The 101,886-nt window shown below is 38.5% G+C and overlaps 1 protein-coding gene across 3 annotated transcripts; it reads left to right on the top strand.

Moving 5' to 3' along the window:
* Window positions 1–21,862: 21,862 nt before the first annotated feature.
* Window positions 21,863–93,855, top strand: ABCB4 (ATP binding cassette subfamily B member 4). 3 transcript variants are annotated; one of them, XM_033192530.1, is made up of 28 exons: window positions 21,863–23,834; window positions 24,008–24,093; window positions 26,816–26,870; window positions 30,050–30,200; window positions 38,339–38,396; window positions 39,820–40,011; window positions 41,157–41,328; window positions 42,863–42,987; window positions 46,094–46,265; window positions 48,668–48,781; window positions 49,899–50,009; window positions 50,228–50,353; window positions 53,242–53,445; window positions 53,807–53,977; window positions 62,018–62,179; window positions 66,643–66,813; window positions 69,527–69,673; window positions 71,343–71,447; window positions 73,500–73,577; window positions 74,941–75,024; window positions 76,057–76,260; window positions 79,869–79,969; window positions 81,564–81,704; window positions 84,229–84,385; window positions 85,566–85,763; window positions 87,340–87,492; window positions 92,277–92,423; window positions 93,259–93,782. In XM_033192530.1, the coding sequence occupies exons 1-28, from the start codon at window positions 23,319–23,321 to the stop codon at window positions 93,463–93,465; spliced, it is 4,308 nt and encodes a 1,435-aa protein (XP_033048421.1). In that variant the 5' UTR covers window positions 21,863–23,318; the 3' UTR covers window positions 93,466–93,782. The 3 variants fall into 3 exon arrangements, with proteins under 3 accessions (XP_033048421.1, XP_033048420.1, XP_033048422.1); XM_033192529.1 differs by having other exon boundaries at window positions 21,865–23,834; window positions 87,340–87,546; window positions 93,259–93,855; XM_033192531.1 differs by having other exon boundaries at window positions 23,766–23,827; window positions 87,340–87,546; window positions 93,259–93,465.
* Window positions 93,856–101,886: the final 8,031 nt, after the last annotated feature.

Below are 101,886 nucleotides of genomic sequence, written 5' to 3'. Positions count from 1 at the left end.
TTCTTTCCAAGGATGAACTTGGTCCTGCTGATTCGCGTGTAACGGAAAAGTCAGTGGCTGCGGGGCATGCACCTGCTGATGCCCAGTTCAAAGTCACCCTCCACTCTCCCAGGGCCCTGGGATGTTCCGTTCCTTGCCACCTCGAGATCCACTTCAGCCTGGGGAGAATCCACAGCCTCAGGTCCAAGTGTACCTGCTCACTTGCTCCAGCTTTCAAGGGACGACCAGTTTCTTTGCAGCCCCCACCCGAGGGCCCTGAGCTGGATGCATGGGTCACAGGACCAGGGGGGAGCCTCCCAGTGCCCATCATCCCTGGGGTCTCCCTCTGAGAGCCCTGCTTGACAAATCAGTTTCAGGGTATTTTAAGCCAAGGACCAGATCCTGAACTGTGACAATCCTGCACTGTCTGAATCCAGTGACTATTCTATGAAAAGCCCTTGTTACATGGGGTGACTATGTAACTTGACCTAGCCCACTGCTAGCACCAAGTGCCAGACCCCTAGGTGGGCCCAATAAGCATCTGACTGCAACCTCATGAGATGAGAACCCTTCAGCAGAGCCCAGTCAATCTATACAACTAGAAGATATCATAAAAACCATTTGTTTTAAGCCAATTCATAACCAGAACAAGTAATAACCCTCCTAGTTCCAGAGCCTATCAAGGACTTTCAGTGACCTTAACTCTCTTGATCTTCAAAAAACTCCCTCTTAGCTGCAGTATCATGGTGGGCAACTGGTTTACAATGTATCATTGTATACATCAATACCTCTATCAATACTTGGCATATCAAAAGTCTTCAATAAAAATATTTGTTAAATGAAAAAAAATAAGAGATTTGTTGCTCTTGGGAAAAAAAACAAAGATTAAACACAAGATTTTCAGGGAGCACTTTCTGCAACTGTAGTCCTTTGTCCCAACTGGAACTTCTGACACCGAGGTGAAAGACCTCTGCCCTTGCAGTTTGTAGAAATCAGAATAGCAAAGAAAAAAGCAGGAATGCTTACAGATACATGCAAGGGCAAAGATACATGATGAAATATTTTCACCCGGGCTCTTTCAAAAGAGCCAATTTGGGTCAAAAGGAAAAGTGACCTTTGAGTTGAAACCCAGTTTTTGCTTTCTCAACTGGGTGGCTAAATTTAAATGATTTCCTTCTCTACACAGGACTCTATGTAAGAGTATGATTATGTTTGGTGTATAGCCAAGCTCCTAGGCTCTCCAGTCAGAGAAACCTGGGCTTCTGTTCCGGCTGCCAGTTTGCTAACATGTGTGGCTTCTTAGTCAAGTAACTTACATTTTTTAAGCCCCTGTTTCTGCATTGGAAAAAATGGGATTTCAATACCTACCTCATTGAATGAGTTGAGCACTAAATACTGTAATGAAGTATTTAAGACGATACCCAATACATAAGATACAAGCAAAAAAAAGTTGATTGCCTTCATTTCATATTTTTCTTGCTCTTCAAAGCTACCACTTCTCTTGCATGAAAAGAAATTTTTGTATTTATCCATTAAGAGATTATTTTAAGTGCCTACTGGACTAGATATGGGGAGCACAATGATTAGAGGAGGAGCTTACAGCTTAGGAGACAGGACATAAGTTTAGCAATGTGCATTGACGCCATGATGCAAGATGGTGGGGTATGGCAGTGGGGACCAAGAAAAGAGCAGTTACCTCTCTGGAGAGTGGTTTAGGGGCTAAAAAAGATTCTAGGGCAACCAAGATGTCCTTTGGAAGGTGAATAGATGAAAAACTGTGGTACATCAAGACAATGAAATATCATGTAGTGCTAAAGAGAAATGAGCCATGAACAGTCACAGGGGAAAATTAAATGCATATTACTAAGTGAAAGAACCCAATCTGAAAAGGTTCCAACTGTAATTCCAACTACATCGCATTCTGGAAAAGGCAAAACTGCGGAGATAGTAAAAAAGATCAGTGGTTGCTAGAGACTGGGGGAGTGAGGGATGAAGCACAGATAATTTTTTAGGGCAGTGAAACAACTCTGTAAGATACTACAATGGTGGACACATATCATTATGCGTTTGTCCAAGCCCACTGAATGTACAACACCAAGAGTGAACCCTAAAATAAACTATTTGGACTTAGGGTGATGATGTGTCAGTGTAGAGTCATCATTGTGACAAATGTGTCCCCACTCTGGTGGGGGGGCAATCAATGTGTAGAAATAGGAGGTACATGGGAAGTCTCTTTACCTTCCACTCAATTTTGCTGTGGATCTAAAAAATACTCTAAAAAGGAAAGTCTATTAAATAAAAAGCTTCCTGGATAATGGAATAGATCCATGTCAGATGGACAATAGAGGAGGAGTGTGGATGCGGAGAGCAGTATAGAACAGTTTAGAAGGCTGGAACCAGAAGCTATTCAGTGTGGTCAGAGTTTTAGATGTTGGATGTGAGGAAGGGTGGGTGGAGGCCACCAAGGAATGGGGCTGGGCCAGGCAGGACCTGAGCCTGAAGGGCACTGTATGCCAGAATAGCTTTTATTATTTTTATTTTTGTCGTGATTCTTTTGAAATAATCTGAGTGTTGAGATATGCCTCACTTTAGAGTGGCCTCCTTCTTTCAAATGTACCTGTGCAGTGAAATTGTATAAAATAAATCACATTTTACTTTTTCCATTTCCATTATAAAGATGAAAATATAACCCTTTACAAATTCCATAAGTAAAGAGAAAAAAGGACCGACTTCAGAAACCTGCCTTGTGACTCCTGAATGTGTGGGTAGACTGCAAAAGAGCTTTTGTATCTGTAGAATTTCAATCACAAGCATGGGGGTTGGTGCACACAACATTCTAATATCATAGGCAGGGAATCACATTATTCTATTTGGGGATGGGGGGAAAGGCAAGGTGAGGGAAGGAATATATATGTATGTTTGTGTGTGTGTATGTATATATATATATTATTAATCAAGAATAGAAAGACGAAACTAAACAATATTATCAAAGTCATAAATATAATATTTTAATTATATATTCAAGCCAGTTTGTAGTTGAGGCTTTCTATTTCTATCAAGATTTTAGTACAATTTTTTTAATTTCCAAAAGAGTTCATTGTCCCTTGTTAACTCTCTCTTATGCAAAACATCTCTATCAGTACGGGCAATGACACCGTTATCCTCATTCTTCAGTTTAAACAGATGACTCACACAGGCTTATCAATGATTTTCCGTGTTATTTTGGCATAGTGCCAAGTCTAGCCCAAATATGGCTGAGACTTCCTGAATTATTTGAAAAATCCCATGACCACAATATTCTACCTCTTTTACTTAAAGAATAGTATAAAGTTTTTTGGATTCAGAGAGCCCAGGTCAAGAACATATACATATAGACAAAGCCTGGAGAGGAATATGCCCAAAAGAAAATAAGTTAAAGTTTATTTAAAACAATACTAATGATTTCCTTTTTGAGAACAAATATTTTGAAGAATGTTTAAAAGTGTCAGAGACTAAACACAAAATGCTGGTGCTTCACAAAAAATTAGCATTTATGAACTTGTGTTTATCATACACTTTACTTCAAAAAGCAACTTTTTTGAGTAGCTAAAATTTTGATTATGGATTATTTTTTGTTATAATAATGAAATTAAATTCACTCATTGATAGCTGAAATCAGATTTAAATACTTTTAAAATTCTTGATATTTGCATTTATGCTAGAAAGTTTACCTTAGTCAACAATTTTATTGCATTGCACATCAAGGCTAAAGTCATAAGTTAGCTATGAAAATTCTCTCCACTGAACTCCCATATGCTTTCTATACTTCTTTATGTTTCACTCTATATTTTAATTATTTCCTTATTTTCACTCTGTTTATAGCTATTTTACATACCTAAGGGCTAGTCTCTATCTTACTATCTTTGTGTCTTCACTGTCTCAACACAATGTCTTGACACAGTGGGTGCTGCCTTTCAAAGTGTTGCATAAAGCACTAGTCACTATAGCAAAGACATGGAATCAATGGAAATGCCCATCAATGCTGGATTGGATAACAAAAATGTGGTAAATATATATCATGGAATACTATGCAACCGTAAAAAAAAAAATGAAGTCATGTCCTTTGCAGCAACATGGATGCAGGTGGAAGCCCTTATCCTAAGCAAACTAATGTAGGAACAGAAAACCAAATACCACATGTTCTCCCTTATAATTTGTAGCTAAGCATTGAATACACATGAACACAAAGATGGGAACAATAGACACTGGGCCTACTTGAAAGGGAAAGATGGGGGCATGTGTGCATTGGAAGACTACCTATTGGATACTATGCTCACTAGCTAGATGACAGGATCATTTGTACACCAAGCCTCAGCAGCACACAATTTACCCCTGTAGGAAATCTGCACATGTACCCTTGGAACCTAAAATAAAAGTAAAAGAAGAAGGAAGGACAAAACAAATAAAAGTATTGCATGAATCATGAACAGACACAGCTAGTCAGGAAATGGTAGAGTTAAAATACTTGCTGGCAGTTTCCAGATTCTTCATCTTCAGACATGTGCCAGATATCTTCATTTTGCCATTCCGTATCTATTCTCCACTCTCCTCTCCACACTACTGTTTACTTTAGGAAGTTGACTTCTGTGGGTTCAGCTGAAGTGGGGGCCTGGAGACAGTTGGATCACTGCCCTTCTTGAAGCAGTTCTATCTACATGATGCTCAATATGGCTTCTGAGAACTGCTCCTTCCCCTCATCCATGCTGGCCTAGGGAAGACCATACACCTCCCCAATGTTTGTGGCCCCAAGATATTTTGCTATCCATTATGATATATCCACTATGCCCTATGTTCTACTCCTTCCTTTCTAAATAGTTCCTTCATTACATCCTCCTTGAATATCCTAATTTTAATATGCCATTTGTTTCGTGCTGAGACCTTGACTGATACATGACAATTCAAATTATGGCAAAAAAATCCACCATTCTTGACCAGGATAATCATTGGTTTCTCAAAATCCTCTCAATACACTCTGAAAGTCTAAATTCCTCCTAGTTTTTAGCCTCTACTGTATCAAACCTCTTTTATATTCCACCATATCCTTATCTACTTTTTGACTCAGTCAAATGAACATCACACCTTCTTTATTCCATGTCTCCATTCCTCACCTGCATCTGTCTTTGGCATTGTTTCCCTGCTGTTGGAACTTTTAGGATTATATCTCTTAGGAGTAGCTTTATGAATAAGTTTAAAGAAACTATGAATATTGTGCTTTCAGTGAGTATTTTGCGGTGTCAGGAGGGGGAGGAAATACTGGAAACAAAGCTAAACGACTTTTTTTTAACTATAGAGCTTCTCAGAATCTGTGATGCACATTGTGATTTTCTGAGTGTGGTAAGCAGCATTTCTCAAACTTACTTCGTCATGGAACACTCATTATCACCAAGCACCTGATGGCATTCCTCAGGCCACAGTTTGGAAAACCTTGCCTGTGGGTATGCTTTTCACTCCATCCTGCTCTTCCTCCATAAGCATTTATTGTACAAATGAATAAATATTGACAAAATTGGTCAGAACTCTAAAAGAGGGAAGTGGAAGACAGAGTACCACAACCCTTCCTTCCAATCATTGATGTCTGCATAAATCAGGATCTCCCAAGATGTATGGGGTCGGGTGAAAGGTGACCAGCACTTCCTGCAAGATCCAACTTGAGGGACTGATGGAGACCTACCCGGTTATTCATTCAGAGGTCTTCTTCAAGCCTTCAAGCCTAGTTTAGTTGTGGATGTTTCTCCTCTGGTCTTTTTGCCTTAATTCCTGAACTAGTTGGTGGTGGAAAAGGGAGTGGGCAACAAGAGAAAGAAGAGCATTTATCAGGTGCTTGCAATGTTCCAGATAACCAATTTGGTTCTTCCTCTTCCCTGAAGGAGCTCATTGTCAAATAGAAGAGTAAAGATGCAAAACAGGTGTAATGAATGCAGTATAATACAATGTAACATCATATAATTAATGCAATTAATGTAGTTAGTATATAAATTACGGCTACACAAATGAAGAGTGCATCCTCTCATTTTTTAACATTGCCTATTGTCCTGGTATGGCAAGATCTATAATTATTGGCATCTGATTTCACGTTTTATTGTGGAGTAAGCATGAGGCCAAACTGAGACAATGTCCACCTACCTTCATGTCTTACCTAGAAAAATATACAGATTTTTATAAGTAGTTGAAATAGGATGTTACTGAGAGGGTAAGAGAGTGAGAAGGAGGAAAATGAGCAGATGACTTAGAGAAATCTTGTTATCTAATACTTTGCAGCCCTTCCTCTATTGATGAACAAATACAAAAATTGGTTAATTTGATTTTAGAATATTCATCCTTTGCCTCTCACCCTATTAGAGAAACGTGGATTTAAAAAACTAGGCAGCAACTTCTGGGAAAATGGAATAGACATACTTTTTCCTATTTGTCCTACTAAGTACAATTAAAAACACTGAACATTATAAATAAAACATAAGACAATGGAAATATGGAGAGAATGACAGACTAGCTAAGGATCTTGGGATCCGAGGATAGACACATGGTGGTGAATTTCTGGTTTGTTTGTTTGCCTCCTATATCTCAGACTTGGAGCAAAAGAAGACAAAAATCCAAAAATGCCAATGTACACAGACAAAAAAGTCCTGCCCTTCCTAGTAAAAGGAAGGGACAGCCTAGCAAAGAGAACACGTTGAAACAACAGTCACTCTACTCTAGCCAAACATTATAGAAAAAACTGTGACACCGCCCAGACCCACTCCAGCAAAAGCAAAGTAGGGAGACTTGATATCCTCCTTTGCCAGGCATGTCAACCTCACTCTCTGTTTACCCCCACCCCAGGGCAGTATCAGACAAGGCCAAGTAGGGAGCAGATGTTTCACTCCCACCTTGTAGTAATGAGGCACCCCACCCACTGGGGTAATGGAAGAGGAAGCCTAGTGGAGACTTAGGACTTTCCACACTACCTAGCGGTAACAGGATCATGTCCCCAACATATGGAGGCCACGTGGGGGGAGTAACAACGCACTTCTACTCCTTCCAGCCAGAAAGACATCAGTAGAGGGCCAGTGAGGAATCAGAACTGTCACTTCTGCCCAGCAATAACAAGGATCACCCCCCTCAACCCCAAGTGTCAATAGAGATCATGTGAGAAACCTGAACTTCTACCCCGACCTGCAGAAATGAGTCAGTACACTCCTTTCACTGCTGAAGTAGTGTAAAAAAATCCATTTTGATTTATCTGTGGTGTTCATTTTTTAATTTGTTAATTTTTGTGTGTAATTTTTTAATTTTTAAAATTTTATATGTAGGGGTATAAATTTATTATTATTATTATTATTTTTTTTTTTTTTTGAGACGGAGTTTCGCTCTGTCGCCCAGGCTGGAGTGCAGTGGCCGGATCTCAGCTCACTGCAAGCTCCGCCTCCCGGGTTTACGCCATTCTCCTGCCTCAGCCTCCAGAGTAGCTGGGACTACAGGCGCCCGCCACCTCGCCCGGCTAGTTTTCTGTATTTTTTAGTAGAGACGGGGTTTCACCGTGCTAGCCAGGATGGTCTCGATCTCCTGACCTCGTGATCCGCCCGTCTCGGCCTCCCAAAGTGCTGGGATTACAGGCTTGAGCCACCGCGCCCGGCCATGTAGGGGTATAAATTTATTATTTTTTGATACAGACATGCAATGTGTAATAATCACATTAGGGTCAATGAGGAATCCATTCCCTCAAGCATTTATCTTTTGTATTACAATCAAATTATACTCTTTTGTTACTTTAAAATGTACAATTAAATTATTTTGACTATAATCACCCTATTGTGCTATCAAATACTAGGTTTTATTTATTCTTTCTAATTCTTTTTATATATCCATTAACTGCCCCACTTTCCCATAGTACCATCTTCCACTACCCTTCATAGCTTCTGGTAGTCATCCTGCTACTTCCTACCTCCATGAGTTCAATTGTTTCATTTTTTAGCTTCCTCAAATATATGAGAACAGGTGAAGTTTGTCTTTCTGTGCCTGGCTTATTTCATTCAACATAACAACCTCTAGTTCCATACATTTGTTGCAAATGACAGAATCTCATGTTTTATGATTGAATAGTACTCCATTTTGTATATGTACCACAATTTCTTTATCCATTCATCTGCTGATGGATACTTAGGTCGCTGCCAAATCTTGGCTATTGCGAATTGTGCTGCAGTAAACTTGAAAGTGCAAATATCTCTTTGATATACTGATTTCCTTTCTTTTGGGTATATACCTAGGAGTGGGATTGATGGATTATATATTAGTTCTAATTTTAGTTTTCGGAGACACCTCCATACTGTTTTCCATAGTGGCTGTACTAATTCCCAGAAAAAGTATTCAAGAGTTCCCTTTTCTCGGCCAGGTGCGGTGGCTCAAGCCTGTAATCCCAGCACTTTGGGAGGCCGAGACGGGCGGATCACAAAGTCAGGAGATCAAGACCATCCTGGCTAACACGGTGAAACCCCGTCTCTACTAAAAAATACAAAAAAACTAGCCGGGCGAGGTGGAGGGCACCTGTAGTCCCAGCTACTCGGGAGGCTGAGGCGGGAGAATGGCGTAAACCCTGGAGGCGGAGCTTGCAGTGAGCCGAGATCCGGCCACTGCCCTCCAGCCTGGGCGACAGAGCAAGACTCCGCCTCAAAAAAAAAAAAAAAAAAAAGAGTTCCCTTTTCTCCACATCCTCACCAGCATTCATTATTGCCTGTCATCTGGATAAAAGTCATTTTAACTGGGGTGAGATGATATCACAGTGTAGTTTTGATTTGCTTTTCTCTGATGATCAATGATGCTCATATGTCTCTTTGCCTTCTTTTGAGAAATGTCTATTCAGATCTTTTGCCCATTTTTAAATTGGATTATGAGTTTTTTTCCTATAGGTTTGCTTGAACTTCTCATATTTCCAGTTATTAATCCCTTGTCAGATGGATAGTTTGCAGGTATTTTCTAACATTCTGTGGGTGTCTCATCACTTTTTAGATTGTTTCCTATGCTCTAGAGAAGATTTTTAACTTGATATGATCCCATTTATACATTTTTGCTTTGATTGACTATGCTTATGGACTATTACTAAAAAAAATCTTTGCCCAGTCCAGTGTCCTGGAAAGTTTCCCCAGTGCTTTCTTTGGGTAGTTTCTTAGTTTCATTTCTTAGATTTAAGTCTTTAGTCTACTTTGATTTGATGTTTGCATATGGTGAGAGATAGAGGTCTATATTCATTCTTCTGCCAATGGATATCAAATTTTCCCAGACCATTTATTGAAAAGACTGTCCTTTCTCCATTGTATGTTCTTGGCATTTTTGCTGAAAATGAGTTCCCTGTAGATGTATGGATTTATTTTTGGGTTCTCTATTCTATTCCAGTGCTGTATGTGGCCAGTTTTTTTTTTTGCCAGTACCATGTTGCTTTGGTTACTTTAGCTCTGTAGTATAATTTGAAGTTAAGGAATGTGATTCCTCTAGTTATGTTCTTTTTGCTCGGGATAACTTTGGCCATTCTGGGTCTTTTGTGTTTCCATATGAATTTTAGGATTTTTTTTTTTATTTCTGTGAAGAATTTCATTGGTGTTTTGATAGAGATTGTATTAAATCTGTAGATTGCTTTAGGGAGTATGGACATTTTAATAATATTGATTCTTCCGATCCATGAACATGGAGTATCTTTTCATTTTTTGGTGTCCTTTTCAATTTCTTGCATTGATGATTTATAATACTTATTTTAGAGATCTTTCACTTCTTAAGTTACTTTTCAGGTGTTTGATTTTATTTGTAGCTCTCATAAATGGGATTGCTTTCTTGATTTCTTTTTCAGATTGTTTGCAGTTGGCATATAGAAATGTTACTGATTTTTGTATGTTGATTTTGTATGCTGCAACTTTACTGAATTTGTTTATCAGTTTGAATAGTTTTTTGGCAGGCCCTTTAGGTTTTCCCAAATATAAAATCATATCATCTGCAAACAAGGATAATTTGACTTCTTGCTTTCCAACTTGAATGTTCTTTATTTCTTTTTCTTGTCTGATTGCTCTAGCTAGGACTTCCAGTACTATGTTGAATAACAGTGGTGAAAGTGGGCATCCTTGTCTTGTTCCACATCTTAGAGGAAAGATTTTCAGTTATTCCCCATTCAGTATGGTACTAGCCATGCATCTGTCACATATGGCTTTTTTGTGTGTTGAGGTATGTTTCTTCTATACCCAGTGTTTTGATGGTTTTTGTCATTAAAGGATGTTGAAATTTGTCAAATGCTTTTTCAGTATCAATTGAAATGATCATATAGTTTTTCTTCATTCTGTTGATATGATGTATCACATTGATTGATTTGTGTATGCTGAACCATCTTTCTTCCCTGGGAAAAATACCACTTGGTCATGATAAATGATCTTTATAATGTGTTTTTTTAAGTCAGTTTGCTAGTGTTTTGTTGAGGATTTTTTTTTATCAATATTCATCAGTGATATTGGCCCACAGTTTTTTTTTTTTTTTTTTTTTTTTTTTTTAGTGTGTCTTTGGTTTTGGTAGCAGGATAATACTGGCCTTGTAGAATGAGTTTGGAAGTATTCCTTCCTCATTATTGTTCAGGATAGTTTAATAGCATTGGTATTAGGTATTCTTTAACTGCTTGGCAGAATTTAGCAGTGAAGCCATTGGGTCCCAAGCTTTTCTTTGCTGAGAGACTTTTTATTATGTCTTTGATCTCATTACTTATTATTGGTCTGTTCAGGTTTTGAATTTCTTTATGGTTCAATCTTGGTAGGTTTTGTCTAGGAACTTACCTATTTTTTTTCAGATTTTCCAATTTATTGGCATGTAGTTGCTCCTAGAAGCCAGTAATGATACTTTGAATTTCTATGGTATCAGTTGTAATATTGCCCTTTTCGTCTCTGATTTTGTTTGCTTGGATCTTCTTTTTTCTTAGTCTGGCTAAATGTTTGTCAATTTTGTTTATCTTTTCAAAAAACTAATTTTTGTGTTTCATTAATCTTTTTTCATTGTTTTCTTCATCTCGGTTTCATTTATTTTTGCTCTCATCTTTATTATTTCTTTTCTTCTACTAATTTTTGGTTTGGTGTGCCCTTGTTTCTCTAGTTCTTTAAGATGTACCATTAGGTTACTTATTTGAAGTTTTTCCTTTTTTTGATGTAGGTACTTACAGCTTCAAACTTCCCTTAGTACTACTTTTGCTGTATCCCATAGATTTTGGTATGTTGCGTTTCCAATTTCATTTGTTTAATAATTTTTTCAATTTTCTTCTTAATTTCTTCATTGATCCATTAGTCTTTCAGGAGCATATTGTTTAATTTCTATGTGTTTGCACAGTTTCCAAAATTCCTGTTGTTATTGATTTCTAGTTTTATTCCATCATGGTCAGAGAAGATACTTAATATTATTTCAATGCTTTTGAATGTTTTAAGACTTATTCTGTGATCTAACATATGGTCTATCCTTGAATGATCCATATGCTGAGAAGAAAAATGTGTATTCTGCATCTGTTGGATGAAATTTTCTGTAACTATCTATTAGGTCCATTTGGTCTATAGTGCAGATTAAGTCCAATGTTTCTTTGTTAATTTTCTGTCTGGAAGTTCTGTTCAATGTTGAAAGTGGGGTGTTGAAGTCTTCAAGTATTATTGTATTAGGATCTATCTCTCTCTTCAGTTCTAAAAGATATGTGCTTTATATATCTGGACGCTCCAGTGTTGGGTGCACATATATTTACAATTGTTATATCTTCTTGCTGAATCAACCCCTTTATCATTATATAGTAACCTTGTTTCTTCTTAGAGTTTTTGTCTTGAAGTCTATTTTGTCTGGTACATGTATAGCTACTCCTCATCTTTTTTGTTTGTTTGTTTACATTGGCATGGAATATCTTTTTCCATCCCTTAATTTTCAGTCTATGTGTATCTTTATGGATTAAGTGTGTTTCTTGTGGGCAACAGATCATTTGGTCTTGTTTTGTTTTGTTTTTATCCATTCAGTGACTCTATGACTTTTGATTGGAGAGTTTAGGCCATTTATATTCAATGTTATTATTGAAAAGTAAGGACTTACTTCTGCCATTTTATTATTTGTTTTCTGGTTGTTTTGTGGTCTTCTCTTTTTTCTTTCCTGTCTTCCTTTTAGTGAAGGTAGTTTCCTTTGAAGGTATGTTTTAATTTCTTGCTTTATATCTTTTGTGTACCTGTTGTAGGTTTGTTGATTTGAGGTTACTCTGGGGTTTGTAAATACTATCTTATGACCGATTATTTTAAGCTGATAACAACTTAACACTGCATAAACAAACAAGCAAAAAGAAAACTAAAAAAAAAAAAAATCTTTACACCTTAAACTCATTCTCTGCTTTTTAATTTTTTGTTGTTTCTATTTATATGTTATTGTACTGCCTATGTCTTGAAAAAAGATTTGTTCATCTTTTAGTCTTTCTACTTTAGATAAGAGTAGTTTACACACCACAGTTACATTGTTAAAATAGTCTGGGTTCTGTGTACTTATCATTACTGTGAGTTTTGTAGCTTCAGATGATCTTATTGCTCATTAACATCCTTTTCTTTCTGATTGTAGTACTCCCTTCAGTATTTATTGTGGGACAGGTTCAGTGTTGATGAAATCCCTCTTATGATTCCTTTGAATAAACTTTCTACCCCTATTGCTCTCTTTACTTCCTTTTTAAGGCCAATAACTCTTAGATTTGCCCTTTTGATGCTATTTTCTAGATCTTATAGTTGTGCTTCATTGTGTGTGTGTGTGTGTGTGTGTGTAGTTTTGTGTATTCACTGTGTATTTTCAAATAACTCACTAATCCTTTCTTCTGCTTGATCAATTCTGCTATTAAAAGACATCGATGTATAGTATGTCAATTGCATTTTTCAACTCCAGAATTTCTGCTTGATTCTTTTAAATTATTTCAATCTCTTTGTTAACTTTAACTGATAGAAATCTGAATTCTTTCTCCGTGTTATCTTGAATTTCTTTGAGTTTTCTCAAAACAGCTATTATATTTATTAATTTATTACTTTAAGTTCTGGGAGATAAGTACAGAATGTGTAGGTTTGTTACATAGGTAGACATATGCCATGGTGGTTTGCTGCACCTATCAACCCATCATTCTAGGTTATAAGTCCCGCATGCATTAGCTGTTTGTCCTAATACACTCCCTCTCCTCATCCCCCACCCCTAATTGACCCTGGTGTGTGTTTTTCCCCTTCCTGTGTCCACATGTTCTCACTGTTCAACTCCGGCTTATGAGTGAGAATATGCAGTATTTAGTTTTCTGTCCCTGTGTTAGTTTGCTGAGAATGATGGCTTCCAGCTTCATCCATGTCCCTGCAAAGGACATGATCTCATTCCTTTTTATGGCTGTATAGTATTCCATGGTACCTATGTACCACATTTTCTTTATCCAGTCTACTGTTGATGGGCATTTGGGTTGGTTCTATGTCTTTGCTATTGTAAATAGTGCTGCAATAAACATATGTGTGCATGTCTTTATAGTAGAATGATTTATATTTCTTTGGGTATATACCTAGTAATGGAATTGCTGGGTCAAATGGTATTTCTGGTTCTAGATCCTCGAGGAGTCACCACACTGTCTTCCACATGGTTGAACTAATTTATATTCTCACCAACTGTGCAAAAGTGTTCCTATTTCTCCACAGCCTCACTAGCATCTATTGTCTCTTGACTTTTTAATAATCGCTATTCAGACTGGTGTGAGATGGTATCTCATTGTGGTTTTTATTTGCATTTCTCTAATGATCAGTGATGTTGAGCTTCTTTGTATATGTTTGTTGGCTGTGTAGATGTCTTCTTTGGAGAAGTGTCTGTTCACATCCTTTGCCAATATTTTTATGGGGTTATTTGTTTTTTGCTTGTAAATTTGTTTAAGTTCCTTGTAGAGTCTCGATATTTGACCTTTGCCAGATTCTATAGGTTACCTGTTAACTCTGATGATAGTTTCTTTTGCTGTGCAGAGCTCTTTAGTTTAATTAGATCCCATTTGTCAGTTTTGGCTTTGGTTGCAATTGCTTTTGGCATTTTCTTCATGAAGTCTTTGCCCATGCCTATGTTCTGAATAGTATTGCATAGGTTTTCTTCTAGTGTTTTATGGTTTGGAGTTTTAAGTCTTTAATCCATCTTGAGTTAACTTTTGTATAAGTTGTAAGGAAGGAGTCCACTTTCAGTTTTCTGCATATGGCTAGCCAGTTTTCCCAGCACCATTTATTGAATAGGAAATCCTTTCCCCCATTGCTTGTTTTTGTCAGGTTTGTCAAAGATCAGATGGTTGTAGATGTGTGATGTTATTTCTGAGGTCTCTGTTCTGTTTCATTGGTCTATAGGTCAAAACAGCTGCTTTGAATTCTCTCCCTGGCAGGTCACATATCTCTTTCTTCAGTGTTGTTCCCTGGTGACTTGTTTAGTTCATTCGGTGAGGTCATGTTTTCCTGGATGGTATTGATACTTGTGGATATCTGTCAGTATATGGGCATTGAAGTGTTAGGTATTTATTTTGTTCTTTGCAGACTGAGCTTGTTTGTACCCATCTTTCTTGAGAAGGCTTTTCTAGGTGTTTGAAAGTACTTGGGTATTTTGATCTAAGCTGTATCTGCATTAGGGAGCATGCTTAGCCCAGTAACACTGTGGTTCTTACAGACTTATAGAGGTGCTGCCTTGATGGTCTTGGATAAGATCCAGAAAAATTATTACCAGGCAGAGACTCTTGTTCTCTTCTTTACTTTCTCCCAAACAAATTCTCTCTCTCAAATTCTCTCTCTCTCTCTCTCTGTGTGTGTGTGTGTGTGTTGTGTGTGTGTGTGTGTATGTGTGTGTGTGCTGGACATCCTGGAGCTTGGGGTGGGATGACACAAGTTCCTCTGTGGCTACCACCACCAGGGCTGCACTGGGACAGACCTGAAATCAGCACAGTACTGTGCCTTGCTCAAGGCCTGATGTAGCCATCACCTGGCTACCAATGTTTGCTCAAGACCCTGGGCCTCTATAATCAGCTGGTAGTAAATCCAGCTAGGTTTGTGTCCTTCCCTTCAGGATGGTGAGTTCCCCCAGGCCCTGGGTGGGTTGAGAGGTGCAGTCTGACAGCCAGAGACTGGAGTCAGAATCCTTAGAAATCTACTTGGTGTGCAGCTTAGTTGGCACTCAAACCATGAGACACATTCTCCCCTCCCCTTTCCATAGGCAGAAGAGCCTTACCCCCTGGCCATCATCACCACAGGCCCATGGGGAGTATTTCCAGGCTATTGCCACGGTTCACTTAAGGCCCAAAGGCTTTTCAATCAGCTTGTGGTGAAGGCTGCCCAACCTGGAACTCATTATTTAGGGCAGTGGGCACCCTTTGCTCATGTGGGTCCAGAAATGCCATAAAAGAGCCAAGACCTGGATCCCAAGAGCCTGCTTGGTGCTTTGACCTCTGTGGCTGAATTGGTACCTAAGGTGCAATACAAAGTCTCCTTTACTTTTCTACCCGCTTTTCTCAAGCAAAGAGTCTCTCACCACAGCCACCATAGCTGGTAATGTGCTGGATCTTACCTAAAGCCAGCACATCTCAGAGTCCTACCCAAGGTCCATGTCCATGGCATACTATCTGGGTATCACTGATGGTTATTCAGGGCCCAAAGTCAGCAAGTAATGAGTCCTGCTAGGACTGGCTCCTTCCCTTCAAAGCAGTAGGTTCCCTTCTTGTCCAGCCTATGTCTAGAAATGTTGTCCAGGAGCTAGGGCCTGGGATGGGGGTCTCATGACTCTGACCAGTCCCCTATCCTACTGTGGCTAAGCTGGTAACCAAGATGGAAAACAAAGTCGTCTTTACTCTTCCCTCTCCTCTTCTCAAGCAGAAGGAAGGAATCTCTTTTGGAGCCATGAGCTATGCTGCCTGGGGTTGGGGGAAGGGTGGTGCAAGCCACTTCCTTAGCTGCCCCAGCTGATGTCTCAGTAGGTCATGTGCCTCCCCAAGTCCACTGGCTCTGAGCCCAGTTGGCACTAGAAATCACCTACAAGTTGCAGTCCTTGTGGCCTACACTGACTTTCAAGTTTATTTAGAGCCCCAAGGCATTTTAGCCCACAGTGATGAGGCTTGATGGAACTCAAATTCCTACCGCTGGGATGGGCGATTCCCCTCTGGCTAGGACTGATCTAAGTGCTCCCTCTGTGGGCAGGTATCAACTGAGTTCGGCCCAGCTTTGCTTTTTGCTGTGGCAGGGAAGCACTGAGTTCAATGCAAAGTCTCACAATCTCTGAGCTCTCTGTCTCCCAAACACATAGCTTTTCTCTCTGCACAATGTGGACACTGCTGGGGGGATGAAGGGTGGCATTGGCAATTCAAGACTGTCTTTCCTACCCTCTTCAATGCCTCTTTCAGCGATATGAAGTTAAAACTAGGTACTACGAGTGCTCACCTGATTTTTGGCTTTTATGAAGGTGCTTTTTGTGTAGAGATAGTTGTTAAAATGTAGTGTTCTTGCAGAGGGGGACAATCAGTAGATCCTTCTATTCAGCCATCTTGCTCTCCTTCTCTAACTGTGGTAGTCTTGACTATATCTGTGTAGATTTTCTAGTGGTTCTCTGAGTATTGCATTATATATAAATAACTTATCATACTTTACCGTTTTCATCGTTTTACCTGTTTGAGTGTAGAAATCTTATCTCCCTTATATCCCTTTACTGTCTCTCATTCACTTATAATTGTCTTATGTATTTCCCTTACTTATATTTAGAACCACATCAGACAGTGATATAATTTTTGCTTCACCCATAAAAAATAATGTAGAAAACTCAATAGGAAGAGGAAAGTTTCTTGTATTTACCAATATTTTTCTTGACCATGTTCTTTCTTCTAGATATTCTAAGTTTCTCCTGTTTATAATTTTCTATTTAGAGAACTTCCTTTAGTCATTCTTTTATTTTGAAAAACATTAGCTTTAGAATAACTTTAAGAGTTGGTAAATGTCAATAACCTTAAGCCTAGTGACCCTACTCTTGCTTATCCATTTCATCATTGGTCTTGGCACCTTGCAGCCCTCCCTGTCCACCCCGTGGTTCTCATTACTCTCACAGAACACAAGAATTTCATTAGGCAATGTGACCTTGGAACTCTGAATGTGCCCATTAATCCACGCTGGCAAAAATGATATAACATAGTGATTAATAGCAAATTCTTCTAACTACTTCTTGTCATGGTACCTTTGCAAGTCCACCCTGGTTTATGAAGGTATAAGGAAGAGTTTTGTGGAAAAGAGAGAGAGATAGCTGAATCAGTATTACCCTTGTCTTCAACATCTTCATGAGTGCCTTTGGGTGTGCTGGGCCAAATTACATTAATTTTATAATGAGCAAAATAAGAATGAAACCAAAAGGAAATAATATTTTTAGAAGAAAGGTCAAAGGCAAAGCAAAATTTTTCTTTTTTAAGTCAAGCAATGAGAAAGTTTTTTTTTTTTTTTTTTAAAAAAAACAAAGTTTGGGAGAAGTATAAGATGTAACACAGATTGAGAGAAGTAAAGGCAGGAAAAATTAAGATCTATAAACTCTGAGAAAGTAGTTTGAGCAGAAGTAAAAACCATTAGTGACAGAAAGTTTGGAAATGATTCAAGAGTAGTTAAGTGCAGCCAAGTGCAAACACAATAGTCAAATTTTCACTATCTTCAGACATGAAAATTTGGAGAATTGTTAGATAGCTACAAATACAATATAGTGGGGGAAAAGACCACAAAGCATATTTGTCAAGATATAAGTCAACAGGACAGAGAATAGAGTCCATCATAGCACCCTCTTTAGGAAAAACTGTTGCTAATTAATTTATATTTAAATATAATTTGAAAATACTTTGGTAGATGGAATTTGTTATTCTCTGTTGACTCTTACTTATAGGAAATTCTTTTTTTACAAACCTTTTTATGCTATAGTTCAAAAATATTGATCTATTCACTACACATTTATTGAGCCCACTGGTGCTGTGGGAACTAGAAATACAACAGGTACAGCTTCTGCCTAACAGTAGTCTTCCATAGGGATACACAATGAGAAGCTGCAGTCACATGGCCAGAGTTGGAATCCTAATTCCATTGTTTACTGTGTAAAATTCACTTTGATATCCCCACCTTGAAACTGAGAATAATAGTTCCTCACTTATTTACCTTGAACATGCTTCTTGTTTTGAGAATCAAATGAGATGATATACATGTGTGATAGGCTCTGTAAATTCATAAAATACTATATGATCTGAGTAATTTTTGTATTAGCCTTGTTTAAATCCTTCTTTATATGCCTAAAACTTTTTATCCTAAAACCTTAGCCCAGGTCCTTGCACATAGTAAGTGTGGGCAGCAATTATCGGATATTCCAGCAAATAAAATGAAAACATATTAATATTTTTACTCTCACAGCTCTTATGTGCTGCTGAGATGACAAGAGACAATAAGCATAATAAATTCATTAATTATATAGTATACTAGAAGGTGATAAATGCTGTGGAAGGGAAAATCAAAGTAGGATAAGAGGAACTGAGAGTCTGAGGGTACAAGATCCAACTTGTAATTGAGAAGAGATTTTTAGGAGGTGAGAGTGTCCTCCATGTGAGTATTTTAGGGAGGATAATTTTGGACAGGGGGAACAACTGGTACAAACACCCTGAGGTGGAGTGCTTCCTCTCTTGTTTGAGGAATATCCAAGAGGCCAGTGTGGCTGGAGTGGAGTTAGGCAGAGACAAAATAAATAAAAATGAGATCAGAGAGGTCATGGAGAGGGCACAGCACTGCAGACCATGACTGAGTGAATTGGGGGCCACCACAGAAATGTGAAGAGAAGAGTGACGTGATCTGACTCATATTTCAAAAGAATCATCCAGGCCACGCTTTTGACAAAGGCAGAAGAGGAGGAAAGGACAGAGGCAGAGAGACAGTTAACAAGCTATTATAGAAAATCAGGTGAGAGATAATAGTGACTTGCATGATGGTGATAGAGCTGGAGGTGCAGGTAAAATGTCAGATTCTGGATATATTTTGAAAGTAAAGGCAACAGGATTTCTTGACAGACTGATTATGGTGTGTTGAAGAAAGGGAAATGCAGGATGAATCCAATGTTTTTGTTGACAACTGTAAGGCTGGAACTGCCATTCGGAGGCAGAAGTTCATTGGTGGGCCCAGCTTGGGGAAAAGATCAAGATTAGGTTGGACACGTTAAGTTTGAGATGTCTATTAAACATCCAGATAGGAATGTCAAAGATGCACTTGTGTTTAAGAGTCAGGCATACAAGAGGGAATTCTATGCTAGAAACAAAAAGTTGGAAATTATTCAATGCAGTTGGAAATTATTGAGATGGTATTTAAAGCTGTGTGACTGACTGACATGACAGAGGAGGTGAGAATAGACAGAGAAGTCCAAGGAACGAGCCTTGGACCACTCCAGTGTTAGGTAAGAAGTTGAAAAAAAAAGAGAGAAGGCATCAAAGGAGGCTGAGGAAGAATGATCAGGAAAGCACAGGAAAATCCAAGAAATATATGGTGTCCTGGAATCTATGTGAAAAAGGTATATTCAGAAAGCCAGAGTGATAAATTTGTCAAATTTTTGAATTTGTCAGGTAAGATAAGAACAGAGAATTGATCTTTGGACTTAGCAAAGCAGAAGTTATCAGTGACTTTTATAAAAGTAGTTTCGGTAGTATGAAAAGATCAAACTTCTATTTAGAGTAGGTTTCAGAGAGAACAGAGGAGGAATTGAAGAAAGCAATAAACTTTGTCAAGTAGTTATCTGCAAAGGAAAAGAGGGAAATGTGATGGTAGCTGGCAGGGGAAGTGTGGTCAAGAGAGGTTTTTCGTTTGTTTTTCAAGATGGAAGAAATAACAGATGTGTGTAAGCTCACAGGAGGGACCCAGCAGGGATGCTGGAATTGATGATATAGGATAGAAAGGGAAGAATGGCTCCTTATGAAAGTGAGAGGGGATGGGATCTGCAGGATGAACGTGCAAACAAAGACTGGCTACAGAGAGGGGCATGAATAGTTCATTTACAGAAACAGCAAAGGCATAGTGTTGGGTACAGATGCTGTTAAGTGGGCAAATATCATGGTGGGAGGTTATGGAGTTCCATTTTAAGCACTTAAATTTCATCAGTGAAATAAGCACAATAATTTAGCAGAATGTGAAGATGAAAAAGAACAGAATTTGAGAAAACAGAAGATATGAAATAATTATTAGAAAAGCAGGTGAGTGAATGAACTAAGAAAACATCTTATGACTATTGGGCAGTGAACATTGGGATACACAGTGAATTTTTAAAAATCTTTGCCCTCATAAGTTTTACATCCCACAGAGTGGGCAATAAATAATAAACATTATAAGTACATTATGTATATATTATAGGGTCAATTAAGTTCATGGTGAGGAGAGTCAAATGGCTTTTTGTCTTCAGACATGTTCTGCTACATGGTGTAGGTTCACAGTAGCTCAGTAACTTGAATTAGCCAGGACTGTGGTTTTACTAAGCAAGCCTGGTAAAGAGAGAGGGCTAGAGGTTGTGAGTGTTTTCAGGCTGAGTTAAGAAAGGAGAGAGGACATGAAGGAGGTGAGGAACAGTAAAAAGGTGGTAAGATCAGTGGACTGAAGGATGCATTAAAGAATGACTGTGTTTAACTCTCTGATACATCTGACCTATGTTCTCCATCTCCACTTCCCTGCTAGTCATAGTAGATAAGAATACTCCCTGGATTCGAATTCTAGTTCCATCAATTATAAGATCTTGATTCTGTTTTATTTTGTCTAGCTCATTCCAAAACACATGTCCTTAATGACCATAGTTTGATAATGAGTTTTGATATTTATTTAGTAAGGCAAACCCATAAATAACTGATAATTTTCCAAGACAAAAGTGAAATAAATTTTCAGGAAAAAAAGAAGCTGAGAAAATTTGTCACAAACTAAAGAAAACATGAGAGACAGTAGATGAAAGAGTGCTCATTAGGTGAAAGGAAAATTATCCAAGAGGGTAGCTTTGAGATGTAGGAAGAAACAAAACACAAGAAAAAATAAATGTCTTGATAAAGCTAAATAACTATTAACACATAAAGAAAAAATATTCCCATAAGAGTCATGAATATACAGAGAAAATTAAAGTACATGACAATGGCAATGTAAAAGTTAGGGGTGAATAAAAAAGAGATTTCAGAGTTCTAAAATCCTTGCATTGTCCTGGAAGAGGAAAAAGTACAATGATTAGTCAAAGATACATGTCATAATCCCTAGAAAGAGATAATTATTAAACAGAAAAGAATATATCTTAATAATCTAATAGAAAGGAAATCTAAATGATAATATTAAACAGATCTAAAATAAGGCAAAAATGAGGATAAAAAAGAAAGATGGAACTAATGGGGCAAATAGAAAAAGTAAGATAGTGTGGTAGGGCATTAATTCCAGTCTTACATCAATGCATAAGTATCTCAATATTCTACTGTAAAGGGAAAGTTAAGATTTCTTACAGCCTGAGTGTAATGGAGAAATACAGTTTATCATAGTGCTTTAAATATTGTAAGTCTTCAACTTCTAGTTGATGAATAAATGGTGAAATTATCAGTGATACTGCATTGTTATAAAATAAATATAAAAGGAGCTCCTAGAATTGGCTCTAATACAGGTAAAGAAGTAAACACAGCCGTATAGGCATGGCTTCTCTGTCCCTACAAACACTCATTTATCGTAGGGCCTCACTTCTGTCCTCACATGCAGAAAACATTTGATGACCTCTTCTTGCAGGGACAACTTTGTGAATGGGCTCAGACAGACCGGCAAATACACCTCATTGCCTCATAAGTGTTTTTATTTGTTTTAGTTTTTGTTCTGATCCTTCCTACTCCTTCAAGTATCTGCATTTACTTTCTCAAATTCTCTTTTATTAGAGACTGAAGAAGCTGTCATCTCCTTACATGCTAATGAGTTTAATAATGTCCTCCAGTCACCACCAGCCTTCTTTCAAACTACACAATTCCTACTGCTTCAGTCTCAGAGTATCTTGAAATAATGATCTGACCACCTGTTAGACTTGTGAAGGGAAAGAATTTGGGTTGATTGAAGAAGATAATCCTCATGGTCATGGTAGACTGATATGGACCGAAAACATTTTAAGGAAAAATACTCAAGTAAATTCATTTCTACTCCAGCATGCAGTTTCAAGTCAAGTTTCACCCTAGCTCCAGGTGGCAGGCAGAGCATGATGGAGAGGCACAGCACAAGTTAGGAGTGAGTGCGGGAGCTGCTGGCTCCTGTTCCAGTCTTTCTTCCTTGGCCTCACCTGAACTTTTACTATAATAATAGTCATCATGTATTAGGTGTCTCCCATGTGCAGGACATTTTACACACAGTATCCCTAATCTTATTAACACCCTTATTTTATAAATTCAATGACTAAGTCAAGAGTTACATAACCTGGCCAGACAGCTAGTACATGGGAAAGGTAAGATTCACACCAGGGTCCACCCAGCATCTCTGCTTACACCATGCTCTGCTTTAAGGTTCTCTGAGAACTCAGACAAGCCTTGGGCTAACAATGTGTTAACAGGACATAGCAGGAGCAAGGACTCGCTGGTCATCCTGCTACCTGATCAGAAGGAAGGAAAGTTGTATTTGTTGAACACCTGCTATGTTTTAGGCATAGTACTAGGTGCTTTTACCTAGAACTTAATTCACTTATCCTCAACTCATTTATTCCTCACAATAACCTGATAAGGGAGATGATTTTATCCCCATTTTACATATAAGGAAACAGGCCTAGAGAAATGAGCACAGTGTCCAAAGTCACATAGTTAATAAAATGTGAAACTCTGAGTTTGAAAGTCTCTGGTTTCAAAGCCATGAAATTTATCGCTCCCGTTTTAGACACTTCGTTTTGGGAACAGTGTGGAGGAATCAGAAAGGACAAGAAAGTCATAGTCAAATAGGTGGTAGGAGTAGAGACAATTCAAAACAGAGAGAAGTCTTAGATGAGAGCAGTGAACCAGGGCACTGGACTGGGATTCAGGAGGCTTCCCCTAGACTCCAGTTCCACCGATGCAGCCTCAGGCAGGACTTCACCTTTCTGGGCATCACTTTCTTCATATGTTAAACACATAGGGTTTTAATTAGGTGATCGCTAAAGACCCCTCTAGCCCTAAAGTTCTGTGTCTCTAAGTGCTAAGAGGGCACCGACAGCGTTCCTTCTCCCTAAGGAGCATAATGTGATGGTTCCGGCCGGCCCTGGCTGACTCTTGTCGTCCCTGGAGATGATTGGGTTCAGTGCCACCCGGACCAGAACTGGGGATGCGGAAGCAAGAGGCGAGTCTACTGCTCTCTCTCGGTCCTGGGCCGCTCTGTGATTGTTGGGCGTCCGGAAACTGTCTCCCCTACGGGTTTAAAAAGAAAACTGAGCGCCCAGGGGGTGTGACAGTCATCTGCAGGGGCTTGGGTGGTCCATCAGGCGAGGCTCTCTCTCGGCACCCGAGGCTTCAGGCTGATCTCGGCCTTATCCGCCGCAGCTGGCGCGCCCGGGCTAGGGCTGGCGGATCGCCAGGGTGGGCGGCGGCCCCACCCGTGCGCCTCGGCGGCGAGAGCGGCAGGCTGGGCCCCTGGCCCGCGCCTGGCCTGGGGAGAGAGCCTGAGCGGGCGGCAGGAGCTGCTCCTGCGGGCCGGGGCCCTAGCCCTGGCGGCAGCGGGAGGCGTCTCCGGGGCCGGACGCGCGTGGGGGGCGGGGGCGAGGCCGCGGCGAACAAAGTCCAGGCCCCTCTGCTGGAGAGCCCGCGCGCCCGGAGGTTCTGCCAGACACGCGCGAGGTCCGAGGTGAGAGAGGCCAGGGAGCGCCTGGCCGCGAGGGGAGACCCGGGACACTGGCCGCGGGGCGGGAGTGGCGGGACCTCCACCCAGTGCCCCCGGGCCCCTCGACCAGTGCTCCGGGCTGGACGCCCCGCGCCGGAGCGAGTGCACTTGGACCTGAGGCTGTGGTTTCTCCTCAGGCTGAGATGGATCTTGAGGCGGCAAGGAACGGAACAGCCCGGCGCCCCAGGAGCGCAGAGGGCGACTTGGAACTGGGCGTCAGCAGGTACATCCCCAGCAACCACTGGCTTTTCCGTTACACGCGAATCAGCAGGACCAAGTTCACCCTTGGAAAGAAGTTGTAAAAATCGATTGATGCCTTTGAAGACTTTTGTTTTGGAGGCTTCTTTGAAAGGTCTTGCATCCTTCTGACCTTGGAGCAAAAGTGTTATGTGGCCTCAAAGAATGTCACTGAGGCTCCTTTTGGAACAGATTCAGGAAGAAAAGGCTGCCTTGAAAAGTGCTCCCTTCCCTTTGTGCAGGGGGATTCAATGAATATCTGTGTTGTGTAACATTCCTTGTATTACGTAACTCTTGAAACTTTTACAAATGACTTTAATATACATCATCTGGTTGTTCAGGCCTATAGGGTGTCAGACATCTGCTGTTGATGGCTGTGCATTTTGAACAAGGGTAGTGAAGCAAAAACTCCTTCCCCTCCTGCCCATCCCCTGTGATGTCTCTTCCTCCTTGTCTTACCCCTCCCCATCCTCCCATCGCCAGGCTTGTTTGTATTTCCCCTTTCTGGGAGAATAGGTGGGGAGGGGGAACTTCCGTACACCCGAATCAGTTTTGTTCAAGTGCTAGGGGGAAACAGCGCTTCCTTTGCCTCCGTTCTTTCTCGGTTCCCCTGGCCCTTGTTAAACTCACTTCACAGGCTTTATGAACGGCGCAGAAGCTCCCAGTCAATGGCGTGTGTCTTTGTTTCCTCTTTCACTGTGGGAATAGTGAATCATTTTCGCCTTTAGCCTGAAATAGTTTATGAGGCTATTACGGTCTCTGAGTTCATGCCAGGCTACCCAGAAATAATTGACCTGTGTCAAGTCATCACCCAGAGGGACAAATTTATCAGTTTCTGTAGTTTGTCCTCAAGCTGCTAGGGGCTTGATTAGCTAACTGAAAACATGCCTATCTGATGCTTAAACTGAAGCATTATTTTAGCCTGTTAACGTGTTTGTGCAGTAACCTTGCTGTATTTCTTCTAAGTACCATGGTATTTTTTCATAGAAAATTTAGTTTTGCCATATAGAATTGAAAAAGTGATAGATGGTGTTACTTCCAATGGAAGTACTTATACACGCAATAGAAAAATATGGTTTTCATCAGCTGGCTGTTTAGGCAGGGATTGACTGTGAGTCTATTAATAGATGGCATTTTCATGAAGAAGTCTATTTATGTATTGCACTGGCTTAACATTTGATGCATGTACAGAGAAGCTATTCCTACAAAAAGTGTAGTAACACTTCAGAACCCAGGAAAGTCCTCAGAGGGGAAGCCTATAGCTCTTGCTGGGAAGAAGAAAGCAGCTCAAAAGAGAAATACAGAAAGTTAACAATAAGTTAAGACCACAAGATTACGAAATAAAATGTAATGAAACTAATTTTTATAAAAGCAGACCAAAGATAATATATTTAAAAGAAGTTAAGCCTGCTTCAATCAAATTAGTTTTATTCTTGTTCTATTTATGTTGTTATTGCCCATGGCACATTCTTTTGAACATATTTAGTGGCAGATGTTTGTCCAGTGATTTTAGTCAATACTTTACATAATTTGGAACCATCTTATGAGTAAAACTTTATCATTTAACTGGAAAAATGTATCATATGTATGTAAAAATCATCATACATATAAAAACACACACACATACACACATACACTCCCTCATGGATTTTATATTATAGGATGGAGGACAGACATAAATAATGCACATACTAAATAAGTAAACCACAGCCAATATTAGAAGGTAATTAATGCTATGGAAAAAAACATTAATCCAGGTTAAGTAGATCAGGAGTGCAAAAGGGGAGTACTTAGCAATTTTAAGTAGGGTGGTTAGGGTAGATCTTATTTTAAAGGTAATATTTGCGCAAAGACTTGAAAGAAATGAGAGGAAACAGCTGTGTGGGTATCTAAGGGGAGAGCATTCCTGGAAAAGGTAACTGGCAGTGCAAAGACCCTGAGTTCTGAGTTGGGTACATGTTTGGTGAGTTCATGGAACAGCAGAGAGTCCAGGCTGGTTGGAGCAGAGTAAGCAGGTTTGGGAGTAGGGATGTGGTAAGAGAGGAAATAAGCAAACAGATCATGTAGGGCCTCAGAGGTTAATGCGAGGATTTTGGCTTTTATTGTAAGAAAAAGGAAAGCCATTGTAGGTTTTTGAGCAAAGACGTAATTTATGGCTTGCGTTTTGAAATGATTACTCTGACTGCTGGTTGAAGATAGACTGAAGCAGCATAGGTGGAAGTGGAGAGACTAGGCAGGAGGCTGTCCTACTGGGCACAGCAATGAAAGTGGTGATAAATGGTTAAATTCTAGATGCACTTTGAATGTATTACCAACAAGATTCCCTGACACCACTCTCCACAATCCTTCAGAAGAATGGATATTCCTAATTTTAAATCAAGATTTTTTTTTGTTTGTTTTAGAAAACAAATGACTTAATTGACTTAGCAGACATTGTTAACATACTTATCTTTCCTGTGTATGTGAGCTCTGTAAGGCAGGCTACCATTTCTTATGTATCCATATATCCTTGTAGTACCTTGGACAGTTACTTTTGTACTTGCTGTGTTTGTTGAACTGAACAATTTTGACATTTTGTGAACATCACTCTTATATTTGAAAACTCTTATATTATAATAGTTGAATATTGTAACTAAACATATTTATGTTCAATTGATTGTAAAACATTTTGTAACAGTTTTAAATTCAAGCAATTATATTTTTTACAGCAACCAAAAAAGGAAAAAAATGAAGACAGTGAAATTGATTGGAGTACTAACATTGGTAAGCTGTGAAATGTTAAATGTGAATAATCCTACCTTTTATTCAGATTTGATGTATTAAATCAATTATCTTTAAAGCAAGTACTTTAAGATTGTCCAGCTAGGCGAGTTGACTCACACTTGTAATCCCAGCACTTTGGGAGGCTGAGGTGGGAGGGTTGCTTGAACCCAAGAGTTTGAGACCAGCCTGGACAACATAGTGAGATCTCATCTCTACAAAATAATAAAAATAAAAATCTTTAAAAAATAGCCATATGTCATGGCATGAGCTTGTAGTTCCAGCTACTTGGGAGGCTTAGGCAGGAGGGTTTTAGGAGTCTGAGGCTTCAGTGAGCTATGATCACACCACTGCACTCCAGCCTGGGTGGCAGAGCGAGGCCCTGTCTCAAAAACAACAACAAAAAAACTGTCTGCAGCAGCAATAAGTTGTCCTTGCTGCACCTGTGCTAAGTTTGGCTTATTATAGTCAATGACCCACATTCTCAAGATGGATGATTTTTTAAAAAGTAGAGACAGGCTGGCGATGACACAGGGCAGAACTAACTGGTGTGCAAGCAAAGTGAAAATGTATTAGTAGCACAATGCAAACTCAACAAAATTTCAGGAAATTGCATTTCTGCATTTGCTTCACAAACATCCACCCCAAATTTAGCTTTAAATAAGCTTGCATATCAAGAAAGTAATTGTTAAGTACATAAATTTTAATTTAAGGAATCTGCATTCACATTTGGTTTCCAAAAATTGGCTAAATAGGGGATAACTATTAGGGATTCTGATTATGCTTAAAACAGTTTTCGGTGCTTTTCTGTTGGTACAAGACAAGACAATATTTTTGGAAGACGTCTCCTAATCCGGTTTTCACTTGAAATATGTCTTACAGAGGCAGCTCAAGAACGCATTTGCCCATTTTTGGTAAATATGATGTGTTTCAAACTGTGACAGCCATTAATTTGATAGCAAATAAGTTAGAATTGTCATGTCAGCTGAAATCCAACTTAGTAATTAAATGGATAAAAAGACACCAAAACATCCACACTTTCAAACTCTGCTGCATACTTCTCATGTAACCACAAAGCCCCTATTCATTGTCTTCCCTCCTCTTTTTTTATTTGTTTGTTTAAAATGTCTCAGTAAGGGCAATTAAAAAAATTGCTACTTTGGAGAATAAATTGTTTATCAAATGAAAGTTGGTTTTAATGCATAGGTTTTAAATCTGCCTCCTACAGAAAACAAAATCCTATAAACCTTAATGTAGAAACAGAAATTTTCATTTGAATTTAAAAGTTTTAGCTTAAGTTAAATTTAAATTTAATCTTTATTTTCACCTCTTAATCGATATCTTAATAGATATTTTTTGTCCTGAAAGAGGTTGAGGATAAAGTTGTGCTCTAACAGGAGTTAGAAATATATTATTTTGTGGAAAATCACTGAAAACAAACCTAGGTTTACTTAGGATGTTGCTGTGGAATTCACTTCATTTTAAATTTATGCTTAGAGGCTGTAAAATTGTATTCAGTTAATATGAAAACATTTAAAATGCTTTTTAATGTTAACAACCTGCCCCCATGCTTTTAACTGTAGCTGACAGACCTAAGTGTTCTGTTTTCCTTTTCCCGGAACCACTAAAAATGAACCTTTGGGACACTGGTCCCTTTGTGGCAATTTTAGGGACCCAGCTCCATTGGCTCTTGACTTTACCTGCTCCCAATGTTGTATACAAGTTCTGCCTGGCTTCTGACCCTTTGTCTCTTTCGGTTCCCTTGCTTGCCCTGTGTGTTTGATGATGGAGTTTGCCCCTGTCCCTGTCCTGGAACTCTTTGATAGCAGTTACACACATACCCACTTTCCACCATGTGCCTCTAACCTCAGCCTTGCCCGGGTCATTGATGCAGTTTGACCTAGCTTCAGCCCTCAAAGGCTCCACTGTGCCAAGCCTGACTCATCACCCACTCTCCCAATAACTGTTCCTTGTCCCCAAAAGGGGCTGGGGAGAGGGGAATTGGCAGAGTAAAGCATTTTAAAAGAGAGGAGAGAAACAAAAAAAAAAAAAAGACAGGAAACTATAGAAATGGAAACATAAGAGGAGGAAAATGTAGTCTAGAAGTTAGAGGAGGAAAGAAGAACAAAGAGAAAGAGAACTATAAATGGGTCAATCAAAAACAGAAAGAAAGGGTGAGAAATGGAAGAGGACTAATAAGACAGACAGTAACAAAGTCCTTTGAAGTGTTAGGACACTGATCTGCTGGTTAGTTCTTGGGGGTTGTGCACTTCACTGTGACAACTGGTATCACCCTTCCCCGCTGTAGGTAGTACTGTGTCCAAGATTCTTGGTGTGACCCACCAGCACAGGCCTTCTCTCTCTCTCTAACATCCTCTCCCACACTTTGTACTGTGCCCTTCAGGAATTCCACTGCTAGGAGTTACTTAAGCATTCCATCTAGTTTCTAGTTACCTTCTTGTTATAAGCCTAAATTCTTCCTACTACTTCTACACTCGCTGATTCTTCTCCAGGGAACTCCCTCTTACCCTTCAAGGTTCTGCATACTTGGCAGGTGACACTGGTGAAAAATAAATTTTTACAAAAGGTTCCACATAAGGATCTCCATGAGCAAGACTTCCCTAAGGTGCACATATAGACACACTGTAATGTTTGTTGTGCTTCACTACTGAGTTGCCTTTTTAAAGCTAAGTTAAACTTTTAAAGGGATCTTATCTCAAAACTCAGAGCATCTATTTTCCCCTATTTTAAATTCTCCCTCTGAAATATTCTGAATGCTTTTATAACGGATGTAGTGTGTATGTGTGTGTCTGTGTGTGTGTGTGTGTCTGTGTGTGTGCATGTTTAAACTTAATGTCTTTCCCTAGCCATTCTTTATTACTGCAGGAGCTCTGGGAGATCAAATAATATTTCTTAAACCTTTATCCCTTCTGATTGTATTGTAATTATTTATTCAAATCAGATACTGATTAACCATAATTAGATTGATTTCTTCACAGAACACAAAATAAACAGAATCATGAAATTAAGGTGTTAATGATTTGAAGACCTCCTTTTCTAAGACATTCATTTGCAACTCTTAAAAAAGTACTGACTTTAAATAAAAATCCAAAGAACATATAATTAGGGAAGAGGAGAAATTCCTTTCCACAGCTAAGTATTCTTTTATTTCCTTTTTTTAGTTTCGATACTCTGATTGGCAGGATAAATTGTTTATGTCACTGGGTACCATCATGGCCATAGCTCACGGATCAGGTCTCCCCCTCATGATGATAGTGTTTGGAGAGATGACTGACAAATTTGTTGATACTGCAGGAAACTTCTCCCTTCCAGGTAAGCATTTCTTTACCTTTTAAAAATATCCATAGCATTTCTTTAACTGGGTAAACATTTGGGAGTTGATTTTGCTATTCATTACCATCTTACTTAATGATTTGGATATCTGGATGATTCCAGATATCATAGAAGGAGTTGTAAAATTCTCAGAAAATTGTTCAAATACTCATTTAAATTTAAAGAAATACATGTATTCTTGTTTGACTTTTAATACAGGTGAAGCTTCTAAATAAAAGTAAGGAAGTCACTCTACTTGAGAACAGTAGAAATGTAATGAGTGTATATCTATGCAGTATCCATTCTATTAGTAATTGCTGATGAGTTTCAAAACACATCAGTGAAACATGCAGTACTTCTTAGCTGTGTTTAGTTTGTAGATCTGTTTCTGGGTTTTCTTTTCTTCTCTCCCCTTCACCTTAAAAAAAATTATACTCATTTTCTGTCTCTAATTTTGGATCAACCAGATTGGCTGGAACTTGAGATGGCACTTCACTAAAGAGTGAATGGATTCAAAATGTCCCTTGGAATTCACCCAAAGGACTATAATTACTAAAGAGCTAAAAGAGTCCCATAAGTTAATGTTATCAATAAGAGAGGCCTTGACAATAGCATTAGAGTGGGATTCCAATAGACACACTTATTTTCATAGTAACCAAATTCAACATAGAAATGAAGATTTTCATGCTTTCTACCAAGCCTGAAGCCTCTTTTCTCTAACAGACCTTGTGGGCACTGGGCTGGAGAAGACAGAGTGAAACTTTACTGTTGCACAGGTGGTAGAATATTTTCAAAACACTGGTAAAGGAAAGGCAGCTTTCTTAGCAAAGACATCTAAGACAAATTATCATTTAGACAACATTGAATGAGAATTCACAGTGTTCACTGACTATTGTAGGCCTTATGTGTAATTTCCTAAGAGAATAGGATTGCTTAATTAATACAACAGAATATGTTTATGTAAATATTGATAAATATTAATGCCTTTTAAAAATCTGATAAAAGCATCCTTTGAATATTTAAAGCAAACTCCTATAAAAAGTTTATTTATTCTCAAGTAATATTGTCTCTGAAAAAATACCTCTTCATAATAAAAATAACAATAATGGTGATTTTTTATTGTGCTTACTATGTGCTAGGTCCTATGCTGAACACTTTGCATATATTATTCCACTTTTCCCTCACAAGAAAAATACTACACAGTAGGTAATGTTATCTTCTGTGATAGATGATGAAACCAAGGCTTGGAGAGGGCAAATAACTTGTCCATAGTTACACTGCTGGTGGATGTTAGGACAGAATTCAAACACAGGCCTTTCTGCCATCCAAACCATGCTCATTGTCATATATATTATAGGGTCAATATAGATGATTAGGAAAAAAAGTGCTTGGGAAAATTTTAAATGGATTGCTTATTTGTGACTAGTGACCAAAACTTTAACATAAACACTGTGATGCTGTGATAGGACAGATAGTTTAAAAAGTCTTTAAAGAGGCCGGGCACAGTGATTCATGCCTGTAATACCAGCACTTTGGGAGACCGAGGTGGCGGATCACCTGAGTTTGGGAGTTCAAGACCAGCCTGACCAATGTGGAGAAACCCCATCTCTACTAAAAATACAAAATTAGCCAGGCATGGTGGCTCATGCCTGTAGTCCCAGCTACTCTGGAGGCTGAGGCAGGAGAACCGCTTGAACCCAGGGGGCAGAGGTTGCAGTGGGCCAAGATCGCGCCATTGCACCCCAGCCTGGGCAACAAGAGCAAAACTCCATTTCAAGAAAAAAAAAAAAAGGTCTTTAAAGAAATGGGAGAGTAGGAATTTTCTATTGTCTATTTGTTTTCCTAGAAAATTTATAGATCTACAACATATTAATTTTATATACATATAGAGCAGGATGATGCCCATAGTAAGACACCTCAGTTAAAAATCTATTTCTTATGAAATACTACACATCTATAAAAAATACAAAATCAAGAGCTACTTGGGAAGCTGAGGCAGGAGAACTGCTTGAACCCAGGAAGTGGAGGTTGTAGTGAGCCGAGATCGTGCCACTGCACTCCAGCCTGGGCGACAGTGCAAGACCTTGTCTCAAAAAAAAACAAAAACAAAAACAAAATTGTATCCTTTTCAGCAACATGAATACAGCTGGAGGCAATTATCCTAAGCAAATTAACACAATAGCAGAAAACCAAATACTGCATATTCTCACTTATAAGTGGGAGCTAAGCATTGGGTACACATGGACATAAAGATGAGAACAATAGACACTGAGATCTACTAGAGAGGGGAGGGAGGGCAGCAAGGGTTGAAAAACCAAATACTAGGTACTATGCTCACTACCTGGGTGACGGGATCATTCATATCCCAAACCTCAGCATCACACAATATCCCCATGTAACAGACCTGCACATATACTCCCTGAATCTAAAATAAAAATTGAAATTATTTTAAAAAGAAGAAAGAAATGCAGACTCCCAGGCCACATCCTGGACCCACTGAATTAGCAATGGTATTTTAGCAAGACCTTTCCTTCCCCACAGTGAATCAGAGATGCATTTATGCACATTAATGTTCAAGGGTCTGTTAACTGGTCTGACCTTCCAGATGGGGAGCTGGGTTTCTCACTCATCCCTTTAGTAGCAGGACAATGACGCTATAGGAACTTACACCAGCTGTCTTTGATTTCCGTCTTATTTCATCTGGAAAAAAAAAAATCAAAGAAACTACAAAGACGCTTCTCCAGCTCCTGAATTGTCAGCATCATATTTCCACTGCCCCTACTTTGAAATTATCTTTGGGTTTCACATTTCCTGATTTTCAAACCATAAAGCACCATTTATTAGAGCACCAATAGAATATTTTTGTGGAATAAGAGCCACCTTTATCTGTTCATGTATGGTCTAGCACCTCCTTTCAAGTGTTGCAGATATTATCTCTTGGTGACTCACATTAGCCTTCCAGTGAAGCACTTGTATGTCCATAAAATATCTGTTAAATAATGTAGAGAAACTGGTGATTACTTCTAGGGAGAGAAAGTGAGTGGCTTTGAAAATGGGTGGGCGTGATGTCTCCCTGTATTCTCACTTGTAGCTGTTGACATATACACCTTTACCAAGAAAAAATAAATTTAAAGTAATTTTTCTTTAAAAAATGGCTTCTACACAGGGTTAAAAAAATCAGATTAACAGATAAATGGAAAAATAAAATATGGTAGATACATACAATGGAATATCATTCAGGTTTTTGAAGGGAAATAACTTCGGACATATGCTACGTCATAGATGAATCTTGAGGACATGATGCTAAATGAAATAAGCCACTTAAAAAAAAGATAAATACTGTTTGATTCTACTTTTATGAAGTGTCTAGAGTAAAATTCATAGGAATACAAGTGGAATGATGGTTAGTAGGGGTTGTGGGGAGGGACAGTAGGGAGCTGTTGTTTAATGGGTATAGAGTTTCACTTGTGCAAGATGAAAAAGTTCTGGAGGTTGGCTGGACAACAGTGTGAATATACTTAACAGTATTGAACTGTATACTTAAAAATAGTTAAGATGGTAAATTTAATGTAACATATCACAATTAAAATTTTTAAAGTCAGATTAAAGCAATGCAATTCACTTATCACAGATCATTTCTCTTTTGGACCAATTTTATTAGTTCTGTTTTTGTTTTTACTAATATCAGAATAATTCCCAACTTTCTTATGTGGAGAACTTTTCTTTTTTTTTTTTTTCTTTTTTAACTTGTGCCTAATTATGAAACTGAATGAGTTTGTAGCTGGACATGGCAGAGAGGTGCCAAATTCAAGGTCTCTCTGGGGAATGGCACAAGCAAGTCACTTACAGACCTGTGGTTGACACAGAGATAAACTCATGAGAGTTGCCAACTTTGTTTTGGTAGCCTCCGAATTATAAACACTCCTGTTATGACACTTGGTACCCTGTAGCCATGTTTCTCGTTAGGCTTACTGGATGTTATGGAGGATTTAGATTGGAAAGTTCCTCAAATGTTATGAATTTCCAACATCCACTCTTTGGTCGTTTGTAAAAATAACATTCTCATACCTCTTTGAAGACAATGAAATCTTTAAAGGATACTTACTCTAAATCCAGACTGCTTATTGATGTGTTGAGAGTTGTAGAGTTTAGCAAAAATCATGGGGATTGGGAACAGATAGAGTGAGCACTTAGCTGAGTTCCAGCTTATCTCATAGAGATGTTTACTTAGTCTATTCTTTAGAATTGTTGGATGCTTGGACAATCAGACTTAATAGGAGTCAAATGAGAAGGGCATGTTAGAAGAAAAAAAGGTTTATATTACAAGAGGGTCTGACAATGACTTATTGTGAGCAAAGCCCATCCTTGTCAACAGAATAGAGCTACTCCATGGCAGGGTTGTTCCCTCACAATGAGTCAGTTGTGCAGAAACTATGCACACAACATTCTGCATCCAAAACATTAAGGACAGAGTTGGAGAAAACAGTTTTTCTGCAGAGTGTCAAGGACTTGATACCTTTTATGCTGTCTCTGTGACTGTAATAGTCTTAAGAAATTCTGTGGGGGAAATAGCTGCACCCTGATTGTCCTTGCATTGCCTCTTGGTTGAGGGAAAAAAATGCCATTTTGAGCCCTAAGGCACCTTCATTAATTGTCCATCGTGGCTAGGTTGCCTGAACAAACACCAGCTCTTTATTTTGTGATGAATAGTTCTATGTGGTAAAAGCAGTCCTAGGCAACATTTAAAAATAACTAAAAGCATGTAATTGGATTGTTTGCAACACAAAGAAAGGAGAGATGCTTGAGTTGATGGATACCTCTCCTTCTTCCCCTTTGAAAAAAAAGAAGTCTTGGGCAGAATCAGGAAAGGCAGACACTGATTTACTTTGAAACTCAAAAGTGAACATGAAGACTATGTTTTCCTATCTAATCCTTAATGTATACACTGCTTATTCAGACCCTTCACCCATGAGCTGTGTGACCATGAGCAAGTCTCTTAACCTCTATAATCCTTACTGTTCTCACCTTTGAAAGGTAAGCATAAATTTACTGATAGAATTAAGTGAGATGATTTATGTAAAGTGTCTGGAACATAGTAAATGATCAATAAATATTGGGAGAAACTGGTTATAAGAACTTGGAAATGAAACAACCCACACTGTTTCTTCATTTATAAAATGTATAGGTTATATAGGTATTCTCTAAAATGAATAGGCAGCTTCAGGACTTCCCCAGTTCCTTACTACAGGAGGCGTTCAGGTGGACTGGGGTGTAAGTTTTACATCCTGGCATATTAGAATCAACCAGGACACTTTTTCTTTTTTGAGACAGAGTCTTGCTCTGTTGCCCAGGCTGGAGTGCAGTGAAGTTATCATAACTCACTCCAGCCTTGAACTCCTGGGCTCAAGTAATCCTCCTGCCTCAGCCACCTGACTAGCTGGGACTACAGGCACCTGCCACCATGCCCGGCCAACTTTTTGTAGAGGTGGGTGGGTTTCACCACGTTGCCCAGGCTGATCTCAAACTCCTGGCCTCAAGTGATCCTCCCACCTCAGCCTCCCAAACAGCTTTAATTACAGGTGTGAGCCACTGGGCCTGGCAGGAGGCACTTTTTAAAAGTGTGATGTTTTGGACTCAACCAGAGATTCTGGCTGCATTGGGCTTGAGTGGAGCCTGGGCATCTGTAATTCTTAAGCTCCCCATGTAATTCTAATGCACAGACAGCATTAAGAACCACCAAGCCAAATGACCATGTAGATATCATTTATGAGACTGAAGCAGAATAGGTAGCATCTGACAAGACCAGGACTAGGCTCTTTTCAGATCTAGCATGCCATGACTCTCCAGGTGACACACCAACATACATTTAGTTCACCTTTGTCCCAGGCATCAAAAAGTCTGAGTTTCCCCCAGGGGTTCTGGGGCTCCTCAGGTTTCTAACCCAGCACTAGATTTCCATTCTTAGGACTCTGAGAAAGGAGCAGGTCCAATCTGGAATGCTCATAGATTCTTTCCTAGGAGGGAGTGTCAATTTGAGTTGATATCTGTGTTAGTTCATTTTGTGTTGCTATGAAGGAATACCTGAGACTGGGTAATTTATAAAGAAAATGTGGTGTTTTTGGCTTATGGTTTGGCAGGCTGTGAAAGTATGGTATCCACATCTGTTCGGAGCTTCTGGCAAAGCCTCAGGAAGCTTTTACTAAATGAGGGAAGGTGAATGGGGAGCAGATGTGTCACACAGAGAGAGAGAGGGAGTAGGAGGGAGAGGCCAGGCTCTTTTTAACAACCAGCTCTCACATGAACTGAGTGAGAACTTGCTCATTACCTCAGGGAGGGCACCAAGCCATTCATGTGGGATCTGTCCTGTTGACCCAAACACCTCCCATCAGGCCCCACCTCCAACACTGAGGATCACGTTTCAGCGTGAGATTTGGAGGGAACAAATATCCAGACCGTATCAGTATCTTTATTGAGAGAATTTAAAAGTTTGAGGTAGGTGTTGAAGGAGAGGAAAAACTTATTACAGATTTCACCCAATTTTTCAGTTCAGGGAAATGAAAAACCACAATGATTTTTACAAATGCCACAGCTTTAGAATAACTTGTCTGCCTCTAGTTCCAAACACTGTTATAATTTGCCCTATTTAAAACTTCAGGATGGAAATGAACACACAGAAATGAACTGATAAGATGAAAAGTAAAATAGGGCATGAATCTTCAAGGTTCTGATAGCTTATAAAGAGCTAGATTCATAATCATAAATTTCACTGTGAACATCAGTAGAATTTATAATCCTGGGGGAAAGATTATGCTGCAGTTGGGGCCAGATGCCTGGTAATTTATCCTGACAGTAGCTTGAGTTTTAAATAAATTTCAACCTTATCTTTCTTTGGAAAAAGATAAGGAGGATACACAGCACCATGAAAACATGACCCCTGGGCTATTTACACATGGCAAAGGAACAAAGAGACCAATTTCTCTCCTAGGACCATGGAAAATGAGAAATATGTACCCTGATATATTTTCTCAACAATGCTGTGGTGATATTTTATCCTATTATTTTGTGAATGCAGTAGATGTCAGCTGTTTCTTATTTTTTCATTTGTGTTTTCTAAAAAGTAAAAATAAGTCATTATCACATGAATAAATCAGTATAGTATAGTGTTACGAGCATAGGCCAAATTGCCTGGGCTGACTTTCAGCTCTGCCACTTACTAGCTGTATGACATTGAGTGGGTTACTTTATTTATCTGTGCCTCCATTTCCTCTTCTATAAAATGGGGTTTGTAAAATAGTCTCACCTCAAAAGATAATTCAATGAATTTACACACCTAAAATATTCAGAACAGTGCCTGGTATTTAATAAATGCTCAATAAACATTAACTATTATTAAAACATGAAAATCAGGAAAGATACATTGACATTTTATCAAATTAGCTCAAATTAATAGATAATAGATTTCTTTCCAATTAAGACTGCTTCAAAAATACTAGAATACAGCAGTGCTGGTAAACAAGAGCTGGAATGCAGGATATTCATTTATTGCCAGTGATCACTGATATGCCTTTGAGCAACCAAGTTATCTTCCCTTTCTAGGTTTTCCTCCTTTGTGATGGATGTAACTTAGCCTTTCCCTTACTTATGTCATATGAGTTGTGTAAAGAAAAAACACACAGATATAAATATAAAATTTATTTAAGTACCTATAAAGTGCTTTGAGCCACCAAAAAAAAGTGCCTCTTAAATCCTGTGTTTTCTATTTTAAATATTTCTTAATCCCTTTTCTGTCTTCTGTGTGTCTTGTGGCTTCCTCGTCTCTTCAGTGGCTCCTCTGTGCCTCCTTAGAAGGCTGCTTTGCTAAAGGCTGAGACTGCCAGGATGGGGGAAAGACCTGGGAGGGCTTATCTTCCCTTTCTTGGCCCTTAATGTCTAGCACCTAAACCCTTGGGCTCTTTACTTGAGTAAAGTGAAAATAATGCACTTGAGTGTGCAAAGAAAAGAGTGTTTTTTAAAGAGAACCTTAACAACAGCATCTTCTAGCGTTCATACATTTAAATTAACAGATTTTTTAAAAAAAACCTGGCAATGACTATAATAGTTTGATCTTTTAACATGTTTTATTTTATTTTTTAATTTAGTGAACTTTTCATTGTCGCTGCTAAATCCAGGCAAAATTCTGGAAGAAGAAATGACTAGGTAACTCATATATATAGTGTACCTTTTAAAAGTTTCATTTGAAAATAATTTCAAATTACAGAATTATAAGAATATACAGATGACATGTACTCTTTACCCAGATTCACCTGTTGTTATCATTTTTTGCCCCCAAATTCCAATTTAAATTAAGATGCACACATCATGGCCTTTTACTGCAATATGACTCCTAAGAATAAGGATATTTTCTTACATAATCACAGTACAGCCATTAGCTTCAGTAAATTTCAATACTTTTATCTAATATAACGTCAATATTCCAATTTTGTCATTTGATCCAATAATGTCATTTATGGCATTTTCTCCTCCTTCTAGTTTCTCAATAGAAATCTCTAAAGCCTGTAAGCATGATGTTTGTATGTCTGTACAGCAATGTTGCTGATTGTAACATGTGCTGTCTGTACACTAAAAGGCCTGAAAGGTGTCTATCTGGAAGCAGTTTGTAAAATTAGATAATAAAAATTTGAAAGTATTGATATGTACTTATTATTTTTAAAAATACTAACTTTCTACTAATTTGGTAAAACCTTCATTCCAAATTAGTTTGAATTCATGACATTTTACCATATCATTTTTAAAAAATATTTCAAATTCTGACAAATAGGAACAAAGTTTTTGGTTCTTTGTATAAAGAATGTGGAAAAACCAGTATGGAAAGGACGATTTCACACGTTCAATCTGCTTATTACTATATATGCAATATGTAAATAGTAGTGAACTTTTCAGTACAATAAGATATAAAAGTCTAGAATATAATTATGAAAGAGGAGTTAAATTGTATCACAAATTATCAATATCAGTTAAAAACAAATCATTAACTTATTTACAGTTAACAGCAAAAATTTATCCATTTTCTTTGGCTAACAGTTCAAATAAACAGATTTGCCATCATGGAGCTCATCATTTTATAATTTAAGAAAAGAAAAAAAATGTAATGTCTGTTTGTTATAATGTCATATACAGTTTTTGCTATCAGTTTAGTAAATTGACTGATTTCCAGTTCTGAAAATTTCTCCTGAAAGAGATGAATAAAGGATGATAGGGTGGGGGCGGTGGCTCACACCTGTAATCCCAGCACTTTGAGAGGCCAAGGTGGGCAGATCACCTGAGGTCAGGAGTTCGAGACCAGCCTGGCCAACATGGTGAAACCCCATCTCCACTAAAAATACAAAAATTAGCTGGGCGTGGTGGTGCATGCCTGTAATCCCAGCTACTCGGGAGGCTGAGGTAGGAGAATCACTTGGATCCAGAAGGCAGAGGTTGCAGTGAGCTGAGATAGTGCCACTGCACTCCAGCCTAGGTGACAGAGTGAGACTCAGTCTCAAAAGAAAAGAAAAGAAAAGAAAAAAGAAAAGGAAAGAAAAACAAAGGTATTTAACAGAGCCTCTCTTTTTGTTTTTTCCAGATATGCATATTACTACTCAGGATTGGGTGCTGGAGTTCTTGTTGCTGCCTATATACAAGTTTCATTTTGGACTTTGGCAGCTGGTCGACAGATCAGGAAAATTAGGCAAAAATTTTTTCATGCTGTTCTACGACAGGAAATAGGATGGTTTGACATCAACGACACCACTGAACTCAATACGCGGCTAACAGAGTAGGTACATTGTTAATGTCACACTTTCATACAGAAATTAATTACTATGTGAAAATTTGTCAAGGAAAGTTTTTAGATGAAAAATGTGACTAGACTGAGCATCTGACCTATATTAGAAATCGACCATCTGGCAGCCATGTCTGGCAGCATCTATAGCCTAGGCCATTGCATGTTGGCTTTCCCCCAAGGTGCACAGCAGGTTTATTTGAGGACTGAGCTCACATCTTATACTTGTTTATTTCTCATGGAACTTTCTACTGCAGGACCTGACAGGTGCTAGACTCTCAGTAAAGATGGTTGAATGAATGAATAGATGATTGAATTAATTTACAAAGAGACTTGCTTTAGTAATTGTCGACTCTTCACTTATTCAACAAATATTTGAGGGTGTTTAATGTGCTAAGTACCATTCTATGTGTTCATAATGTATCAGTGAACAAAGCACAGATCTCCGTTCTTTTGGTGCTTACATTCCAGTAGAGGGAGATAGATGATAAACTTTCCTGACTGGGAGTCCTGGCAAGGGCATCCTGAGCAAATAAGTCAAAAAAAAAAAAAAAAAAAAAAAAGAGGGACGAGCAAGACATTTAGGGTCTTGTAAACCACAAAGACCTCAGCTTTCACCCAGTGAAATGGCAGCCGTTGGTAGTTTCTGAGCTGAGCAGTAACATGAGCAGACTTGCATTTTCAAAGGATCACACTGTCTGCTGTGTTGAGAATAGACTGGGTTGAGAATAGGGACAAGGGTAGAAGCAAAGATCTTTTCCCTGTTACTTCCCTATAATAAGAAATGCAGTAATCCTTCCCTATTACTGTTGCTTATTATTGTTGCAATGTGCTTCTTAATTCTTGCTTTTAAACAGATAGATTTATATGCTCAAAATGCTAATGCTTCTCTCATAGGATTGACTCATTTAATAGTATCAACTTTAATGATACTAACTTGTTAGAAGCACTGATTAATCCTGAATTTCTTCCTTTGTACGGTGTTTAGGTGGGGAAGATGTTATTCAAGAGGCTAAGACTCTCAAAGAGGCTTGCAGTTAGTGAACAAATTTTACTTGTCTATGTGTTTGTTGGATGTCTACTTCATCTTTCTAACTGAAACCTCCTGCCTGTAACCACTTAGGTGTGATCTTTTTTAGTGACATCTCCAAAATCAGTGAAGGAATTGGTGACAAGGTTGGAATGTTCTTTCAAGCAGTAGCCACGTTTTTTGCAGGATTCATAGTGGGATTCATCAGAGGATGGAAGCTCACCCTTGTGATAATGGCCATCAGCCCTATTCTGGGACTCTCTGCAGCCGTTTGGGCAAAGGTATGTTTGAAAGCTGGCCATTTTTATGTGTGTTAACCCCTGCACACAGTTATCTTTAATATGCAGAAGTCTCATACTTGTACCTGTGCAGGTCTGCATTAAATGTCAGTTGAAACTACATCCAGTAACATGGTGTTAATATGGTGCTTTAGTAAGGAAATTATTCTTTAACATAATTCACAATGTCACAGGCTGGGTGTGGTGACTCATTCCTGTATCCCAGCAATTTGGGAGGCCAAGGTGGGTAGATCACTTGAGGTCACGAGTTCAAGACCAGCCTGGTCAACATGGCAAAACCCTGTCTCTTAAAAATATGAAAAACTAGCCTTGCGTGGTGGTGCATGCCTGTAATCCCAGCTACTCGGGAGGCTGAGACAGGAGAATCGCTGAACCCAGGAGGTGGAGGTTGCAGTGAGCCATGATCATGCCACTTCACTCCAGCTTGGGTGACAGAGTAAGACTTCATCTCAAAATAATAATAATAATAATAAAATAAAAAAATTCACAGTTCTTACTTCAGTTACCCTTAGTTAAGGAAGTGCGACTTTAAAATATAACATTACCCTCAAATTATTGCATGAACATAAAAATTTTAAATAGAGTTTGGATTTATTCTATTTATTTTGATCATTACCTGTTATGGTTAAGTGGCACTCTGCCAGTTTTGCCTTGCAATAAAATACACAAAATGTATTCTGCTTCAGCCAACACTTCAGAGTCGAGAAATTTTACTGGCAATTTTTGCTCATCCTGGGGTTGATGATTTACATAGTGAACTACTTGTATCTCTTTTGTTTTTATTTTTCCTTTGCTCTTCTCCTGAAACATCTTGTTTGGTTATCTTATTATTCAGCAGAATGCCCATGAGGAGGTCTGGAAGTATTGTTTTTATAGTACTTAAAAATTGTGACACAAGGCCAAGGTGGGTGGATCACAAGGTCAGGAGATTGAGATCATCCTGGCTAACACAGTGAAACCCCGTCTCTACTAAAATTACAAAGAATTAGCTGGGCGTGGTGGCGCACTTGTAGTCCCAGCTACTTGGGAGGCTGAGGCAGCAGAATCGCTTCAAAACGGGGGGCGGAGGTTGCAGTGAGCTGAGATCGTGCCACTGCATTCCAGCTTGGGCAACAGAGTGAGACTCTGTCTCAGAAAAAAATGTGACACAATAAAGGAAAGAATGGTAAATCCTTTCAAAGTAGTAAACCTTTATTCTATTTTACCTTACAACTAACAGAGAAAAACAGTAGATGTGGAATTTGACAGTGTTCCCAAGAATGCTATTTAGAGAATTATGTGTAGATTTTCTTTTTTCCTGAGTACTCTTGGGAAGCCTATCACCAGGCTGGGTCAGATATAGCCTTTGAGGGATGTGGACGCAGTCATTGGATCTAGAACACTGGCATTTGCTATGTGACTTTAATATTTGGTAAAGGAGAGGGTTTGAGAAGAAAAAGTAGGTTCAAGAGTTGACTAGAGTGCCTTTAAACTTTTCTCCCTATACAAAAGTGATAACTGTTTCTTTTCTGTCCAGATACTCTCGGCATTTAGTGACAAAGAACTAGCTGCTTATGCAAAAGCAGGCGCCGTGGCAGAAGAGGCTCTGGGGGCCATCAGGACTGTGATAGCTTTCGGGGGCCAGAACAAAGAGCTGGAAAGGTCAGGAAGGTTCTTTAGCCACTGGTTTAAAGAATGTGTTTTTACATTTCGTTGCTTCTTCTTTTGTGGTTTTTGTTTATTACCTTCCCTTTCCTAATATTTACCCTTCTCCCATAAATTATAAGCACCCTTTACTGATGGCTATAGTTGAATGTCAGACTCTAAAGCAAGGTTCTTTTTTTTATTTTTTATTTATTTTTTATTTATTTATTTTTTTAAATTATACTTTAAGTTCTAGGGTACATGTGCATAACGTGCAGGTTTGTTACATATGTATACTTGTGCCATGTTGGTGTGCTGCACTCATCAACTCGTCAGCACCCATCAATTCATCATTTATATCAGGTATAACTCCCAATGCAATCCCTCCCCCCTTCCCCCTCCCCATGATAGGCCCCAGTGTGTGATGTTCCCCTTTCCGAGTCCAAGTGATCTCACTGTTCAGTTCCCACCTATGAGTGAGAACATGCGGTGTTTGGTTTTCTGTTCTTGTGATAGTCTGTAAAGCAAGGTTCTTAACCTTTTATGCTCCATGGACTCTTTTGGCTATGTGATAATACAAATGGACTCCCTTGTTTTTAAATGCATAAACCAAAATATGCTAGCCCTTTGGGGAGCCAAGGCAGGAGGATAGCTGGAGTCCAGGAGTTCAAGACCAGCCTGGGCAACATAGTAAGACCCTGGCTCTACATTTTTTTTTTAATTAGCTGGGTGTGGTGGTGTTTTCCTGTGGTCCCAGCTACTCAGGAGGCTGAGGCAGGAGAATCACTTGAGCCCAGAATGTCAGTGGTGCAGTGAGCTGAACTCCAGCCTGGATGATAGAGTAAGCCTCTGTCTCAAAAAAATAAATAAATAAATAAAAATTTTTAAGAAAACAAAAACTAAATAAATAACCGCCCCCCCCACACACACACAAAACAAGTAGGATTATAAAGGAAAATAATTATATTAAAAATACTTATCAAAATATTTTTTATTTTTACTCCCTTAATGACTATGAACTGGAATATAGAAGAGAAAAACCTGAGAAAAGATCGACTTCCCAGTTATAGCCCAGAATTCCTTGTAGGGCCTTGTGGGTCCTCCATGACAATGAGGTAGGGCTTCCCAACCAGGCCTCTGGCTTTCAACTTTAATGATCCAGAATAAGCCTGGAAAATTGACCAGTGTCTGGGGGCATGTTGCAAACTCTTCTCTGAAAAAATTATCAAGGCATGATTGACATATGAAAAGCTGTGTATACATCTTTAATGTGTATATCTCAATGAGTTTGGGGATAAGCATACACCTATGAAAAAGGCTATTCTGCTCTACTTAAATGAAAATAATTACTTAGGGTTTTATTTAAATAACATTATCCCCTACTATAGTTGAAGTATGATTCCATATAAAGCATTTCTTCGGCTGTTCTATGGGACTCTTGATACTCACAACTCTTGGATATAAAAATTCTCTGGAAATTCTCTAGCATTAAAAACAAAGTTTCCCTTACTCCCCCCATTTCATTTTCTACTTTTCTATTCCTTAATCCCTCTTCAAAGCCAACATGTTTCTGGTCCTCTAACCTCTTCCTTTTTTCTCTCTCACCGCTGCTTCCTGTACACAGTAGTCCACACAGACCACACTAACCCTCAGTTGGACCTCAGGATGTCAGTGTAATCTGTGCCGCTCCATTAGTCCTGGTAAACGAGCCACCTAAGCGAAGGTAATTACAGTGTGTCTGCTGCTGTCACTGGAGCTGTGTCTCACACTGGGCAGACACAAGTCTTCCTGCCATGCCTTGAGGCTCAGCCACACAGGAGAAATCACAGTGCTGGCCATGGCCTGCTGGCTACCCCCAGAGATACAACTGTGCTCTATGAATGCAGCCCCCAACCAGAGGAAAGTACCCTGAAGAGCTGGGTGCTTTACGCAATAAAAAAGACAAACCTTCTGGTGGCAGAATATGTTTTTTAAAAAACTAATGAATTCCCATGTTTTATTTGGTTCAACACTAAAAGTAGTGTTGCTGTGGGTTTTTTTTTTTTTTGGTCACTAAGAGAAATACCCTAATTTGTGTGATATTTTCCCCTTGAAGTGTCATTGCATATCCACTGGATTTTTCTTTAAATTTCAGGGAGCCCAAATTAAATTTTACACACCCTTTGGGTCTAACATGGAAAAGTAGATTTGATTTAACTTGATGAAAAAATATTGTAATTTAACAGAATCATTCTAGATATTTTAAACTTTATATCAAATGCCAGCAGCCAGTAATAATGCATTTGAATTATAATTCAAAGATATGATAGTAATAGAATGAGCAAAACTCAGGAAGAGATAAAAGTTGAACCCAATGATACTAATATAATAGTAAGAGAAATGATCAGGCTTGCTAACTATGAACCAGCTACTGTACTACTTTCTATAATTATCTATCAACCTCACAATTATCTTGCAAATTAGGCATTATTAAATCCATTTTACATATGATGAATTAAAGTCTGGAAAAATTGAATAAGAACTCATATTCCATAAGTAGTGACTACCTTATAACCTGTACCTACCTTGACAGATGAAGGTCACCCTGATTTTTAAAAGAGTCAAAGATAGAAGCCTATGTTTATGTACAACAACATGTAAAATTTTCATCCCTCACCCAGTGGGCAATAGAGGTAGGATTTTCTTTCCTCTAGAGAGAAGACATTGACCAGAGTTAAGAATCTAACTGTTTATGAGTTCCGGTAGTGTTTACAATCAATTCTGGTTTGACTTGGTTTCTCTCATTCTCTCTTAATGCTGACTTGTGACGTTGCCGTGAAGGTGATGGAGAAGCTCTCACATATCCCAGGGTGAGCCCTCAATTCTGGAATAGCCACAGGAATGTTGGTTGGCCTGCAAGGGATGAAGGGAAATGGAGCCGGGCCAGTAAAGAGAAGGCTTGGATCTGTTCTAGGCCTGGCTAATCCTGAATTAGTTCAATTCCCAAAGAGCTGGGTCTCACCATGGGTTCATTACCTTGACTGATTTTGTTGCTTAAACCTCCAACTATATAGGAGCTGAGTGTGACTCGGATTATGGATTGTTATTCTTAATTATAACGTTTTCCCTCTCATTTTTCTGGTAGGTATCAGAAACATTTAGAAAATGCCAAAGAGATTGGAATTAAAAAAGCTATTTCAGCAAACATTTCCATGGGTATTGCCTTCCTGTTAATATACGCGTCATATGCACTGGCCTTCTGGTATGGATCTACTCTAGTCATATCAAAAGAATATACTATTGGAAATGCAATGACAGTAAGTAGTTCTCCTAACATTTATGAAGAATATGAAAATCTTATTTCTCCACCTACCTTCTCTTCTCTTTGATATCCCCCCTTTGTGAAAGATGAACATGATTATAGGTTTTTGTTTTTGGTGAATCTTTCCGCTGTCCAGTGGGCAAGGCTGACTTTCTAGAATATACAAATCATAATTATGAGTGTGGATAAGAAAGTAGCATGTGGTTAGACCATTTGTGAAACATATACAATGTATAAAAGGAAATTAAAATGGGATGAATTTACGAATAAACAAATATGGATGGGAGCCATCCTCCCTCTGCCATTGAGTTTTATTATATAAGAAAGTAAGCATCATTATTATAGAATAGGTCATTGCACAAGAGAATTTACATTTGTAGCACTTAAAACAATCAGCTCTCTGAAATACAAGAAGAGAGGTTATGTTAGTTTATTTTTCTTATTTATCAAAATGAAGATAGCTTCATTTTATGATTATTAAAATAATATATACTAATTTTACAAAGGATTAGGATACAGAATTTTTAAAATTAAAATTACCTATAATCTAATAATTTATATTCTCTTGATGATAATTTTTGGCGTATATCTTCCAGGTCATTTTATATATATATATATATACACACACACACACACACATATATATATATACACATACATATTATTTTCTTTCCAAACTGGGATCATACTATGTATACCTTTTTGTAACCACATTTGTGAACTACCATTATTTTGTGACCATCTTTCTATATCAGAGACTCGAACAATATGTAACTATTTAAATAGAAATCTTTTAAAATCTTTACTTCCCTGTCTTGCTAAAATGAGGATACTGAGCATAATTTGGCCCTTTGATGATGACTTGGGGTCATTATGAAAGTGAATATTTTCAGAATGCTTTATGCAGTGGTATCTTCAGACTTCATTGAAGGGTCGTGGGTGTTCGACTTGGTGAGCCCTCATTAATGCTGAGTCTAGTTTTTCTCACTTCCATTTTCTCTCTGGCAGTCAGTTTGGAAGCTTGATACCCTTTCTTCACTTCTTCATTTACTATTGATGTTTTATGAAGAAGGGAGGTTGAATCCTGACTCTACCATTCACCTTTGGTGATGAGTTGGTCCTCTCTGGCCTTAATTTCCTCATTTGTAGTATGTGGACAATGACACCTATCCTGTAGGGCTGAGAGTGCTATCCCCAGAGGGAGCCCAAGCAAAGCCCTCTGCATAAGGGGCAGGGACTCTATTGCATTAACCTTATAGCATCTATTATGGTCAACATTATTTTTCTTTCTTATTGGTCTTTATCTGTATTGCAGATGGGGGATAGACATTTAACTGATATTTGAGTTATGGGTAACATGAAGTGTTACTGTGTTTTGAGAAAAGCCAAATTATATGTAGAAGTTTTACCATGCCCTGAGAGAAAAAAATAATTTATCTTCACTTATGTTTTTCTCAGTTAAGTTATGCTAATAATCTGGATTCCTGAAGCTATATTCTGAGCTTTATATCAATTCATTTTCCTAGTGAAAAAATACTGTGAAGGTAAATGTGTTAAGTTTTGTATGCTATAGTACAGAATAGCTGTGTAAAGGAATTGCTAACCAGTGCACACTGGAGTGATTTTACATTTTATGATGTGCGAACTGTTTTTATGTTAAAAATCTGCTGGCCGGGCGCGGTGGCTCAAGCCTGTAATCCCAGCACTTTGGGAGGCCGAGACGGGCGGATCACGAGGTCAGGAGATCGAGACCATCCTGGCTAACATGGTGAAACCCCGTCTCTACTAAAAAATACAAAAAACTAGCCGGGCGACATGGCGGGCGCCTGTAGTCCCAGCTGCTTGGGAGGCTGAGGCAGGAGAATGGCGTAAACCCAGGAGGCGGAGCTTGCAGTGAGCTGAGACCCGGCCACTGCACTCCAGCCTGGGCGGCAGAGCGAGACTCCGTCTCAAAAAAAAAAAAAAAAAAAATCTGCTAAAAATATATGTGACATGGTGCTTTTTAGGAGCATTACATGGGGCCAAAATCTGCCATGTTTTATATTGAACCATCTATGTAATTCCATGCATAGTTAGAGAAAATCATATAGGATAGAATAATAATACTGATTGAAAATGTTTCTCTCTGGTGGCATTTGTGAATGAGTCAATGAAATAGGTTTGAAAAATCTTTTTAACTCTATATATTCAGGAGAACAACAGGAAGTGTGAGAAAATAGAACCATTCAGGCAATAAAATGCTATATTAGCCTTGCAAATGTTGCTCTTCTGTGAAAAAAATTAAAGGATAGACCTAAACTTAATCCTTTTATGTAGTACGTTACATATAGATCACATTTTAGATAATAATGAATGCCAGAACGTGACTTAAGCTTTTCCTCATGTTATTTTGCTCAGGTTTTTTTTTCAATCCTAATTGGAGCTTTCAGTGTTGGTCAGGCTGCCCCATGTATTGATGCTTTTGCCAATGCAAGAGGAGCAGCATATGTGATCTTTGATATTATTGATAATGTAAGTCATTTATTATTTTAATGCCAAAAGAAGTCTTTGAGCTTGTATAATTAAATCTGGCTTTAGGTTGCATATTTTTGAATCAATTACATTGAATAAGTTGTACTGACTAAAGTGACATTTAATTATATGAAATGAATGACCTCTTAGTAATAAATGAAAGAAAATACCTCTTATTAATATTTTTAAAATGTATCTTTAGATAATGTAATAACACTGATCTCATTTTGGAGAAGTACATCTGCAATAGTGCAGAGCAAAGATGTTTCTCTTCCTAGTTTTTAATCTTGATTTTCACTTTCATGTTGTAGCCAGACTGAAAATCTTACAATTTCTATATAGGATGGGGGGTAGATAAATTATTGGTCGGGCCAAAACTGACAGGATATTTTGCTGTGGGTTGGCCCTCTCCAAAAAATTATCACTGTATGTTTGGTATGATTTTAAATAAACTACATTAAATAAGTTAAAACTGACTATAGTGAAAAAGAAAAAGTTTTGACATAAAAAAGTATGTCACTGCATTCAAATATTGCAAAGTAGATAACTGAAATTTGATCATTTAATCTAAGCAACATTTCCTTTTTCATTGATCCAAGTCATGAGAAAATTTCTCAGTTTCTGATTGTATTGAAAGTTGACATTATTTCTAAATAACTGCTATAATCAATCATAACTGCTATAATCAATCATTGAATCTTCTCAGTTCAATCTATTACATTTATTATTTAGGAATGAGCTAATTTTCACTAAATGCTGAAATATTTGGCTATAATATATATCAATTATTGTATTTTTGTTATTGCACTTGTATAAATATGCATATCTGACCATTTAGAAAATTTATGAGGATATGCCAAAAGCTTAAAGGGAAATATTATATGAAATGAGATGAATATCTCTTATGTACTCTTCAGGAAAAGACTATTTTCTGAAAAGGAGTATTTCTTTAAACAGCACACATACATATACACACAATCTTCATCTTGGGTTTTTCTTATGTATAGGGGATTGTGACATTCCAGGTCCTATTTTTGGAATTTGCTGAATTGTATTCCTTAAAAATGCAACTTGTTTGTACTATGATGGAATAGTCATTAAATTTTGTTTTATTTAGAATCCTAAAATTGACAGTTTTTCAGAGAGAGGACACAAACCAGACAGCATCAAAGGGAATTTGGAGTTCAATGATGTTCACTTTTCTTACCCTTCTCGAGCTAACGTCAAGGTACTGCAAGTAATATTTATAGGAATTCCTAACTGAGGTTGATTGCTGAATCATTTTAAAGAATAAAGTCCCTATTATTTTGATACTTATGTGCCTTTTCCTTTGGGGGTTATATTCCCTTATTTGATTTTTTTTTTTCAACTTTCAAACTGAATTGAACTATTCCCATTTTAGGGCTTTGTTGTGAAGTGTGTTCTTTTTTCTCATTTCCCTTACAGATCTTGAAGGGCCTCAGCCTGAAGGTGCAGAGTGGGCAGACAGTGGCCCTGGTTGGAAGCAGTGGCTGTGGGAAGAGCACAACGGTCCAGCTGATACAGAGGCTCTATGACCCTGACGAGGGCACGGTAAGTGGGAAGAACCAAGCTTTCCAGAGTGGGAAGCTGGATACAAATTGGCCCTTTGAGATTGGTTTTTCAGTAACAAATTTGCATGTGAATCCAGTTTTGGTAAAGAGCCTGCAAAATGGCAATGCCTATGGATAATGCCTTCACACCCTTGGGCTGGTTTCACAAATGTATGAAATAAAAGTCATAAAAGCTGTGGAAGCTGGACAAAGCTCTCCTCTGTTCTAACTAAGCTTTCATGACACATTAAATTACTGCAAAGCAGTCTACAAGCCACTGAGAGGATTACTTTCAACGAGTTATTGGGTTTGGTCAAACATATTCCATATAGCAATTGTTGGCAACAATTGATGACAATTAGGGTCACCAGATATTTTAGGACAGCAATTAAATTCATCCAAGACAGTTGAGTTTTCTTAAACTTTGGAATATCAAAGGGGGAAAGTGGAATGATTTCTTAAGAAACTAGTCTCTTGAGAAATTTCTGGAAACACAGGGACAGTAATAGCCTAGGGTATGTTTTTTGCCATTTAAAAGTTTTGTTATAAATTTGAATTTACAGGAAATTTTAACTAGAGAACTCACAGATCCTTCACCCAGATTTAGATTGTTTATATTTTGACCCACTTGCTTTATCATCTTCTCTTTCTCTGTGTGTGTGTGTGTGTGTGTGTGTGTATGTGTATTATGTATACCCTTATACTTCAGAATACATTTTCTAAAAAGGACATTCTCTTAGATAACCACAAAACAATGATAAAAATCAGTAAATTTAACATTAATGCAATACAAGTCCACAAACTATATTCAGAATTTCCTCATTTGTCTCAACTTTAGAGCATTGAGTTTATCTGATATTAAAATGAATTATAATTCAATAATTGTGAAAACAGAAGATTATAAGGTAAAAAGTAAAAATAATGGCATGCCAAAACCAAAAATCATAAAAAGGCATTGGGACAGAACAGAGATCTCCAGAATTAATATATAATTTTCTATAATATGTGGAACTATTTATTTAATTAAAGAAAATTAATGTTATTAGAAAAATCTGATATTACTATGGGAGAACATAGGCCCATTCTCACTTAGTAAAGTAAACTCTGGGTTGGTTCAAGTGTAAATATTGTATTTTTTAAAAAGAACCTAGTAAAATACCAACCATTAAGGTTTTAAATTATTATTGAAACAATTCACATTTTTAAAGAAAGCATATGTTAACAGAAAAAAAGATCTTCAGAAATTCTGTAACTCAGAGATATTCACTGTTTAACATCATGATTTATAATTTTCTTACCACTGAAATAATAGAAAAAGTGCCCAGTGGTATAATTGATTAATTCAGTTGTTCCTGAAGCCTCTTTCCAATAAAAACCAATAAAACTATGATAAAAGAAAGCAATAAAGGCCTGACATGGTGACTAATGCTTGTGATCTCAGCACTTTGGGAGGTTGAGGTGGGAGGTTCACTGGAGGCCAGGAGTTTGAGATCATCTTGGGCAACTAATGAGAATCTGTCTCTACAAAATATTTTTTTAAATAGCCAAGCCTGGTGGTGTGCACCCATAGTCCTACTTGTGAGGCTGAGGCAGGACGACCCAGGAGTTCAAGGCTGCAGTGAGCTATTGTTGCACCAATGGTTGCACTACTATGCTCCTCCAAAGCCTGGGTGACAGAATGAGACTCTGTCTCAAAAAAAAAAAAAAAGGAAAAAAATAAAGTAATATTGGAGCAAAAGATTTATTATATATGGAAAAAGTATTATATTTATTATTACAGAAGTTAATATGAATATATGAAGGCAATTATGAACAAGTGACTGGAATATAAACGGATTTGTAAAACGTTTCAAGAAATGGTCAACTTTACTTATAAATATATACAAATGAAAACAGATATAAACTATCACCTCATACCTATTAATTGGAAGAAAAGAGATTAAAATGATAAAACCCAGTGCTAGTAAATTACAATGAAACAGATATATTTATATATTCCTGTTGACATTGTAAATTATTAAAATATTTTAAGAGAATTATTTAGCCTTTTATCAACAAGCAACAAATGCCCAGCAAATGCAGTCATGGTACATGTAAGCAATTGTTGTCAAGGGAGAAAAAATAAATCATAATCTTCAACTTAGTAATTTTCTACTCTTGCAATAAATATTGAAGGAAGCCAAATATTGAAAGGATTGGAAATAAAGTAAATTATAGTATGTAAAAAATAGCAAAACGTCAGCTGGGTGCAGTGGCTTACGCCTGTAATCCCAGCACTTTGGGAGGCCAAGGCGGGTGGATCACCAGGTCAGGAGATCAAGATCATCCTGGCTAATATGGTGAAACCCCGTCTCTACTAAAAATGCAAAAATTAGCCGGGTGTGGTGGTTGGTGCCTGTAGTCCCACCTACTCGGGAGGCTGAGGCAGGAGAATGGCATGAACCCGGGAGGCGGAGCTTGCAGTGAGCAGAGATGGTGCCACTGCACTCCAGCCTGTGCAACAGAGCAAGACTCCATCTCAAAAAATAAAAATTAAATAGCAAAATATCATAATGCCATCAAAATTATATGTAGACCAGGAAGGTAAGTATGCATTTTTGTTTAAATTTAATATTGGAACATAAAAATAATGGTATGCCAAAAACATAAAACCCAAAATAGTTTATGACAAATAATCCTTCCATGAAAAAAACTGTATACATGAAAATAAATATCAGGAAAGAGCAGAAGATTTTTATTTTTGTTCTTGCATATTGCTGTTTATTTCTAATTATTATTTCTAAACACTGAACTAAGTTAAATATTAGGTAGGATGTTTTTCATAAATGGTCCTGATACTTCAGCTATTAGATGGTTAAATACCTAATACGAAATATTTCTTTCTTTCAGATTAACATTGATGGGCAGGATATTAGGAACTTTAATGTGAGCTATCTGAGGGAAATCATTGGTGTGGTGAGTCAGGAGCCAGTGCTGTTTTCCACCACAATTGCTGAAAATATTCGTTATGGCCGTGGAAATGTAACCATGGATGAGATAAAGAAAGCTGTCAAAGAGGCCAATGCCTATGAGTTTATCATGAAATTACCACAGGTAAAACCTCTGATAATGTAGCTGTCCTTGAAATTAGAATTTCACCTCATAGGACTGAGTTTGTTCTTCAAAGGTTTAGCTAATAATGTTTGAGATGCATGATTGTCCAACTTTGCTAGGTAAGTCCCCTGAATGTCTCAGTTAGGGGTTAAAGGATTATAGCCTGGTAGATGAGTAATATAACATTTTATACAGAATAGGTCAGTTTTTTATAATTCAGAATTCATTTATCTTATCATACTTTATGATACATTAAAATAGTTAAGACAAAGCTCCGTGTTGTCTTTATGTAGTTTTATAGAATTCCTAGCCTTTTTAAATTTAAGTTACTTCAAGAGCTGATCCATGTTTTCTGTGGTAGAAATTTGACACCCTGGTTGGAGAGAGAGGGGCCCAGCTGAGTGGTGGGCAGAAACAGAGGATCGCCATTGCACGTGCCCTGGTTCGCAACCCCAAGATCCTCCTGCTGGACGAGGCCACGTCAGCGTTGGACACAGAAAGTGAAGCTGAGGTACAGGCAGCTCTGGATAAGGTCAGTAGACCCTAAACAGCTGAAGGACCACCACACTGAAACCTATTAAAAATTCTTGCCAATGCTTCCGGGGTCTGGATTGAGAAACAGTAACATAAGGGCAAATGAAGCTACCTTATGGAGCTGTATTGATTTCTCCTTTCTGTCAGGTTACATTGTCTTCAGAGAGAGGTGAATGATACTGACTTGTTCTGACCATGGTGCAGTGAGCCCAGATCCAGGTCGCTGCAACAAGTCATTTAGTTTTGTTTATTTCTTGCACATTGCAAGGTTATTGCAAGACTACTTTTGACCAAAAGTAGTCAAATTAAAATATATATATATATTTAAATCTGGTTACCCAGACACTGGTCCAGCTGCAAACTAATTCAAAATACTCACCCTATTTTGTAGGCACATAATCTTTATCTATTCATGTAGGTGACCAGGTGCTTTTCTGAAAATAAAGTTCAACTCTGTACTTGTCTAAGCATATAAGTAAGCAATTCATTTTAAGGGTGCTGAGTTCATCTGTCCAGCTCAGATATTTCTAAGTCTCTCATTAGCATCTTTACTAAGTTGAAGTGTCACAGAAAGGACCTTATCTTGGTACTCTTTTGGGGTAATGCTGATGTCATCTGTATTAACAATACATTGTAAATATCAGAGTCAGATGACACCATAGAAATTAGTTTCAAACACATAAATATCATAAATATACTTGATTTAAGACAGTTTAGTAATAACATGTGTAAGTTCCTTAAGGAATTCTATCGAAACCACCTCTTACAATTTAAGAGACAAGCTGCATTTATATCTGAATCCTAAGTTAACAGAACTCCCTTTTATGCTGTAAACTGTAGTTAGTTAATGCTTCATGGTTTATCAGCTTAATATCTTGACTCTTTTTGTTGTATTTTAAGACAGGGTCTTGCTCTGTCACCCAGCCTGGAGTGCAGTGGTATGATCACAGCTCCCTGCAACCTCCACCTCCTGGGCTCAAGCCATCCTTCCACCTCAGCCTCCTGAGTAGCTGGTACTACAGGTGTGCGCCACCACACCTAGCTAATTTTTGTATTTTTGGTAGAGGTGGGTTTTGGCCATGTTGCCCAGGCTGGTCTCAAACTCCTGAGTTCAAGTGATCATCCTGCCTCAACCTCCCAAAGTGCTAGGATTATAGACATGAGCCAGTGCACCCAACCAACATATTGACTTACTTTATATAATTTAATAATGCTTCATAAGACAATAATAATTATTCCTTACAAATTCTTACAGTGAATTATATTGCTTTTGTGTATATTAAATCACGATATGAAGGAGTCAAAATATAATGCATATAAGACTGGTATATGGCTGGTTATTCTGAAGTTACTTAAAGCAGGACATCATAAAGTAATACATGCATAAGTTAAACTATTAATTCTAACTTAAAAATATAATTAGACATTCATGTATTGACATAGGCTTTTTAGAGTAGAGTCAGGTAGAATGAGAGATATATTTACCAAAAAATATCAAAAACAAAAAAGAGTCCTAGTCAGCCCTGGAGTCTAGATTCCAATCATTTCCAGGATACAGATATTCAATATACAATATTAGTTCTTGCTGTGCTAAAATAATAGAATTATTGGAGATGACCATTATGTATTGTTTTTCATAATATGACCTCTGCCAGAAAAACTGTGATCTTGCAAGTTTTAGTATATATTTGAACAAGTCACTTCATTCAATTTTAGCAGTTTCTTTGTGTTCCATAGGATCATAGCACACTCCTTAGTTAATAACCTTTTATATATTTACTTTAAAAATAGCTGATGAACCACTCATAACTGTTTAAAGTCTCCAAGAAAAGCTATTAGCAGCTTAGGGTAATGGTTAAGGGTGCAGGCTTTGATGCTAGGCTGGGGTTGGAGTCCTGGCTCTGTCCCTTTCTAGCTGTGTCCTTGGGCACATTAACTAACCTCTCTAAGCCTGAGACATATCTAAAGTAGTGGGGGAAGAAGGGACAGTAATAGTATCATAGGATTATTTAAAGAATAACCAAGATACTGCATGTAAAGTTATTAGCACATGCCTAGCACATAGGAAACACTTGATATTGTTGGCTGCTGCTATTATTATGGTGATTACCATTACCAAGATTATTATTATTATTTTTTTGGTTGTTAAATTGGTTACCTATTGCTACATAACAAACCATCTTGAATCCAGGCTTAAAACACTTCCTTGTATTGGCTGAGTAGATCCCCTGTTCTTTCCACCTGAGCACATGGCTGCATTTTCCTGGAGGGATGGCTTCATTAAAATGGTCCATGGTGGCCTCACTCACACGCTGGCTGTTGGCTGGCCATCTCAGTTCTCCATGTGACTTCTCACACTCATACAACAGGCTAACCTGGCTTCCTTACATGAAAGTTTCAGGGCAGTGTACCCAGAGAGCAAAGACTAATGCGTGAAGTGTCCAGAGGATTAGACTCCAGAACTCATCTTGTTGGTCACAGCAAGTCACAGGCTAGCCCAGATTTGAGGAGAGATAACAGACTGTGCCTCTTAATGGGTGAGCAGTAAAAAATCTGTGACCATATTCAATCTTCTAAAGCATGCCCTCTGTCACAATTATTTACATTTCTTCCACATGCAAAAGAAGATCACTTCTTCTTCAGACCCTCAAAATTTTCATACAGTGATAGCATCTGGCTCAAAGACCAGTGTCTGAAGATGTGCATGTGGTCTAATACAGATGAGGGTCTTCATTTTCAGCTCATCTTGACCCAGAGACCTATGAAAAAGACAAGTTATCATCAACACATACTCTCAACATAGAGTTGCGGTGCAGGGACAGGATAATCATAGTAAATACTCATTCAAACAGGAAGCTCATAGCAGTCCTTGGCCACAGCGATTCTGACATGCAGCCAATTACCCCACTACTCCAGGGAAATGGAATGTTTCTTGATTAAGGCCCGATTCTGTTCCCCAGGAGTGGGTTCCCTAGTCTATTGTTCTCTTTAGTTCCAGGGTCTTCTACCTTCCCTCTGAGAGGGCTTTCCTTTCTCATAAGAAATGGTCTGTCTCTGCAGCTGAGTGGCTTTCTTAGCATGTTTCTGCCCATAGAAATTTAGGGCCCTTTTCCTTTTGTACTTTTTTCCGTCTCTTTTAGACTAAGCTGAAGGACTCTCTTAAAGACTTTGTGAGTTTACTTAGAATCTAGCTGTCATTTACTCAAGCCCCAGAAGTTATGCCTATATATTTATTTTGAGACAGGCCCCTCTCTTCTTTGGGCTGCAAGTGAATCTGCCATCAGAAAACTCTTAAAGAGTTTTTAAGGCGCTGTGTGTGTGTGTGTGTGTGTGTAGCTGAAAGTGTCTACTAGGCTCTGCCTAAAATCTTTCAGAGATTTTTGCTAAAAATCTTACACCCACACACTCTGATTTTTGCCCTAATTTCACTGGATGACTAACAACTTCACTTTCCAACTGCGTACTAGGGTCTGCTATATTGTCTTTAAATTCTCCTTATAACAAAGTAGCTCATTCTTTAGCTGATCATTCTCTTCCCAAATCTCATTGTACACAGCTAGGGGAATCCACTTGTCTCTCCTAGAGATGTCTGGAATCTCCTCAGCCAGATGTATAGATTCATTAAATAAAATGTCTTTCTTCCTAGCCACTGCAGGAAATATTTTTGTCAAGTTTTCCAAGGTTACATAACGAAGGTACTCCTTTTCTATCCTCTTTACTCTTCTTTCAGTCTCCACTAACAATATTATCACCTTCCTTTCAACCACCACCTACCACTCAATCCTAAAGCCAATGTCACATGTTTTAGGTTTTTGTTACAGCAGCATCCCAATCTAATTACTAATTTCCATACCAGTTGTTTTAAGCCAATAATTTAGTGGCTTAAAATACAAACTTGTATTGCCCACAAATTTGTGGGTTGGTAAAGTGGTTTTTCTGTTGGTTTTGCCTAGTCTTACGTCAGCTCAGGGTCACCTGGGCTGGAATGTTCAAGGTGGCTTCACTCACGTGCCTGGCAGTTGGGGATAGCTGTTGCCTAAGGCAGGTTGCTTTTCCTTTCCGAAGCCAGTTATCCTCTAGGAGGCTAGAGAAACTTCCTTTCACTGCGGTTCCAGGGTAACATCTGAAGATGGCAAACAGACAAGCTGTGTGAGATCCCTTGAGGCCTGGGCTTCAGAAATTGCAGAAATCAATTTCTTTATATTTTCTTTGTCAAAACAAGTTACAGGGCGTGCCCAGATTTGAGGAGGCAGAGAAATTGGCTTCACCTCTGTATAGGAGAAGCCACAAAGTGTTTGTGGCCATATTAATCTGCCATAGTTGCTATGAACATAGTTTATAATCTACAGTAATTGGCTCCACACTGCAAGGTAACTATGCTAATATTTTTACAGACAATAAACCATATCTTTAAAGATAAACCCTTTATGACTATATCCCCAAAGATGATACCAATCAATCAGTTAGCCAGTCACTCTAACTTACAAGCCAACTTTCTTTTTAATGATGAAAAGTTGAATTTCATAAATTGTAGTCTTGCTTCTGAGGACCATAAGGCTATATCACTATTATATCTACTGTTATTTCTACCTAATTACCCATCCTGGAAGGATAATATTTTTCTTTTGTGGATCCTTTATACATTGATCAGTCCTTCCTTGTGTGGCACCAGCTTACTGTAGTTAGCTACTTATTTTTATGCCACCCCCAGGAAGCAGAATTAATAAAAAGATTCATATTTGAATCTCTACAACAGCCCAGTGCCTTGCACATAGTAGAGGCTAAATATTTACTAAATTGAATATGATGGTCCAGCTCATTGAGAAAATATGTCTACATTAAACTAATATTTTTTTTGAGACAGAGTCTCACTCTGTCTCCAGGCTGGAGTGCAGTGGTGTGATCTTGGCTCACTGCAACCTCCGCTTCCCAGGTTCAGGCAATTCTCCTGCCTCAGCCTCCTGGGTATCTGGGACTACAGGCATGTGCCATCACGCCCAGCTAATTTCTGTATTTTTAGTAGAGATGGGGTGTCCCCATGTTGGCCAGGATGGTCTCAATCTCCTGACCTCGTGATCTGCCTGCCTTGGCCTCCCAAAGTGCCGGGATTACAGGCGTGAGCCACGGCGCCCGGTCCTAAAATAAATTTTAATAGTGATGACCATATTAGCTTTTGACTTTACAGATAGCAACTATTTGTCAAAATAATTAAAATGCTATTAAATATAAGATCTTGAAGAAAGATATAACAGCAGATTTGGTATTTTGACTCTTTTAAAGAAAGTCAATACAGTTTCATACCTACATGCACACTCCTGATCATGGTGTTATCATAGAAGAACAGGAAAAGAAACAAAATGGTGGCCGGGCGCGGTGGCTCACCCTTGTAATCCCACCACTTTGGGAGGCCGAGGCGGGCGGATCACAAGGTCAGGAGATTGAGACCATCTGGGCCAACATGGTGAAACCCCATCTCTACTAAAATACAAAAAAAAAAAAAATTGCCAAGCGTGGTGGTGGGCACCTGTAGTCCCAGCTGCTTGGGAGGCTGAGGCAGGATAATCGCTTGAACCCAGGAGGCGGAGGTTGCAGTGAGCTGAGGTCACGCCACTGCATTCCAGCCTGGCCACAGAGCAACACTGCATCTCAAAAAAAAAAAGAATCAAATTGGTGATGCTATGGTGATTTTTATAAAAAGATTCCAAAAGGTTTCATTTTGATGCTGTTTTACCAAAGTTCCAGAAAGGCTAGTAGATTAGTCCTCCCTTTGTTTAGGACCGCCTTTCATTCCTGCACATCTCAAATTAGTCCAAGGTCTAAATTTCATAATAGTTGTTGTACCTAAATCTAGGATATTTATTTGCCAATGTCCTGTCATCATCAGGATGTCTGGGAGCTCTGGGAAAAAAAAAAAAACCAAACTTTTTTGTGTGTCAAAGCTCTACTTTGGCCAACTTCTCTTGGTCAAAGGTGACACTTACTTTTAAATTGATGAACACATACTTTATTTATTTTACACAGCAATCATTCACTCATACATCTGATTCCAATTCCTTTGTGTATATATGTTGACATATCATCAACCTATTATCATCATCATGATAATATAGTCATTGTTAGCAATTTATTCATCACTATTAGTATCATGAATATAATTACAGTAATCAGATTATTTCTTATATGCTTTATTATATATGGACTAAACCCAGCTTCCATATAAGTAAATATTTGTTAGTGCTTCTTTGGGGCTTACATACTAAAAAGGAAAGAATAGTCTTAAATGTTGTCCAAGAGAGCTGTGTTCTAGCATCTCTCTCTTTTCAGTGATTTCCCTCTTTTATATTTACTTAAAAACAATTGATTCATCTGGATTTATTTTAGTGTAAGGACTAAAATAGAAATACCACATTACTTTATTAAGTGGCTACACAATTGTCCCAATACCATTTATTGTATAATTCACCTTTTCTCTACCAATAGGTAGTACCATATTTATTATAATTAAATTCTTAAATGGTTTATGTCTATTTCTGGACTCTCCATTTGGTTCTGTTAATCAAATTACCCATTCACATGCTGGTTTTTCCTAGATTTTACTATTTTAATTGCTGTAACTTTTCATGTACTAATATCTGTTCGAGATATTTCCTTCTCATTATTCCTCTCATTGACTTCTTTTTCAGAATTTTCATGGCTATTTTTAAAAGAATTGAGATACAAGTCACATGCCATAAAACTCACCCTTTAAGAATATACAATTCCAGGGTTTTTAGAATATTCACAAGGTTGTGCAACCATCACTGCTATCGAATTCCAGAACATTTTCACCACCTCATTAAGAAACCAGTCACTCTGCATTCCACCCTCACTCTAGCCCTTGGCAACCATGAATCTATCTTCTGTCTCTATGAATTTGCCTATTCTTAGATATGTCATATAAATAAAATCATACCATGTGTCATCTTTTGTGACTGGCTTCTTTCACTTAGCACAATGTTTTCAAAGTTAATCTATGTCGTGACGTGAATCAAAATGCATTCTATTTTATGGCCTAACAATATTCCATTGTATGGATATACCACATTTTTTAATGTTTGCCAATTGATGAATATTTGGATTGTTTCCACTTTTTGCTTATTACGAATCTAGCCTCTCATTTTTAATTTATATGTTAACCACTTAGGTGAATTAGGCTAATCTCTAATAACCATCCTAATGATGTGGTTTGATTATCTCAGAGTAGGAGTGATCTTAAGCTATTGGGTAAAAGGGCTAATGAGTGTCAGAAAGAGTAGCTATTATTAATGACATAGTATCAGTACTCTTATTGGCATTATCCAGGATTTAAATGCCCATTTATAAATTCACCAAGCAAACATATGAGGCCACTAAACTAGAGAGACAGGTGATTTGTAGATTTTAGCATGCATAAAAATCACCCAGCGCACTTGTTAAAGAGCAAAGTTACTTGCCTTACTCCAGAGATTATGCTTTGGATGGTTTTGAACCATAATTTTAACAGTCCTGATCCCAAGGTACATCCCAAGATCCCAAGTTTTCACCTAAACTGCCTGCTTTCAGTTCATCAGAATCAGTTACGATCAGGCTCTTAAAAAGGGACCCTACAGCAGTGCTCTGGAAAAGGCTGTCACTTGGCAACAACTTCCCTAAAATATTTCTGGTAATGTCTCTAGCCTTCCATATAACTTAGAGCTAGGGCTTCTCAGACAAGTGTGAAAACACTGAAGAAGGATCAAACCCTTGTTTTTCTTAAGTAAACACTGACACTACCATAGGTTTCTGGAGAAATCATCCATCCTGCTACTGAAGGGGTTAGCCACTTGTCTGGTCCCAAACTCAAGTCTGACTTGAATTTTTCATCAAGAGTGATGCCTTTGCCATAATCACACAAAGATCTGGAGTATAAACTACTCTCTAATCATCTACAAACAGCATTCGTCCAAGTGCTTAACTGTGCATGTTAATTGATAGTGTGCCAATACTGTAACCCTGATGCATCACATTTTTGTTCTTTTAGGCCAGAGAAGGCCGGACCACCATTGTGATAGCACACCGACTGTCTACAGTCCGAAATGCAGATGTCATCGCTGGGTTTGAGGATGGAGTAATTGTGGAGCAAGGAAGCCACAGCGAACTGATGAAGAAGGAAGGGGTGTACTTCAAACTTGTCAACATGCAGGTACTTGCTTTTCAGGAATTTTTTCTGCTATTTGCTCCTCAACATAGTGTTCTTTACTTATTAAAATATGATCCAGTGATTGCTATACTGAGCAAGAAGAAACTTCAACGAGATGCCTAAAAGTGTATATCTGAGACTTTAAATCAGAATCTGTAAAGAGGTGGCAGGTAAGAAAATAGGGGAAAGGGCCAAAAACATCATGGATATATTCCTTAGGACAGAGATTCCTAATTACCTGGGGAATATGGTCAAACTAAAAGGTCCTTTCTACCATAATGGAATGATCAGAGTTTTGGGAGTCAGAGGATGAGAGAAGTGTTTCTTATTTGTCCGAGGAGTCCTGGCTGTGAGTTATATGGAATGCTAGAGACTTTACCAGAGACATTTTAGGGAAATCGTTGACAAGTGACAGCCTTTTCCAGAACACTGCTGTAGGGTTCCTTCTAACGAGCCAGGATCTCTAGTGGTTGAGGGAGGTCTCATGTGAGCTAAAATTGTTTCCCAGATGATCCTAATAAGACCATCATCAAGATTCATGGCTCTAGGAAATGAATAGTTTGTCTTTTAAAAGGAAAGAGCAGGCTGGGTGCAGTGGCTCATGCCTGTAATCCCAGCACTTTGGGAGGCCGAGGTGGGCAGATCACCTGAGGTCAGGAGTTCGAGACGAACCTGGCCAACATTGTGAAACTCTGTCTCTACTAAAAATACAAAAATTAGCTGGGCATGGTGGCGTACGCCTGTAGTCCCAGGTACTTGGGAGGCTGAGGCAGGAGAATCACTTGAATCCGGGAGGTGGAGATTGCAATGAGCTGAGACCACACCACTGCACTCCAGCCTGGGTGACAGAGCGAGACTCCATCTCAGAGAAAAAAGAAAGAAAGAAATAAAAGAGCATTCATTCACTCTAGTTCCTAAAACAGGTTATATCGATAACTATTAGTTTTTCTTCTTATTAAGACATGTTATTATACTCAGTCACTTGAGCAACACTGCAGAATAAATAGCCTAAAAATATTTTATTCTATGAACAAATTCTATATACATTTGCTTTGATACAACTGTAATTAGTATGTACACACATAGTTTTGTTCTTTTGTCTTAACATTTCAGATATATGTCATCCACATACTATTATTTTAATGGGTGCTCAGAAGTTCATTTTATTAATGTGTGAAATTAGTCATTTTTCTAAAGTTAGATATTTGGTCTGTTTCCAGTATTTCTCTATTCTAAATATTGCCATTGTGAGCACAAGTAGATCAAAAAAGGTTGTCAAAATTTTGCCTTGTTTTCTGACAAGTAACTTAACTCTTCTGAGCCTTTGTTTCTACATTTGGAATACTAAACCTACCATGAGAGGTTGCTATAAGTTTATAAAAATAAACATCTGAATATTTGTGTACCAAAAAAAAAAAAAACACCACTGAAATGTTTAAAGGGGTGAATTTTGTGATATGCTAATTATATTTCAAAAAAGCTGTTTTTCTTTTTAAAAAAAAAAAAAAATTAGATAGTGATAAATGACGGTTACTAAAACTTGCAAATTCCCCCAAATGAAAATACCAAATGAAATGACGAAAAGTTTTATAACTCAGGCTTGCATTTGCCAGAGAGTGTTCTCCAGTAGGAGGGAATCAATCACAGTGTTTTTGCTGAATGCTACCATATGGTCTAGCCACCATAAAGGATCTTTGTCATTTCACTAGTTAGGAATGCATAAAATGTTACTTTAAATCCATTTTAGTTTTCATTTCATGAATGGTTACCAAGGGTCTGTGATTTTGCCCCTAATGACATGTTGAATCCTCAAGTGAGATAACCACTTGGCTGTCCTATTGCGATAAGCTCTGTAAGAATGACCTCTGCTTCCATCAGGACTTGGATTGGGAGACTGCTAAAGAGATACAGAGAGCTTTCACCTTTCTATATCATATTCCCAAGCTTACTTTCTTAGGAAAAGTTGTACATTTGAAGACTGAACAATGAGTGGTCTGGCATGATAGAAATCTGTCACCAACTAGGCAACAGCTTTGAGCAAGTCATTTAACCAAATTGGGTTTTGGTATCCTCATTTGCTAAATGAGCATGAGCTTGAAGTAAGATGACCTCTGATACTTCTACCAGCTCTGGCATTCTGTGATTCTCAGCCCCTTTGAATGGTTCCACCTGGGTACCCCCAAATTTCACATTTCTGATTTGAGTTTTGCCCTCCCACTTACTTGGTAAGACTGGAGAGATGAGGGAAAGACCCCTTGTGAGACTGAGAGTCAGCAGATGCTCAAGCTAATGCAGTACTCTTTTCTCAAGTCTCAAAGACCAACCTGGTTTTCATTCAACCTTGTTTTGGTGTTGTTTCTAAGAAGTATCCCTGCTTTTCCATTAGGTAGACTGTTGGCTCTTCGTTGTTTCTCTTAAGTGTATCTTAATTTGTTTCTGATTATAAAGTAATCCATTCTTTTAAAAAAATCAAGCATTTTTAAAAAATCCAAACATGTACATTTTAGACACTTGAAAGTCATCATAAGCCAAATCCCTACAAATAGCCACTGATAGCCATTTCATATTTATTTTTCATCTTTGCCAGTTTAAAGAGTTAAACAGTACCTTCAAATTTAACTATTTATAATATTGAGCTTATTTTCACATTTTTATTGGCCATTTATATTTTTCTTCCTCTGTGAAAGTATTTGTTCCTGTATTAGGATGTTTTTCTGTTGTGTTGTTCCTAATATTCTTATTGATTTGTAAGAACTCTTTACATAAAAAAGAAATACACTCTTCTCTTGCATGTATTGGAGAGATTTTTTTTTTCTTGCTTTGTTCCTTTCAATTTCACTTTGTTGTATTTGGCTACCATAAAGAAGCTTTAAAATTGTATGTAATTAGGTTGTCAGTTTTTTCCTCCATGTCGTCAGGATTTGAGGTTGTTCTTTGAAAGGATATTCACCCCATTTCCTTTCAGAATTTATTGTTCTGCTTTTTACAATTAAATCTTTGAGACATCTGAAGTATATCTGGGTGGAAGAAATGAGGGCTACTGGTTTTAAATAGATACTTTTTAACACCTGGTGGAAAAGTGGCTATCTTGGCTTGGGGCTTGATGACTTTCAGCTGAAGCACCCAACACCAAGTGAGTGTTTTAGGTAAGGCACAGAAAAAATATTATGAAAGAGACAGGTAATGTTCATTTGGTCATAGAAGGAAGCTAAAATCTGAATGGGCTTATTGGAAGAACTCTCCGTTGAGATGGACCTCTTGATAGCATAGATGAGATTACAAAAAGAGGAAAAGTTCTGGGGAGGTATTCATGAGAGGTGGTCCAGTTTGACTTGCCATGAGCTAGATTTTTGGGGATCCAGGCTTGGGTGGGTACTGGGAAGCTGGGGATGATTTTGAGCTGCCCTTTAGGAAAATAAATCTGGTAGCAGTGTGGGAACAGATGGCAGTGAGAATGCAAGGGATAAGTTACAAAGTCTGTAGCCTAGGTTGGTTTTTGTTGAGAGATGGTATAAAATTGATTCAGTAATGAGCAAATAAGGAAGTTCACCAAGCAGAACATATCATTGCAATGTGGTTCAAGGCAATATATAAGCACATGGGCAGTGTTCTGTCAGATGTTGAATGAGCAACTGCTAAGAGATCATAATTGGCTATTGTAGGTACAGTAAGGCACTAGCCAGAAGATTGGGTTCAGGGCAGGACTTGAAGGGAGGAGCAAGAACAAGACACTACTACAAGGACTAAGACCCTGAACCAACCATTAAGATGGGTAGTTGGACATAGATGAAGCAAATAGGGAAGCAGACCAAAGTCCAACTCCAGCAGGGCTTGATGTTCCCTCACCCTTACTAGGCAGTGAACTAGAAGTCCTTAGATCACCACTCCCCATCCCCATTCCCATTAAAAAGAGAATTGATCTCACAGTCAGCAATGATGCTGAGCCTGCATGTTGGGTCACATGGGTCAAGGTGTGCGTCAGAGCAGGACTATGAGGAAGGAAGATGACCATACTCAGCCAGTCAAGGAAGACAGTTTTACCTCCCATGGGTAGTGATCAGGCTCTTTGATTCAGCTTTCCTTGTTTGTAGATTTAAAAACAAACCCTTAGTAGTGTTTCCATGTACTCTTCTTCCCTTTCTTGGTGGCCATGACTTGTTCCCTGGATTACTGCATATTGAGTAAATTCCTGTATACCTTCTGGATTATGAAAAATGTGTCTTTAACTTTTTAGAAAATATTCTTATACTCCAATTTTCTTATTGTCAAATTGAATTTAACTTTTCTATAGTTCTTTATAGGTTTTTAGCTATCCTTGATTGAGAAGCAGTTAGGAAATCTGAAAAGCTTGATACATGTAATATTCCAAATTGCTTTATGATTCTAAACTTAGAGGTTACGTCCATTTGGACACACACACACACACACACACACACACACACTTTAATGTCTTGATATTCTTTCAGACATCAGGAAGCCAGATCCAGTCAGAAGAATTTGAACTAAATGATGAAAAGGCTGCCACTGGAATGGCCCCAAATGGCTGGAAATCTCGCCTATTTAGGCATTCTACTCAGAAAAACCTTAAAAATTCACAAATGTGTCAGAATAGCCTTGATGTGGAAATCGATGGACTTGTAAGTTGTTTTTCACTTAAATTAAGTCTTTTTCTTTGTAGTTTTGCTACAATTGTTGAAATTCTTAGCCTTGCAAATATTTTTCAGGCACAGATGACTGCTACTATGAGCCATACTCTTTGTAAAGAAAAAAAAATTCAAATTTTAAATGTATTTGACAATGAATTGAAATCAGTTCCAATTATAAATGGATTTTCAAGGGAAAAAAATCCAGAAATGTAGTCTTTGTGCTGAGAGGCTTAATATTAAAATTGAATTTGACATTCATCTTTGAGGTCCAGAGATAATAAGACTGGTCCAAAACGAGAGGCCCTGATATTTGCATACTCTGTTGGGTAGGATTACATTTGATTATCTTTATTAGGAAATCCAGAATAGCATCTGTTTAAGCAAATTAAGAGCTTTTATTTCTGTTTCACATACCAAAATCTTAGAGGTGAAAAACTCAGGGCTAGAATGGTAGCTCCACAGTCCCCATAGACACAAGCTCCCTTCATCTTTATCTGCACTACCTGGCATCAGGTTTCCACCCTCAGGATCACTTATGATCTAAGGTGGCTCCTGAAGCCCTACCTATCACATCTGTGGTCCAAGCAACAGGCAGAAACAAAGAGGTTTCCCAGAATTCCCATATAATACTATTACTTATAAGTCATTGGTCATAATTCAATCACATGGCCATACTTAGCATGAGTATGGAAAATTCAATTTTTTTCTTTTTTTTTGCTGTATGCATTGACACTCTAAATTAGATTGGAATTATCTTACTTAGAAAAAGAGGAGAATGGTGAGAAATAGCAACGTTGGATTTAGGAAATTATTAATTCCAGTTAACAATTTTATTTATTTATTTATTTTTAATGTTATTTTTTGAGACAGGGTCTTGCTGTGTTGCCCAGGCTGGAGCACAGTGGTACAATCACAGCTTACTGCAACCTCCACTTCCTGGGGTCAACTGATTGTCCCACTTCAGCCTCCTGAGTAGCCGGGACTACAGGTGTGTACCACCACACCTGGTTAATTTTTTTGTGCTTTTTATAGAGACAAGGTTTTACCATGTTGCCCAGTCTGGAACAAATAATTTTATTATAGAGAGGGAATCCATTCCAAAAAAAATTTCCTTATTTCAAGAAATAGTTTTGATCTATTTTGATGTTATTTATTGACGAAGGCTGAGTTTATTTTTACTCTTGTATTGGCCTGAGAAAACTAATTCTACCAAGAATTCAGTGCATCTGTTTTTTATCTGTGTAGGCTATTACTGCAGAAATTACAAGGCCTCTCTTAGAGGTCTTAATCTGGGTATATTTCTAGAAAGAAGAATAACAATTGTACCATTTTGGAGCTTCATTATTATAAGTAAGATAAGCAATTTCTCCTCTTTTGGCTATGGAATTATCCACTTTTCATTTCCTCATTTATTTTGAGAGTTATTTTGCTATCTCTTTAAACTCCAGTATTTCACAGGAGCACGTCTCTTGAAGAAATGCACAGAGAAGAGGGGGCGGCAGGAAATGCTGCAATCAACAACATTGTCCCAAGTACCACCCTAGGGAGAAAACAACATGTCAAAGGAGAGGGAGAGATTAAGTCTGATTAGAGGGACCTGAGCAGACCTGTTTGTGTGCTGAAGAGCAGTAATTCAAGAAAAAGATTCATTCATTATGCTGGAGATAGGGACTTAAAGATAATGTTAACTAGAGAGGAAAAAAAAAAAAACCCTGAAATACAGAAAAAATGGGTAATTTGTAAGAAGAAGGCTGAATAGAACCTACTTCTATATTCTCTGTTTTTTATAGATATAAATATAACCTTTCTCAGCGACCTCAAGCTTTTGGGATTCCATAGTCACCTATGTCTCAAGTTTAATATTAAACTGCTTCTATCATCAGAACATTCTTTATGAGACCTAAATCCTGCATGCTTGGTCGGACATTTAATTAAACATTTGCTGAGAATCTTATATGTGCCAGGAATTGGATACTTTCTAGGAATATAAAGATATAATATTTACCCTTAAAAAAAGTTACATACTAGAAATGGAGATATGTAAACAAAAAAATCACAAACAAGCTAAGCTATGAAATAAGAGAACTCTGCACAGGGAAAAGTGTGATAAGAGAAAAGGAATATAATTAATTTGGTTTTGTGAGTTGGAAATATGGCACAGAAAAGGCAAGGTTTTGGGGTGAGGAGGCCAAGCCCATGTTCTCCAGTTAGTAATGGTTTCCTACATTTGCAAAGATGTTTATCCATCTACTCAGGTGTATTGTCTCATTTGACCCTGATATCATCCCTGTTAGAGAGGCAGTACTGTATCATAATATATGAGAAAACTGCAGCTCAGCTCATGTGGCCCAGCCATGACTGTCACACCAACACAGTGTTGTGTGACTCCAGAGCTGGATGCCAAGGTGTTTGTGCCCACAGCCTGCTACCTCACAGTCTGCTGAGGCCAGAATAGGGATGGGCTAAGCACACCATGAAGGTTGCTTCTTGGCTGAACAACCTATACTCAGCTTATGATGTGTAATCAGTAAACATGTTTGTTAACATGTTATAATATACTGTCCTACTCTCTAGTAGTTTGCTTGTCATTCTCTGCACCTAGTTTGCAAGTCCCTTGAGGGCAATGGCCATGCGTTTTCTATGTCTACGGACTCTGGTAACTGTTGTGTCATCACCAGTTTGCCCTGATGTTTATATGTTCTAGGAAGCAAACGTGCCACCAGTATCTTTTCTGAAGGTCCTGAAACTGAATAAAACAGAATGGCCCTACTTCGTCGTGGGAACAGTATGTGCCATTGCCAATGGGGGGCTTCAGCCGGCATTTTCAGTCATATTCTCAGAGATCATAGAGGTAAGTTTGCAAACATCCCATAACAGCCTGAATTAAATCAGTACATCAGCTGCTGCTTCTCCCAACCTCACTAACTGGCTCCATTCTGGGATTAAGCAGCCTTAAACTAAGCCAAAGTCCTTAAATCCCTTTTGAGAAAAGCTGTGAGGGAAAAGATAAGTAGCCTTTGAATCACTGTAAGTTATGATATTAATGAAATTATAAAATGTAAAATCAGTGAAGAAGGCATTCTAATGAGCTGTCTTCATTTGGTGAAACTGGTGTCAGACAATGATCCCCAATCTGTTTGTGTAGAGAAGCTGGTACACGTCGCACAGTGAGGTGGAGAGAGAGTGGAGCAGGGAGGGGTTAAAGTCATAGAGTTTAATAAGAGTCCAGGCATTGGGTATAGACTGGCCTCACTACTCAATAGCTCTCGGTACCTCAGTTTCTTCATCTATACAGTAAATCTACCTCATAACATGGCTGAGAAGAGATTATATAGGTAACTATCTGGAAAGCATTTAAGAGTGTGTGCCTTGTAGTAAGTATTCAAAAAGCAATAGCCACCCCATTTTAGCAATCCTTCCAAGGCTTGGGGAGTCCAAGACTAAGAACGAAAACATACTAGTCAATCATTCAATTAATTGGGGGATATTTAAAGGAAGTTATCACAGATATAAAGCCTCCATCAATTCCATGAAATCCAGAGTTCATATTCTACAATTTTAGTCAACCTCTAACATTATTGGAGAGACTTTGTTGTTGAGGACAAATCATTCTCCATCATGTTATGAGTTTATTATTTTGTGATGTTGGACATTGATCCACAATTAAGACCACAAGCCAAAAAATAAATAAATTAGAAAGGATCCTCCCCCACATCTTTTAAAGTTTCAAAACAAAGCACGTTCTGGCTCTCTTGCAATTCAAGGCAAGGTAGACTATATATTTTGGGGCATCTATCTGCCTAGTGCTTCTCCAGGCACTGGAGATACAGTGGTACACAAATAAACCAAGTCATGTCCTCAAACAGCATGGTTTCTGTTGGGGAAGATACGCAACAGACAAACAAATAATCCCACAAACATGTAACGTGTTGAGGGATAACAAGTGTTTTAAAAGATGGGTAGGGTAATAGAGAGGGGTTAGCTGGGGGTGCTGTTTCAGATAGAATGCTCAGGAGAGGACCCTCTGGGTAGAAGCCTGATGGAATGAGAAGTGGAGGGCTGGGGCAGGGAGGAATCAGAGGGAAAAGGGGACATATAGGAAGAGGAACAAATGCTAAAATGTGCAGCCACTCACAGTCCATATGCAGTATGTCAACCTATGTTAATAACCATGCAGTCAGAAAGTAGAATAGAGATTACCAGAAACTGGGAGGAGGGAGGGAATGGGAAGTCATTGTAATAGTATCAAGTTTGGGAAGTTTGGGAAGGTGAAAAGTTCTATAGATGGATAGTGGTGAAAGTTGCACAACAATGTGACTATACTTAATGCCACTGGATTATACACTTAAAAATGGTTAAAATGGTGAATTTTGTGTTATGTATATTTTACCACAATTACCAAAACCCTACATATTTGAAGCCTAGTTTTAAACATGTGACAGTCAAGCCACTATTTATGGGAGGAATGAACAAGGATCAATCATGTAATCCAAGTGGGCATTTTAAATATTCTTTTGTAGATTTTTGGACCAGGCGACGATGCAGTGAAGCAGCAGAAGTGCAACATGTTCTCTTTGCTTTTCTTATGTCTGGGAATTATTTCTTTTTTTACTTTCTTCTTTCAGGTAGGTACCCATGATTTGCCGTTCTCATCAAGTTTATAATTTAATTAGAGAAGTTAAATTAAACCTAATGGAGCTTCCAAATTCTTACAGTGAAATAAATTGCAGACACGATTGGCATAAGGCTCTCCTGGAGGGTAGACTCCTTATCAGGGGGAACTGTGACTTCCCTGTGTCCTAAATTATATTAGATTACGAGTTTGCCCTCAGCAAACATTCATTACCAAGGAACAAGAGACCTCAGTTTACTGCAGAACATAAGAGTAACTTAAATTCAACAGGTTGTGAACTGGGAAAGTACAGTCCAATAGCATTCTCTTTCCTGTTGTTACTCTTTATAAAATAACAAGTAAATTCTCTGATCTTTTCCTACTTAATTGATGAACTATTTGAAAGAACACAATATTTTGCATTCTAATATTGTAGACCTGGCCAAAATAAACTAGTCAAACTCTCTAATTGTACTTTTCTACCTAGTTAGACTTCTCTCTAATTTCTTTTGTCTCTTTAACCCAGTGGGCACCACATAGGCCTTTCAAATACAATACAATCCAGTCAGCAAAATAGCATTTCCTAGTCGTGCCAGCATGCTTCTCTTTTATTATTGTTGAACCAATGGCAAAAATAAACCAAGCTTTTTATTTAGAAATCATTGCCCTACTAGACATAACTCAATGATCTGATCCAGCCCCAATCCGTGGGATGCTAGGCAGTGCAGCTAGAAAAATGTATTTCAGGGGCTGCAGGAACAGTGGGCTGATGCATAGAACTGTATTGCCTGTAGCAATCTTCCAGCAAATGGAGGGGGAGGGCAGTCTGGTCCTGGACAAGGAACACCTGGGGCCTATTCACCAGGTGCACTGATCACCCATCCCCCTGGCTTAGTAAACAGTTCTGATGTGCACTCCCCAATGTGCCCTCGGCACGGCTACCCCAACACTCACAGTGTGGCTGGAGACTCACACATCCCAGAAGTAAGCCCACTTCTGGACATCTGGACTCCTCTCCAGTTTGGATGTGGTAATTAGAAGGAAATTGTCCCAAAGAGGCTGGAGAAGGAAGAGTACCCTGATTGTTCCCCAATTTGAGTGCAGGTGGAGCAGTGACCAGGAACCAGCAGACTCATTTGGATCTTGTTTCTAAGGACATCCTTCCTCTACACTGCACGAGCCAAAACGAATTCCTGTGTAGGACTTTGTTACTTCTGTATTTAACTGCTTTATTGGAAGTAGTAGGAACACACTGAATGTTGTAGTTAAACACAGTATCTTTGTCACTGAGATGTTGCCCTTCAAAGTTTTGAAAAATAAACTTATTTAGAATGGTTTAGAAGCCAGTACTGGACACCTTTAAGATTTTTGGCCTTTGATTCTAATGTATACTAATGATTTTGCAGTACATAAATTTCACATGGGAGCTTTGAATTCGTATTTGGTCCTGGACTTGTGTTATTTAAATAGATGATTAACATACAAATAATGTAAAATCAATGTGAATATATGCACCTGTGTCAGAATACTAGGAACTGTTACCCACACAGGAAGTGGGTTTGGTCACTTCGTGGGTTTCAATCCAATGACCACATCAAGGAGGATTTAGCAAAGGAATTTTATAACTTGTCACAAGTGAGGAGCTCACAGGGCATAGTTCCCAAAGTAGTGTCTCCCCAAGCTGGAGGCTGGGTCAGGTTTTATAAGCATATTGTAATGAAGTGTGATCTGATTGGATCTTGCAATGAGGTGATGCCAGGAAGCACTATCTGACTGGATCCTGCCATGGGGTGATGTCAGAGCTCGATCTGATTGAATCCTGCATCCTGCACTGTGGTGTCTGCTTCTTCATTCAGTCCCTGATTCTTGGTTCGGAGCACTTAGCTTCCCGCTATGGCTGCATGTTTGATTCATCTGGGGTTGCTCAGGTTATTAACATGACTTGAGGGTCTGTGGCAACTGTAAAACAGCTCATAACTTTGCTACATAAAAGTTGAACAGGATTGGTCTGGTGCAATTATATACATAAAGATCAAAAGAGACCATAGCCTTTTTTCTCAACCAGGGTTTCACGTTTGGGAAAGCTGGCGAGATCCTCACCAGGAGACTACGGTCAATGGCTTTTAAAGCAATGCTAAGACAGGTAGGAGTGTGCGCTGGAGAATGCCTTCTGGGTTTTCACATTTCTTCCGTATTAAGTTTCTTACTGTTCTTATTGCTATGTTGATAGGCATGTTTTCCCCCCATGGTATTCATGCAAGGATGGGGCAGAGTCCTACAAATTGTCCTGGTCCTTCAAGAGCTAAAGACCTCTCATGATTTTTTTTCACAGAAATAGGCTTTGTTTGGGTAGCTTTGGCTTATTCTGTAAATATCTCTCTCCATGTAGACACTATCATTTCAAAGACCTGTATCTCTTTTCTGGATCCTGTGCAGGCCCTGGTGAGTCCATTGAGACTCCAGGATGTCTTTAAACCAAGAAAAGCTAGTTGGTAGCATTTAATCTCATGTACCACAATCTACCATACTAACTGTAGGTATTCTCAAATGTTCATAATTGTTTTGTTTATTTCTTATTTGAGGTCTATCTTCACATTAATTCATGTGTTGGTTTATTCAAACATTACTTATCATGTACCAGACAGTGTGCTGGTGGCTAGTACTGTACAATCCATTATTTACTCTCCTGGTAAGTTCACATTCTAGTGCATGACATAGGAAAATGTGCAAACATGAATTATCTATTTTTATAGAAAATGCCTAAGAGAGGGCCAGAATATTATCCATTCAATTGACAGGAACTGATTACATTTCTGTTCACAAATGGGCACATAGTAGGGAGTATATTCTAATTAAATCTGTTTACAAATCCTATTTCAGTATCTCCTAAACTCTTGCTATGCAGGAAAAATTATGTGAAGGTAAAAGATGCCATGGATGAGTAGCTTACAATTAAAATCAAGTCTCAGACATGCTTCTTTTTTCACCTGTGGCTAACTAGATATAAGACACACTTTTAATCAGTGTTTTTTTTTTTTTTTTTTTTTTTTTTTTTAATATCAAACAAAAGCTTGGTGAGAAACCAGGGCTTATTTTCTCCTGCCTAGAATCTATCAGAACAACATGTCCAAGACAGCTCCACCACCCTTTATGAGAGACAACACCATATCAGGGCAGAAGTGTCCATAGTGAACAACATGATGGTTGGGTGAACGGGATGCCCACCAGCCTCCCAGCCTTGGGCGAAGCTGGCAAAAATCATGGCAGCCATCTGGGTGAGCCCTGCTCCCCTAGACCAGAGATGCTCTCCCTGCTACCACAGAGCAGTCAGGAAGCTGGGTTCTGCCAGATTCTGGGGGATTGTGCTCAGAGCAAGGCCAGGGACTCTACACTGCATTTGAGGTATTCTCTAAATTTCCTCAGCCTTGGAGCTTTGGGAGGCTTTGTCTGGTTTTCTTTGCTTGTTTTAATTTTGAACTAATATAAAGGTATATTTTATGCCATAGGACATGAGCTGGTTTGATGACCATAAAAACAGCACTGGTGCACTTTCTACAAGACTTGCCACGGATGCTGCCCAAGTCCAAGGAGTATGTAGACTGCACTCTACTTGTATTTTTTTACTAACATGGTTTTAGATAAGCATAGCATACCGACACTTGTTTAAGATGCTTCCAGCTAGAAACAGCAGAAAGCTCAAATCAAAACAATAAGCAGAAGATTAAACTTCAGGGTTGGTTGACCCACTGCCCCTCCAGATTTAATCCAGAATCCAGGTTCCCATCATTGGCTTTGGCTTTATCCCAAGGCTGATTCCCTGCAGTCACAGGATGGCTGCTAATAGTAATTAGAACTACAAGCTTCCTTATTTCCCATCCAGTGAAAGAGAGCACACACCTATACCTCAACCCCCAAACAAAACCCTTTGCTGAAATCTAGTTTGGGCTAATTTGGGTCACATGCCCCACCCTGAACCACTAGCTGTCTCCAGGGGACAGCAGTGTTCTGTGTGGCATACAACCCCACCCCTGTAGCTGAGGTGGGTTACTTTGCTGCTCACTGCTTCCCCACAACAGGAGAAGGAGGAATGGATGCAGAGAGCCGACTGTAATGTCGCTACAGCCACCTATGTTTTCTGAGCAGTGAGCAGTACAACACTAATTCATCCTTATATGTGCTGTGTGGTGGATTGTCTCTTAGGACACGTACCCTTTGTAACAATAGATGGTCTCTGGGAGTGTGTAAATTTCCCTTTTACACTTTTGAAGCAAATGGTCTTTAAAATTACCCAGGTACATTGGAGTTAGTTTCCTCTTTGAACATTGCATCTATGAAAAAATACATGCACCCCCAGTGCCCATCCACAAAGCAGAGAAGTTGATTACTTGGTTCTAGAATGTTGGTTCGGGTGGGCAGGAGAGGAATGAGAGTGTAAAGGCACAATGAAGAAAAGTCTGCAGAGCCTCATGAGTTAAGCACAGGTGTCGTGGGTTTATTGTAATGAAAGTAAGCCAATGTAGCTCAGGCACAGAACCCACTCATCATTCTGACCAAGAGGCTAAGGCTGGAGCGCATGCATTGGAGCTTAAAACTACAGTTTCTCTGTGCTTTTTCTCTTCCAGGCCACAGGAACTAGGTTGGCTTTAATTGCACAGAATATAGCTAACCTTGGAACTGGTATTATCATATCATTTATCTACGGTTGGCAGTTAACCCTATTGCTATTAGCAGTTGTTCCAATTATTGCTGTATCAGGAATTGTTGAAATGAAATTGTTGGCTGGAAATGCCAAAAGAGATAAAAAAGAACTGGAAGCTGCTGGAAAGGTAGGTCAAATAAGGTTTCAATTAGTGTAAGTGTTGTTTTTAGACATGTGTTTTATTTGAATTATTTATCATGATATGCAGGCTTTAATAATTAAATGTGCTCACTACAACTAATAATTGTCAATTGTGTATGAAATATTTTACTGTATTAATGTCTAGAACTTAAATATAAGGTGATTAACATAAAACTTTCAGCTTATAGAAAGCAGTTAACATAGTTATGATAAAGAACTTCTGAATATTCAAAGTGCATTTCATTTTACTTCATATCTCAATGCTACTGTTTGGACAAGTGTCATCCCTGTTTCAGAAACCTTCATGCAGAAGACTGTAAGTGAATTGTTCAGGGTCAGACATGTGCTGGTATTTAAGAGATCCTCTTCTTCTTGGCTGTGATTTCTATAATTAAGGTGGCAGCCACCAGATGGCAGTAATGCCTCAATTTTGTGGTTCTCACTATCATGGCAATTGGGCTTAACATTTACTTGAGCCTTACTATGTGCCAGTTATTGTGCTACGTACTTATATGCACCAACTTATTACATCTTCACAATAATCCTATAAGGCAGGCACTATTGTTATCCCAATCTCAGAAATGCAGAACCTGAGATTCAAACAGAAGTTAGAGATTTGGCTGGGATTTAAGTTCAGGTCTAGTTTCAAAGTTCTTATCTCTACTATATGGTCTCTTTATATGTGTTTAAGTGTGTCTAAATCTACACATAAACATTTTATTTACAGGTACATGCACTTAAATGTTCAAATGTAGATTATACCCATGAACATTTTAGTCTGATTTATGTAATTATTATCCTTTATTGAAACATGAGGAAGTGAAGCAGATGATAAATATAAATTGTAATATAGTTTTTATAGCAAAGCCCTTTTACGAACATTACTGCAACTGACCTTCACTAGTTATGAGAAATGGAACAGACAGTAGCTCCATAGGGAAGAAGGCGTCAGAGACTGGGTGAGTGACTAGCTTCAGAGGTGCCATATTAAGGGGGAAGATTAACATTTGGACCAACCGTGTTTCCACTAAACCAGTTATGTCTGGTGAAATCCTTTCCTGTCCTCTTGTAACCGGCGTCAACTGCTGCTGTGTGCAGTGTTAGGTATAATAGTATCTCCAGATTTCCATCAGAATGGACTCTCCTCATTTTCATCCTGCATCCTCTCCAGGACTTGGAGCTTGCTAGGATAATATGTGGTTCCCAGGAGTTGGGAACCCCTGGGTGTCCAGAGTTCTTGAAGATTCTCTTGGCTGCTGACTGTGGGTACTTTAGGGCACCATTTCCTTTACTTCTGAGTGTCTCAACTAACTGCTGAAGAAACACTGTGTAGCTCTGTTTCCTCCCCTGCCCCTCAATCCTGCTTCTTTCCACATTTCATATGGGAGAATGGTCAGTTGGATGGAATGAAAATAAACTTTTCTTAGACAAGTTAACATGATAGAAAACATCTTGAATCTAGTTAATAGTCTTAACTCCATTAATTGTTAGAATTTTGTCAGAGTAGAGCAGGTAGAATTGAGCAGTATTGAAACAAAACAAAATCTTGTGTTATTAGTCTTGGTCTTGCTACTCACAGTGTGTGAGGCTGGAGAAGATGCCCAACTTTTCTGGTCCTCACGTTCCACTTTAGTAAAATGAGAAATTGTACCAGATACTGTCCCAAGTTCCTTCCAACTAAAACCCTGTTATTCTAGGGATCAGAGATTGAATAACTCAGACTGGCCAGTTTAATTTTTTTTAGTAGCTACTTTGACCTACTAGGGCTTTTAAAAATATGAAAGATTAAAAAATGTTTAAATGTTAGTATCAGCAGTTCAATCACAGTTCAATATTGTTTACTCAGTCAGCACTTGATTGAGAGTGAGAGTCGGAAAGAAGGTTCTAGAAAAACCCTAAATCACGGTTTATTTAAAAAGAAATGCTCTCATTTACCTGGGTACAGTTTCATCATTGTTAAAGGACAACAGAGTTCGAAGTATTCCCATCTCAATATTCCAAAAAGGGCTTGGTAGTGAGGGTGCTGGTTGCTGGGCAGGGAGTGGGGAGGGAAGACTGCCTCATAACCGTCTTGATCCAGGCCCTGTCTGGTCACTGAGATTAAGGGCCCTCTGTGCCTGAGCTAACCCGCAAAGCAGTTGACCCATGACTAGAATGTCAAGAGAAGTGTCAAGTCATTACTGGTTTCTCCTTGTGTAAATTACACAGCAGGGGTAGCAGAATAGCATAATGGCTTAGGAACGTGGACTCCACATCAGATAGCCTGGGTTGGAATTCTTGCTTTGCTACTTATTAACTTTAGAACTTAAGGCAATTCAGTTAACTTCTCTGTGCCTCGGTTCTCTCATCTGTGTAAATAGGAATACTATTTACCTTTCAGGGTTGTGACACTAAATGAGATCATATCGGTGAATGAGGTAATACTTGGACATAGTAAAAGCTCAGTAATTTTTCTCTATTCTCGTAATAGCTATCTGTTATATCTTTATTACAAATGAAAAATCTGTGGTTATTCAGTCTCAAGCATCAAATATCTTCCTTTTAGCTCATTACAGAAGCTAAGAACTGAGGTAAAAAACTCTTAAAGCTGTTAAAAGCCTAAAATTAAGATCTTATGCTCTGTGTGCTGATGGTTTAGATGACTCAACTACAGAACTATGATTTAGACTAAATAGCTAAGTCACAGACAATGAACATTTGTCAAGGGTCGTTTGGCTATAAGAATCAGAAAACTTCTCTGGATGGTTTGGGTAAAAGCGATTTGATGTAAGTACACTTCGAAGTACAGGAAATACAGGCAGTTTGTGTTTAACTGGCTCTTAGAGCCACAGGCTCTAAAATATCTGAGTCTTCCTATATACTATTCCATTCCTCAGATGTTATATATTCAGACCAGCTTCTTACACATACCCAATGTGACATCAGCCTCTGAAGCCACAGGGCCTCACAGTTCAAACTTGTATCCAGGGCCAGGAAACCAAATCTGATTGACCCAGATTAGTCAGATGTCTGCCTCTGATTTAATCACGGATTTAAAGCATGCTCATGTTGTTTATAATTGGGATCTCCTTCCCATTGTGAGTGGACAGCTATTATAAGAAGTTATACTCAGGGAGGAAATAATTGGCCCTTAGAAATCACAGCCTAATCCTTTCTTCTAGGACTCTGCCCTGCGAAGAAAGTCAGGCCACAAAGGGGTTGTGACTAAGGCCAGTCATGTAACTGTCTGGTGGCAGGCTGGGAATAGAACCATACCCTTGGTTCCCAGGTCACAGTTCTTGCCCTAAGCTGATCAGCCTTCCTGGGCATACAAAGACTTGCCTACCCTGAGATCCGGCCACTGTACTCCAGCCTGGGTGACAGCTAGACTCCGTCTCAAAAAAAAAAAGGCTTGCCTACCATACTTAGCAGAGCCAGAAGTACCAGTTTTGTCATAAAGCTAGTCTTGAACATATTATACCTTTTGTTTTTAATGTAAAGGAAATTAAAGCCTATCAAAATAACCTTCAGGGTGCTTTTGACAGAGCCCTAGGGCTTTTCATTATTTCAGAAGTAAAAACACCACTTTTAATGAAGGTCTATTCTGTGTTACAGATTGCAACAGAGGCAATAGAAAATATTAGGACAGTTGTGTCTTTGACCCAGGAAAGAAAATTTGAATCAATGTATGTTGAAAAATTGTACGGACCTTACAGGTAATGAACCATATGATTCCTGCCAAGAACCTAGTGCTTTCCTAAGGCTGAATTATTATCCTGAAAAGATAATAAAAGCTCTGCTGCTCCAAACAATGATATGACTATAAGGGTGACCTTTTTTCAATAATTCTATCACTGAAAATCAGTAACTTTTTGATGTGACTAGGACACAGAATTATATTTTTTACATCTTATGCAAACAATAAGAATAGGTCTCCAAGATGTAAAAGATATAGAGAATTGCACAGTCTTTGGTCATCAGTGCAGGCAACAGAAATAACCTATCTGGGTGACTTAGGACAAACATTCCTTTAAGGAATTGCTCAACTCTTCCTTTGCAGTGTGTAGACTGAACCAAAAGTGAGACTTGCTATTGGGTATGTTCCAGAGGAAAGTATTTCATTTGTTCTCTGAATGAGGACCAGATCCAACCTACTCTGAAGATAAAGAAACACAGTCTATTTCAGTGGTTTATAGTTGAGCAATTCAAGAAACTCCTAATGGCACCATTTGCCACTCATTTCCACCGCAGCCTGATTTTGTAAATGAGTATGTTTTAACACAAACAAAGTTGAACACAACTTAGATTATAGTTTTGCAGACTGGAACAGTAGTTCTGAACACTTGCACATTTGAACAGATGTCTTCAAAAGTCTGAATTTATGCCATCTCCTCAGTTATGCACACTTCATATGACACTAAAGAACATGCAGCTACATCTTTGTGTCCATTTCATGTTGGATATATAAACATGTATGCACCATTAATGATAACCTATTTTGAACTTCAAGGAGGGTTAAGGAAGAATAGAAAGCTGAAGCTAATTATGAACTTGGTTATAATTTAAAGATTCAATAGCATCACAAATTGCTTAGTTAAGTTTTGTAACACCATGTTCACAGCACGTAAGTGAAACCATCCAAATTAGTGACACTTTGAATTTTTCCTTTTGCCAAAAATGCCCTCATATTTGAGAGTAACTCAATTATAGTTCTTTTGGAGGATTCAGAAGCCAATAAAGTATAGCATGAGGTCAAATTAGAAACTGTACAAAATAAATTATATACAGGGGCTGGCAGGATCTAGCTTGGGAAAGGACTTCTGGTGTATATCTATGCAAACTTCAGGGACTCAACTTTTGTGAATCTGAAACATGAATTTTAACCTAACGGAGTACAACTAGTTACAGGAAACAACATAACAGTAGTAAATCACATTCAGATAATTCAAACTTAAATTCAGATCCTGACGTTTTAGGCATTTTTGAAACAACAGCTATGCTTACATAATAGGAGTTGAACATTGGAGTCATCAGATATTAATATGTAATAACAGTTATCATTTGAGGAACCACTATGAACTAGGCACTGAGCTAGACATTTATATGGTTTTTAATTGTCAAAACAATTCTGCATTACAGTGATTATTTCCATTGTATAAATGTTTAGAGAAGTTATCGTTTACCCCAACTAATATAACTGGAGGTGGAACTTAAACCCAGTCGGCCAGACTTAGAAGCCGTGCTCTTTCCACTACACAGCACTAAGGGAGGCTGAAGAGATGGTTACGAGTATACTGATTTGCTTTTCAGGAATTCTGTGCAGAAGGCACACATCTATGGAATTACTTTTAGTATCTCACAAGCATTTATGTATTTTTCCTACGCCGGTTGTTTTCGATTTGGTGCGTATCTCATTGTGAATGGACATGCGCGCTTCAGAGATGTTATTCTGTAAGTAGTTTTAAAAATATTAAGATTATTCTATAATAAGGTTTTAGTAGGTTTATGCAAAAGTTTAGAGTAGGAAAAAAATGACTCCTGTGTCCAAAGATGGGGTCAGGGATTTAAATTTACCACAGTTTCCGTCCTGGCAGGCACAGAGATCTGATCTTGTTAATACTCCAAGTGCAGTTTCATTTTGTGGACTACAATTAAGCTTATGAAAATGATCAGAAAGCACAGTTTTAGTTGCACATATAACCCTGGTCAGGATGATGCAAATTTTCTCATTATGGAATATAGGCAGAAAAAATCATAATTAGATAGTTGCTGGTGACCATGGACTCAAAACAGGGTTATATAGCTTACTATTATCTACAACCAAAACATGGCCTGGAAAACGAGACAGGAATACTTGATGGAAGTCTGGCAAAGGCACTCTCTCCTGAACCAGGCCTGAGATGAGATGGCCCTGCCAACATTTGCCTCTCAGCTTCTCCTTTTTCCTTGGTTTCCAAGGCAAACTACTGGTCTGTTTGATGCCTTCTTTTCATAATGTGCTCAGTACATTCCATTAGGTTGCAATCTAGGCTTGAAAGAGGGAAGCCACTCTTTTTAAGATCATTTAGTATGTTTCTGCTCTGGTGGGATGATTTTAAAGCAGTGGTGAACGGCCATTTTTGAAACAGGGTCAAGACAAAAAAAGCAGCAAAAGTGTGTAAGAGCTGGTATTTTTTTTTTTCATCCAAAATTAAAATTACCATGAAAAAATGTATCTGTATAATCTTTGTATCAGGATCCCAGCAGGAAACAAATGGCACAGCAAATGGGTTAATTGATGAGTTTGCTAAAGGGTCTATTTACAAAGGCCTGGGAAGTGTTAAGGTAAGCAGTACCCAAGAAGGAAGTTACCACCCCAGCAATACCCAGCTAGAAACTGCTACCACCCTAAGCCTAAAGGCAAGAGGAGGGAAAGATTGCCAGAACGCAGCATAGGTGCTCTCTGTGGTCTTTGATGGAGGGACAGCAACTGCACAAGCAATCTGACAGGAAAGAAGCCAAAGAAACACATACCCTGGCCTCACTCCCTTCCAGCCTCCCTATCCTCTGCTGTGCCTTCCATTGGCCAAACCCTGTGAAACCAGAGGACCAGAAAACCTTTTGATTCCGTTCATGACAGTTGGAATCCCCAGACATGGAGTAGGGAGATAGAAGGTAGAGATGGGTAAAAAGTGAGGAGTGATTTTGGGGGACAAATGGAACTAGCAGCTGGGGATTACAACTTAGAGTGCAACTATTGTATTAAAAATATTGAGAACGTTTCTGAAAGTGAAAACCTTTGGAAAGTTACATTGATCCTGCTTCCTTTCTTTTTTAAAATCATTGAAATGTTAAATTATGGAAACCTAGAAGACAGCTTTTTACTCTTTCATGCTAAAACTAAATAACAGGCAGTACAGGGAAGCTATGCAGCCACATGTGGGTTGTTCATCACTATTTTAAAACTTAGTTTTTGGCGACTAACCTTTTCATCATATTTAAAGGAAAGCCTTACTATACCTCTCATCCCAGCCCCTAGGTACTAAAAACCCATTTTTAATGTCTTAGCTTGAGAAGTTTGGGAGGTGAAAACTTAAAGTTCTCTATTATTACTAGAGAACTCCCACTGCTTTCTCTGGGATAGTGCTAGTATCAAAAATAAATTATTTTGTGAAGCTGTAGATCTCAGGATCTTTAGCCCTTCCTAAAAGTTGTCATAATCAATATCCATCCTTTAAAGAGCATATAATTAGAAAATAGAACTTTAGTTTAAGGTAACCTTTTTTTTCCAGAGTGCTGTCAATAGTTATTTAAACTTTTATTTTAGGTTCAGGGGTACATATGCAGGTTTGTTAATACAGGCAAACTCATGTCGTGGGGGCTTGGTGGTCATCAAACCCAGGTACTAAGCATAATAACTGATAGCATAGTTAATTTAATTGTAAACAAAAAGCTATTTCTAGTAAAGGCTTATTTTCCCTAACAAAAATTATTTACAGTGATGATGATTATCATTTGTGTGGTAGGATAGAAGAAACCACAAACTGGAAGTCAGTCAGGGCCTGAGCTTTATTAGAAAAAGCTTACTTGGAACTGATCAAGGCCCTTACACACTTTGAGTTTCAATTCCCTCAACTCTAACAAGAGTATAACCAGCAACTAAAATTAGCTGAGCTCACAAATCAGATTCAGTTATAAGCTTCTTCTTGAAAGTAAAAACCTTTGGAAAGTCACAGTAGTCCTAAGAAATTAGGGGCTCCTATGCAAAGGGAAGTCAGAAAGCAAGTCGAGAAAAGGCAAACCCTCACGAAGTGGATCTTGCCCCTCTCCTAGATTTATCTTGTTACTAGAATTTTATGGAAATGTATGTCGGGGAGAAAGGGGGTGATTAAGGAATAAAGAGGAAAAATATTGGTAAGCTCTATGCCTTTAGACTTTCAAACATCATGGAGTTAATTATATAATCTAATTTTTGAATTCTTCTCCTTCTGTCTAGGGTGTTTTCTGCAATTGTGTTTGGTGCAGTGGCTCTAGGACATGCCAGTTCATTTGCTCCAGACTATGCTAAAGCTAAGCTGTCTGCAGCCCACTTATTCATGCTGTTTGAAAGACAACCTTTGATTGACAACTACAGTGAAGAGGGGCTGAAGCCTGTAAGTTCTCTGATGCCTGATGAAGCTTGATCAATTTTTCCCTAACGCTTGCTGTCTGCTAGATTATAGCTACAGGATAAGTTTGTGATGATTACACCAACATGTGTTTAATTTAATTTGTAATATTTATATGGCTAATATTTGGGCAACTTGACTGGCATTTAAAAACTTCATAGGTGGTTCAAGGATCCTGAAGTTTAGCACATCAAAATAAAAAGAAAGGAAAACCAGATATATTAGAACTGAATAGTTTCCACAAAAATTTAGTCATTTCTACATAAAGGTATAATTCTGCCATGTTAACGCAATTAGCAGTTTGACTTTAGTCACTTTTTATAATGGTTAAATATAATTGGTAAGAAGGCAGTTCATTCACAATGAGAGTAATAATCCTATGCTTTATTATCTACAAAGGTAACTTAAACTCACATCTGAGTGTTCTTTGTATGACACAAGATGCTACACATTGTCATATACAAGGTGCTCTCTGTGGTCTTTGATGGAGGGACAGCTGGTGTGTAAGAGCTGGTATTTTTTTTTTCATCCAAAATTAAAATTACCATGAAAAAATGTATCTGTATAATCTTTGTATCAGGATCCCAGCAGGAAACAAATGGCACAGCAAATGGGTTAATTGATGAGTTTGCTAAAGGGTCTATTTAAAGCAGCTGTGCAGGTAAAGAGACTGGGACTTACACAGTCTTTCCAGGACTTTCCCAGGTATTTCATGTTCTGATAAAATTGCTGTATCCAGTAAGTGAGATAAAGAAAGTGAACTTAAGAAACTGCCAGAGTTTGCCATCAGGGTTGTCCACTGAAACTTTAGTTAGAAACTGTTGCTAAATTTCCAAGTCTTTAGAGCCTTTTGGACACTGGCTTGATTCCAGCTTCAGAATCAGCAGTTGGGAAAGCTAAATCAATATCTTAAAGAAATCAGAAACTGAGTTAGATAACAACTCATGGTAATGACTTTTTGTCTAATCTCACCTGTACCCCTATCTCTCACCTTCATTTCACATCATAATAACTTGCTATCAATATTAACTGGCACCAGAACTATACCAAATATAAATTTTATGTTTCTCTACTACAGTCTTTGGTAAAGTTTCCTTGAAATAATATTTCTTATTCCAATAATTATCAGTCCAATTATAATAGCAACATTTAAACATTTATTCAGGATAAATTTGAAGGAAATATAACATTTAATGAAGTCGTGTTCAACTATCCCACCCGACCAAACGTGCCAGTGCTTCAGGGCCTGAGCCTGGAGGTGAAGAAAGGCCAGACACTGGCCCTGGTGGGCAGCAGTGGCTGTGGGAAGAGCACAGTGGTCCAGCTCCTGGAGCGGTTCTACGACCCCTTGGCGGGGACAGTGGTGAGCACATTTCCTTAGTAACTTGATTGAAGGCTATATTTTAATTGGCCCAACCAATATTGTCATAATGGAAAATACTGGACAAATGTAGACCCAGAATCCTGTTTGATACAATGACCACATTCTATAAACCCCAAACTGGCACCATAGCCAAGAAATATATGGGGACAATAGGACAGAATGTCTGGAATTCAGTCTAGTTCAGAAAATACTGAATATAAAATTAATTTTTACCCTGCCATGGACCTTTCCAGTCAGCCTGATTTTTCTAAGCAAACACTGACTTACTGGCTTATAAAGGTGAACCACAAACTCCTGCCCAAATTCAAAGTTGACTTCCAAAACAAGGTGCTACCTGCTTATTGCCTCCCCACCGCTTTCAGTTTTGCCACCTTCTCTTATCTTAATTCTAGGCTCTAAACTTTGACTTTGATCCTCAACCTCCAGCTCTTTCATATTTGGCTTTTGTCATTGATTTTCTAGCATGTAGCCCCCTGGCTCTCTTCCTTGAGTGAAGACCAACTCTTACCGATAATGCTTGTATCTGCCATAACCTTGGGACGGCACCCATGACCAAGCCCTGGGAGCCTGTCCCCATTAGACAGTCACCAAAGTGTTAAGCCTTGTTTAAGTTGTTTTATTAATAGTTGTTAAGCCTAAATCAGCCTTGTTAAGCCTAATTTAGTTGTTTCTCTCTGGAAATCTTATGCTTTGCTATTATAACTATTCTGCAGGTAACATAGGCAAACCAGCTCACCAAAACTCTGTAAATGTGAAGTGCTGATACTATGGTGGGAATTTTTTTCTTTATTGAGATCAAGACTAGCTGGGCTTGTGTCTAGTCCTTTGCCTGTAACCTTTACCTTACAGAAGGCTGTATTTTCAAGTACGTATTACAACACTTCCCTAGAAGCACCATGCCTCCTGCCTAGCAAAGTAGACAAGTAAAACAAAAAGCAAGTAAAACAAAAACAAAACCATCACTGCCAGCAAAAATAAATCTCCCAAAGACACTGCCCTTTGTAACTTGTCCATTTTCCACTGGATTCTTGTCCTTAGCGCTATCAGAGAGGTGGGGGAGAGTTAAGGCTAGTAGTTTTCAGGGAAAAGAGAGGTAGGGGTAGGACCAGAGTCAATGAACTTTTGGAATCTGGGGGCCAAGCTTCTGATCAGCTTTTTCACTGGTGTGTGTGGGGGAGGGGGAAATCAAGTCAAGTTGAAGGGTTACGATTATTCTGGGGACAGCAGACCTGAGTGGGACACCTTGATGCAGGCTTCTTTAAGGCAGAGTAGGACACAGATGGCTGGAGGAGGGCAGACAAGGACAAAGCAAAGTGTGAAAAAAGAGGGTCAAATGTGCTACCATTTTGCCAATTAGACCAAGATAGGGATGGCTTAATCACCATAAAAACCATCACGTTGGCCATGCTGGCCTCAATAGTATAAGTCTTGGAGGGTTGTTGTTTTGCAGCTGCTGATGCCCTCATGCAACAATCCTCCAAATGGACAATCTAGTAACTTTTTAGTTTTTTTCTTTTTTAAACCCTCCTTATGGTTTGTGGACTTTGGTTTTCAGCTTCTCGATGGTCAAGAAGCAAAGAAACTCAATGTCCAGTGGCTCAGAGCTCAACTCGGAATCGTGTCTCAGGAGCCCATCCTATTTGACTGCAGCATTGCCGAGAATATTGCCTATGGAGACAACAGCCGGGTTGTATCACAGGATGAAATTGTGAGTGCAGCCAAAGCTGCCAACATACATCCTTTCATCGAGACGTTACCCCATGTAAGTTAACAGGTAACTTCTTAGCTGAAATCAGAAGAGACTATTTTTTATCCCCCAAACAATTACCAAAGTTACGCCAACAAAATCTTGTAACAAAATATGTTGATTTACTAACATTAACAACTTGGACAAGGCACTTGACTTCAGGATACCAAGCTTCCTTATTTGTAAATGGGAATACATCATGCCTACCTCATACAAATGGAGTGAGAAGCTGAAAACCACCATACTTCAGGTTGCAGACTGGTGATTGAGGGCTGCAGTGAGACTGCAGTCATGTTTGATTTAGCCCTATGGTACTTTTAAAACAATTACAGTTTTTATTTTGAGATAATTATAGATTTACATGTAGTCGTAAGGAATACAGAGATCTTATGTACCCTTTACCTAGTTTCTGCCAATGACAATATCTTGCAAAACTGGTATACAGTGTCACAAGCAGGATACTGATATTGATACACTCCACCGATCTTATTCAGACTTCCCTTGTTTTACTTGCATTCATTTGCATAAGGATTTAGTTCTGTGCAGCTGTATTGCAGATGTGGATTCATAGATCCACTAATTAAGATACAGAACACTGGCGCGGTGGCTCACACCTGTAATCCCAGCACTTTGGGAGGCCAAGGTGGGTGGATCACGAGGACAGGAGAGTGAGACCATCCTGGCCAACATGTTGAAACCCTGTCTCTACTAAAAACACAAAAATGAACCAGGCGTGCTGGTGGGCACCTGTAGTTGCAGCTACTCAGGAGGCTGAGGCAGGAGAATTACTTGAACCTGAGAGACGGAGGTTGCAGTGAGCCGAGATCGCACCATTGCACTCCAGCCTGGGTGACAGAGTGAGACTCTGTCTCAAAAGAAAAAAGATACAGAACATTCCCATCTCCATAAAGATCCCTCATATTGCCCTTTTAGAGCCATGCATACATCCCTTCCTCCCACCCTCACTCCTCCCAAACTCTGGCAAACACCAATCTGTTCTCTGTTTGTATAATTTTATATTTTTAAAATGTTTTATAAAAATATATACAGTATGTAAACTTTTGGGGTTATCTTTTGTCATTCAGCTAATTCCCTGAAGTTGTGTGTATTCATAGGCATTGCTTTTTATTACTGAATAGTATTCCACAGTATGGAGGTACCACAGTTTAACCACTCACCTGTTGAAGGATAGCTGGGTTATTTCCTGTTTCTGGCTATTGCAAATAAAGCTGCTGTAAATACTTGTATACAGGTTTCTGTATGAATTCAAGTTTTTATTTCTTTGGGATAAAGACCCAGGAGTGGAGTTGTGGAGCAGTATGGCAATTTCATGTTTAGTTTATAAGCCACTGCTCAACTGTTTTCCAGAGTGGCCATCCCATTTTACATTCCTACCAGCAATGTCTAAGTAATGCAGTTTCTCTGAATCTTTGCCAGCATTTACTGTTGTCATTAGTTTTTATTTTTACCACTCTGATAGGAGTGTAGTGATACATCACTGTGGCTTTAATATGCATTTCCCAATGGCAAATGATGTTGGACATAGTTTTTTATATGCTTATTTGCCATCTATATATCCTCTTTGGTGAAATGTCTCCATGTTGTTTGCCCATATTCTAATTGGATATTTTTCTTTTACTGCTGAGTTTTGGGAAGTTTTTCTTTTTTTTTTTTTTTAACATATTGTAATTACTGTTGGATATGTAGTTTGTAAATGTTTTCTCCCAGTCTGTAGCTTGTTTATTCATCCTATAAGAGGATCTTTTGCAGAGCAAAAGTTTTACTTTTGATGAGGTCCAATTTATCAATTCTTCCTTGTATGGATTATGCTTTCAGTGTCAAGTCTAAGAACTCGTTGCCTAGCCCTAGGCCCAAAATATTTTCTGCATTTTTTTCTAAAAGTTTCATAGCTTTACATTTAAAATTTCAGTCCATGACCATTTTGAGTCCACTTTAAACATGTGTAGCCCCAGAAGGATGGCTTGAGGTCCCTAAAAGTGATGGTAGGGACAATTCATTTTATGGCATTCTTCCAGCATTCGAGGTTCCACTGGGTTACACTGGCGTAGAGCTTAATTATTTTTGCTTTTAGTTTCTGCTATAGTTAGAAATCACTCACACCCACAAATAAAATTTTAAAAACCTTTCATTTTGGTTAGTCTTACCAACCTTTAATGCACAGGCATTGACCTGAATCAAATATTGGATTTGATTGTGAACAGAAAAATTTACAGCTTCAGCTCTGACTGTAGGTGACCACTGGACTTTAGGAAATTAATTCACATGATATACATCACTGCATAAGCCCTGCAAACTGAACTGACTCAATTTACCTCTCTATTCATGTTCTTTCACAGCCTAGAATGTTATCTCAAAATCTAGCTCCCCAAACTTCTCTAAAAAGGTTTCTTTCATTTATTTCCCCTTTTTTTCCTCATTCCACCCTGTCTCCACAACAACTTCTATCTCCCTATTCTGGTCTTTCATAGTGTGCTGTGTATACTACTACAGTCATGTGTTACATAACATTTTGGTCAATGACAGACTGCATATACCACAGTGGTTCCCATAAGATTATAATGGAGCTGAAAAATTCCTATTGCCTAGTGACACAGCTGTTATAATATCATAGTGCAACACAAAATTCATGTGTTTGTGGTGATGCTGGCATAACAAAGCCACTGCGCTGCCAGTTGTATAAGAGTATAGCACATACTACTATGTACAGTGCATGATCCTTGATAATGACAACAAATGACTTACTGGTTCATATATCTGTTATACTATTTGTTGTTAGAGTATACTCCTCCTATTTTAAAGAAAGTTAATTATAAGATAGCCTTAGGCAGGTCCTTCAGGAGGTATTCCATTAGGTAGGCATTGCTGTTGTAGGAGATGATGGCAGCTCTGTGTGTATTATTGCTCCTGAAGGCCTTCCAGTGGGACAAAACATGGAGGTAGAAGACAGTGATATTATCTTGATCTTGCGTAGACCTAGGCTAATGTATGTTTGTATCTTAGTTTATAACATAAAAGTGTGAAAAGTAAAAAATAAAAAATTAATTTTTTTGAGACATCTGCTCTGTTGCCTAGGCTGGAGTACAGTGGGATGATCATGGCTCACCGCAACCTCTGCCTCCTGGGCTCAAGTGATCCTCCCATGTCAGCCTCCAGAGTAGCTGGGACAGGTGCACGCCACCACGCCCAGCTAATATTTTGTATTTTTGGTAGAGATGGGGTTTCACCATGTTGCCCAGGCTGGTCTTGAACTCCTGACCTCAAGTGATTCACTTGCCTCAGCCTCCCAAAGTGCTGGATTATAGGCATGAACCAGTGTGCCCAGCCATAAAAAATTTTAGACTGAAAACTTATAGAATAAGGACATAAAGAAAGTATCTTTGTAAAACTGTACAATGTGTTTTTAAGCTAAGTGTTATTACAAAACAGTCCAAAGGTTTGACAAATTTAAAAGTTCACGCCTGTAGTCTTAGCACTTTGGGAGGCCGAGATGACAGGATTACTTCAGGCAAGCCCAGCCTGGGCAACATAGGGAGATCTAGTTTCTACAAAAACAAAAACAAAAACAAAATTAGCCAGGCTTGGTGGCACACTCTTGTAGTCTCAGCTACTTGAGAGGGATTGCTTGAGCCCCAGAGTCCAAGGTTGCAGTGAGCTATGATCACACCACGGCACTTTGGCCTGGGTGAAAGAACAAAACCCGATCTCTAAAATAATAATAATAATAGTTTAAAAATTTATAAAGTAAAAAAGTCAAAGTAAGCTAAGGTTAATTTATTGTTAAAAATTATAAAATTTAGTGTAGCCTAAGTGTACAGTGTTCATAAAGTCTGCAGTAGTATACAGTAAGGCCTTCACATTCACTCACCAGTCACTTACTGACTCACCCAGGCAACCTCCAGTCCTGCAAGCTCCATTCATGGTAAGTGCCCTATACAGGTGTACCATTTTTTAATCTTTTATACTGTATTTTTACTGTTCCTTTTCTATGTTTAGATACACAAATACTTACCATTGTGTTACAACTGCCAGTATTCAGTACAGTTACATGCTGTATAGGTTTGTAGCCTAGGAGCAATTGGCCATACCACATTGCCTAAGTGTATATAGTATGTGATACCATCTAGGTTTGTGTAAATACTGTACAATGTTTGTACAACAATAACATTGCCTAATAATGCAGTTTTCAGAACATATCCCAGTCATTAAGCAATGCATCATTGTAATTTGGTCCTTACTTGACCTTACATTGAATGATTTATATGTATAGTTTTTCTCTGTAGATTATAAATTCCTTTAGGGCAGGAACAAAGCTGAATTCATTTTCATATTTTTCACAGTTCATAGCATAGCATGTGCTCAGTAAATATTTAAGGGAATAAATAAGTTTGAAAGAATACACTAGTATCTACATGGATCATATGAACATTTGAAATTTAAAAAAAGACTTTGAAAGTATTCGTATTTAACCTTTATAGGACTCCAGTGACATCAGATTAACTGGTATTATAACGGTAGGAACTCGAAAATTTGCTCAACTTTCTATTGTAGAATACCATTGAGAATTAAAGTCACTAGTTTTCTAGTTTGATTTTAAAAATAAACACTTTGTTAAGTTGAAATGTTATAGAAACTGTTATTGACTCTAAATGTTTTTCTTATAAATAGAACTGTCAACTGTTAAGCAACAGTTCATTCAACATCTTTATAACTTGGTTAACTTGCAGAAATATGAAACAAGAGTGGGAGATAAGGGGACTCAGCTCTCAGGAGGTCAAAAACAGAGGATTGCTATTGCCCGAGCCCTCATCAGACAACCTCAAATCCTCCTGTTGGATGAAGCTACATCGGCTCTGGATACTGAAAGTGAAAAGGTGTGTGTAGCCTCCCAACTTATGTCCTATTCAATTTATGAAATAGAAGGGATTTTGTTGTCAACCATGAAAAAAACACACACAAGCACGGGGGAAAGCATGGAACTTTAGATAGTGAGTTTTTTTTAATTTTTATTTTTTTGAGACAGGGTCTCACTCTGTTGCCTAGGCTGTAGTGCAGTGGCACAATCTGGCTCACTGCAACCTCTGCCTCCCGGGTACAAGTGATTCTCTTGCCTCAGCCTCCCAAGTAGCTGGGACTACAGGTGCCTGCCACTATGCCCGGCTAATTTTTGTATTTTTAGTAGAGGCAGGGTTTCATTATGTTGGCCAGGCTGGTCTCAAATCCTGACCTTGTGATCCGCCTGCCTCGGCCTCCCAAAGTGCTGGGATTACAGGCGTGAGCCACCTTGCCTGGCCGATAGTGGTTATTTTGAAGTAATGGAATACTTTATTCCAAATTTTCTAAAATGATTATATATTTTATAAACAAAGCATTCAAAAGAAAAAAGCTGCACAAATTACATTTTTAGCACATTAGGAATGAAAAACTGGAAAATACTCAAAAGGGAACTAGTTAAACAGAAGATTAGAAAATGTAAATACTTAATGAATTTTTTTACAGCATGGGAACCCATTTGTGTTATATTTAAAAAGCAGAACATAACTATGTAGATTAAATGTTGATTATACAAAATGCACATGCATAAAGTTCAAAGATTCTAAGAGATTAGAAATTAAGTTTATTAGAATGGTAACATTTTCAAATTTACTTGAATATTAAAACTAATTTATACAATTTTTGTGATAAGGTATCTGTCTGATTTATCAATAGGTTGTCCAAGAAGCCCTGGACAAAGCCAGAGAAGGCCGCACCTGCATTGTGATTGCTCACCGCCTGTCCACCATCCAGAATGCAGACTTAATAGTGGTGTTTCAGAATGGCAGAGTCAAGGAGCACGGCACACATCAGCAGCTGCTGGCACAGAAAGGCATCTATTTTTCAATGGTCAGTGTCCAGGCTGGGACACAGAACTTATGAACTTTTGCTACAGTATATTTTAAAAATAAATTCAAATTATTCTACAATTTTATCTGACTTGTAAAAGAAGTTTCTAGTTTGTCATGATAAAACATAAGTATATCTCATTCTAAATCAATTTAGAAGATCCAATTTGGGGTTTATTACGGCATTTGAAATTTGAGAGTTAGAAGTGACACCTGTCTTGAAGTATTAAAACAACAGGCTGGCTCTCCCTAAGTTATTAGAAACATCCAGAAAAAGAACAAAATTCAAGATAAAAGTACAGGTGTAGAAATATAGAAGCTACAGACATAGGAAAATGGTCTTATGGTCCTGAATGGGTTGGGTAGACAGGATAGTTTGGGAATAATTTTCCCAAGTACACAAGAAAAATAAATTGTTTAATAGCCTCATCTCTCTTGGTAATTTTCTAAATAATTCTATTATGGAATCAAAGTTTTTTAAATGAATGAATTTCCAGCTTTATCATCCAAGACCAAGAGAAAATGAAATTGCCCCTATCTAGCTAACTCTGAAAGCACGTATCAGTTCCATTAAGCAAGAGAGAGCCCTGTCATTAAGTATTTCTTTAAAGTTTTAAACTCGTTAATTTAAAATGTACAATTATCAATATAATTTGAAACATCAAACATCAACGATACATGCTGAGTTTCTATAGCAACTGTGTCCTCTTTTATAAATATACTACTTTTCCCAGAAAATCCGTTTTTCCTACAAGGAAAGGTATGTTTAATGGAAAGCCAAAAATATTCTAGACAACCCCTAGAAGCTAACCACATTGAAATGTTTCCGTATGTTTTCCCTTTGTTTTCTCCACAATTTTCTGCAACAAATTAGTTCTTAGTGTCGTATTAGGTTGTTAAATTCAGTAAATTATCCAAAGTTCTTCTAACTATAATAAACCATATTACCAAAGAATTTTTCAAATGTGACCACTGTGTGAGTGGATCAAATTTCAGATTAACCAAGACAAAAGTGAGGCAAAAAGTGTATTACTGCAGTGACCCAAAGTAGTATTCAACCTGTTTCTCTATAATGATTCCCAAACTTGCCTGGTCAGAATCACGGGGCATCTATTCCTAAACAAAATAATAGATTCAGTAGGTCTGGGTTGAGACCCAGGAATCTGTTTTTTAAAATGCACTCTAGATGATTATTCACGTCAGGCAAGATAGGAAAACTGGTGAGGTGTGACTGAGAGGGGGTTTCTGTGCAGGTGATGCAGTTTCCAAAATACCCCACTCATTACACATTATAGGTTGAGTATTCTTATCTAAAATGATTGGGATCAGAAGTGTTTCATATGTCAGAATATTTGCATTATACTCACTGGCTGAGCAGCCCAAGTCCAGAAACCCTAAATGTTCCAGTGAGCAGCATTTCCTTATGTCAGCACTCAAAATGTTTTGGATTTTGGAGAATTACTGGTGTTCATATTTGGGATTCTTAACCTGTATTTAAAAACCAACCAAATGATTCTAAATACCCTTGCTGTCTAGTTTACAACCCTGCACTAGAGTGAGGGAAAAGGTTCTTAGTTCAGATCTCATCTTCCTTTTCTATACCAACCATGAAGAAATGTATCAAATGTCACAGAAGCCAACTCTGAATGTTTTCACAGAGAAACAGTACTGGTGCTTTTCAGGACAGAGGCTGGCACAGTGTAAAGGGCTTAACTGTTAGTAATAAATCAGTCTTATCAAATTCAGAACATACGTGTTTTTTAAATGGGATGTATAGAATCAGTACACTGAATATGATGTAATCTTTATATATATTACAATGTCTGGCAGATTGCTATAGTGCCCAGTAATCATGGCCTCTCTGCCCACTCTTTTACAAAGTGACTTTCTCTTATCAAGAGATTACTTTTTCCCCACTCCTTAAATCTGGACTTCCCTTGTGACTTGGTTTAATCAACAAAATGCAGCCAAGTGACGGCATGTGACTTCAGGGCCTAGGCCTCAAGGGACCTTCACCTCTCGGAACACTCTCACTACCAAGTAAGGAAGCTCAATTTTGAATACTGGATGACGAGAGACCATGTCAGGAGAGAGAGTCCCAGCCACCAAATTTGCAGATAGTGGGTGAGGTGATCTTAAACCTTCCAGCCTCAGTTCTGGCTGCCTGATGATTATAGCTGTATAAATAAACACAGGCAAGACGAGCAGAAGAACTGTCTAGCTATTATCAATCAACTGACATGAGAAACAATAAACGGATACAAGACACTAAGTTTTGGATGGTTAATTACACAGCAATATATAACCGAGGTCAAAAAGCACAAGAAAAGCAAACAGGAATGAATCATTTATTTTATTTTACATTTTTTATCTTCTAATATTTTTTATTTATTTATTTATTTATTTATTTTTATTATACTTTAAGTTCTGGGGTACATGTGCATAATGTGCAGGTTTGTTACATATGTATACTTGTGCCATGTTGGTGTGCTGCACCCATCAACTCGTCAGCACCCATCAATTCATCATTTATATCATGTATAACTGCCCATTGCAATCCCTCCTCCCCTCCCCTCCCCATGATAGGCCCCAGTGTGTGATGTTCCCCTTCCCGAGTCCAAGTGATTTCATTGTTCAGTTCCCACCTATGAGTGAGAACATGCGGTGTTTGGTTTTCTCTTCTTGTGATAGTTTGCTAAGAATGATGGTTTCCAGCTGCATCCATGTCCCTACAAAGGACCCAAACTCATCCTTTTTTATGGCTGCATAGTATTCCATGGTGTATATGTGCCACATTTTCTTAATCCAGTCTGTCACAGATGGACATTTGGGTTGATTCCAAGTCTTTGCTATTGTGAATAGTGCCGCAATAAACATATGTTGCATGTGTCTTTGTAGTAGAATAATTTATAATCCTTTGGGTATATACCCAGTAGTGGGATGGCTGGGTCATATGGTACATCTAGTTCTAGATCCTTGAGGAATTGCCATACTGTTTTCCATAATGGTTGAACTAGTTTACAATCCCACCAACAGTGTAAAAGTGTTCCTATTTCTCCACATCCTCTCCAACACCTATTATTTCCTGATTTTTTAATGATTGCCGCTCTAACTGGTGTGAGATGGTATCTCATTGTGGTTTTGATTTGCATTTCTCTGATGGTGAGTGATGATGAGCATTTTTTCATGTGTCTGTTGGCTGTATGAATATCTTCTTTTGAGAAATGTCTGTTCATATCCTTTGCCCACTTTTTGATGGGGTTGTTTTTTTCTTGTATATTTGTTTGAGTTCTTTGTAGATTCTGGATATTAGCCCTTTGTCAGATGAGTAGATTGCAAAAATTTTCTCCCATTCTGTAGGTTGCCTGTTCACTCTGATGGTAGTTTCTTTTGCTGTGCAGAAGCTCTTTAGTTTAATGAGATCCCATTTGTCAATTTTGGCTTTTGCTGCCATTGCTTTTGGTGTTTTAGACATGAAGTCCTTGCCCATGCCTATGTCCTGAATGGTACTACCTAGATTTTCTTCTAGGGTTTTTATGGTATTAGGTCTAACATTTAAGTCTCTAATCCATCTTGAATTAATCTTCATATAAGGAGTAAGGAAAGGATCCAGTTTTAGCTTTCTACTTATGGCTAGCCAATTTTCCCAGCACCATTTATTAAATAGGGAATCCTTTCCCCATTTCTTGTTTCTCTCAGTTTGTCAAAGATCAGATGGCTGTAGATGTGTGGTATTATTTCTGAGGACTCTGTTCTGTTCCATTGGTCTATATCTCTGTTTTGGTACCAGTACCATGCTGTTTTGGTTACTGTAGCCTTGTAGTATAGTTTGAAGTCAGGTAGCATGACGCCTCCAGCTTTGTCCTTTTGACTTAGGATTGTCTTGGCAATGCGGGCTCTTTTTTGGTTCCATATGAACTTCAAAGCCGTTTTTTCCAATTCTGTGAAGAAAGTCATTGGTAGCTTGATGGGGATGGCATTGAATCTATAAATCACCTTGGGCAGTATGGCCATTTTCACGATATTGATTCTTCCTATCCATGAGCATGGTATGTTCTTCCATGTGTTAGTGTCCTCTTTTATTTCACTGAGCAGTGGTTTGTAGTTCTCCTTGAAGAGGTCTTTACATCCCTTGTAAGTTGGATTCCTAGGTATTTTATTCTCTTTGAAGCAATTGTGAATGGAAGTTCATTCCTGATTTGGCTCTCTGTTTGTCTGTGACTGGTGTATAAGAATGCTTGTGATTTTTGCACATTAATTTTGTATCCTGAGACTTTGCTGAAGTTGCTTATCAGCTTAAGGAGATTTTGGGCTGAGACAATGGGGTTTTCTAAATATACAATCATGTCATCTGCAAACAGGGACAATTTAACTTCTTCTTTTCCTAACTGGATACCCTTGATTTCTTTCTCTTGCCTGATTGCCCTAGCCAGAACTTCCAACACTATGTTGAATAGGAGTGGTGAGAGAGGGCATCCCTGTCTTGTGCCAGTTTTCAAAGGGAATTTTTCCAGTTTTTGCCCATTCAGTATGATATTAGCTGTGGGTTTGTCATAAATAGCTCTTATTATTTTGAGGTACGTTCCATCAATACCGAATTTATTGAGCGTTGTTAGCATGAAGGGCTGTTGAATTTTGTCAAAAGCCTTTTCTGCATCTATTGAGATAATCATGTGGTTCTTGTCTTTGGTTCTGTTTATATGCTGGATTACGTTTATTGATTTGCGAATATTGAACCAGCCTTGCATCCCAGGGATGAAGCCCACTTGATCATGGTGGATAAGCTTTTTGATGTGCTGCTGAATCCGGTTTGCCAGTATTTTATTGAGGATTTTTGCATGGATGTTGATCAGGGATATTGGTCTAAAATTCTTTTTTTGTTGTGTCTCTGCCAGGCTTTGGTATCAGGATGATGTTGGCCTCTTAAAATGAATTAGGGACGATTCCCTCTTTTTCTATTGATTGGAATAGTTTCAGAAGGAATGGTACCAGCTCCTCCTTGTACCTCAGGTAGAATTCAGCTGTGAATCCATCTGGTCCTGGACTTTTTTTGGTGGGTAGGCTATTAATTGTTGCCTCAATTTCAGAGCCTGCTATTGGTCTATTCAGGGATTCAACTTCTTCCTGGTTTAGTCTTGGGAGAGTGTAAGTGTCCAGGAAATTATCCATTTCTTCTAGATTTTCTAGTTGATTTGCATAGAGGTGTTTATAGTATTCTCTGATGGTAGTTTGTATTTCTGTGGGGTCGGTGGTGATATCCCCTTTATCATTTTTTATTGCGTCTATTTGATTCCTCTCTCTTTTCTTCTTTATTAGTCTTGCTAGCGGTCTGTCAATTTTGTTGATCGTTTCAAAAAACCAACTCCTGGATTCATTGATTTTTTGGAGGGTTTTTTGTGTCTCTATCTCCTTCAGTTCTGCTCTGATCTTAGTTATTTCTTGTCTTCTGCTAGCTTTTGAATGTGTTTGCTCTTGCCTCTCTAGTTCTTTTGATTGTGATGTTAGAGTGTCAATTTTAGATCTTTCCTGCTTTCTCCTGTGGACATTCAGTGCTATAAATTTCCCTCTACACACTGCTTTAAATGTGTCCCAGAGATTCTGGTATGTTGTATCTTTGTTCTCATTGGTTTCAAAGAACATCTTTATTTCTGCATTCATTTCGTTATGTACCCAGTTGTTCAGGAGCAGGTTGTTCAGTTTCCATGTAGTTGAGTGGTTTTGATCAAGTTTCTTAGTCCTGAGTTCTAGTTTAATTGCACTGTGGTCTGAGAGACAGTTTGTTATAATTTCTGTTCTTTTACATTTGCTGAGGAGTGCTTTACTTCCAATTATGTGGTCAATTTTGGAATAAGTGCGATGTGGTGCTGAGAAGAATGTATATTCTGTTGATTTGGGGTGGAGAGTTCTATAGATGTCTATTAGGTCCGCTTGGTGCAGAGATGAGTTCAATTCCTGGATATCCTTGTTAACTTTCTGTCTTATTGATCTGTCTTATGTTGACAGTGGAGTGTTGAAGTCTCCCATTATTATTGTATGGGAGTCTAAGTCTCTTTGTAAGTCTCTAAGGACTTGCTTTATGAATCTGGGTGCTCCTGTATTGGGTGCATATATATTTAGGATAGTTAGCTCTTCCTGATGAATTGATCCCTTTACCATTATGTAATGGCCTTCTTTGTCTCTTTTGATCTTTGATGGTTTAGAGTCTATTTTATCAGAGACTAGGATTGCAACCCCTGCTTTTTATTGTTCTCCATTTGATTGGTAGGTCTTCCTCCATCCCTTTATTTTGAGCCTATGTGTGTCTCTGCATGTGAGATGGGTCTCCTGAATACAGCAGACTGATGGGTCTTGACTCTTTATCCAGTTTGCCAGTCTGTGTCTTTTAATTGGAGCATTTAGTCCATTTACATTTAAGGTTAATATTGTTATGTGTGAACTTGATCCTGCCATTATGATATTAACTGATTATTTTGCTCGTTAGTTGGTGCAGTTTCTTCCTAGCCTCGATGGTCTTTACATTTTGGCATGTTTTTGCAATGGCTGGTACCGGTTGTTCCTTTCCATGTTTAGGGCTTCCTTCAGGGTCTCTTGTAAGGCAGGCCTGGTGGTGACAAAATCTCTAAGCATTTGCTTATCTGTAAAGGATTTTATTTCTCCTTCACTGATGAAGCTTAGTTTGGCTGGATATGAAATTCTGGGTTTAAAATTCTTTTATTTAAGAACGTTGAATATTGGCCCCCACTCTCTTCTGGCTTGTAGAGTTTCTGCCGAGAGATCTGCTGTTAGTCTCATGGGCTTCCCTTTGTGGGTAACCCGACCTTTCTCTCTGGCTGCCCTTAAGATTTTTTCCTTCATTTCAACTTTGGTGAATCTGGCAATTATGTGTCTTGGAGTTGCTCTTCTGGAGGAGTATCTTTGTGGCGTTCTCTGTATTTCCTGAATTTGAATGTTGGCCTGCCCTACTAGGTTGGGGAAGTTCTCCTGGATGATATCCTGAAGAGTGTTTTCCAACTTGGTCCATTTTCCCCCTCACTTTCAGGCACCCCAATCAGACGTAGATTTGGTCTTTTTACATAATCCCATACTTCTTGCAGGCTTTGTTCATTTCTTTTTCTTCTTTTTTCTTTTGGTTTCTCTTCTTGCTTCATTTCATTCATTTGATCCTCAATCGCTGATACTCTTTCTTCCAGTTGATCGAGTCAGGTTACTGAAGCTTGTGCATTTGTCACGTATTTCTCGTGTCATGGTTTTCATCTCTGTCATTTCATTTATGACCTTCTCTGCATTAATTAGTCTAGCTGTGAATTCTTCCACTCTTTTTTCAAGATTTTTAGTTTCTTTGCGCTGGGTACGTAATTCCTCCTTTAGCTCTGAGAAGTTTGATGGACTGCAGCCTTCTTCTCTCATCTCGTCAAAGTCATTCTCTGACCAGCTTTGATCCATTGCTGGCGATGGGCTGCGCTCCTTTGCAGGGGGAGATGCGCTCTTATTTTTTGAATTTCCAGCTTTTCTGCCCTGCTTCTTCCCCATCTTTGTGGTTTTATCTGCCTCTGGTCTTTGATGATGGTGACGTACTGATGGGGTTTTGGTATATGTGTTCTTCCTGTTTGGTAGTTTTCCGTCTAATAGTCAGGACCCTCAGCTGTAGGTCTGTTGGAGATTGCTTGAGGTCCACTCCAGACCCTGTTTGCCTGGGTATCAGCAGCAGAGGTTGCAGAAGATAGAATATTGCTGAACAGCGAGTGTACCTGTCTGATTCTTACTTTGAAAGCTTCCTCTCAGGGGTGTACTCCACCCTGTGAGGTGTAGGGTGTCAGACTGCCCCTAGTTGGGGATGTCTCCCAGTTAGGCTACTCAGGGGTCAGGGACCCACTTGAGCAGGCAGTCTGTCCCTTCTCAGATCTCAACCTCCGTGTTGGGAGATCCACTGCTCTCTTCAAAGCTGTCAGACAGAGTCATTCGCGTCTGCACAGGCCTCTGCTGCTTCCCCTTTGTTTTTTTTAGCTGTGCCCTGTCCCCAGAGGTGGAGTCTACAGAGACAGGCAGGTTTCCTTGAGCTGCTGTGAGCTCCACCCAGTTCGAGCTTCCCAGCAGCTTTGTTTACCTACTTAAGCCTCAGCAATGGCGGGCGCCCCTCCCCCAGCCTCGCTGCTGCCTTGCGGTTAGATCGCAGACTGCTGTGTTAGCAATGAGGGAGGCTCCGTGGGCGTGGGACCCTCCCGGTCAGGTGTGGGATATATTCTCCTGGTTTGCCCGTTTGCTTAAAGCGCAGTATTGGGGTGGGAGTTACCCGATTTTCCAGGTGTTGTGTGTCTCAGTTCCCCTGGCTAGGAAAAGGGATTCCTTCCCTTCCCCCTTGCGCTTCCCAGGTGAGGCGATGCCTCGCCCTGCTTCAGCTCTCGCTGGTCGGGCTGCAGCAGCTGACCAGCACCGATTGTCCGGCACTCCCTAGTGA

This window comes from Trachypithecus francoisi, unplaced genomic scaffold (genome assembly GCF_009764315.1).
Source record: "Trachypithecus francoisi isolate TF-2019V2 unplaced genomic scaffold, Tfra_2.0 Lachesis_group4, whole genome shotgun sequence".
Taxonomy (NCBI): Eukaryota; Metazoa; Chordata; class Mammalia; order Primates; family Cercopithecidae; genus Trachypithecus; species Trachypithecus francoisi.
This window is presented reverse-complemented; position numbering and strand designations above follow the sequence as displayed.

Bases quoted from the DNA above. Each gene is read 5' to 3' on its own strand.
- ABCB4 (XM_033192529.1), top strand. From the start codon at position 23,319: ATGCGGAAGCAAGAGGCGAGTCTACTGCTCTCTCTCGGTCCTGGGCCG. The intron at 48,782-49,898 runs GTAAGTCATTTA...TGTTTTATTTAG, and splicing joins TCTTTGATATTATTGATAAT to AATCCTAAAATTGACAGTTT. The intron at 69,674-71,342 runs GTAAGTTTGCAA...ATTCTTTTGTAG, and splicing joins TATTCTCAGAGATCATAGAG to ATTTTTGGACCAGGCGACGA.